Below are 129,722 nucleotides of genomic sequence, written 5' to 3' on the forward strand. Positions count from 1 at the left end.
GCTCCTGCCTCCTGGCTTTGGCCTTGCCCATCTCTGGCAATTGTAGCCAGTTTTGGAGTCAACCACTGGATGGACTGTCTCTCTGTAGAGCTGCCATTCAAATTAATGCATTTTGCTTATTTATTATTATTATTACTATTTTTAAAAAGATTTATTTTATTTTTATTAGAAAGTCAGATGTACAGAGAGGAGGAGAGACAGAGAGGAAGATCTTCCATCCATTGATTCATTCCCCAAGTGGCCCTAATGGCTGGAGCTGTGCAAATCTGAAGCTAAGAGCCAGGAGCCTCTTCCGAGTCTCCCATGTGGGTGCAAGGTCTCAAGGCCTTGAGCTGTCCTTGACTGCTTTTCCCAGCCATAAACAGGGAGCTGGATGGGAAGCAGGGCCGCCCGGATTAGAACCAGCGTCCATATGGAATCCTGATGTGTGCAAGGTGAGGACTTTAGTTGTTAGGCCCTTATTTGTTATTTTTTTTAAAGAAAGAAGGAGCCTCATTTTTATTTTAAAATTTTCATTTACTTTATTTGAAAGAGAGAGCCCTGCCATCTCTGGTTTACTCCTCAAATATCAATGTCAGCAAGGATTAGCCCAGAATGAATCTAGGAGTTCAGAATTCAGCTCTAATCTCCTTTGTGTGGGGCAGGGACCCAACTACATGAGGCCTTGTTCACTGTCTTCTGGGATATACATTAGCAGGAAGCTGGGATGAGGAGTTGAACTAACACTCACAACCAGATACTCAAGGGAGATGTGGGCATCCAAAGCAGCACCTTAACTACTGTACCAAATGTCTATTCCTGTCTTGGGGGTCTACTGTCTAGTAGCCCCCAAGACCACTGAAGGGTGAGGTGACAGTACTCGTTTCAGCAGAAACACTGGAGACAAACTGATGGTGAGGAATGTCTGCTTATTTGAGAGAGTCACAAACTTACATAGGAGAAGGGGGCAGGCAGAAAGGCAGTCGTGACAGTACAACAACATTGTGACTGGCTAACAAATAAATCTTAAACACGGGAAATTGTATCTCAGGGAAGGCTGTTAAACCAGGATGAATGTAACATTTGGCTTCCTAGAGTTGTTTACAAAGAAAGTCCTGGCAGAGTAGGGAAGAGAGAATGGGGTGCAGCCCATTGCTCCTGTTGCATGCCCAGTGAACAGGCCATGTCAGGGTCTGTTAGCCAAGGGCACAGTGTGCCATGTGCCTATGGCCTTCAATATGGGATAGGCAGGTGGAAATCCAGGGGAGGGGAGATCTCTCATACTCCTGGTTATTTTTTTGTTGTTGTTAATTATTCTCTTTTCAAGATTGCCTACACAGTTGAGAGGGATACATACCAATGTAGGCCCTAACTAGGGTAGGGAGGATCAGGCACCAGGAGGCATCAGGAGGTTAAGTTGGTCAAATGTTTCACTTTTTTTTTTTTTTTTTTTTTGGAAAGAGTGGCTGCAATGGCTGGAACTGAGCCAATCCGAAGCTAGGGGCCAGGAGCTTTTTCCCAGTCTCCCACACTACTTCAGGGTCCCAAGGCCTTGGGCTGTCCACCACTGCTTCCCAGGCCACAAGCAGGGAGCTGGATGGAAAGGGAAGTGGAGCAACCGGGACACGAACTACTGCCCACGAGGGATCCTGGTGAATGCAAGGTGAACACTTTAGCCACTAGGTTGCTGTGTTGTGCCTTCACCTTTTTTCCCCTCCTCTGTCTGCATGGGAGAAGGGGAGAGGGCTTCTTGCTGTCAAAATGCATCAGTACCTGGTGATGAGAGACAGTCATTTGATGACAGCATAGAGACCCTCATGTGGAGAAGAGTGTTCCGAGGGTGTTACTTGAGTGGTTTTGGAAGTTCCTAGACTGTAGGCTTCTTTGCACTTGGGTTGAGAAAATCTTTGCAAGTTGACAAAGTCTACTTTAGTACATCCTCATACCCAGCAACATACTGCAAGGTTTGGCCAGAAGAGTGGTCCAACCTGCTCTGCTTTGCATCCTCTGACAAGTCAATTGAGGTCCCCTGCTGACCTATATGAGCTTTCTGTCATGTACCCCATGTGCATCTTTCTAGTTTACTTTTTAAAAACAGCATCTTTTCAGTATGCATGAGAGGAATTTTCATGTTATCTGTTACTAAATTATCATCACAGTTCTTAACTTCCTTTGTAATTAATTCACACATTCTCAGTGAATAACACTGGGAAAGTTTCACATTTTATTTGACTTGTAAGGTTGTTATTTTTCTTTTCTCAGTAAATTACAATGTTTAATTCCAGAGTCTTGTTTTGTTTTTAAATTAGAGAAGCATATCCAGATTTTACCTTTTTTTTTTTTTCGTGGGATTTACTAATTTTTCCCTCCCAACTTTGAGGATCCTTTAAGCATCAAAATGGATACCTGATTTTGAGGGTGAAAGAGGGTGCAGTGTTGTAGAAATTTTTGTGTTTTTTTTTCTGATGCTTAATTTTTGGGGGAATAATTGGCTTCAATGACATACCTTGAAGCATTTCTAGACATTCACAGCTTTGTATTGTTGGTTTACATTGGATGTGTTGAAGCTTACTTGTTTTTAGTTCTTTTTGTTTTAAGGTTTATTTATGCATTTATTTGAAATGTAGACTGATAGAAAGGGATAAACAGGAGAGGAGAGGAAGAGAGAAAAAAGGAGAATCTCCCATTAACTGGTTTACTCCCTAAATGGCCATAACAGTCAGGTCTATTTGAAGTTAATGCCAAGAGCCAGAAACTGTCCTATTCTGCCAGCATTGGTAGCAGAGGCCCATGTACTTACACCAGTATCTGCTATCTTTCCAGATATAATATTAGGAAATTGGACTGGAACTCAGCATACTGACATAAAATGCCAGCACAGCAAAGTGTAACTTAACCCCTCCTGTGCTATATAGCACTGTACCCCTACCTTTTTGTTCTTTTTCACTGAGGAAATTTTTTTTTGTGGGTAAGACCATTGTTTCCACACTAATATTATCTTTCCCCCCTGTATCTGGGGTAAGGGGAGAAACAAAAGGAAAAGCCTCACCCAGCCTCGCTCCCATCCCAGGTCCGCAATGTGGGGCATGCTCCAAGGGTCCTGCTCAAGCAGTTTTGATAGTTCAACAGTTCTGAATTGCTGCCAATCTCATCATTCCATGCACAGTAAAATCTCTTCAGAATCCACTGGCTGACATAGTCTCATCATGGTTGGGGTTCTGAGATCAGCAGTTCAGTTGGAGGGATCCCCAGAGAAACTTTGTCTGAGGTGATCCAAGACCTGATTCTTGAGTGTGCTTGCCAGTACAGGGTCCGTCACAGTCCATTGCCCCAATCAGCTTATGCACATGCTGGTTGTTTCAATTGCTGGGTCAGTTCTGTTTCCAGCCCTATCTCCCACTGGAGCCAGTGTGTGTTGCAGTCCAGCCTGATCCTACCCACTTCATACTGGGAGCTACAGCCTAGTCAGGGCGACTCCCCAAAACCGCCACCAGGCCTACCCCCTGCCCTGGTTCCTGTGCTTGCCAGTATGCACTGCAGACTAGTCCAGTCTGTCCCACATCCCATTTAGCTCTCATACATGTCAATGGGTACTGAATCCTAGTTCAACTTAACCAACCTACTATTCAGACCACACACATACTGGTGGATGCTTTTCTGTCTAGCCACCCCTGCCCCTGTCCTGGTTTTCGTGCTCTCCAATGGGAGTGGCAACCCAAGAGGGAGGTGCCCACTATATCCCTCCTAGGCCACTCCCACTCCCGGATTATGCACTCTCCAGGTGGTTCTGTAGTTTAACTTGACAGATTTAGCCCCCAGTGCCAGCCTCTGCCAGCTGATGCTGTGGCAAAGCCCAGCCAACCCTCACCCACTCTAATTTTTGCTTGCACCAGTCAGAACAGTCTGCCGAGCCTGGCTTTTCTCTGTGGCCACATCTAGTACTACTCACCCCAGCTTGGCTTTCCGTAATGTGCACTGGTTTGTGTCGTGACCAAACCCGGCTGGCCTGACCCACACTCTATTCTGGTGCTCAGATTTGCCAGTGGGTGATGTGAACTGGTTCAGCCTGCTCTGCCCTCCACTTATACCAAATGTATGCCAGTGGGTCTTTTTCTCTTGTCTGGTTTGGGATGCTCCCTACTGTGGTTCTTGTGCTCACCCGACAGAGGAGTTTCCCAAGCTCCTGCATCAGAACCTCTATGCCAGATCTTGCACGTACTCCCTACCTTTTCTTTCTTTTAAAAAAAATTTTTTTATAAATTACATTGCATTATGTGACACAGTTTCATAGGCTCTGGGATTCCCCCCACTCATCCCTAAACCCTCCCTCCATGGTGGATTCCTCCACCTTGTTGCAGTATTACAGATTAAATGAAGTTCTTTCATTGCAAGCATATACCAAGCAAAGAGTCCAGCATCTAATTGCCCAGATACATTCAATGGTTTCTTAGGGAGATCATCTCTGGTCTGAAGGTAGAACTGGCAGAATATCATCCTCATCAGTTAAAAGCCCCAAAATAGCATCAACAACAATTTACGACATTATGGAATTAATTGTCAAGGAGTTGAGTAACCAATATGTTACAAGATGCAAGTTCTTAACCAGATCCTGTGACTACTTCATTGACATTTCGATTTTAGTTTATATACAACCAGCTTCTATACACCTTAAAATGGCTGTAGGGCACTATTCAGCTGTCTCGTGTCTATTTTCATTTTAGTATTTAGCAGTCTATAGCGTTGAAGCATAATTCTACTGAACTTGGCAGATTTTAGGATAGTCTAAACTGGCTTGTAACTCTAGCAAGGCATATGTCAGCAGTTGAGGTGTGAACTGTTTTAGGAGGGGTGTGCAGAGAAATCTTTCATTCCCCAGTGAGGAGTATCTAATCTCTGTGTCCTACCTAGTAAGGTACATGTGAACCCACGCTGACTGTTTCCTGTCTGGTTCTAAGCTTTCCTTGTTCTCGATCTATTTTGATTTTGTTTGTTTGTTAGTTTTGGGGCGAAGGCCTCCGGAGCAACCCTGATGGTCATTGCAAGAAAGGATGGGGATCCAAAGTTGGAACTAAGTAAGGACCAGCGAAAGCTCCTCTCCCTAGTCCTGAAGGAAGTTTACTGTTCTTCTGTGTCTATGGACCACTCAGGGTTCCTTGCTGTTCCGATGACCTTGGATCCTGCGAGAAAGGATTTGGGCTTCTTCTATCCCATGAGAATGCTTATGACCTACATGAAAGAATTATAAAACATATTATAATTTTAAGGCCCTATGCTACTTGGAAATGGGGCGGGAGGGCAGAGAAGTCTTCCATCTTAGAATATGCGAGGATGACGTGAAGTATAACCTACCTTTTCTTTAAAAACAACAACAAGAACAACAGCTTGGAGTAGAAAGTGTTTGACCTAGCGATTAAGATCCCAGTTAGGACACACACAGTGTAGCCCAACTCTGGCTCTCAATTCCACCTCCTGCTGCCACAGATGAAGAAGCAGCACTAGGACTCAGGGAATTTAGTCCTTGATGCCTGTTTGGGAGGTTTGAATTGCATTCCTGGCTCCTGGCTTTGACTCAGCCCAGTCCTCTCCATTTGAGGCCTTCAGGGAATGGAAATTTCAGCAGATGGGTGGTGTCTTTGTGTGTATGTGTGTGTGTTGTATCTGTCTCACATACATATTGCTTGAAAGCTTTGAATTCTGATTGGGAAAAATTTGTGATAATCCATCTGTGTTGTTACGGAATTTATGACTATTACAAGTGTACGTTTCCAGTGCCCAGGAGTATGCTACTTGTCTTGTTAATATTTAAAGATTTTCAATAATTATCCTATTCAAGGATAATACTTTTGTGGCTGTCACAGCCCCAAAAGTGGCTCTACCTGCATGTGCTGGCATACCATATGGACACTGGTTTGTGTCCTAGCTGCTCCACTTTCAATCTAGCTCTATGCTTGTGGCTTGTGCAAGATATTCTGCTGAGTTATCTTACCAGCTATAAACATTCAATTTACCTGAAATATTCTTCTGCATAATGTTATATGATCATTTAAATACATTTCAGGATAGATTTTATTCTTAATCATTTAAACCTGCTATATAGACTTTGAACAGATAGATAGACTCGTAAAAAATGTTTGAAAATAATGGTAATGTTTTGTGAATGGGATGGAGTATAGGTCACAGTGTGTAGACTTGGTTATTGACTTACATAAGACTCAAGGGAGTTTGTGATAGAAGCTTGAGAAAAGAGTGAGGTGTCTTTTTCCTAACCTGCTCTTCTAGACATTTCTCTATTGTGCTACATCATATCCAGAGCTTAAAACCAAAGGGTCCAACCCAATTCAATTTATTGAATCATCCATGTAACATTCTCTGGTAGGATTTTTTTAAGGCAGATCTGAAATTGGAAGCAGAGCTGTTAGGAAATACACGTGTATGCGTGTGTTCCAAGAAGTGACACTCCAGTAGCCATTTTAAAATGTTTAGTTCAGGGCCCGGCGTGATGATGCAGTGGTTAAGGTCCTCGCCTTGCACGCCCGGGATCCCATATGGGCGCCGGTTCTATCCTGGCAGCCCCACTTCCCTTCCAGCTCCCTGCTTGTGGCCCGGGAAAGCAGTCGAGGATGGCCCAAAGCTTTGGGACCCTACACCCGCGTGGGAGACCCGGAAGAGGCTCCTGGCTTCGGACCGGCATAGCATTGGTCGTTGCGCTCACTTGGGGAGTGAATCATTGGATGGAGGATCTTCCTCTCTGTCTCTCCTCTCTGTATATCTGCCTTTCCAATAAAAATAAAAATAAATCTTTAAAAAAAATGAAAAATGTTTAGTTCAATGGTGTTATTTACATTCATAATGTTGCACAACCACTACCATCTATCTCCGAAATTTCTCCCTTTTTTAAAAAAATGCATTTATGGGCCCGGCGCGGTGGCGCAAGTGGTTAAAGGTCCTCGCCTTGCACGCCCGGGATCCCATATGGGCGCCGGTTCTAATCCCGGCAGCCCCGCTTCCCTTCCAGCTCCCTGCCTGTGGCCTGGGAAAGCAGACGAGGACAGCCCAAGGCTTTGGGAACCTGCACCCGCGTGGGAGACCCGGAAGAGGCTCCTGGCTTCGGATCGGCATGGTATCGGCCCGTTGCGCTCACTTGGGGAGTGAATCATCGGATGGAAGATCTTCCTCTCTGTCTCTCCTCTCTGTATATCCGCCTTTCCAATGAAAAAATAATAAAAATAAATCTTTAAAAAAAAAAAATGCATTTATTTATTTAAAAGAATTACAGAGAAACAGATATCAGTCGATCTTCCAGCTTCTGATTTGCTCCCCGGATAACATAGTTAGGACTGGGCCAAGCTGAAGCCAGGAGCTTCATCTAGGCCTCATGGGTGCAAGGCCAGGGCTTAGGCCATCTTTCATTGCTCTTTCAAGGTCATTAGCAGGAAACTGTATTGGAAGTGGAGCAATGGGGATGCAAACCGGGGCCTATAAGAGATGCCAATGTTGCGGGCAGCAGCTTTTACCTACTATGCCACAATGCCAACATTGTTCACTTTTAAAATTAAAATCTCTGGGCCCAGCTCAGTAGCCTAGTGGCTAATGTCTTCACCTTGCATCTGCCAGGATCCCATATGGCCACCGGTTCATGTCCCGGCTGCCCAACTTCCATCTAGTTCCCTGCTTGTGGCCTGGGAAAGCAGTGGAGAATGCAGTTTTCTGGCTACTTCTGCTGGACAGGGTCATAGTCCCTAATTGTCATCCGGAGAGAGCTCGGTGGAATGTAGGAGTGGAGTAACAGTTGGTTGAGAGTGACCCGTGAGGCTTCGTGGAATTTTTCTTTGGCAAACCTTAGAAAACAAGGGGTGATTGTTAATAAAAGGCCTATAACTATTCATGGGGTTAGTATAGGCAAGCGCCAGGTTACTAGGGGGGGATTCCCAGATGTTAAAACCTGAGTCCTTGCCCACATGTTAATACCTGAGTTCTTGCCAATTATTGAGTCGATCCCTTATTGACTGGAGATTTTTTATCCCGGTTTCTACTATGCCAGATTCGTTAATATAATAGGAACACCGTTGCTGTAGGAAGACACAGGTTGCCCTTTTGCTTACAGTCAGGAGATCCAGGGCTCATCGATTCTGGAGTGCCACTTCAGCAGCAAGGTGATTTGTCGCTGTAAAGATGCCAGGGACTGGGCTGAGTCTTCTGTTGCCTGATTGAGGTCCACTTGGAGCTTGTTGTCCTCAATGATGGTGTGACCCAGAGCTCCTGCACTGAGGCCTACCACCAGCAGGGAGGTTGGAATGAAGACTGCATGTTTGGTTCTCTCAGGGTCCTGGGAGTTTGAAATTTCCTGTTTAGTTTCTGACCAAGAAAACAGTGTTAGTTGGGGCACCTGCTAGAAAATTCATAACAGTTGGCTGAAATTGAATAAAATGACATGAAAGAAGAGTTGGTGCTGCAGGCAAGAAAATTACATTGAGCCATGTTAGGAGATGGGGCAGGGGCTGGCCAACACAATTGGAGATCCTAGACACCTTGTAACATATCTCTGCATAGGACTGTGATATAATACAGTGCCACACAGCTGTTTGGAATAATAACATTTGTCAAGAGGTGGGTTAGACACATGCCCTTGATGTTGGCATGGGTTCCAATACCCTAATAGGGCAAATCCAGCTGAAATGAAGAGGAGAGGGTTACCTGTTTTCCAGAAGAGGAGTAAGAGAGGAATGAGGTAGTCGGGAGAGTTGATGAATCAAGGAAGTGGCAGACAATTCATCCTTGGTACAAGGACTAAAATGTTTGAGGTGAGAAATATGATACAAGGAAGTGTGACCAAGGAGTTTGGCAGCCACAGGCATGGTCAGGGTCACCAAGTAAGGTCTGGTCCACTGAGATCGGAGCGAGCGTGGGTGGAGGGTCTTGAGGAGGACCAAGTCACCAGGCTAAAGAGGAGAGGCATTGGGGTCTGACGGTGTGGTAGCAGCTGGGTCTGGAAGATAGCAGTTCATGTGTTCTCAGAGAAGCTTTCGTGGGTGAGCACATGGGTGAAATTGATCTGCCAGTTCTCTTCTGGTTGATGTCCTTGCAGCTGGTGAGTAGGCAACCTAAGCTTAAGGGCTCCTTGAGGAGAAACAGTGGAAAATGTTGGGCAGGAGTTGTTAGTAAATGAGGCATTGATGATGGGCATTCCTTTGGTGATAAGGAATTCCCTCTTCTACCAGAAGGCAGAATGGGGAGGCAATTGGCCTCCAGGACAGACTCAGGAATGATTATCACAAAGGCTGTATGGTGCAACCATGCAGGTCAGACACCTAGCTACCATCCACGAAAAAGAGTGAGGTCAGGGAGACTGTAGAGGCTGGTGCAGCGAGCCTTCCCTAGGTAGGAGATGAGAATCAAGGACTGCTGGCAAGAGCGAGAGATCAGAAGTTGAGGAAAGTGTTAAGGGGAAAGGAACTGGGAGAGGACGGTGGGTGAAGTTCTCAGGTAAGACATGAAGTTACATCTCATTGGTGCATAACCAGAACAGTGCAAATTTTGCAAGCTGTGGGAAAGGGAAAGCAGGAAGTGGTGCAGGGTCCAGGAGGATGTTGGAAGCATTCTCACATTCCTCCTTTTTGCTGTATATTGGGGAGGAATGGCAAGCTCCTATCCCTGCAAAAGAAACTGGTTAATGGTTTGGTTAGAAAAAATTTGTACATTTGAGTGGATGACACAGGAATGGAGGGAGGGGTTACTTATCAAAAATGATGACTTGAGTTCCTCCTGAAGCTCATTGGAATATGTAGGTTGGTCTTGAGGAGCTTCTTTGGGGTGCCTCTGTGGTGACAAATGGATCATCATGGCAGGTGTTGACCTTCTGGGCAGACTCCGCATTCTGGCCATTTTTGGATGGAGTGTCCATTTGACTTTGGCAGAGAACTGGGGACACTTCTACTCAGCCCCAATATCCCGGCCTTTTGTTGTATGGAATTAATGGGGAGGCTTAGGCAGGAACATGCATGAAAACTGGTTAAGATTATCTAGTGAGGTCTTGAGAAACAAACAGGATATATAATCTGACCTGCTTCTAATCCTGTATTCTTTCTCTCTCTCTGCTCATGGGGACTGTGGCTGCTAGCAGGAGCTAAGTAAGGGCCTATGGAAAGGCCAGGGCTCCAGTAGACAGTGCCAGATGGTGAAAACTGTTTCTAAGGTCTTACACACATGGACACTGGAGTTTCAAGTCTAGATGCACCCAAGAAAGTTCTGCTGTTACCCAAATCCAAAAGTTGGCCAGGTGCATGTAAGGTCCAGGACCATCTATCTGTTCACGTGACGTACTGAAAGAGACATCATAAAGTGTGAAACTAGGGAGACATCTTGTTGACTCCCATTACCTGGCTGGACGGAGAGGAAAGCTGGCCTGAAAAGGAGGCTGGTACAGAACAGATGATGTCTCTGGATGAAATATACAGTTTTACCTGTGATGTTGCTGACCCCAAGCCATCCCTCCATAGTGATGGATGCTTTGGGAGCTGGGCAGAGTAAAAGGCTTTCTATAGCTTGTGATCCACCATGGTTCTGACCCAGAAATATTTTGACCCCCAGGGCAGTTCCATTTCTAGTGGCCTGGCTCTTGGCAGAGCTAACAAGATTCTTTGAAAGCCATTTCTGTCACTGGCAGCTGGTTGCCCAATATTCTGGCTTCCCATATTGCATGCAGGTGATACTTGAGGGTAGACTAGCCTTACTGGGTCTCCTAGAGAACAGGTTACTATATAAAGCCGCATTAATGAGCCTCCTGATGCCTAGCTCACTACTCTTCCTCTGGGCCCTGTTTAAGTGGGCCACAGAGGCAGCCTTGGGATGTCAGCCAAAGGGATACTCAATTCTATCCCTGAATTCCTTATCTAGGAATTTGTAGTTATAGGCATAGTCCTGATAGTTTTAAGGTAATGCCTATGAGAAGATAATTAGGCTCCTTGGTCTGACAAGTTAGCCATCCCTTTAAGGTTGGAGATCAAACTGTGTAGCCTGAGTCCCTCAGTGTCAGAGATAGAGAAAGAGAGGAGTGAAGAAAGGAGTTGGAAACACCAGATTAATTACATAACATTGTCAAGTAAAAACTCTCAAATAGAAGTTCAAGAAAACATTTGCCAAAGGTCTGATGTCTGCTACAAATTTGAAACAAGCACAGGTTTACAATTAGCCTAACTTGTACACTAAAAAAGCAATAATATCAGTGACAAATATTTAGAAAAATGCTATAGGCAATTTTAAGGACAATGACAAATTACATTGCACATAAACCATATAAGATGTATTCCTCTCAAAACTTTCATGACTTCCCATTCCTTCTACAATATGCTTTAACCTGGAAATATTCTGTAAAACGATTGGTAAGAACATATGGGTTTACCTCGTGGCTTGGAATAATTAAGCAGCAGTGGATTAGAGCAACTCTATACTGGATTATTTTGATATACAGATGTTAAGTTACAGAACAGACTTAGCAAGTTACAGGTTCTTTTTTCTTCTTTCTTTCTTCCTTCCTTCCTTCCTTCCTTCCTTCCTTCCTTCCTTCCTTCCTTCCTTCCTCTTTTTTGATAGCTGTTAATTCGCTTATCTTTTACCCCACTCCTCCTCTCTCTTAGCAAGGGGTGGGGATGATGAAAGGAAAAAACGAGTTAAAACCAGTCGCTGCAGTTGCACAGCAGCAGGGAAACAGGCTTTATTGGGGTTAAGTCAGAAGAACCCAAGAGGGAGAGCAGGTTGGGCTGAGGGTGAGAATGGATAAAGGCAAGATGGCAGACAGGGTCCATGAAGAAAGGCAAGATGTTGGGCAGGGTCCCGTCAGGTGGAGGAGAAAAGCAAGGTGGTGGGTGGGATTCTACCACATGGAGGAGGGGAGGGGAGCTGGAAAGATGGCATCACAGCAGGAAGTGGAGAGAAGGGGCTTAGGAACATGGTATCCGTGCAGGAAGTAAAGGATATGGAGGAGAAAGGTTCTGAGCGGGGGAGGGCGAACCAGGGAAAATGGGAGATAGAGAGGTCCTTGGGCAAGGACAGGAACCCTCTGTGCAGCAAGGATCCTCCACACAATGGGAAAAAGGAGGAACAAAGAGAAGCCGGGATTAGGTGGAATAAGGTGGGGCAAGGGATGGGAGTAGATAGAATAAGGGAGGGGTGCGAACATATCAGAGAAACAGAAGATGAAGCAAAAGTGACATTGGAATCCAGCTATGAAGAAGAGGCACTCTGGAAACCTGACAGAAGGACCAGGAGCAGAGAAGAGCTGACCAAAGAGGAGGTGACCTCGGAACATGGCACAGGGACTGGAGGGGTAATGTACAGAGGCAGATGGGCCAGAGGCTCAGAGAAAGAAGAGCAGGTAGTGAGGCTGGCAGAGAAGAAGGTGGGGAAGGAGAAGAGGGAGCTGGGTTGAGTCCTAAAAGTTCTGATGGCTCACAAAAGGTATGGTTAGGTGAAAAATCTAAGAGATCCTTGGGAGATGGGGAGGGCTTGACCTTGGCCAGGAGAACCTGAGTTGTGAAACAGGAGGAGCATAGGGAAGGGCAGGAACGGAGATTACAAAAGGCTTCCACATATGGAACTTAAGACCATTTACACTTGAGATGACATAAAGTACCCAATTCCGTGAGGATCTGAAAGTCAAATATGCCGCCTTCTGGCCATTTGGAGCCGTTGTCCAACAGATACTGTGGCCAGGCCACGGTTGAAAAATGGACAAGGTGTTTTCAGTATAAGTCCTGGCCCAGACCCAGAGTTTTAAAATTGGCCAATAAATACCCTAAAGGGGCTTGGGAGCCATGGGATCAGGATATTTTGTTACCCATCCTGTCCTGATAAATTATCTCGCTGCTAATTAAACGCAAAGAAGGTGTCCCCGCTTTGGAATTCAGACTAGTGGGAAACCTAGTTCCCCGTTAAGGAGGGCCAGTTCCCCATTGAGGGCCCTGGATGGGTGGGAGCCGGTCAATGACCAGGGTTCCCCCCCGCCCCCCACTGAGGGCTCAAGACACGCAGATCCTGTGTACACGGCTTGGGAGGTCTGTAGGAGGTTGGGGAGTACTTTTCGGGCCTGGAGGAGCAAGGCGGAGGGGTTTACCTCACATCTGTCATTTCGCAGCCGACAAAGGCCTTGGGGCTGGTGGCTTGGCTGTGGGAAGAGGTGGAGGTAGTGGGGCGGGGGGAGGGCTCAATCAGTTCATGAAACCCCTGAAACCCTTCCCGAGATTCAGCACCAAATGTTAGGTGATGACCACCAACCGCCTGCCTGCTGGTAGAATAATATCAGCAAGTAGTTCAAAGTTGTAATGGAAGCTTTATTGGAAAATCCACTCCTGGGCCCCCTTCGCACAGAGGGGAAGGAAGATGGAGGTGAAAAGGGCAGCTGAGAAATGTGTTGAGGAGTTTTACACTCCTAAACACACATGGGCTGGCAAAGAGGCTGTCTATGCCCCCAATTATGTAAGGAATGTCTGTTCAGGTGTGCCATTGGTCAGCTGGAATCCCGCCAGGCAGTGACATAACTGGCTCCTGTGGCCCCTCCTGTTCCAGGCTGAAGCCTGGGAGACATGCCAGGTCTGGAGCAGACAGCCCCTCGTCTCCAGTGCCCTGGGCAGCCATCACCATCCCAAGTGGCACTTAAGAAACATTGTACCAAGCATGCTGAAGAATTTTTAAAAATTTATTTATTTTTATTGGAAAGGCAGATACACAGAGAGGAGGAGAGACAGAGAGGAAGATGTTTCGTCTGATGGTTCACTCCCCAAGTGGCCCCAACAGCTGGAGCTGAGCCAATCTGAAGCCAGGAGCCTCTTCTGGGTCTCCCATGTGGGTTCATGGTCCCAAAGCTTTGGGCCATCCTCGACTGCTCCCAGGCTGCAAGGAGGCCACAAGCAGCGGAGCTGCCGGGATTAGAACCGGCGCCCATGTGGGATCCTGGCACATTCAAGGCAAGGACTTTAACCACTATGCTATCACACTGGGCCCCTTAAGGATGTTTTAACTTGCTAATTTTATAGCTCACCAAAGTGAGCAAGAAAGAAATTTTTTTTCTTTCTTTCTTTCTTTCCTTCTTTTTTTTTTTTAACTAATTCCAAGTCACAAAACTTATATATGGCTGGGCCAAGCAGTAATAATTCTAATCATTTAAGGTCTAGGGAAAGTGTGTGAGTGGAAACCCATATTTCATGTTTGGATTTTAATAGTTATAAATGAAGATTTTTTTAAAAAAGATTTATTTTTATTAGAAAGGCAGATATACAGAGAGGAGATACAAATTGATCTGAAGTCAGAAGCCTCTTTGGGTCTCCCACATAGGTTCAGGGTCCTAAGGCTTTGGGCCATCCTCCACTGCTTTTCCCAGGCCACAAGCAGGGAGCTGGAGGGAAGTGAGCAGCCTGAATTAGCACCAGCACTGATATGGGGTCCTGGCATGTGCATTTTGCCACTAGGCTATTGTGTCAAACCCTATAATTAATTTTTTTAAAATATTCAAAATGTTTTCTCCATCTCCCTTTATTTTATTTATTTGAATGAGTTATGGAGAGGCCTGCTATCTACTAGTTCATCCCTTGAATGGCCACAATGACTAGGGCTAAGTCAGGCCAAAGCCTGGAAACATGAGCTTCTTCTAGGGCTCCCATGTGGGTGTAGTACTCAAGTACTTGAGCCATCCTTTACTGCTTTCCCAGACACATTAGCAGGGAGCTAGATTGGAGGTAGAGCAGCCAGGATTTGATCTAGCACCTATTTAGGGTGTCAACACTGCAGGCGGTGGCTTAATTTGCGTTATGCCATAATGCTGCTCCCAGCAAATATATTTTCACGTATGTTATTATAGGCCAGGCTGGAATTTGGCACCCTTTACTCTTCAAAGTTTTCAAACAGAATGAGAGAGTACAAGCGTACCTCACAACTCTAATTTCAACTTTTACCCCTCCCAATCATTTTTTCCTTATTCCTTAGATGGTTTCTGACAGTACATATTGTCCATGAGAGGATAGCATTTGAAAGGAGATTTGCAGAATGCCCTGAAAGTAAACTTGGGCCTACTTGGCCAGGAAATTCTGACACTTGGAGCAGAGTGGGAAGCAGTGGATTTTGGGTTTCAGGAGGTATGTCCCATTGGTCCTATGGTCATCCTGCCCTCTTGGAGGTCTTCTGTCCAGTAGCCCCCGAGACCACTGAGAGGTGAGGTGACAGTGCTCTTCTGCAGTAGAAACACTGGAGACAAAGTGGTGGTGAAGGATGGATGTCTGAGAGAAATCACAAGCTTATGTAGAAGGGGACAGGCAAAAGGGCAGTCCTGACAGTGCTTTCAACCAACAACAGAAATGTCTATCTCTGGACCCTCCAGTGAAGTCAAAGGTCAGGGAGCATAGGAAATTGTATCTCAGGGCAGACTTGTTACCTGCTGAAAACCAAGATGAAAATAACATTTGACTTCCTTGAGTTATTTACAAAGGAAGTCCTAGCAGAGTAGGGAAGAGAGAATGGGGTGCAGCCCATCACTCTTGTCGCAGGCCATGTCAGGGTCTGTTAGCCAAAGACACAGTGTGCCATGTGCCTCTGGCCTCCAATATGGGCTAGATAGGTAGAGATTAGGTGTGATCTCCCACATTGCCCTGAGGGGATGGGCAGGTCTTGAGGTCTGTCTGTTGTGCAGAGCTCAGAATAGCATACCCATTACCAGCACCCAGGGTGTACTAGTGCCAGGGAAATTCAGCTTAGTTTGACTGTACTGTATTGTCAGCAGTGTGAGGGCCTGAGCTTACAGTGAGGAAGCAATGGCTTCCTCTGTGTAGTTAGTGGAGCAGGGATGCAAAACAGCTGGCTTGACTATGTTGTTATATCTGAAAAAGTGTATTTATTATTATTTTTTAAATTTTACTTCTTTTTATTATTATCTATTTTATGATACAGTTCCATAGGCCCTGGGATTTCCCTTATCCCCTCTCCAATTCCCTTCCCTCTCACTGAGTTCCCCTATATCATTACTATAGTATAGTTCTTCAAATGGTCATATGTCCATCCTTGCGGGCATGGACAATGGTAGAGAGTCCAGCATCCTATTGTCAAGATATAGTGGATAGCTTTATTGGGAGTTCATCTTTGGAAGTAGAAATGCATACTGCGTTGTATCCTTGCATCTGGATATGATAGTCTTCCATTACACAGTTTCTCTACATCCCCTTAAAAGCCACAAAACAAAATCAACAACAGAAAGAGAAAATAAAAAGAAATTAACACCTTGAAGTTAAATAACAAGTTATTGAATACTAATGTGTCACTGAAGAAGTCAAAAGAAAAATCAAGAACCTTCTTGAGATGCTACTGTATGATCTATGAGTCATTGAAGACTTTAATCAGGAGAAAGTGTTTTGAAGAGATGAAACTAACAAAAAAATAATCAAATACATGGGTTTTGTTTAATCCATTTACATTCAGGGTTCATATGAATGGATGGTAATTTGGTCCTGTCATTTTAGTAATGGGTTGTTCATTGTTTGATTTAATCTTCTGTTGTAATTTTACTGAGATGGTCTTTGCATTTGTCTTTGGTTTTGGTGGGCACTATTCCTTTTCTCTATCAAGAAAACATCTTGAAGTATCAGTTGTAGGGCAGGTTTGGAATAGGCGTATTCTTTTAACTTTTCTTTACTGTGGAAGAATTTTATTTCATTTTCAAAGGCAAAGGAAAGTACTACTGGGCACATTATCCTGGGCTGACAATTGTTTGCTTTTAGGATCTGGAATATGTAGCTCCATTCTCTTCTTGCCTGTAGAGTTTCCTGTGAGAGGTCTCCTGTGAGTTTAATTGGCATTCCTTTATATGTCAATTGATTTTTTTCACGTGCACATTTAAGGATCATTTCCTTTCCTTATGTTCAATTGAAGAAAGCTTGATTATCATGTGTCGTGGAGAAGACTGCTTTTGTTTGACCCTGTTGGGAGTTCTGTGCCCCTCCTGGATGTTGTTTCCCAGTGCTTTCTCTAGATTAGGGAAATTTTCCCTTATTATTTCATTGAATATACCTTTTTAAAATTTCCTTTATTTTATTAATTACATTGCCTTATGTGACACAGTTATAGGCACTGAGATTCCCCCCACCCCTCCCCAAACCCTCCATCCCCCTCCCCCGGTGGATTCCTCCACCTTGTTGCATTACCACAGTTCAAATTCAGTTGAGATTCTTTCATTGCACACATCTACCAAGCATAAAGTCCAGCATCTTATTGTCCTGGTAAGTTCAGTGGTTTCTTGGAGAGACCATCTCTGGTCTGAAGGTAGAGCTGGCAGAGTATCATCCTGATCAATTACAAACCCCAACATAACATCAGTAACAATTTACAATGTTATGAAATTAATTGACATGGTATTGATTAACCAGTATGTTAAAAGGAAAATACAGGTTCTTAACCACATCCTGTGACTTCTTAAAAATATGGAACGCTTCACAAATTTGTGTGTCATCCTTGCGCAGGGGCCATGCTAATCTTCTGTGTGTTGTTCCAATTTTAGTATATGTGCTGCCAAAGCAAGCACTGAATACATCTTTATCCTAGTTTATTTTTCTTTACCTTCTGGGACTCTCATAACTTTTATATTTGGCCTTTTAATACTGTTTTTCAATTCTTGAATACTTGTTTTTAGTTTGACCCAGCTCTGCTTCCAGCTTTTTGTTTGTTTCCCCTTGGTGACAGCGAATGTTGTCCATTTTTGAGATTCTTTCTTCTGCCTCCTTCATTCTATTTTGGAGACTCTCCAGTGTACTTTTAATTTGCTCTGATGTATTCTTCATTTCTGATATATCAGCTTTCATTTGATTCATAACAAGTGTGACATATTCCTTGAATTCCTTGAATACCTACTTTACATGCTTCTCATTGTTGATGGTTTTATAACAAGTGTTTTGAATTCTGTATCTCCCATTTTCTTGATGTCTTCCTCAGTGAACTCTGACTGCCCATTGCAGGGTAGTCTTCAATAGTATTCATTATGCCTGTGTCTCTTCTTTTGCTGTTGGTCATTGTACTTCTGGTTATCAGATTCTTCTCCTTGGGTCAGGTTCCTAAGTTCTGTCACCCACAGGTCTACAGTTTGATTTTACTTATTGCAGTTGGCACGTGGTTGTTTGCTTGCAGTCAGTTGTGCCACTCCCTCCAGTGAGTTCCAGGTTTGGGTTCTTATGTTAGATTTCCAACATGGTCTCCATAGCCCCAGCTTCTAGCTCACCAGTTTCCACCTCTGGTGATACTGTGCTGAGGCTGCACTATTGTCTGTACAACCTTTCTCCCACTCCAATTGGAACAGGTCCCAGGATTAGGGAGACACCAGGTACCCTATTTAGCTAGGTTGCTGTTGGTATTACTCTTGCCAGAACCTGTTGATCATCAGGTCTGAGGGCCACACGGACCTATTTTTACCTGTGTGATGCCATAGTCGATATTATTTTCCTGTGTGGGACCAGTGCAATGCATTGAGCTCAGTGAATTATCACTGAGCTCAGCACAAGTGCAGCTCACTGTTGTCCCCTGCAGTCTTAAAATCTTTGCCCACACTGTAAGAAATAGTGCCTGATGTGCCACTACTAGAGTTCTTGATCTGCTGGCTGTCAGGTCTTAGGGCTACCCGGTCCTATCTTATAAGATGCCACGTTGTTGCAGTTCACTGAGCCAGAAATTAGTTCACTCGCAGCTCAGTGCATGCACAGTACTGTCCATAGCCCTACCTCCTTAAACAAAATGATGCCTGATATGGCTCTAGGGGGCAGACTGGGTTGTGAAATCCACCCTGTTCCTGCACTGCCCCTCTGGGATCTGCCGCTCTATCTCTGCTCCTGGTCAAATCAAACAGACCAGCAGGATGGACAATTCTTTGTCTGGGTTCACTGCTGAGCCCCTTCTCACCTGCGTCCCTTCTCACCTGGTTGCTGGTGTAGTTCTGGCTGCTGGTGTGATTCAGAACACCACTCGCCGAATGCTACTAGGGTATCAGTCACTGCAACACCACGCCGTTGTGTACGCTGCTTTCCTGTGTCTGTCAGTCTCCAGGTACCCCTCTGCTGTTGTTCTGTCCTCTCCAGTTTCTTGGAATGTGACCTCTCTGGGTCACACTGGCTGATATTTCTGTTTAAACATGTCCTTACCCTATTTCGCTGTCTTGATTCTCTGGAAAAGTGTTTTTAAAAGACCTTGTTTTAAAACTGGTACTTGGAAATTACTGCTTCTCTCCTTTGATTGTAATGTTTAGTATTCACTCCTTGAATTGAGAGAATTAGAAAAAAAATCTTCATCCTAGTCCATGTATCTCTGGTCTTTGTATAGTTGATTAGCACAGTTTTTTAAAAAGAATTATTTATTTTTATTGGAAAGGCAGATATACAGAGAGGAGGAGAGACAGAGAGGAAGATCTTCTGTCCGATGGTTCACTCAGCAAGTGAGCGCAACTGACAGTGCTGAGCTGATCCAAAGCCAGGAACCAGAAACAACTTCTAGGTCTCCCATGTGGGTGCAGGGTCCCAAAGCTGTGGGTCATCCTCAGCTCTTTCCCAGGCCACAAGCAGGGAGCTAGATGGGAAGTTGAAGCCACTAGGCCATCGCACCAGGTCCCAATTAGCACAGTTTTGAGGAGACCCAGCTTTTAATTTTTTTTCTAAAAATATTTGAAATAGGAGCATTGGTCTGTTTCTATTTTTACCTGTAGTGTATTTATTATTATTATTATTATTATTTTAAAAATTTATTTAGGGTGTGTTGTGATGTAGTGGTTAAAGCTGCTGCCTGTGCTGCTGGTTTGAGGCTCACCTGCTCTACTTCTGATTCAGTTCCCTGTTAATATTCCTGGGAAAGCAGCAGAAGATGGCCTGGTTTTCTGGGCTGCTTGTCACTGGGTTTCTGGGCTGCCCCTGGCTTCAGATCAGCTAACTCTGACCATTGAGACCATTTTGGGGAGCAAACCAGCAGATGGAAAACCTATTTCCCCTGCCCTCAACCCCCACGCCCTTTCAAACAAATAAGCAAACAAACAAATCAACAAATAAAATATATTTTTTTAAAAGGTGGGCTGTGGGCTGGCATCATGGTGTAGTAGGCTAACCTTCCACCTCTGGCACCAGCATCCCCTATGGGCAGCTCAACCTGTCCCCAGCCCCAACTCACATGTTCTCTGATGGGTGCTGAAGTCTAGAGGAGTGTTCCCAAGATATTCTACCAAGCCTGTTACCCAGTCTTAGTTCTCATGTGTGTGGACAGTAGGTGCCGTGACCTAGTCAGGGCAATCTTAACCCCTAGCAGAACTGCCCTCAGACATGGCTCTCCCTAACACCAGCAGATGCTGCAACCTAGCTTGACCCATGCATATGTGGCAGACAGGCAACCCAGTTGGTGTGTACCTGCAGAGGTACAATTAGCTCTCCACTCACTACTCCTGCCACCTCATCTCCCCCCAGATCTTTAGGGGAAAAAAAAGACTAGAATAGGCAACTATACTGTCACACTGGTGTAATTAAAGAGTTGGCACTTGGGCCCAGCATGGTAGCCTAGTGGCTTAAATTCTCACCTTGCCTGTGCTGGGATCCCATATGGGTGCCAGTTCTGATCTCAGCTGCTCCACTTTCCATCCAGCTCCCTGCTTGTAACCTGGGAAAGCAGTAGAGGATGGCCAAAAGTCTTGGGATCCTGTACCCATATGGGAGACCCAGAAGAGGCTCCTTGTTTTGGATCATCTCAGCTCTGGCGATTTGAGCTATTTGGGAGTAAACCAGTGGACAGAAAATCTTTTGCTCTCTCTCCGTAAATCTGAGTTTTTAATAAATAAATAAATCTAAAAAAAAGAGTTTGCATTAATTAGAACCAGAGAGCCAGCCAGCCCTTGGCTGTTTTATCTCAACATTTTAACATTTATTTGTCTAGGTACCAGGCCACCTAGACAGTTGCCTACAGCTGAGGCTTTTATTTCTTTTTAAAAACTGTCTTCTAGGTAGGCATTGTGGTGTAGTGGTTAAAACACTGTTCTTGATGCCCACATCCTGTATCCATGTGTTGAGGTATGTTCTCACTCTGCTTCTGAATCAGCTACTTGCTAATGTGCAGCAAGTGATGGCTCATGTTCTTGCATTGCTGCGAACCATGTAGAGGACATGGGTTGAGCTTCAGACTTTTGGCTGTTGTGTGCATTTAGGGGTGTGCACCTCAGAGAGACTCTGTCACTGTGCTTTTCAAAAAAAATTTTTTTTTAAAAACCGCTAAAATCACAACCACCACCACCACCACCACCCAGTGTTTCCTACATTTGAATTTTCTTTTATGTAATAACTGCTATTGGCAAAAGTACTATTGTTAGTTCTGCTATTATCAGATTTTCTAAATTCCTGACAGATACCTATGTTTTGAAAAAAATATGTTAGAATTTTGGTGTCTGTGACAATTTCAGTAGCCGCTTTTATTGCAAAGGGGTTGGGAATTTGTTGACATAAATCTGCTTTCTCTGTGTCTCCTGTTTCTCCCACCTAGATTCTCTAGCGTGTGGTCTATTTTTAAATCCTGCTGCTGAGCTCTGTGTTGCAGCAGTTCTTTCCTGAATTATTTATCATTGTTTGGAGGAGCTGAATGGAGCAATATGTTTTTCACGACTGCTCATTAGTGCCCACGTGTCTGTCTTCAGCTTGGTTGACAGATTGGGTTCATGTTAAATCCCACCGGCCCATTCTGGGGAGGTTGTGAGGCAGAGTGGAACATGCCATAATCTGCAATGCATACATTTTTTATTTATTTTATTTTTTGTTTTGTTTCTGTTTCATGTACAGTGAAACAAGCACTACCCCAACCATGTTCTTCCCGTAGACTTTGCTCAAAGATAGGGATTGTATTTTGTTTGCTTTTCTTATGATATTATTATTTTTTGTTTTTATGGAAGTTGCATTGATGTTGTTTATTCACAAGAGGTATAGTAGATATCTCTTTGAGAAAAATAGTGTTAAATACATTAAATTAGGATTCTTTTTAATTACAAATATGATCCCAGTAAGACATTTTGAAATTCTCTGGTATGGGGATGTAAGTTGTGGGTTTTTTTTCTTTTAAATTACATTGCATTATGTGACAATGTTTCATAGGCTCTGGGATTCCCCCAACCCCTCCCCATGATTGGTTAGTTTTATTGGGGGCTATTTCTTTCTTTCTTTTTTTTTATTGATTACATTGCATTATGTGACACAGTTTTATAGGCACTGGGATCCCCCCCCCAGCCCACCCCCCGTGGTGGATTCCTCCACCTTGTTGCATTACCACAGTTCAAATTCAGTTGAGATTATTTCATTGCAAGCATCTACTAAGCATAAAGTCCAGCATCTTATTGTCCTGGTAAGTTCAGTGGTTTCTTGGAGAGACCATCTCTGGTCTGAAGGTAGAGCTGGCAGAGTATCATCCTGATCAATTAAAAGCCCTGACATTACATCAGTAACAATTTATAACGTTATGGAATTAATTGACATGGTATTGAGTAACTAATATGTTGAAAGAGAAAAAAAAAAGAATGCAAGTTCTGAACCACATCCTGTGACTTCTACCTTGACATTTCCATTTCGATTATTAGTTTATATACAAACGGGTTCTGTACACCTTAAAATAGCTATAGATTACTATTCAGCTGTCTCATGTCTATTTTCATTTTAGTATTTAGCAGTTTATAGCGTTGAAGCATGATTTTGCTGAACCTGGCTGTTTTTCAGGTAGTCTAACTCTAACAAGACATATGTCAACAGTTTAGGTGAACAGTTTTAGGAGGGGTGTGCAGAGAAATCTTCAATACCCCAGTGAGGAGTAACTAATCTTTGTGTCCCACCCAGTGAGTTTAAGTACAACCTTGGGGGCTATTTCTTATTGCTTTTTTTGTCATCTTACAAACTGTTGATGTTATTACCAATGGCAGTAATAAACAGCAAGGCAATTATATTAAATGATATTTCTTTCCATTTCTGCATCTGACTAATATTTCTGTCTTCGTTCTGTACGTTTTTCCGTCATCCTATCAATGTGAAAGTGTTTTTCTTTCCCTTTGTAACACAATTTTTTTTCTCTCTCTGGAATATGAAAATACTAACACATGTGCATTTGTTACTTTAAATACTTAACCCTTCATTATCACTGTAAACAGACAAGGAAAAGCTGTCACTTGGGCATTGAAAAGGATTAAATATTGTTTGCCTGCCCTTCTCTCTTGGCCATCTGTGAATTCAGGTGTATCTTTTTGTGGAGGAAAAAGTATGTTTATAGATTTGACTCCTGTTCTTAAAATAATGATGCAGTATTTTTCTATTTTGAAGTATACCAAGCCTTTCTGCTGGCCCATAAACTGGTTTCTTACTGTTCATTGATTTTGTTTACTATGGACTTTTTTTTAAAGAAACTTTTATTTTTGGGCCCGGCAACGTGGCCTAGCAGCTAAAGTCCTCACCTTGAAACCGCTGGGATCCCATATGGGCGCCGGTTCTAATCCCAGCAGCTCTGCTTCCCATCCAACTACCTGCTTGTAGCCTGGGAAAGCAGTCAAGCATGGCCCAATGCTTTGGGAGCCTGCACCCATGTGGGAGACTTGGAAGAAGCTCCTGGATCCTGGCTCCAGGTCGGCACAGCACCAGCCCTTGTAGTCACTTGGGGAGAGAATCATTGGACTGAAGATCTTTCTCTCTGTCTCTCCTCCTCTCTGTATATCTGACTTTGCAATAAAAATAAATAAATCTTTAAAAAAAAGAATATGTGCAACTCATCTGTTAGGATAATCTGCATTGCTGGGCAAGCTGCAACATAGGTCTTCAGTTTAATGGATGTATGTCACAGTAATGACTGTTTATTCCTCTCAAGTTTTCGATTCAGACTGGATTGCCACAGATTCTTCATTTTCTAATTTCTACTGGGCATTGCCATTACAAAGCTTGCTTAGTAAAGACTTTAATACATCCAAATAAATAAAGGAATATATGCAAAAATGGTTCCAACAGTAGACCATTATACTCAGTAAAATAAGCCAATACCAAAAGGATAAATGTTATATGTTCTGGGCCCGGCGCGGTGGCACAAGTGGTTAAGTCCTCGCCTTGCACGCCCGGGATCCCATATGGGCGCCGGTTCTAATCCCGGCAGCCCCGCTTCCCTTCCAGCTCCCTGCCTGTGGCCTGGGAAAGCAGTTGAGGACGGCCCAAAGCTTTGGGACCCTGCACCCGCGTGGGAGACCCGGAAGAGGCTCCTGGCTTCGGATCGGCATAGTATCGGCCCGTTGCGGCTCACTTGGGGAGTGAATCATCGGATGGAAGATCTTCCTCTCTGTCTCTCCTCTCTGTATATCCGCCTTTCCAATAAAAAATAATAAAAATAAATCTTTAAAAAAAAAAATGTTATATGTTCTGTTTGATAGAAGACAACTTTCATCTAAAATAAAAGATGAAAGTATATAGAGGTAAACAAATATACACTTGTAATCTCATAAACAAACTATGTAATGGAGACCAGGGTACCAGAAATAAAAAAACTGCATCTCCCAAATAAAAGTAGGTACCAAGTAAAACTGGTAACTACGCTTTGACAATAGAATACTAGCCTCTCTACCATTGCTTATACAGTGTGAAGACACATGTAAAGAGTAGAACACTAGAACTGAGACTACAGCTGCAGGATTATATTATTGTAAAATGCAGGCGAGAAGTGGGAGGGAGGAAAGGGGGGAACCCTATACCTACAAAACTGTAACATGGGAAATAAAAATTTAGGAAAAAAAAAAAAAGAGTTTGTCCCTGGAAGCTTATGGTTATTGTTTAGGGGATGAAATTTAAAATAATAATGGCTAATTTTTTCTAAGTTTAAAGAAAATTATAGATCCATATATCCAATAGCTTATTTTAAAATTCTTCTTCATTACTTGTGCAATCTGACAATGATATTCCTTGTTAGCTCTCTTTGTGATTTTTGTATTTTGGGGTTTTTTGAACTATTTATATCTGTGGAAGCCAAAATAGAAAAATCATGAATAGAAGGAAAGCCTTAAAAGGAGATGGGGCAGAGGAGTAATCCCATAATAAACAGAAGAATCAAGATTTAGTCTAAATTATGTCTCACCAAATTTGTATGTTGACATCCTATCTCCCCAGACCTCAGAAGGTAACTGATTTTGAACCTAATGATTTTTTTAAAAGATTTGTTTATTTTTATTACAAACTCAGATATATGGAGAGGAGGAGAGACAGAGAGGAAGAGCTTCCATCTGATGGGTCTCCCACGCGGGTGCAGGATCCCAACGCTTTGGGCCGTCCTCGACTGCTTTCCTAGGCCACAGGCAGGGAGCTGGATGGGAAGCAGAGCCGCTGGGATTAGAACCGGCACCCATATGGGATCCCAGCGGTTTCAAGGTGAGGACTTTAGCTGCTAGGCCACACCGCCAGGCCTGGCTGATCCACTTCTAATCCAGCACCCTGCTGATGCACCTAGAAAAGCAGCAGAAGACAATCCTGCCATCACATGGATAGGCTTTCAGGCTCTTGGCTGTTGTGGCCATTTGGGGAGTAATGATCCAGTGAATGTAAGATCTCTCTAGCTTCTACCTCTTTTTCTATAACCCTACCCTACCAAATAAATAAAATGTGTAACAGAGTGAGTTTCAATAAGTTGGGCCTTAATACAGAATTACTAATGTACTTATACAGAGAGGAAAGTTACACAGTCAGACACCGGGACACAGTATGGATGCCCTGAAAGGTGAACACGTGGAAACACAGCCAGAAGGTAGCCATTTGGAAGCCAATAGAGAACAGCCTCAGGACAAATTACATGTGCTGCCATTTTGATCCTCCAGAACTGTGAGAAAATAAATATCATGTAACCAGTCCAGTGTGTACTATATTTTTGGAGGGGAGTACTAGCAAACTAGAACATGGCAGGAATTACAGCAGACTTCTCATCAGAATCATTGAAAGCCAGAAGATACTAAAGTGATAAGGCTAAAAGTGCTAAATGAGAGGTTTGCATTGAGGCGTATCAGGTATAGCTGGCACCTATGCCAGCATTCCATTAGGGTCCTATTTCAAGTTCCAGCTGCTCCACTTTTAGATTCCAGATACCTGTTCTTGTGTTTGGAAAAGTAGTTAAATATAGCCCATTGCTTGGGCCTCTATACCCATGTGGGAGACACGTATGAAATTCCAGGCTCCTGGCTATTGCAGCCATATAGGGAGTGAAACAATAGATGGAAGAGCCCTTTCTCTTTCTGTCTCCCCTTCTCTCTCTCTTAGTTTCTAACTACCTTCCAAACAAATACAATCTTTAAAAGTGCTAAATGACAAATCTGTCAGACTAAATTTTTTTTTTTACAAATAACTTATTTTAAAAAGATTTATTTATTTTTATTGGAAAGGCAGATATACAGAGAGGAGGAGAGACAGAGAGGAAGAGCTTCTGTCTGGTGGTTCACTCCCCAAGTGGCCGCAACAGCTGGAGCTGAGCCAGTCCGAAGCCAGGAGCCAAGAGCTTCCTTCAGGTCTCCCACACGGGTGCAGGGTCCCAAGTCTTTAGGCCATCCTCGACTGCTTTCCCGGGCCACAAGCAGTGAGCTGGATGGGAAGCGAGGCCGCTGGGATTAGAACCGGCACCCTTATAGGATCCAGGCATGTTAAAGGCGAGGGTTTTAACTGTTATGCTATTGCGCCAGGCCCACAAATAACTTTTTTTTTTTTAATTTTTTATTTTATTAGAAAGGCAGATTTACAGAAAGATTTTCCATTTGTTGGTTCACTCCCCACATGGCCACAATGGCTGAAGCTGAGGTGATCCAAAACCAGGAGCCTTTTCTGGGTCTCCCACTCTGGTGCAAGGTTCCAAGGCTTTGGGCCACCCTCGACTGCTTTCCTAGGCCACAAACAGGAAGCTGGATGAGAAATGGAGCAACGGAGACACAAACCAGTGCCAATATTGGATCCCAGCGCATGTAAGGCAAGGATTTAGCCACTAGGCAATGGTCTAGGCCCCAGCCCAAATTTCTCTGATCAACGATTTGTTAGACAAAGGAGTTAGTGCTTGTAAGAAAAATTTCATTTTGGGGGGTGATGGAAACCTCTAAAATTAATATTGATGATAGGAGCATAATGCTGGCTGTTCTGAAAGCCATTGAGTGAAACACTTGAAGTGGGTGAGTTGTACATGAAATATATTTTCACAAAAAGCAACGTAGATAAATGAACTTTTAAATAAATATGAGAACCGATTAAATTAATCAAAATCAGACCATTGTAAGAAATGTTAAAGAGCAGAGAAAACTGCTGGTTTACTCCCCAAATGACAACAGCTAGAACTGGGCCAAGAGCTTCCTTGTGGTCTCTCACATGGGTGCAGGGACCCAAGCACTCGAGCCATCCGCCACTGCTGTTCCAGGACATTAACAGGGAGCTAGATCAGAAGTGGAGCAGCTGGGTAATGGGCCAATGCCCATGTGCAATGGTAGCACTATAGGCAGATGATTAGCTTGTTATACTACCCTATATATTATTTTTAACATCCATGTTAGAAGGTATTTGGCTGGGCCCAGCACAGTAGCGTAGCAGCTAAAGTCCTTGCTTTGCACACACCGGAATTCCACATGGGCACTGGTTCTAATCCCTGCAGCCCTGCTTCCCATCCAGCTCCCTGCTTGTGGCCTGGAAGGGCAGTTGAGGATGGCCCATGGCCTTGGGACCCTGCACCCATGTGGGAGACAGAGGAGGCTCCTGGCTTCTGACTTTGGATTGGCTCAGCTCCGGCTCTTGCGGCAACTTGAGGAGTGAATCAGCGAATGGAGGATCTTCCTCTTTGTCTCTTCTTCTCTCTATATATATATTTTTTAAAAGATTTATTTTTATTATTTTCTTATTGGAAAGGCAGATATACAGAGAGGAGAGACAGAGAGGAAGATCCTCCATCCGATGATTCACTCCCCAAGTGAGCGCAATGGCCGATGCTATGCCGATCCGAAGCCAGGAGCCTCTTCCGGGTCTCCCACGCGGGTGCAGGGTCCCAAAGCACAGTTAGAGCTGAGCCAGTCTGGAGCCAGGAGCCAAGAACTTCCTCCAGGTCTCCAACACGGGTCCAGGGTCCCAAGGCTTTTGGCCGTCCTCGACTGCTTTCCCAGGCCACAAACAGGGAGCTGGATGGGAAGTGGAGCTGCCGGGATTAGAACCGGCTCCCGTATGGGATCCCAGCACGTTCAAGGCGAGGACTTTAGCCACTAGGCCCCACCGCTGGGCCCTGTTTTGTATTTGGAGAGCAAATTATCAGATAGACGATTTATCTCTTCTGTGTTTCTTTCTGTCTCTCTCACTCTGTTTCTGCCTTAGAAGGAAACATAAATAATTATTGTAAAAAATAGTTGAGAGAAGTTACATAGAAATATTTTCTCCTGAAATTATTATAGTTTATTGCTTTAAGGTAGATTGTGGTAAATCTAAAGCAGGAGTTTTTCCTGCCAAGGACCATTCTGGATATTTATAACACCATTTGTGAATCATGCAAAATTACAGTTTAAAAATCATCCTATTGGGCCCAGCTCATTGACCTACTAGCTAAATCCTTGCCTTGCACGTGTGTGGGGATCCTTATGTGGGTGCCAGTTTGTGTCCTGGCTGCTCCACTTCCCATCCAGCTCTGGGCTTGTGCTTGGGAAAACAGAGGAGGATAGCCCAGAGCCTTGACACATTGCACGCACTTGGGAGACCCGGAAGAAGCTCCTGGCTCCTGGTTTAGGAATGGCTCAGTTTTGGCCATTGCAGACACTTGGGGAATGAACCAGCAGAGGGAAGATCTTTCTTTCGATATCTCCTCTCTGTAAATCTGCTTTTCCGATAAAAATAAATAAGTCTTTTTTTAAGAAGATTTATTTTTTTTTTTTATTACAAAGTCAGATATACAGAGAGGAAGAGAGACAGGAAGATCTTCCATCCAATGATTCACTCTCCAAGTGACCGCAACGGCCGATGCTGTGCCGATCCAAAGCTAGGATCCAGGAACTTCTTCCAGGTCTCCCACACAGGTGCAGGGTCCCAAGACTCTGGAAAGTGGGGCTGCCAAGATAGAACCAGCGCCCAAATGGGATCCTAGCGCGTTCAAGGTGAGGATTTTAGCCACTAGGCCATGCCGCCGGGCCCAATAAATCTTTTTTAAAATGTAAAAATTAGCCTGTTACACATTCCATTTCGAATCATGTTTACATTTGCCTTGCAAAGCCAGGCCAAGTAATTTTGCAGGCTTTATAGGGCCAGACATTACCCACCCCACTCTAAAAGAACCTGCATTAAAGATAAAAAGCGGGGTGGAGAGGTGCATGGTAGTGCAATGTCTTTTAGTTGCTGCTTGGGATGCCTGTATTTCATGTCATAATGACTAGGTTTTTGTTCTACACCTACTTCTCACCCAGCTTCTTGCTAGTATGTATCCTGAAAGGTACCAGGTAATGATTTGAGTACTTGGGTTCCTGCAACCTGCACTGGAGACATTGATGGTTTTCCTGGCTCCTGGCTTTGGCCTGCCTTAGCTCTGTCTGCTGTGAGCATTTGAGGAATGAACCAGCAGATGAAGCAGGTCTCTCTCTTTGTTTCTGTCTGTCTCTCCCTCCATTGTTTCTGTATCTTTCAAATAGAAATAAAAAGTTTAGGTTTAGATAATAACTCAATTGCTTAATTAGTCTAAAAGATATCAAAAAGTGGAAAGTGAACATTTTGGAAAGAAAACAAATAGCAAGATGGTCAACTTAAATCCTACCATATTGTCTTAAATACAAGTTACCTTAAATACCAAAATTAGTAAAAATTACTGGAATGATTTGAGAGCAGAATTCAATTAAGTACTATATGAAAGGCCATTACTTTAAATGTATTTAAAGGCAGACCAGAATTAGAGGGATGAAAGAACATATACTATGCAAACACTAATTAGAAGAAGTGGGAATTGTTGTATTAATATCAGACAGTAGCTTTTAGAGTAAGGAATATTACCTGGGTATATGAGCAGATTAATTATGTAAAAAAGGTGTCTGTAAGAAGACCTAATTAGCAAAGAGGCATTTAATAAAAGCTTCAAAATTCATAAAGCCAAATTAGTGGAATAGAACCTACCAGTATAAGGAACACTCTCAATAATTGATAAATCAAATTTTAAAAATTAGTAGTTGACCTAGTCAGCATTTGTAAACCATGCTAATAATAACATTAATCATGCTCTTTTTTAGTGTTTATAATTTGGGTATTTTCATTATTTCATAATATCTTTATGGTATGATAGACTTTATTCTAAGCCATGAAAGAAGTTTTAATAGATTTAGAATCTGAATTATATAAAATATATTGTGTTATCATAAAGGGATTAAGTTCGGGTGAGTAAATGATACAGCACTTTAGATGAGCTTGGCATTCCTGCATCTCATAAGGGATTGCCTTGGTTTGAGTTCCACCTCCATTTGAAATTTCAGCTTCTGGTAATGTATACTCTGCGAAGAAGCGGGTGGTGGTTGCTACCTAGGGGATCTGGATGCTTGGCCTGTCCTACCTCTGCATGTCTTAGGCATTTGGAGAGTGGTCCAGTGGATCAAAGATTCTCCATCTCTGCCTCCATGCCTTTCAAATAAATACAAATAGATACATTTTCTAAAATAAAGTGATTAGGAGCCAGTTTTGTGGCACAACCAGTATAGCAGTACCATATGGGCACTGGTTTGTGTGCTGGCTGCTCCACTTCAAATCTAACTCCTGGCTTACGGTCTGGGAAAGGCAGTTAAACATGCCCCAAGCGTCTGGACACTAGCACTGACGTGGGAGGCCTGGATGAAGCTGCTTGCTCCTGACTTTGGCCTGGCCTGGGCCAACCCTTCCTGCTGAGGTCATCTGAGGTTTGAACCAGCAAATGAAATGGAAGATTCTTTTTCTCCCTCCCTCCTTTTGTCTTTGTAATTGTTGACTTTCAAATAAATTGTTTTTTGAAAGAGGAAATTAAATTAAAAATTAGTAACAAAATCATCTTGAAAAATATTTAAAAGTTTTAAGCACACTCTAAGATATTGGTCAAGAAAAAGTAACAAAAATTAGAAAATGTTTTATTTTTTTTAAAGATTTATTTTTTATTATTATTTTTTTTTATTGGAAAGGCGAATATACAGAGAGGAGAGACAGAGAGGAAGATCCTCCATCCGATGATTCACTCCCCAAGTGAGCACAACGACCGATGCTATGCCGGTCCGAAGCCAGGAGCCTCTTCCGGGTCTCCCACGCGGGTGCAGGGTCCCAAAGCTTTGGGAAAAGATATGCATCAGCATTAGAGTTGATTCACTGATGATACTGTAGGGATTAAAAAAATAATGGAGTATCCTGAACCATTCTAAGCCAGTAAGTCTGACAGTTTATGTTACCTGGATAGATTCCTTGAAAGATGCAAACTGATACAGCCCAAAATGAAATATAACCCGAATAGACTTCTCTCCAATTTAGAAGTTGTAGTTGAATTCTTCCCTGCAGTTTCAGGTGACTTTACTGCTGTAGCTTACCAACAGTTTAGGGAAGACACACCAGTTCTATACAAACTTTTGAAGAACATGGAAGAGGATTCTAACCTAGATTGCCCTGGATGTCAAAACCGTATGAAGGGGAAAAGTGTTTAGTGTAGCAGTTAAGATGCCTATGTCCCACATCAAACTACTTAGCTTAGAGTTTTGACTCCAGCTCCTGACTCCAGCTTCCTGCGAACCCTGGGAAGCAGTGCAGACAGCTCAAAGTAATTGCGTTCCTGCCATCCGTGGGGGACACCTGGTTTGGGTTTCTGCTTTCCAACTTTAGTCTCAGCCATGGCTACTGCAAAGGAGTGAATTAGCATATGGGAGCCAGCACGATTTAAAAAATAATAGTAATTAGCATACCAGATGAAGTAAAACAAATCCACAAACCAAGGTTCTTTATGAGGTGCAAAAATCCTTAACAAAGTGTTAATAAATTGAATACAGTGAAATATAGTAAAAACAAAATGCATCATGTTGGGTTTATCCCAAGAACTCAAGGTTTAAAATTCAGTATTCGGGGGGCGTGGCACAAAAGCATAGTGGTTAAAGTCCTCACCTTGCACGGGCCCGGGATCCCATATGGGCTCTGGTTCTAATCCCAGCAGTCCCGCTTCCTATCTAGCTCCCTGCTTGTGGCCTGGGAAAGAAGTCAAGAATGGTCCAAAGCCTTAGGACCCTGCACCTGCATGGGAGACCCGGAAGAGCTCCTGGGTTTGAATTGGCTCAGCTTCAGCCGTAGTGGCCGCTTAGGGAGTGAACCATCAGACAGAAGATCTTCCTCTCTGTTTCTCCTCCTCTCTGTATATCTGCCTTTCCAATAAAAATAAATAAATAAATAAATTCGGAATTCATCCAAGCTAAGTGACTATTAATAAATTAAGAAAATGACATGTGATCTGTCTCAGTAGAGATAGAGAAAGAATTGGACAAAATGAAGCTTAAATTTATGCTCAGAACTCTGAACAAATTAGGAAAGGAAATTTCCTTAATCTGATAGAGTGCATTTAAGAAAAACTTGCAGCCAGTATCACATTTGATAGAGAAATAGTGAATTTTTCCCTGCATGTTTACTGGCATCAATTCTTCTCACCACAGTACTGATGATTCTGATCAATGTACTAGGCAAGAGAAAGGATAAAGCAATAAAAAGAGCAAAATAGTTTTTCTAACTATTAAGAACAGTATTATGTATGTAGAAAATCACAAGGAATCTATAAAGCTAGAAAAACTAAATTTAGGAAGGCTACAGCATGAAAATCAGTACATAAAAATGAATGGTACATTTATATATTAGTAAAAGCAATTCTGATATTGAAGTTAATAAAATAACACAAATAACATAAATATGAAATGCTTTTGGCCGGTTTAAAGAGACATGTGTTATGTATCAGAAGATCAAATGTGAAGATTTTTGCTCTTCCTAGAGTGATTTATTGGTTCAACATAATCCCAGTTAATTGGTATATTGGTTCTAAGATCTTTCAGGAAGGATAAAAAATCTAGAATAGGCAAAACAAATTTGTAAACAGAGCTTAAAATTGGAGAACTTGTATTTTGCAAGGTAAGTAATTGTCCCCATTTTGTGATTTAGGATCTTAAAGGTAGAGAAACTTGCCAGTTCCATTATTAGTGACCAAAGGATTGGAAATCCACCACTGTTAGCCCTTGTGGTTTTGTTCGATGAAGATTCTCTCAGAAGAGGGAAGTAAAAAGACATGTTGAAATGAACTGCTGACATTTTTCTATTATTTCGTCCTCTATGCTATAGAAAGAGCAGATGCTCTTGTTAGAATTTATCAGTCACAGATGCTACTTGTTGGTTGGAGTTCTGAGTCCAGTGATTCAGTTGTGGGGGAATCCCTAAAAGAGGCCTTGTCTGAAGTGATCCCAGATCTGACTTGTTTGTGCTTGTCAGTATGGGGATTGGCTCAATCCATCACTCACATCAGCCTGTGCACACACTGGTAGTTGCAATTGCTGAGTCAATTCTGTCTCCAGCCCCATGTCTTACACAAACCACTGGATGCTGCGGTCCAGGCCAACCCTGCCCACAAAACACTTGGCCCTCATATACACCTGTGGAAATTATGGCCTCGTCCAAGAGACCTCCAGTAACCCCACTAGGTCCAGCCCCAGCCCTGACTCCTGTGCTTGCCAATATGTACAGCAGATGGGTCAATCTATCTCATATTCTGTTCAGCTCTCGTCAGCATCAATGGACTTAATGCATTCTGGCTTAATCCAGCCGACCCCACTATCTAGCCCACATTCATGAAGGCAGGTTCTACTACCTGTCTAACCAGGCCCCCCACAAGCCCTGGTTTTTGTGCTTACCAGTGGAAGTGGCAGCCTATCTTTTCTCTACTGAACCCATTCCCATTCCCAGATCTTGCACTGTCCAGTTGGTTCTGCAGTCTAGTTCGATAGGATTTGTCCCCAGTCCCAGCACTTCCCTGCTGATGCTGCAGCAAAGCCCAACTAGCCTGCACTTACTCTGACTCATGCATGCACTAGTAGATACAGTCAGGAAGCCCTGCTTGGCTTTACCCCTAACCCAATTCACATGCAGGCCAACAGGTGTAGTAGCCCTGCCCAGCCTGGTCTGCCCTCAGTCCTAGTTTTCACACTCGCCAGTAGGAGAACCTGTGCTGTTCCTCTACCATGCTTGCACCACCTCCCCCAAGGTCTCACGTGTACCACTGGGTAAATTGGCCCAGTCTGGCATGGCACACCTCACATTGGTATTTGCCAGCAGGTGCTGTGGCCTGGCCTGACCTTGTCTGCGCCCAATTCCAGCTCATGTTGATGAGTGCTGTGGCATAGCCTAGCTCAGTCAGCTCCCAGTTCCAGCCCTAATGTGAACTGGCTACTGCTGTGGTTTGACCTGGCCTGTCTTGCACTCTGTCCTGATTCTCAGATTTGCCAGTGGGTATTATGAACTGGCCCAGCCTGACCTACCCGCAGACCTGAGCCACACACATGCTGGTGGGTACTCTAACCTGACCTGTTACTGCTCCTGGCCTTGATTCTTGCACTCACCTGCAGGAACTGTTTGTGACAGAGGGATTCTCCAAGCTTCTTAATCAGGTCTTCTCCCAGTGGCAGATCTCATGTACACCACTAGGTCCTTGCCCAGGCTGACTTAGATTACCTATCCTGGCAGGTATTTCTTTGATAGAATATGCTCATGTCATTTGTGTATGTACCCAGTAGCAGGATTTTTGGATCATATGGAAGGTCTATATCTGGTTTCTGAAGGAAGTCTGTGCTGTGTTCTAACAGTGACTACACTAATCTTTGTTCCTACCAATAATGTAGGATTTCCCTTTCTCCTTATCTTCATCAATAATTTTTGCTCAAATCTTGTATGATAGCCATTTTCCACAAATATGTATTATTTGCTATTTTCATTTCATAACATCAAATGCACAGCTCAACACACTGAAATGTTGATTTCTATAGGAAACAATGGAAAGGGACCTGCGCAATAGCATAGTCCTCTCCTTGAACGTGCTGGGATCCCATATGGATGCTGATTATAATCCCTGCGGCCCCGCTTCCTATCCAGTTCCCTGCTTGTGGCGTGGGAAAGTAGTCAAGTATGGCCCAAGGCTTTGGGATTCTGCACCCGCATGGGAGACCCAGAAGAGGCTCCTGACTTCGGATTGGCTCAGCTCCAGCCGTAGTGGCCGCTTGAGGAATGAACCATCAGACAGAACATCTTCCTCTCCGTTTCTCCTCCTTTATGTATATCTGACTTTGTAATAAAAATAAATAAATCTTTAAAAAAAAGAAAACAATAGAAAACGAGGAAATAAAAAATATTTAGCTATTCTTTTTTTTTTTGGTTGTCAAGTGCCCAAGCACTTTAATTTTAATTTTTATTTATTGTTAACATTGTATTATGTGATACAGTTTTATAGGCACTGGGATTCCCCCACCCCTCCTATAACCCTCCTCCCATGGTGGATTCCTCCACCTTGTTGCATAACCACAGTTCAAGTTCAGTTGAGATTCCTTCATTGCAAGCATATACCCAGCATAGAGTCCAGCATCTTATTGTCCAGATAAGTTCAACGGCTTCTTGGGGAGATCTTCTCTGGTCTGAAGGTAGAGCTAACAGAGTAAAATCCCGGTCAGTTAAAAGCCCCAACAAAACATCAGCAACAATATACAATGTTATGGAATTAATTGACATAGTATTGAGTAAACAATATGTTAAAAATAATGCAAGTTCAATTTTTCAAAACACATGGGTTGAGACAGTATCAGTGACAGGTTAAAAAAAATTATAAATAAAATTAAGGCAAACATGTGGTATCTAACCTTTTGGGATTTACTCATTTCCCTTAGCATTATAGTTTCCAGTTGGGCCCATTTAGCCACAAAGAACTGCATTTTTGTTTCTAATAACTGAGTAATATTTCATGGGTAGATGAACCAAAGCTTTCTTATCCATTTTAGCTATTGTTACAGGGAGGAAATGACATCATTATGACTTTGATTTTTATTTCCCTTATATCTAAATATATTGAACAGTTTTTCATACACTTAACAACTCTTTGTATTTCTTCCTTTTTTTTTTCTTTTTGCTTTAAGATTTATTTATTTTTTACAAAGTCAGATATACATAGAGGAGGAGAGACAGAGAGGAAGATCTTCTGTCTGATGGTTCACTCCCCAAGTGACCACAATGGCTGGTGCTATGCCGATCTGAAGCCAAGAACCAGGAACTTCCTCCAGGTCTCCCACGTGGGTGCAGTGTCCCAAGGCCTTGGTCCATCCTCAGCTGTCCTCCCAGGCCATAACCAGGGAGCTGGATGGGAAGCGGAGCTGCCAGAACATGAACTGGCGCCCATATGGGATTCCGGTGCATTCAAGACGAGGACTTTAGCTGCTAGGCCACCACACCAGGCCCTTTGTATTTCTTCTTTTGAGAACTGTTCATTAAGGTCCTTTGCCCATTTCTTAATAGGTTGTTTTTTGTTGTTGAAGATTTCGGGTTGCTGATATAGTCTGTATATCAATCCCTTGTTGGATCACTGCTTGCACATCCTTTGTCCCATTCTGTCTGATATCTCTTCGTACTGCTGATTATGTTCTTTACTGTGGAAAAGCTTCTGAGTTTGGTATAAACCCAGTTTGTAGTCTGGCTTTTTGTTGCCTGCAATTTGGGGGGACAGGTCTTATCCAAGATAGTCATCACCTACACCAGTGTCTTAAATGTTTCTGCTACATTTTCTTCCAGCAGTTTCATGGCTTAAGGTCTTCAGTTTTGATCTTGGGTCCTTTTTCAGTTGATTTTCGTATGTGGTAAGAGTTATGGAACTAGGGCCTGACGCAGTGGCATAATGGTTGAAGTCCTTGCCTTGCATGCACCGGGATCCCATATGGATGCTGGTTCTGTTCCTGGCAGCTCGATTTCCAATCCAGCTCATTGCTTGTTGCCTGGGAAAGCAGTCGAGGGTGGCCCAAAGCCTTGGGACCCTGCACCGTGTGGGAGACTGGGAAAGAAGTTCCTGGCTCCTGGCTTTAGATCGACATAGCACAGGCCATTGTGACCACTTGGAGGGTGAGTCATCGGATGAAAGATCCTCCTCTCTGTACATCTGCCTCTCCTATAAAATAAATTTTTCAAAAAAAGAGTTATGGAACTAATTTTATTCTTTGACATGCATATGTCCAATCTTGCCAGCACCATTTGTTGAAAGGACTATTCTTTATCCCATGTGTGTTCTGGGCATTTTTGTCAATAATCAGCTGACTATATATCTTTTCTGGTTCTGGAGCCCTTCCAGTGAGTATTTAGATTTTAGTTGTTAAATTTTTCTGTTCTAAAATTTCTACTTGGTTTTTCTTTACCATCTCTGTCTATTTGTTGATATATTTTGTATTTCTGCTCATTTAAAGACAATTTGCCCTAACTTGTTGGAGCATTTTTTATGGTTCCTCGCTTAAGTTTGTTAGGCAGTTAATTGCAGTGTCTGTAGTGTCCTCATGTTTTGACCATTCCTTTCTTTTCCTATACAAATTCAATTTATCTTAATTCTTCATTAAATTTAGGCTGGTCAGACACTACAAATTTTTGACATTATGAATGCCTTGGATTTTCTTTAAATTCTATAGTGAATGTTGAGTTTTTGTATAGTACCCATTTAACCTGGTTAGGTTCAACTTGCAAGTTCTGACTTGCTCTGATAGAAAGTGTATAGGAAATGGTGTGTTTGAATGAATGAGTGCCTGTGTCTATGACAGGTGTTATTATTTTCACTAGGAAGCCTGGACCCTAGCCATGTTATTTTGTGCAGTTTCAGACCTTACCTCACCTGTACAGGGATTATTACCATTTTTCCTTGGAGTCTTAGAGATTGGAATCTGAATGTCGTGCCCTAGTTTGGTATCCCAGAGCCTGGCATACTTTATAGAATTACTACTCCTTTGTCCTGTTCTCTCTCTCTCGGTTCCCCCACCCTCTTTTTTTTTTTTTTTTTTTTTTTTTTTTTTTTTACCAATTCCTCTGTCTGTCTGTCTATATATCTATCTGTCCTGTATATCTATTCTAATAAGGTGACTTCATGGCTTTCTTATTCCCTTATTATATAGCCAGAGTCTTCTCTGCATTCTTTGGTGGCAAATACGGGGAAGGAATATACTGCCTGCCTTCTGCCCCAAAATGAAAAATGGTTTTACTAAATATAGCTCACTGGAAAGACATTCTCTGTAACTAGATTTGGTCTTTTTCACCTTTCCAGCATCCGAGCCAATAGCTTTTAGGCAGACTCTTTCCAGCTTTAATGATTCTGCAGGTGAGAAAAAGACAAGGTAAATTGGAAGGTGAACTTTGAATTCAGTGTGTGTCCTCATTTCATTTTTCTTCACTAAAAGATTATTTTGGTGTCTCAACATATGCAGCAAAAGGAGCTGCTGCTGTGTCTTTAAAAGCTGTCCTCAGTGCTGTGTGGAGGCAGGCATGCCACTGAAGTACTTGAATGAGAAGAGAGTTGGGGTGGAGGTTGCATTTGCAGCCTTTATATGAGTGTGTCAGCGAGTATATGTTCTAGGGTGGCTGTTGGTAGAGCTCTGAATAACATCTCTCTGAACAGCTGGGCCATGGTTGGCTTCAGAGCTGCTTCTCAGAGCAATTAGCTTGCTGGAGATGCAGCAGCAAGGATCAGTAGCATTTCATTCAAGGGTGAAGGGAGTGGGAGGGGATTGTGGGTGGGGGTGGGGAGAAGAGGCCCAGGTTTCCGAGAAGGAATTTCTTCCAGCAAAATTCTGGCAGAACAGATTCTTACAATGAGATCTCCATTAATAATGTGAGCTTGCTGTTGGTGTAAGTGCAGATCCATCTGGGGTGAGTTTTGGATAATTTTCTTCCTTTTATAAAAGTCCTTGAACTCCACAGATTAGCTAGGAACAAAGCTACAAAGATAAGTGTCTTTTCTGTCTCAGTTGATTTAACTGGATAATTCACACAAGGAAAATTAGAGAATTTTCACGTGTTAAATTGTGTTAGGATTTTATTAGCATTTTTGTTATTTTTTTAAGCATTTTTAACCTTTAAAACGTTTTAAGGAGTAGGTTTGCCAGAACTTTTACTCTGTTCAGATTTCTTTTCATGGCTATTTCAAGCAATGCTTCATTCAAATTTAGTTGATGAGAACCGTGGTGATTTCTGTTCTCTTGGGTGATGCTGTTGACGCACATTGCAGGAAGCAGGGAATCCCCTATAAATATCCTTCACTGTGTCGTTACCCAGCAGTCCACACCCGGCTGGTGAATATGTCTTTCTGTCCTATGTCTTTATGTAACTGTCCCCTAGTCTGTAAATGTGATAAGAAAAAATATGCGCCGTTGCTGTGTCTAGGGAGCTTTATTGATTAAAAACATCCTAAGAATTTGTTATACCTTTTTTTGCTAAAACATGCCTTTTGATGTGTTTAAATTGTTACATGAATTCCCTCTGGTTTAACTGATTCTTATTTTGGATTATTTGTTTCTTGTAATTGACTTGTTTTTGTTTGCTGGCTTTGGTTTCTAAAGAGTGCGGAGATGGGATTCCCTCTACCTCCAGTGACGTAGTGATTTTGTTTGCAGTCTTTTTCTTCTGAAAGGGAGGGGATGGAGAAAAGGAAGAAGAAAAATCCATCTGAAGCTGTGCGGTGCGTTTTCCCATCTATGACTTGTTAATGATAACTGGGTATCATTGAATAGAACTGAAGCCAAGGTGGGATGTTTTAATGATAGGGGTGCTATTTTGTTTATTTGCTTTTAAAATAGACTCAAACCAAAGTCAGGATTGCTGAAACAGGATGCCTGTGTTAACCCTATGTGTCCTGCTATTCGTGGATTTTACCTGTTTCTAAAAAGGGAAGGAAAAAGAGTTGATAAGTAGCTTCTGGAACCTAAGATTCCTTAATAATTATAGGTTGAGTTTTAGAATTTCTTTGTTTTGTTTGCTCTGCTCCTAATTAAGTTGTTTGTATGCTTTTTCTCAGACTTCAAACATAACTAGCCATATTAAATTCTGTGTTTAAAATAGAATTCTAATTTTGAATATATATAGCTAAAGGAAAGTTTTAGGAAGAAATTGTTAGATATCACCTTCTGTGTTAGCATAACAGCTCCACCCTAATTTTTTCTGGATTGAGTGCTTGGACTTCCAGTTCCATTCCAAAGCAACTCCATTTTAATACTGCTCATCTCTGGAGCAGTACCTGCAGAGGTCAGTTTGAAAAATCAGTAGACTAGAGAGCCTGGGGAAATTGAAGGGTTGCCCCTGTGGTTGTGTGGTTGGATAGTATGTGTTAAGAAGTGCCTGTGTAATTTGCTTGTTTATTTTCTATCTTGATTTTCTTTTCTCTGCTCTCATCTATCCTAAATTCTTATGTGAAATAAAGAGAGTAATAATGTTGCTTTCCAGCTTATGTTTTATAGTGTTTTTTCCTATGGTAGCTCAATTTTACTAATATTTATTTCAATTACAAGTATTTCAAATTAACAGAATTAACTTTATTTGGAAAGAAGTGGAGGAGAGGAACAAGAAAAAGGAGCATAATTCTAGGATGAATGGATAACATTCACAAAGAATAGCCTATTTAGATGGTTGTCAGAGATTGGATCTATAAGGGTTAAAAGAAGTTCCACCACATCTTTACATCTTGATATTACAGCAAATATGTGGATAATTTCTTGCTAGCTTTTCAGGAAACCCCTGTGGTGGACAACCCTCATTAATCGTTGCTGGGAGACTGCTCTGACGTCACTAGGAGCAGTTCCCTATCTGCAACTAGGCCAGGAATAGCCTTTGAGGGGGAAGAAAGCTGCTATGGTATTAAAAGATGATGACTTTGTTAACTTGCTTTTCCTTCCATTTGTTGGTAGGTGGGACAAACCTGAAGTCTTTCTTAAATGCCTTAGTGATTACTAAGGGAAAATTTGCCAGAAGGTTGTTTTATTTCAGCTGAAAATACCTCCTTTTTTAAATCTTTGTTTTCTAACCCAGCAAGGTTTTGGAAAAGGTCAGAGAAAAACAAAGCTGGAAAATTTTAGAAAAGGAATATTCCAGTTTCTTTTCTTCCCTACACCCCTTTTATTTATTTATTTGTTGGAGGAAGGAAGCATAACTTATTGCAAAACATATTTTAGCATCATTCTATTAAGGGTCATTAAAAGTTGATACAAGAACATTTGTACAAGAACATTCTGGCAAAATTGATAGAAACCATTTCTTTGCCTAGGATTTACTATATATCCCTAATTCTCTGTGATGTCCTCGTTCCCGCACCACACCCCTTTTATTTTATGACCTGTCAATAGCTTCTGGATTGTGCAATTAAATTCTAGCTTTGATATGACTTTGGGCAAATTATTTAACCTCTCCATTTCTTCATGTGTACAGGAGGATAACAGTGCCCATCTCCTAGGGATGTCATGAGTATTGAAACAATTAATACATGTAAAACCTTTAAGACAATTCCTGATCATTCTAAGACTATTGTTACTAACCATTATTATTGGAATTGAGAAATTAAATAAGGATATATGTTGTGTTGTGTTTTCAGTTCACATGCAATTTCTGAGGAAACCAGAAGAGATTTTCAACCCACGTAGTTACTTAGTTTTAAAAATGACTCTAAGCATAATATTAATATTTAAATTAAATATCATTTTTGGAAGTATTTTTTTGTAATTTAATACTCATAGACCAAATTATGAGCATGTTTCCTACGAAGATAACAGCTTTCTTTTTCTTTCTTGGCTATCATTGACCTTTTGACTTTTACTAATGATGAATGGTTTGTTTGGGAAATTTGTTTATTTGTTTAACTTTCTGCAATTGATTCTGGTCTGCTTTCAAATTCTATGATGTTTGCCTTTGAAGGCTAACTCAATTTCTTCTGCTTTTCCATGTGTGATTTGATATCTTCATATATTTGTTGAAGTGTAAATTTTATATAAAGTAGTGTGTGTGAAGATGGCTCAAAATTACTATAGTATAATGAAAGGATACTAGGATTTTAAGTGGACCAAAGGTTGTAGAACATACTCAAATTTCCAGTGTCCCCATCCCCTTCTTTTAATTCCATATTAAAGACTTGGAATGATGTTTTTTTTTTTTTTGAGGATTTGCATTTTTAATTTCTTACTAAACTACCAAAGTACTTTCACAAGAGCCAAGTGGTGTGTGAAACATTAATAGCAAAGGGAGTGTCTCATGTGTAACTTTTCATTATTTCCTCACTATTACTTTACTTTGGTTCAGGAAACTAAATGAATTTTTTATGAATTTTTAAGCTCCAAAATTCTTTTCTTTTTAAAAAATATTTATTTATTTATTTATTTTAAATTGTAAAGGCAAAGTTACAGAAAGGAGGAGAGACAGAGAGAGAGATCTTCTATCTGCTGATTCACTCCCCAAGTGGCCACGATGGCCGGACCTGAGCTAATCCGAAGCCAGGAACGTGGAGCTTCTTCACAGATCCCATGTGGGTGCAGGGTCCCAAAGCTTTGGGCTATCTTCTGCTGCTTTCCCAGGCTGCAAAAGGAGAGCTGGATGGGAAGTAGAACAGACAGGATACAAACTGGCACCCATATGGGATCCCACTGGATGCAATCTTAGAATTTATCCACTAGGCTACCGTGCCAGGCTCTAACTCCAAAACTCTTGAATGTATTTATACTAAAGAATTTATGAATATATAAATTGTAGAATATTCATTACAACATTGTTATAAAAATTAATGGATTCCTGAATTGCTACCTAGTAATAGGGAAATGATTAAATAAATTACAATACTTATATGCAGTAGAACATTAGTTAGTTACTAAAATATCTTTATGTTAAGTTATTAAATGAAAGAATGATTTACAGAGAGGAAAGAAAGATTTGCCATCCTCTGGCTCACTGTAACAACCAGTGTAGTCAATCCAAAGCCAGGAACCAGAAACCAGGAGCCAGGAACCAAAAGCAGGAGACAGAAGCTGGGAACTTTTACGTATCTGCCATATTGGTGTGGGATGGGAAATGGAGCAGCCAAGACAGAAACTAGCCCCTGTATGGGAAACCTAGTACTTAAACAGTGAAGATTTGGCCATTGAGCTACTGTGCTGTGCCTGATTATGGTTTTAGTAGTTGAAAAAAGATTGATAGAAATACACCATCATCAAAATTATTGGAGAGACAGACATTGTGATGCGGTGGTTAAGCACTGCTTGGGATGATTCTATGTCAGGGTGCTTTCTCAAGTCACATCTACTCCGCTGCTTTTTTTTTTAATATAATTTTTAAAATTTTTATAATCTTACATAGTTGATTAGGGTTACAGGAAAGTGGGTAAGACCATTGTTTCCATACTAATATCATTTTCTTTTTTTCTATATCTAGAGTAAGGGGAGAAACAAAGGGAGAAGTCCCACCCAGCCTCACTCCCATCCCAGATCCCCGATGTGGGATATGCTACGAGGGTCCTGCTCAAGCAGTTTTGATAGTTCAACAGTTCTGAATTGCTGCTAATCTCGTCATACCATGCACAGTAAAATCTCTTCAGAATCCACTGGCTGACATAGTCTCATCATGGTTGGGGTTCTGAGATCAGCAGTTCAGTTGGAGGGATCCCCAGAGAAACTTTGAGGTGATCCAAGACCTGATTCTTGAGTGTGCTTGCCAGTACAGGGTCCGGCACAGTCCATTGCCCCAATCAGCTTATGCACATGCTGGTTGTTTCAATTGCTGGGTCAGTTCTGTTTCCAGCCCTGTATTCTATGTTGCAGTCCAGCCTGATCCTACCCACTTCATACTGGGCCCTCCCGTAAACCAGTGGTTGCTGCAGACTAGTAAGGGCCACTCCCTCAGAACTCATACGAGGTCTACCCCCTACCCTGGTTCCCATGCTTGCCAGTATGCACTGCAGACTAGTCCAGTCTGTCCCACATCCCATTTAGCTCTCACACATGTCAATGGGCATTGAAGCCTAGTTCAGTCCAACCAATCTACTATTCAGACCACACACATACTGGTGGATGCTTTTCTGTCTAGCCACCCCTGCCCCTGTCCTGGTTTTCGTGCTCTCCAATGGGAGTGGCAACCCAAGAGGGAGCCCACTATATCCCTCCTAGGCCACTCCCACTCCCGGATTATGCACTCTCCAGGTGGTTCTGTAGTTTAACTTGACAGATTTAGCCCCCAGTGCCAGCCTCTGCCAGCTGATGCTGTGGCAAAGCCCAGCCAACCCTCACCCACTCTAATTTTTGCTTGCACCAGTCAGAACAGTCTGCCGAGCCTGGCTTTTCTCTGATGTAGCTCACATGAGACCCACAGGTGTTATAGCCTTGCCTGGTCTGGTTTGCCCCCACCCCAACTCATGCTCTCCAGAGGGAGTGGCTGTCCAGCAGGGGAGCCCATATTCCCCCTGCCGGTTTTGCCCTTTCCCTCCCTGGCTCTCATATGTGTTGGTTGGGCGCTGCGGCCACGTCTAGTACTACTCACCCCAGCTTGGCTTTCCGTAATGTGCACTGGTTTGTGTTGTGACCAAACCCGGCTGGCCTGACCCACACTCTATTCTGGTGCTCAGATTTGCCAGTGGGTGATTTGGACTGGTTCAGCCTGCTCTGCCCTCCACTTATACCAAATGTATGCCAGTGGGTCTTTTTCTCTTGTCTGGTTTGGGATGCTCCCTATTGTGGTTCTTGTGCTCACCTGTAGGGACTGTGTCCCGACAGAGGAGTTTCCCAAGCTCCTGCATCAGAACCTCTCTCTATGCCAGATCTTGTGCCCATTGGTGGGTCCATGGGCCATCCCTACTTATTCCACCTCCTGTCCTGGCAGGAACAGTGGCCTTTCCTTGCTGGCCTTCAACCCATTCCAGTTATTACTATTGGATATTCCAGCCCAGCCAAGGCTTTTCCATACCTAGACTCTGCTCACACATGGCTAGTATGGGCAGAGACCTAGCCTAGTCTGTCCTATATCTACCCAGGTTCTCAGAGCCCCAGTTGGCGCTGGAGTCTAACCCAGTTAGTTGCGCCTAGCCTCAGTTTACATTTGTGCCAAGGGAGATTGCAGCTCTATCCAGACCAGAATGCAGCCTTCACTATGGCCCCCGCACTCACCAGTGGGAACCCCAACCCAGTAAGGGTGTACTTTCACAGCTCCCCAACTGGTTCTATTCTCAGCCCTAGATTATGTGCTTGCCAGTGTTTGCTCTGACCCAGTTTGCTTAGCCCCTCACCTGTCTCAGCCTTTGCCTTCAATGCTGTGGCCTAGTATTCCTGGCTCATGCAGACCAGTCGGTGTAAGAGTTTAGCTCGGCATGACCTGTGCTCCATCCTGATTTCTGTTCTTCCTTGTGAGTTAAGGTTTGCAGCTTGGCCCACTCCACATCCTGTTCCAGGATGCACATTCAGGTGCTGCTGCCTTGACCTGCCCAGACTGTTGTCAGTTCCTTTACTCGTAAATGATGGCAGATTCCATGGTCACACCTAGCTCAGCCCATCAGCACCCGAACTCGTGAGCTAACCAGCGAGACATGTATTTCCACAGGGTAGGGCCCACACTTCCCATACAGAACCTACCCCCAGAAATGGTTCTCTTGCATGCTGGTTAGTGCCTTGGCCCTGCCAAATATGACCCATCCCCTGTTCCACCAATCAGTCAGGTACTGGTACTTAGCCGTGCCAGACAGGCCCCTAGCCATAGCTTTCATGTGGGCTGGTATGTGGCAGTCAGTGATGCTCTATGCTAACAGCCCATCTCAGGATTCCCATGCCGGCTGGTGAATCAGTGTGGCCCAAATAGATCTTATGGACTCTCTTCCCTCCAAACCACCAGGTCTCAGTCCCCACTCTTGCCAGAAAGTTCCATGACCCCGTTGCTAGGAATCGCCCAGGATTCATCCCTCACCTTTACTCACATTGGCCTTATCCATGGCTCTCCCTAGGCAACAATTACATACCCTCAAGACCCCAGAGCTCACCACTGGGTGGCCAGCAGGCCGAGCCTGGAGCCAAATAGAAGCACTGGCCACCTGAAGTTTAGGACTTGGTCACCACTTGGCAGCAGTGACCATGGCCTGAGTCCCCAGCATTAGGAACAGTCTAGCTGGGGCACCCCCCACAACAGCCGTGTTGCAGGAGGCTTCTTTTGCCCCAGCCCACAGCTGAACCGCTACTCCACTTCTGATCCAGCTCCTTTTTAATGCACTTGGGAAACAGGAAATGATGGTCCAAGTGTTTGAATTCCTGCTACCTGTATGGAACTTGAGAAGTTCCTGGCTTCTGGCCTTGGGCGGGCCTGGACAGTTGTGGATGGAAGCTTCCATGGATGGAAGATTCTCTCTCTCTTTTTCTCCCTCTCTCCTACTGTCATTCTGTCTTTCAAATAAATAAATACCTTTTAAAAAGGAATTTATACAAACTTTTCCAATTAGAAATTCCATACAAATACAGAAACAAATTTTAGAAAGACATACCTCGAAACATTGTTATTAATGACAGTTATTACTGTGCTATAGATTATGAGCGGTATTGTATTTAGAAAATACTGTAGTAATTTTCTGAGCATATATATTTTTTAAAGATTTACTTATTTTTATTGCAAAGTCAGATATACAGAGAGGAAGATCTTCCGTCCAATGATTCACTTCCCAAGTGAGCGCAACAGCCGGTAGCCAGGAACTTTCCTCCAGGTCTCTCGCGCGGATGCAGGGTCCCAAGGCTATCCTCAACTGCTTTCCCAAGCCACAAGCAGGGAGCTGAATGGGAAGTGGAGCTGCTGGGATTAGAACCAGGGCCCATATAGGATCCCGGCACATTCAAGGCGAGGACTTTAGCCGCTAGGCCACCACACCGGGCCCTATATTTAAATTTTTTAATTTAAAGTTGTTTTCTCTCTCTTTTTTTTTAAGATGTATTTATTTTATTGGAAAGTCAGATATACAGAAAGGAGGAGAGACAGAGACGAAGATCTTCCATCTGATGACTCACCCCTCAAGTGAGCACAACAGTTAGAGCTGAGCCAATCTGGAGCCAGGAGCCAAGAACTTCCTCCAGGTCTCCAACACGGGTCCAGGGTCCCAAGGCTTTTGGCCATCCTCAACTGCTTTCCCAGGCCACAGGCAGGGAGCTGGATGAGAAGTGGAGCTGCCTGGATTAGAACCGGCGCCCATATAGAATCCCAGTGCGTTCAAGGCGAGGACTTTAACCGCTACACTATTGCGCTGGACCCTAATTTAAAGTTTCTGTTGTTGGTATCTGAAAGTAAAATTTTAGATTCTGTTGAATTCAGATAAACATGATGTCCTATATAAATTTGGAGCCTAGTGTTTGAAACACAATAAATGCTCAGTAAGTTAAACTGCTGTTGGTGTTATTTTAGAAAGATAGCCTCCTATGATAAGAACCTAGGACTTTCATATTGGTAGATAAGCAGCATTGAGAAAATATTTCTTCCAGTTTTTTTTCTTTGCTAAGATCCATAAATGGACTCTTGTATATATTAACTGATCCAGAAAAAATAAAGAAATATTTACAGGAATACAGCAAATGTTTTGTGATGTTATAGAGGAAATTTAATGTGTGAGAGGCCTAGTAAGGGCTTTCTCTGCAGTGACTTTTTTTGTTTGTTTTACTTATTTTCATATTAAAGGGAGATTTATAGCGAGAAGGAGAGAGACAGGGAGAGGAAGAGATGGAGGGAGGAAGAGAGAGAGAGACGGGGAGAGAATCTTCTATTTACTGGTTCACTCCCAAAATGGCTGTAGTAGCCAGAGCTGATCGGGAGCTTATTCTGGGTTTCACACGTGAATGCAGGGGCCCAAGAACTTGAGCCACCATTTTCTCAAATCATAAGCAGGGAGCTGGAACGGAAGTGAAAAAGTTGGTTCACAAACTGGTGCCCATATGTGATACTCGTGCTGTTGTAGGCAGAGGATTAGCTTGCTAAGCCACTGTGCTGGCCCGTGCAGTGACTTTTTGTTTTTTTCAATAGTTTTGTTTTTTCTGCTACCCCTTTTAAGAATTCTTGAGAAATTTAAAGCAGTCCAAAAAAGATTTTCTCAGTTCTCAGAATTTCTGGAATTCTGTTTATTTTGTTGTTAGTCTGCCCTTGTGGGTCCTTTGGAGATCAGCATTGACAAAAAGAGCTACATATCTGTGTACTTTGGAACTGGAAAGTGAGTCAGGCATATAAGAAATTGTATTTAGTATGTAAAAACATTTTGGAAATACTTGATTTGGTATTTTACTGGATAGTGAGATCAGATTCTTAATTTTATGCTACTTTATTCTTCATATTCTCAAGGTGGTTTGACTTAATTTTTTGTGTTTGTTTTTTTTTTTTTAACTCATGTTTTAAAAGCAACACAGATTCAGAAGAAACTGTTCTTTCTATGTTCTTTCTTTGTTGAACTAGCACATGCAGTCCTGTCCTCTTTGGTGATGTTGGGCAGCAGCAGTCAACCACCTGACTGGGAGGGGAAACAACCATTGCTCTGCATGCAATGTGCCATGTTACTCAGAAGTGATGTTCAGCATATTAGGTGTATTTTTTTTTAAGATTTATTTGTTTTTATTGCAAAGGCAGATATACAGAGAGGAGAGACAGAGAGGAAGAGCTTCCGTCCAATGATTCACTCCCCAAGTGACCACAATGGCCGGTGCTGTGCGGATCCAAAGCCAGGTAGGCAGGAACTTCCTCCAGGTCTCCCTTGTGGGTCCAGGGTCTCAAGGCTTTTGGCCGTCCTCAGCTGCTTTCCCAGGCCACAAGCAGGGAGCTGAATGGGAAGTGGAGCTGCTGGGATTAGAACCGGCTCCCATATGGGATCCTGGGCATTCAAGGCAAGGACTTTAGCCGCTAGGCCACACTGCCGGGCCCTATATTAGGTGTCTTAAACAGATTTTCAATTTACTCTACTTTAAATTAATGATGGGTTTATTCAGACCAAACCCCTTTGTAAGTCAGAAAGCATCCTTGTAAATGATTTGTACAATAAATGCATGTTCAATAACTAGACACTAAAAATGGCTATAGTTTCTTCATGCCATGACCTTGTGCCTGAAATAAATTTTTCTTCTCTAATACAAATTATAATTATACACAATGTCACTGAGCTGTGCACTTAAGGATGATCGATACATATGTTTTATGGTTACAGACTTCATGTGTTTATTGCAATTTTTACTAAGCTCACAGCAATGTGAGCCAGATGAAAATGCTGTTTCCAAGCTAGTTTTGACCCTAGCATCTCAAATTCTGCCTGTCTGGTTTCTACACCTGACTCTTCCCTGTGTGAAAGCAAGGCTGGGAGTGGTTGTGCAGATGGCCCCATCAGTTATTGGAGAAAGCCTAGCAGGAAGAGTAGGTAGCTTGTAATATGCCGGGAAGGTTTTTGGAGTTTTAATGAACATCACTGTAGAAAATGGTGACCTTTTGTTGTTATTTCTGTTGTTCTGGTGTTTATTTTTGTCTAGTTTCTTTGTCTAATTTGTAGCTATCTTGTTCCCCCTTTGTTTCAAGCAGATCTGTGGTAGAGGGAGAGGGAATGGCAGCATTTGACACATGAAGAGCATGTGTCGGTATTGCTTCATTTGGACACAGCAACTTTTTCTTTAAAAATGTTGTCAGGGTGGGGGTGGAGTGCTATGCTTGAAGACAACAGGCAGAATAGAATTTTGAGGACTGTGTGAGCTGAGAACATGCAGTGTAAGAGCCCACAATTTTAGATTTGTTGCACATTTTAACATTAAAAGTTGCAAGAAAAAGGGTATCTATCAGTCATATGTTACAACCTTGGATTATGTCTGTATCTGGTGGCATGGGAAGCTTTAATCTTGTGATCTTCATAGGCATCTCTCCCTTTTGCTAATCCTTCTATCCTAGTGTTAGTTTCCTGTCATTTAGATTCCTAACTTCTCCAATAAAATGGAATGAAAACAGGGAAAAATCTCCAAAACTTTTGGGGTCTCATATTATTTACTTAGGCTCATCACCATTGCTTTTCATCCCTCAATCCCCCACACACACAGAGTCCATTTTTTGTATACCAGAATGGCAGCATTGCTTATTTGTCTACATATAGAGACGATTCACTGACAGTATTTGCAGCAGTTTCTGTGGAAAATGCTTTACTTAAAAAAAAAAGGCAGGAGAAATCTCATCTTGTAGCTCTTAGTGATAGCGCCTGTTGCCATGGAGTCTGGGATCAGATTGGCTGACCTAGGGGCCAATCAGCAGATAGAACATAGAACACATTATCATTTAACCTTGCAGAATTCACTTACTCAATGACACATGATATTAATATCCTGACTGCATACAGAGCTATGAAATAAAATGTTTCAGGATTGATACTTTTTCTGTTCTGTCAAAATATGTTGTTGAATATAAACAATGGAATTCTAACTCAGTATGATTTGCCTGGGAGTGGATGAGACAGGAAACACCTACTACCTGTCTGTGGATTGAGCTGCTGCTGCAGTCAGCTGGACTAGGGCCAGACATGGTCTGACCATGGCCTTTCAGGCCAAAAGAGATTTGCCTTTGCATATGGAGTGGTCTTGTTTCTTTGGGTAGTTCTAAAGCAAAGTTAGAAATGAGGAACTTTTTTTTGTACTTATTTCTGCTTCTTTCTCTTTGACTCCTGTACGTTCGTTTTCCATCGTTATTATAGTTGCCATATTAATTGGTTTGAAAAATAGAGGATGAGCCAGGGGTAGCTTCCAGGCTTTCTGTCTGCACTTCACTGGCTTGTTCACTGAGCTCAAGGTTGTTTACCGTCTCCCCAACTCCTTTTTTTAAAAAAATAATTATAAATCATTGATTTATTATTTGGACGAGAAAGCACTGTCATCTGCTCTCTCACCCCGCAAATGTCTGTGACAACAAGCCTGGGATCCAGTTCCCTGAACTAGTGCCAGCTGCCTCCCAGGTGCAAGTTATCAGGAAGCTGGTAAAGTGGGACTGGTGCTGGGACCCAAAGCCTGCCACTGCAGTGTAGGACACAGGCAGGCGACCTGAATATCATGTTGACTACTACACTGGTCGACTGCCCAGTGATGGGATTTCACAGCAATTCACGGGTGTGTGCTTTCTCCCTCTGTGTTACTCTAGAACCTAAGAGTGCCTCATTCTCACCAAGACAATTCCAGCTTGAGATCTTGTAAATGTAAGAAAGATTGTGTCATGTATTCTTTTTATGTCACAGATTTGGAAAAAATATGATAGGTATTCTATGCTCTCCCAGCATTCTTGTATTTATACAGCTGAGGGGATTGAAAGGGGTACCCTTAAGAGGGCCAGTTTATCCTCTTTTGAGTCATTGAGTCTCCATAAGTAACATGTAAAATTTTCATTATACCATCGTTTCTGACTTAAGAAAAAAATAAGCATACTTTAGATTCATCTCTTATATAAATTGATTAACTTTTGTGGAGGAAGCCTAATGGTAAGAAAAAGGGATAAGGGACTATGGGGATCAGTGTTATGGTGTGTTTAAGCCACCACTTGCAATGTCAGCAACCTATATGGAAGTAAAGGTTGGCTTCTCTGCTTCCCGTCCAGCTGCCTGCTAGTATGTTTGAGGAAGAAGCAACAAAAGGTAGAACATGTACTTAGGCCCCCACATGGGAGACCGGGATGGGCTTCTGGCTCTTGACTTTGGTCTGCCTGGGTGAGCCTCAGCTGTCACAGTCATTTCATGAGTGAACCAGAAAAATGATGATCCTTCTGTATCTCCCTCTCTGCCATTCAAAAAAAAAGAAAGAAACAGCAAAATCTCTTAAAAGAAGAAAGGAGCTGGCATTGTAGCACAGCAAATTGGGGTTCTGACTGTGATGCCCATTTCTCAGATGATTGTCAGTTTTAATCCCAGTTGCTCCATTCCAATACAGCTCCTGCCAGCCCATGTGGGGATCCAAATGGAGTTCCAGACTCCTGGCTTTTTCCTGGTTCAGCCCAAGCCGTTGAGGCTATTTGAAGTTAGCTAGCAGGTAGCTAACTCTTTGAAGTTGTGTAAAATCTTTTTTGAAAAATCAAAGAAGAAATGGGAAAGAGTTGCGATTTGATTAATTATATAAACATGAATTAGATGGAAAAAGTAGGCAGGTTATGCTGGCAGGTGATGATCTTGAAGTTCACTTACCTCACACATTCTCTTAGAAACACATCTTCTCTATGAGGCTTCATTTTGAATGGGAATAAATGTTCTCCCAAGAATGATGGAAAGCATCCCGATCTTAATTTGGGAAAACAATGGGTGATTTTGAGAAAAGAGTATAATATCAGAGAAAGTTTGGAGCCAATCTTGAGTTGAAGTCTAGCTTTACTACTTAAATTTTATGAATACTTAAGAACATTACTTTCATTCATTTATTCATTCATTTAAAAATACTTCTAGGGGTAAGCATTTGACATAGTGGTTAAGATACCACTTATGTCACCAGCATCCCCTGTCAGAGTGCCTGGGTTTGATTCCCACCCCTTCTTCCAGTTTGAGTTTTCTACTTAATATACCCCCTGAGAGGCATCAGATGATGTGTCAAGCATATGGGTCCCTGGGGAGACCTGCCTCAGCCACGGTTGTTATGGGCATTTAAAAGGTGACCCAGAAAATGTCTGTATGAGTCTCTCACTCTACTTTTCAAATAAATAAATAAAAGCTTAAAAATATATGCATATTTATTATGTGCTGAGCCCTGTTCTAGACCTGATTGTAAGCCAGTAAAGTAAAATAAAAATTTCTGACCTCCTTGAAGCTGTACTGTGGGAGAGGGGGAGAGAATAAAAAATAATAAAGCATATGGAGTATTAGGGAAAAAGATGAAGATAGGAAAGTAGAATAGGATGTATTTCGGGTTTTTGTAATTTCATTGTGATTTTATTCATTAGTTTATTATAATATATGTAATTTTATTGCTTATTATTATTATTTTATTTATTGTTGTTGAATGACAGTTATGTAAAGACTTGCAGGAACAGGGTAAACAGGCAGTTATGTAGGGAGAGAGCATTGAAGGCAAGGCAAAGGAACAATTAGTTGTGTCAGTCACCGCAGTTGGCTCTAGCACTCAGGGAAGATGCAGTGTTGATGGAACTGTATAAATGAGAAGAGTGGTCAGAGATGGAATCAGAGAGCAAACCAGCGATCAAATCACTTGAGGTCTTCAGGACCATTTAAAAACTTGGGCTTTTCTCTGAGTGAGATGGATAGCATTGGAGGATTTTGAGCAAAGAATTAAATGAAGTAATAGTGTTATTATGCAATCAACTCTGGTAGCTATTTAGAAAATACTGTGGTGGGGAGGAGAGGGCATTATTGGAGGGTCTGGCTTCAGGTTGCAGCTCTGGCTTCTGATTGTAGCTTCCAGCTAATGTGAGCCCTGGGAAGCAGCTGTGATGACTCAAGTGTCTGAGTTTCTGCTACTTACCTGAATCCCTGGCTTGAGCTCTCATCTCCAAACTTTAGGCCCCTGGACATTACAAGCATTTGAAGTATAATAAGCCAACATATGGAAATCTTGCGCTCTGATGTTTTCTTTGTCTTTCTCTTTCTCTCTATGCCTCTCAAAGTTATATATAATACACACACAAACAAATATTTGTATATTTGTAAGAAAGAAGTGAAGAGAGAAGTCAGAAGCTATTTAGAAGGCCGTTGTAATCATTCAGCCAAGAGAAAATGGAGGAAGAATTAGGCAGGGAAAGCGTTGTACTTGGAGATACCCACATCCCATATCAGAGTGTCTGGGTTAAATTCTAGAGGCTGGCTTGCAGCACAGTGAGTTAAGCTATTGCCTGCAACACCAACATCCCATATCAGAGCACTGGTTCAAGTCCTGACTGTTCCACTTCTAGTCCAGCTGCCTGCTAATGCACCTGGGAAAGCAGCAAAAGGTATTCCAATTACTTGGGCTCCTGCCACCTACATGGAAGACACAAATGGACTTATAGGCTCAGGCTTTAACTTTGCGTAGGGTGCAGCCATTGGGAAAGTGAACCAGCAAATTGAAGATTTATAATCTTTCTTTCTCTGCACCCTCTCTCTATCCCCCATCCTCTCTCCATTTTCTTTTAGAAGTTTGCTTTTTCAAATAAATAAATAAAAATTCTTGACTGTGCTTTGGATTCCAAGCTCCTAACACTGGAAAGTGGCAGGTGATGGCTGAAACAGGTGAGCGCCTGCTACGCATGTGAGGGTCCGTATTAAGTTCCAGCCACCACCCCTCACACCCAAGCTTTGGCCCAGCCCAGCCATACTGTTTTGTGCTCTGGACATGAGATGTCTTTCTTCCTCTTTCTCTCACTCTTGTTCTCTCTCACTCTGCCTTTCAAACAAATAACTAAAAGATATACAAATTGGAAAGAAGTAAAATGATTTCTGTTATCAGATGTGTGATCTAACATGTACAATATATATGTAACTTTCAAAAAAATACTGTTAGAGCTAATAAATGAATGCAATAAAGTAGCAGAATACAATGTCATTACATGGAAGTAAATTAATAGCAAAGGAATTACAAACACAATTCCATTTACCATAGCACCTAAAAGAATATAATACTTAGGATTTAACCAAGGAGGTGAGAGACATGTACAAGGAGAAAATAAAACATTGCTAAAAGAAATTGAAGAATATAAATGAGGCTGATGCTGTGGCATAGTGTACCGCTTATAACCCCAGCATCCCATGTGGGCACTGGTTTGAGTCCTGGCTGCTCCACTTCTATTCAAGCTCCTTGCTGATGTGCCTGGGAAAACAGCAAAGAATGGTTCAAGTGCTTGGGCTCCGCACCCGTGTGGGGGAACCAGAGAAGCTCCTTATTCCTAGCTTCTAACCAACCCAGCTACAGCCATTGTGGTCATTTTGGGACCATAACCAGCAGATGAAAGATCTCCCTCTCTAACTTTCAAATAAATAAATCTTGAAAAAGAATGCAAGTGGAAATACACCTCAGCTTCATAAATTAGAAGATTTATTTTTTTTCTAAAGACAGATTTGTTTATGCCTTTAGAAATACAGGGAGAGATAATGCCTGCAACAGTTAGGGCGAGGCAGGCTAAGCCAGAAGTAAGGAGTTCCTATCTGGATCTTCTGTGTAGAAGGCAGAGAACCAAGTATTTGAGCCATCATCTGTAGCTTCCCATGTCCATTAACATGAGGAGTGAAGTAGCCAAGACCTGAAGGCACTCCAATAAGGGTTGCAGGCATCTCAGATGGTGGCTTATCTCTGTACCATAACACCTATCCTGAGACTTAATATTACTACCCAGGGGCCCGGCGCAGTGGCGCAAGTGGTTAAGGTCCTCACCTAGCACGCCCGGGATCCCATATGGGCGCCGGTTCTAATCCCGGCAGCCCCGCTTCCCTTCCAGCTCCCTGCCTGTGGCCTGGGAAAGCAGTCAAGCATGGCCCAAGGCTTTGGGAACCTGCACCCGCATGGGAGACCCGGAAGAGGCTCCTGGCTTCGGACCGGCATAGTATCGGCCCGTTGCGCTCACTTGGGGAGTGAATCATCGGATGGAAGATCTTCCTCTCTGTATATCCGCCTTTCCAAATGAAAAAATAATAAAAATAAATCTAAAAAAAAATATTACTACCCAGAATGATCTACAAATTCAATGCAATGCCTATCAAAATCCCAATGTCCTTTATTGCAGTAATAGGAAAACCCACCTAAAACTTATATGTGACCATAAGCATTCCCAGATATCCAAAGCAATCTTGAGAAAGAACAAAGTTAAAAGACTCATAATTCCTGATTTTTGAAACCTATTGCAGAGATATAATAATCAAAACAAAATAGTGGCGTAAAGCTAAACATAAAGACCAAGGGAAAAGAATAGAGAAATAAACTTTTGCAAATATAATCAGATGATTTTTTTACACAAATGTTAATATCATTTAATGGACAAGGGATGGACTTCCCAAGTGCATTTGCAGGGAGCTGGACTAGAAGTAAAATAACCAGGACTCAAACTGGCACCCATATTGGGGATGGCAGTTTTGCAAGCAGTAGCTTAGCCCACTAAGCTGCTATGTCTGCTCGTAAAGCATTTTTTTTAAGTTTTTTTCTTTCTTTCTTTTTTTATTTTTTTGGAAAGGCAGATATACAGAGAGGAGGAGAGACAGAGAGGAAGGTCATCTGTCCAATGATTCAGTCCCCAAGTGGCCACAATGGCTGGAGCTGAGTTCTGAAGCCAGGAGCCAGGATTTTCTTCCGGGTCTCCCCCATGGGTGCAGGGTCCCAAAGCTTTTGTGCTGACCTCGACTGCTTTCCTGGGCCACAAGCAGGGATCTAGATGGGCAGCAAGGCTGCTGGGATTAGACCCGGCGCCCATATGGGATCCCAGCACGTTCAAGGCAAGGACTTTAACCACTATACTATCGCGCCATGCCCCCTAAAACAATTCTTGAAATAACATACCAAGAAAAATAAGAAGGCAGGTAAAGGAAGAAGTTAAGGGAATTTTTAATGTTTTCTGTTTCACCTATTATTTTACTACCCAACTCTCATTAAAATAGGCAAGAGTCTCACCTATGAAGTGCAATGTAAACCTATTACTGACTGAAAAAAGACTGCATGTGAGATGCCAGTTTTAAGTAGAAGTTTGTTAGCTCATCAAATAGTAGTAAACAGCAAGAAAAGGAAATTTCTCAGTTCACTTTCTGTCTCTTCCTACTGTAGTATGTGATTGCAAGGAATATCTCTTAAAGCTTATACATGATGTCCTGTATTATTTTCTTGAGGCCCTGTGAAGTATATATCTTGTCTGTGTAGGAGACTAAACCTTAGTTAAAATACTATGGAAACAGTCACATAAGTCAAATCTGTATGAAACCATGAAAAACATAATTTTATTCACAGATTTCTGTCTTCACATTGGAGATAGAATGTTCCTTATTTTGGTGGTTAGACACCCCTGACTCATCCACCAAAAAGTAATGTTAGCCACAGAGGTTATGCTCGTTATTGAAATTGTTTATTCACTCATTTATTTATTCATGACAGAGGTGGGGTAACAGGAGGAGGAAAGAGAGAAATATCCCATTTACTTTTTTTTTTTTAGATTTATTTTTATTATTTTGTTTTATTGGAAAGGCAGATATACAGAGAGGAGAGACAGGGAGGAAGATCTTCCATCCGATGATTCACTCCCCAAGTGAGCGCAATGGCCGATACTATGCCGATCCGAAGCCAGGAGCCTCTTCCGGGTCTCCCACGTGGGTGCAGGGTCCCAAAGCCTTGGGCCATGCTTGACTGCTTTCCCGGGCCACAAGCAGGGAGCTAGGGGCCACAAGCAGGGAGCTAGATGGGAAGCGGGGCTGCCGGGATAGAACCGGCACCCATATCGGATCCCGGGTGTTCAAGGCGAGGACCTTAACCACTGCGCCACCGCACCGGGCCCCCATTTACTTTTTAAATGCCTACGAGAGCCAGGGCTGTGCCAGGCAGAAAGCAAGGAACCAGGAATGCCATCTAGGTTCCCTAAAGCGCTGGCAGGAACTCAGATACTTGAGACATCATTTGCTGCCTCCCAGACACAGTAGAAGAGAAGCTGGATCAAAAGGTGGCAGCTGACCTTGATCCCAGTCACTCTGATATGGGTTGTAGGCGTCCTAAGCAGTAACTTGACCTACCCTTACCACCAGTGTTCGTCTCCATGACATATGCTTATATGCTTCATAAAAATGGAAGCTCTCATTTTACATCTTGGATTTTAAGCATATATTAGCTCCAGTGTGAGGGGTTTTGTTTTGTTTTGTGCTTTTTATTTTTTGAAATAACAGAGTAACAAAGAAAAAGAAATCTTTCATCCACTAGTTTACTCCTCCAAATATTTGTCCTGTGTAGGTCTGAACCAGGCTGAAGCCAAAAGCCTAGAACTCCATTTTGGCCTCCTCCATTGGTAGCAGATACTTGAGCCTTCTCATTGTGTTTGTAGGCGCATTAGTAGAGAGTACAATCATAAGCAGAGTGTTTAGAACTTGAGCTAATGCTCCCAAGATGGGATGCCAGTGTCACAGGCAGTGATTCAAACGACTGTGCTACTATGCCAGCACCAGCTCCAGGTTTTGCTGTAGTATTTATTGCTTATAAGAATTTCTTGTTACTGTTTTTGTCATTATTATTTATAGTATGTATATGTTTTATGCACATATGAGAAATATCATGTAGAGAGCATGTTAGGATTAGATTCTGCTGACATTTTGCAACAAAACCCAAACAGAATTTTTTTTTTTTAGGATTTATTAATTAGGGAGTAGGAGTTACAAAGAGAAGAGAAACCTTCCATCTAGTAGTTCACTCCATAGATAGGCACAACTGACTGCACTGGTCTAGGTCAATCTCAGGAACCAGGAGCTGCTTCCAAATCTCTCACATAGGTAGAAGGAGCCCAGGATTTGGGCTGTCCTGCATTGCTTTTCCAAATCCATCGCCAGGGAGCTGGATCACAAGTAGAGCAGCTGACCACAAACTGGTGCTTACATGTGATGCTGGCCTCATAAGCAGTGCCTTATCTGCTGTGCCACAATGCCAGTTCCCCAAAAGAGAATCTTAAACCAGGAAAGTTTTTCTTCTCTCTTTTTTTTAAGATCTATTTTATTTTTATTGCAAAGTCATATATATAGAAAGAGAAGAGGATAGACAGAGAGGAAGATCTTCCATCCCATGATTCACTCCCCAAGTGACCGACCGCAACAGCCAGTGCTGCGCCAATCAGAAGCCAGGAGCCAAGAACCTCTTCCCAGTTTCCCATGTGGATGCAGGGTCCCAAGGCCTTGGGCCGTCCTTGAATGCCTTCCCAGGCCACAGGCAGGGAGCTGGATGGGAAGTGGGGCCGCCGGGATTAGAACCAGCGCCCATATGGTATCCCAGTGCGTTCAAGGCGAGGACTTTAGCCACTAGGCCATCACGCCTGACGCACTAGGCAAATTTTTCTTTGACATTCAAGAAATTCATATGTAAGTATTCCAGGATTGATCTAGTTAGGAATCTACATATCAGTGTTAATGGTTTTTATCCTAGTGCCATTTCTCACTGCAGGGGAGTTGCTAGAACACCAGCTTGCATTTCCACATATAAGCTAGCAGGAGTTAGGGATGAGTGAGTGAATGAGAGCCAGGTATTTCCGTGAAGGCTACTTCACGGAAGTGCATTTACTCCTTGTATTAATGTGCTAGAACTGCTGCAATGAAAGAGCACAGCTGAAACAATAGAAATCACTCACCTTGTGTATCTGGAAGCTAGGAGGCCAAGACGCTAATGCTGCCAGCTGTAGTTTCTCCCCGAGCCTCTCTGATCTCCAGGCGGCCACTTTGTCTTCAAGAGGACTTTCTACTGTGGGCGCCATACTCCTGCTATCCGGGTGCCCAAATTCCCTTTTTATATAGGACATCTGTCAGATTAGAATAAGGCTTCACACTAACAACTTCTTTATTTGGGCCAACATGTTTGATTTGTTCTGTAAATTTGAGGACATTAAAATGGGCTTTTTTGACCTAGAATTTAGAGAATCTTTTGGAAACTGTAATGAGATCCAAACATTTCATTCAGTTGAGCAAAGCAACTTCAATGCTTATTTTATCCAGTATACTAATATCATACCTAATAATGAAAGAGGGCTTTTATCCAGAATATTTTTTTATTATTTTTTTAAAGATTTATTTTTATTATTTTGTTTTATTGGAAAGGCGGATATACAGAGAGGAGAGACAGAGAGGAAGATCCTCTGTTCGATGATTCACTCCCCAAGTGAGCGCAATGGCTGATGCTATGCCGATCCGAAGCCAGGAGCCTCTTCCGGGTCTCCCATGCAGGTGCAGGGTCCCAAAGCTTTGGGCCGTCCTCGACTGCTCTCCCGGGCCACAGGCAGGGAGCTAGATGGGAAGCGGGGCTGCCGGGATTAGAACCGGCGCCCATATGGGATCCCGGGGCGTGCAAGGCGAGCACCTTAACCACTGCGCCACTGCGCCGGGCCCAAATATTTTATTTTTTTAAAGATTTATTTATTTTTACTGGAAAGGAAGATCTACAGAGAGAAGAAAAACAGAAAAATCTCCCATCTGCTGGTTCATTCCCCACATGGCCTCAATATCTAGAGCTGAGCCGAGCCAAAGCCAGAAGCTAAAAGCGTCAAGCCTCCTCCAGGTTTCCTACATAGGTGCAGGGTCCCAAGGACTTGAGCTATCCTTGGCTGCTTTCCCAGGCCATAAGCAGAGAGCTGGATGGGAAACGAGCAGCCAGGGCATGAACCGCACCAATATAGGATGGAGGTGGAAGTGGAGGATTAGCTTCTTGGGCCTTGTAACTGGCCCCCAGAATATTTTAATTTCATTTCTCTTTACTTTGCCTAAGGGATCAATCTAGACACCAGCGGTTTTTGTGGGTTTCCTTATACACCAGTGAGTCCTTTTGCATTAGCAGAATAATTGTTACACTTCTTTGATTCGTAAAATAGACACAATTATTGTTGCTGTTGTTCCTGTACTAGTTAATAGCCTGTGACAGTTGTCTGTAGTTCTTAAAGAGCTTGGTGACTGTCCCATAACTATAGTTTGAATATTTTATAAGCACTTTATACTCTAATATGTTGTCTTCTCTGTTTGTAGAAAAGTTGGATTCATACATCTCACATTTCATAACTCAGTGAGCCCTTTCTTTCCTTATATTTTCTCAGGGGCTGTTAGGCATTTACCTCTTCAGACAGCAATACTGCTTTTATTTTGTGTTCTTTGTTTATACAGTGTAGTGGAATGAACCTGAAATTTGGGAATCAAATAGACCTGGATTTGGATCCTGGCTCCTTATACACAGCACATGTTCCTGAACTTTTAACTTAGTATTTTTGACTTTTAGTATCTTTATTTATAAAACAGAGATAACACTTTGCATCTGGTGAAGATCAAATAAGATGCTTTCTGTAAACTGGTAAAAGCTTGGGGCCAGACACCATGACATAGCACGCTAATACTCAGCCCATGAGCTGGCATTCCATATGGGTGCCGATTTATGTTCTAGCTGCTCCGCTGGCAATACAGCTTCTTGCTTATGGCCTAGGAAAGCAGCGGAAGATAGCCCAAGTGATTGGGTCCCTGTACCAATATTGGGTGTTTGGAGGAAGCTACTGGTTCCAGATTAATCCAGCTCTGGCTATTGTGACCATTTGGGGAGTGAACCTAGTAAATGGAAAAGATTCTTTCTCTCTTTTTCTCTCTGACTTGGAAATAAAGATTTACTTGAAATAAGCAAATCTTTTTTAAAAATTATTGAAAGCTCAAATTCATGAGAAGTGGACCCAGGTTGAAAGGAAGAAGGGTAAGTTTACAAATCTGTATTATTTTTTAAAGATTTCATTTATTTGTTTATTTAATTAGTTTGAAAGGTAGAGTTACAGAGTGAGAGCAAGAGAGACTCCCCAAATGTCCACATTGGCCAGAGCTTCACCAGTCCAAAGCCAGGAACCAGGGTCTTCTTCCAGGTAAAGGGGCCCAAGCCTGGAAAGCTTTATAGGGACTTTTCCGTAAGCTAAGTCACAGTTTATGCACCTAGATATTGTTTTCCTGCTTGTGTTTTCTCCACTTGGCCATAGATTTAAAAGGAGATAATTAAACTTTCTTGACCCTGAGCACACCTGATACAATGTATTCTTGGCCCAAAGCCTAGAAAGTTGTTCATCGAGGTGATGGATGGATATATAATATCACTGTGTTCTGGAAAGTAATTACCTTGGCAGTCAAAAAAATTTATGCAGTGTTCTTCCTAAAAATGTGTGACTCTTGGTTCCTAACCATTCTCCTCTGTATCATCTTATTTTCTCCCTCCTGCTTCCCCTGCATCCCTCTCTCTACAGCTTTTGTGCCCCTGAGTATCCTCAGGAGATGATCTGCCTTAGCAGTTGCGCTATTTTCCTAGATGAAATGTACAGTGGACACAGATAGGTTGTAGAGAAGCACACATCCAGGCCCTCCTGGGAGCTTAATGTCTTCCCTTTGTTCTTGTCACAGTTATATATGGAGGTAGTGTTACTTTATGTTTCTCCTACCCTCCCCTGCAAAAAAAAAAAAAAAGCCTTCCAAGCCTTTGATTTTTCTTTCATATATCAACTAAGCCTCCAAGAGTGGAAATTATTTCTCTTTTACCCTATCCTCAAGGCTGTTTTAATTAACATTGTCTTGTCCATTAACAGCAAGTTTTACTTTTTGTTTTAGTCTTGGGAATTTTGTTTCCAGGAATCTTTTTTGTTTGTTTGTTTTAATGTTTATTTATTTGTTTTTATCTGCTTGAAAGACAGAAAGAAAAAGAGGGAGAGAGATATTTCTTCCATCTGAGTAGCTCAGGTCAAAGCCGGCAGCCTGGAACTTTATCAGGGTCTATTACATGGGTGGCAGGAACCTAACTACTGGGCCACCATCATCTGCCGCCTTCCAGGATTAATTAAGAGGAAGCTGGATGGGCAGCAAAGCAGTAGGATCTCAAACTACTGCTCCAACAAAAGGGGATGCTGGCATCCCAAGCAAGGACTTATTCTGTCACAATGCTCATTCCTATTTCCAGGAATTTTTTTTTAAAAGATTTATTTTTATTATTTTTTTTTTATTGGAAAGGCGGATATACAGAGAGGAGAAACAGAGAAGAAGATCTTCCACCCGATGATTCACTCCCTAAGTGAGCGCAACGGCCGATGCTTTGCCGATCCAAAGCCAGGAGACTCTTCCGGGTCTCCCATGCAGGTGCAGGGTCCCAAAGCTTTGGGCCGTCCTCGACTGCTTTCCCGGGCCACAGGCAGGGAGCTAGATGGGAAGCGGGGCTGCCGGGATTAGAACCGGTGCCCATATGGGATCCCGGGGTGTTCAAGGTGAGGACCTTAACCACTTGCGCCACCGCACCGGGCCCCCTTGGCTGCTCTTTGATGACAGATTGGTTACCAACTTTGTGGTAGCAGCGGAGCTGCTTCTTTGAGAAAGGAACATCCCTCTCTAGTGATGAACAGAGCTTTATAATATGTCTTACTTCTTTCTGGAGAGTTAAATTGTTTTAGTGATTGAGCCAGAAATGTGAGCAAATTTCTCTAGGGAGCAAAGAAAAGCAAATAAAGTGCTAAGAAGACGAATGCAAAATTTCATTAGAACTGAATGTTGATGAATCTGAAAATAGTAATGCTGAATAAGAGTCCAGCTAGTGTATGATTCCACTTATATAAAATTCTAGGAAATACAGACTAATATTAGAGACAGAAAGCAAATCTATGGAGGTATGGTTTGTGACAGAGATAAATTGGTTGCTGAGGCACACACATCCATACGGGCATGCTGATTCAAGGCCCAGACCCTCTACTTTTGATCCCACTTCTTGATGATGCACCTGGGAGTCACTGATGACTCAAGCACTGGATTCCCTGCCACTCCACTAGGGGATCTGGATGGAGTGCTTGGCTAGCCCAGCCTGGCTGTTGCAGGCATCTGGAGAATAAACCAGCAGATGGAAGATTTCTCTGTCTGTTTCTTCCTCTCTGTCTCTTTATGTCTCTCTGCCTTTCAAATAAGAAGCAGATCATTGGGGCAGTGCAGTAGCCTAATGGCTAAAGTCCTCGCCTTGCACATGCTGAGACCCCACGTGGGCTCCAGTTCCTGTCCCGGCAGCCCTGTTCCCCATCCAGCTCCCTGCCTGTGGCCTGGGAAAGCAGTTGAGGATGGCCCAAAGCCTTGAGACCCTGCACCCATGTGGGATACCTGGAAGAGGCTCCTGGCTTCAGATCAGCTCAGCTCTAGCCATTGTGGCCACTTGGGGAGTGAATTATTGGATGGAAGATCTTCCTCTTTGTTTCTCCTCTCTGTGGATCTGACTTTCAAATTTAAAATAAATAAATCTTTTTTTAAAGCAGATTCTTTTTTTAAAAGAATAATTAGAGTAGATCAGTATTTCTTGGCAGGTGGGAAACCACACAAAGCATGAAGCAGCTGGGGGCTGAGCACTGAGCTCACTATCTCATTTATGGGCATGATCTCACAGTTATGTATATACATCATAGATCACCAAATTGTACATTTTATATTATTCTGTTTACTTTAACTTAAATAAAATTTTTAAAAATTCCAGGGACACCATGTTTTAAAGGACTCTTTGCTCATTTTTACTGTGGCTGCTAAAACATGCGCATATGTAAAATGTAAGTCTTGTATGTATATTACATATGCCTACAACTTCTTATCTAATATATATTTCTTCAGGTGTCCATAGAAGCTACTGTATTTTATTGAAAAACATGTCTAACAGTAACACTACTCAAGAGACCCTGGAAATAATGAAAGAATCAGAAAAAAAACTGGTGGAAGAATCTGTAAACAAAAGCAAGTTTATATCCAAGACTCCAAGTAAGGAAGAACTTGAAAAAGAAGGTGAAGATACCAGTTTGCGTCAAGAAACCCAGGTAAGGATTACAGTATTTTGCATACACACTTTGTTATTGTCTGAGTAGAAGTGAGAATCAGTAAGAAAACTTGATTCACTTAGAAGAAAACCTGATTTTCCTGAAAAACCCCATCTTGACCTCTCAAGAAACTTCTGCTTGCTCTGTTACAGAGTAATAGTTTGAACCTGAGTTGACTGGTTCTTAACTATATCTAATGTATTTTGATAATTTTGTTATGACCAAAAATAAACTGTTTACAGACATGCATTTATTTAGCAAATCATAAAATGGCTTCTACAATAAACTATTAAAGCAGAGGCTTCCTGGCTTTACACAGTGTTAAATTCGTGTACTGGCTGTGTTAAAGCAGTCAGCTCTTCCTGGGTCAGAAATATTCTCTGAACTTTGGTTGCCATGTTGTTTTTATTACATTTATGCTGCAATACAGAAATGATGTCATTGGGTTGTCAGCAAGGCTCCTTTGCTGCCCATCAACTGCGACTCTGAACGGCATGTAGCCACCCTATTCTAGCCCTTCTATTCCTTGATACTGGTGGTTTCTTTGGTTATTTAAACCCCATTTGTTTTATTAAGTGCCTCTTTTTTTAATTTTATTTTTTACTTTATGATACAATTCCACAGGCTCTGGAATTTTCCTTACCCCATTCGCAAATTTCCTCTACCTTACTAATTTCTCCTATATTATTACAATAGTATAGTCCTTAATAAGCAGTCATAAGCCCATCATTCTGCTGTTTAAGTGTATCCTGAAATTGCAGGTATGGAGTTTAGCATTGTTTTGTCAAGATATATTTAACAGTTTCATTGGGAATCCATCTTTGATTTGGAAGTAGAGATGCATACTATATTGTATCTTCTCATCTGCATATGATCGTCTCTATTACACAGTTACTAGACATTCCCTTAAAAGAAAAGCTATAAAACAATAAGAAGAAAGCTAAAAAATGTGCAATACCATGAAGTTAAATAACATGCTACTGAATGACCAGTATGTCACTGAAGAAATGAAAAAATTAAAAACCTTCTTGGAGAAAATTATGCTACTGTATGACCTATGAGTCAGTCAAGAATTTAATAAGAGAAAAAATTATTTTGAAAAAAATGAAAATAAAGACAAAAATATCAAAACCCATGAAATGCACCAGAAACAGTATTGAAAGGGTTATTGATCTTATATTTTGCATGAAGGTTGCCTTATATCAGAGAGAACATATGATATTTGCTTTTGTGTGTGTGTGTGTGTGTGTGTGTTGTAACATATATTTGTCCTTTGGGATTGACTTATCTCACTGAGCATAATGGTTTCCAGTTGGAACCATTTGGTTGCAAATGGTATAATTTCATTATTTTAATGCCAGGCTCCACTAATATACTTCTTAGCCTTCATAGACAGGGGTAAAGCTCTGTTTTTATTATAAATTCTTACAAGTGGTAGATTTAAACAGCATGAGAACAACATTTTGGAGGGTCTAGAAACTTGAAGCATAATTTTTCTAGACAACTTAATTCACCTAATCCTTGTTTTCTTTAAAAAAAAAACCCTCCAGCAACATAAAGGGGCAAGTTAAAATGAGACAGCCTTCAAAAATTACCAAATTACCATCTATTTGTATTAACCCTGAATGTAAATGGCTTAAACTCATCAATCAAACATCATGGATTAGTAGACTGGATTAAAAAACAAAACCCATTTATTTGTTTCCTTAGGAGACATATCCTCACCAACAAAGATCAGTGAAAACTATATCTCATGGATTTAGATTTTTTTTGGTTAGTTTCATCTCTTCAAAACAGTTTCTCATTAAATTCTTCAGTGACTCATAGATCATACAGTAGCATCACTTTCTTCAAGAAAGTTCTTGATTTTCTTTTTCATTTCTTCAGCGACACATTAGTCATTCAGTAGCATGTTATTTAACTTCATGATGTTGTTAATTTCTTCTTTTTTCCTCCTGTTGTTGATTTTGTTTTGTGGCTTTTCATTTAAGGGGATGTGGAGTAACTGTGTAGTGGAGACTATAATATCCAGATGTGAGGATACAATGTAGTATGCATCTCTACTTCCAGAGATGTACTCCCAATGAAACTGTTTGCTGTATCTGGACAATAGGATGCTAGACTCTGTCATTGTCCATGCCCAAATGATGGACATTTAATTGTTTGAAGAACTATACTGTAGTAATGATGTAGTGGAACTCAGTGAGGGGGGAGGGAATTGGGGAAGGGATAAGTGAAATCCTGTGATCTATGGAATTGTATCATAAAATGATAATAATAAAAATAAGTAATTTTTTTTAAAAGTTCTGTCCTGTGGCTGCCTGCTCTTTTCTGCTCTTCTCATGTCTCTTTTTTGTTAACAGTTTGCCAGATCCCTGTCCTGGGTGCTTTTCTTTCCATTGTCTCTTACACATGTATTGTCACTTCCCATCCATCCTTTCAGAATTTGTGGAGACAGTCTGCCACTGTTCCAATCATGCTTCCAGCCTCCACTGATACCAATAAAGAATTTTAAAACCTTAGGACAGAAAATGGGTGAATGTTTTCTTATATACTGTCATTTTATATGTAAGATAGTAATTAAATGAACTTTTGGGTCCAAGTTACTCTGTTCTCAAACTGATAGATGATGTTCTGAACTCATTGTATGTGTACTTCTTGAAAAAGCACAGTAAGAAAAGAATGCTTACTGGTTTTACACTTCTTGTGGATACTCACTTGGTTTAAAAATGTCTTCACCTGACTTTATCAATAGATTATGAGGGGACTATAGAGAATCTGTCTCCTTTCTGGCTTGCTGACTCCACTTGATGCTGCTAGAACCTGTAGTGCTCCCACTACTGCTGCTGCCATCTACTGGAGTTTCTGCTGCTTTTGCAAAGTCTTCAGTCCCATCAGCCACCTAGAGTCCCTTAGCAAGTCCTCTCCCTCCCCGCTACCATTCACACAAAACACAACAGTGAAATTGCTTCTGTCTTTCTCCACTCATTTTCCAAGAATCTAAATGATGTTGTAAGGGAATCCTAGGCATGAATTGGATCAAAAATTTCTGAGGAAAAGGGAACAACTTTATTACTTGTACTGTCCTTGGGACCAACAGTTAAAGCTCAGGTCGTCTTTTCCTTAGAAACAGTGCTAGACAATGCAGCTTCCAAGATTCTGCTTAGAATTGACAAAAGCCTAGAACAGGCATATGTTACAGGATTCATACACCACCTAGGACAGCCACATTAAATAGCAAAGTACTTGGTTTGAGTCCTGGCTCTGCTTCTGATTCCTGTTTTCTGCTAATGCATACTCTAGGAGGCAGCAGTGATAACCCAAGTGACTGTGTCACTGCCATGCATGTAGGAGATGTGGATTGAACCCTAGGTGCCCATCTTCAGTTTAGCACAGCCCATGCTGCTGCATATATTTGGAAGTGAACCAGTAGATGGGAAATCTCTCTGTGTCTGTCTGCTTTTCAAATAAAAATATTTTTTTTACACAGAAGAATGGGCAAAGCATTACTTCGCATATATTGAACTTTTTAGATAACCAGCTGGCTATGGCCTCTACTTGGGCTTTTTTTTTTTTAAAGATTTATTTTTATTATTTTTTCATTGGAAAGGCAGATATACAGAGAGAGGAGAGAGAGAGAGAGGAAGATCTTCCGTCCGATGATTCACTCCCCAAGTGAGCGCAACGGGCCGATACTATGCCGATCCGAAGCCAGGAGCCTCTTCCGGGTCTCCCGCACGGGTGCAGGTTCCCAAAGCCTTGGGTAGTCCTCCACTGCTTTCCCAGGCCACAAGCAGGGAGCTGGAAGGGAAGCAGGGCTGCCGGGATTAGAACCGGCGCCCATATGGGATCCCGGGGTTGCAAGGCGAGGACTTAACCACTTGCGCCACCGCGCCGGGCCCTCTACTTGGGCTTTTTGTCTTCATAATTCCTTCTTCCTCATCTGCCAAACTGCATTAGAAAGTCGGTTATGAAATAAAGAAGTACATTAATGTGTTAATTCGAACTTTCTGTGTTTATTGCTTAGGCAAAGTCCCAGATTTCCTAGCTTGATATATATTATGACCAAGTCCTTGGCCTGTTACCTGTCATCTCTGGGATTCAATGCTTATTTTATTCCACAGTCCCTGTTATAAATTGGAGCAAAAACTTTTGGGGTTTAAACAACATTTAAGGAAAGCAAACATTTGTACATGCCTGCTCTGTCTAGAATTTCTTTATTAGTGTTCTTTTGCTGGCCTTTCTCAACTTCCAAGCCCCTCTCTACATCAGTCTAAGACCTTTGTATCTTTCAAACTTAATCCAGCTATATCTGTCCAGGAATCTTCCTTTGCCCTGCTTATCCTTATGATCTATATATACCCTGTAATCCTATTAGTGTGTGCTTTCCTCACAGAAGTGTAAACTCAATGAAGCCCAGGAGTAGGACAGGATAGCTTACCATTGTATTCCCAAAGTCTCTTAATGGTACCTTGCATGTATCTTGCCTATATAGGAAAGATAATAATTAAATGAGTTTTTGGGTTTTGAGTATCTGTGAGTTCTGAGATTCTATGACAGTGTGAACATGTATATTTCTAGGCCTGAGTAAGACTTTCTTTTTTTTTTTTTTTAACTATGTGTTCCTGCAACACTTACTGCTGAGTGCCTCTCTGGTGCACCAAGCATGCTGCATTGTAATTGTCCTCTCCAACAGGATTGTGATAAGTTGTATTTCTTTCATCTCTGTATCTTCCAATAGTTATTATAATACCTGGTACATAGTAGGTTTTCCGTTTGTATTTGACTGTTACATGAACAATCCATACTAGGAAGTAAGCAGATTCATATATTGTTAGTAGAAGTGCAGATTAGTATTGGTACCATTTTAAGGGAGATTTAGCAATATTTTATTTTAAGAAAAGTTTTTCAATGAACTATGTTACTTTATTTGTAAATATACTCAATGCAGTGGTCATTTATTGTGGCAGAGTATATCCCATGGAGAGGTACTCATGAAAAAAGCATAAAAGCAAGGGTCAGGATAGTGTATACAATATACTTAACTTTTAAAAATCAACTGAGTGTATATGTATATTAATCTTATGCATGTATAAAAGATTGCTGGATGTAGCTGAAATTCGGTGCTTGCCATTCATTTAAGAGAGATATGAAAAGAAGCATACTACTTAACATCCATCCACATTTTACTTTCTGAATTTCATATAATGTGTCCATATTGCTGATATGAAAAAAGAGTTGATAGACACTACTTCACATCTCTGGATGTGGTGTTTTGCTTGCTCCAGCATCCTTGCCCCTGACTAGATCCTCCATACCATAATCTTCCCAGCTTCCTAGATCTGCCTGTTCTGTTTGCTAACTAGCAAAGAGGACTGAGGAGAGACTTCCATCTGCCCAGCACAATGCTGGTTGTCTGCCTTGGACTCATCTCCCCTCCCTTACCTTCCAGCCTTAGTTCTTTGTACACTCCCATTACAGTGAGTTGCATCCTAAACATCTAGGAACCTTGAATTGCCTTGAATTACCATTTGTAACCACATGTACAACAAAGCCCCTATTCTGACTTCTCGGTTGTTTGGAAATCTTGTCACCTATTTAGCTTTTCCTTCCTTCATCACACCTCATTCAAACTCTTCGTCAGCTTCTGCCTTGTCCTTGCCCATTATTTCTTCCATTTCCTGTGGAAAAGTTGTCCCCATCTTCTATGCATTTTATGTCCTGTCCCATGTTACTTCTCTGACCAAGACTATAAAAGTCACCAACATAAACTTAAAACTATGAGAATTCCAAGATTCAAGGAGGGAGACACTTGGAAAGAATACTTTTTCCGTTTCCACAGCTTCCAGGACAGGTTATTTGGGTATCTTATATTGGTACTCTGTGTTGTCCTATGAACATATTATTGAGTGATAGGAACCATACCTCAAAGCTGTGATGCATTAAATAGGCTCCTGAGAGCAAGCTTGGAAAAAATACTCCTTTTTGCTATGATGGTGACATTACCAGAAGAAGAATTGCACTGCGAGAGGATTCCATGAGTTGGTCAAATGGCATTCTTATAATCTCTAAAATAAACCAGTATATCAGTCTTTCTACTCTTTATTTTCATGTTAAGTGATGTGACTATAGGTGACCAATGGGCCCTTCCACATCACAGTTGCTAAAGTCTCAGTAGGGAGAAGCCATATCAGATGATTTTCATCATAGTTCAGCTATTGGTGTAATAGTTTTACCATTAATGCTTTTTCTTTGTAAATATATATTGCTTCTTAACTTAGGAGTTGATTTTCCCCACCTTTATATTTTCTAATTCCCTCTCACAGAGGCGGACATCCAACCATGGTCATGCAAGGAAAAGAACAAAGGTAAGAGATCTTCCTCTGTAGCTTCTTTTCTGACAGTAACATATTCAGTAAATGGGATTATCACCAGTATTTAGTTTACCAAAGTGATATACAGGCAGAGTTTTCTTATCTGTACTCTGTACCCAGATTAAGAAACATACACACACTAGTATGTACACATATACACACATTTCCTAATGAAAGTCTGGCTTCCCTTCTCTTCATCATCTGTAGTTCAGTCACAGTCTGGTTTTGATGCCTGAAAGGATACCCAGCTGGAGCCTTTCACAGAGCATGAAAGAATTTTGTACTGGTTGTGCTGAAATGATGCTTTCTCTGCTCACACTGGCTTCCCTGGGAGAATGGCCATTTATTCCCATTCACTTTTCTTTTTTTATTACTTTTTAAATGTGAATTTTCCTTTAAAATGTATCTACTCTCTTAGTAGAAATGGCTCAGTATTTTTGAATATCTTAAAAATACAAGCTTTAAAACATTTATAAGACTTTTGTTGGTCATGGAGGTTGGGACAAGAAAGAGGATATTGTTTTTAATCATTGGATATTAAAATTAACACATCACAGATTATTTTAAGCAAACTACTCAGGGGAAATTGTGTATGTTAGTATGTGACATCTTTTTAATTCACCTAAGAACAATAAAACATTAATTTTTGCCTGCGATAGAAAGACTTGTCACCAGAAGTAATAATTAAGGTTGTCTACTACCTTCCCCTCAAAAAATAATGATAGAATTTAGAAGTTGCTCAACTAGGAAGTGGATTATTTTTCAAAAAGTCCAAAAAGTATAAAAAATTGTCTCAGGGTCTTTCCTTACATGACTTAATCTATAGTGATAAGCTTAGCATTAATATTTAAAACAAAATATGCTCACTGCTGCTTGAGTGCCTCTCAGAATCTCTAAGGTAAGTAAGATAGTTACTATTTCCGTTTTGTAGATGGGGAAACTTGAGCAACTGTGATTAAATAGATGTCACAAAAGACATTAAGTAGCAAGTAACAGAACTAAGCATCAAGTCATTCTTCAGACTTACAAGTTCTTTGTACTGCACTACCTGGGGCATACAAACTACATTTGTGCTTCTGTATTCAATGTAAGCTTTGAGTTTGTAAGAAGATCTCTCACTAGAGATTTATAGGTATATTTATAATGAGTCAGCATAGTTTTTGCACTGGAGATCTGTAGGAAAATAGCAATTAGCATAATGGAATTCAGATTGGGGGCTTACCACCCAGTAAGTAAAGCAAGGTGGATTTGCTTTTTTAATGCGTTAGTCAGAAGTGTTGAGGAACAACCTAGTGACTAAGACACCTGCCTCCTGCATCAGACTACCTGAGTGGATTCTTGGTCCTTACTCCTGGTTGCAGCTTCCTGTTCATACATACCCTGTGGGGTAGCAGATGATGGTGCAGGTAGCTGGATTCTGGCCATCCACATGGGAGACCTGGAATGTAATCCCAGCTCTTTGGCACAGGCCAGCCCTGTTGTTTGCATTGGAGAATGAGCCAGGCACATGTGAGCTCTCTCTCTATTGATCTCTCCTCAAATTAATAGATCCCAAATGTTATATAGTTTTCTTTGTCTTCATCTTTTGTTTTTCCTTAGAAATTTCATTTCATACGCTTCCCACCTTAGGTTTATACTGATTTTGCATGTATTGTTTAATGAATGATAAGTATTGTTTAATGATATTGTATATATTTATATGCTTACACCATCTACTTCTCACAACAACTTCTTAGATATTTTTATTTCAATTTCATTGAGGGAAGACAGAGACTCAGAGATGCAAATAATTTGCCTATAGTCTTCTCGCTTCTAAAGGCAAAATCAAGAGTTCTGGCAAGGACCCTGGTTCTCAAATATGGCATCCTTCTAGAATGCTATGCTGGTGTATGTAACATCAGTTACAGTAAACATGTGAGAACAAAATTGGAACCCTAGGATAGAGAAGGTGGGTAGGTGAAGTGGATTTTCTAATACCTGGCTTTTTGTTTTTATATGTCTACTGTTTAAGTAGAGTATCTTCCAAATGAATCAGAAATGGGTGAGTAGAATTTGTTTAGGGGAACAAAAACATATTTAATGAAGCAGCAATTAGCAATGCCAGTGAGTGTCCCTTGGGTTCAGCCAATGTTTTTGAATGTTCAAGAAAGGAATATGTTTGTGTAATTTTTTTCAGTCTAATTCCAAGCTAAAGTTGGTACGAAGCCTGGCAGTGTGTGAGGAGTCTTCTACCCCATTTGCTGATGGGCCACTTGAAACCCAGGTAGGTGATTTATATGTAGCTTTTAAGCTGGCAGTTGTTTGGTCAAGTGTAGTGTAGCAATCACAGCATCAGCATCCATCTTGTAAATTGGAAAGCATTTCAAAACAAAAGCTGTTGCAATAAATAGTGGCCTGGCGAGAGCATGAAATCTAAGTCAACTTGACCACCTGAGATACTGAAGACAGGAAATCTTAGGGCTAGGTCTTATTTTCCTACTCATACTCTTCTGTTGCCATCTACTTCCTACTCTAAGATCACCTAGTAAAATTTAAACTCCATATGTAGGCTGTGACTGCTGGCGGCCACATCTTAGCCTTTACCCTCCCCATGGATCAGAAATGAAAACAATTTAATGAATGAAAAACAGCCTTCTGTAAGAGAAAGGTACCACCACAAGAATCCAGGGGATCTGAAAGACAGTTTTAAAATCCTTTGTGTTTGATTTTATTCCTTTTTTCTGCTTTTTAAGGATATAATTCAGTTGCACATCAGTTGTCCCTCTGACAAGGAGGAAGAAAAGTCCACTAAGGATGTTTCTGAAAAAGAAGACAAGGACAAAAACAAAGAGAAGGTCCCAAGGAAGATGCTCTCCAGAGGTAAGGACCTTCTCTAACCTCTAGCCTATCCCAGCACCTGACTGCATAGTGCCTTTTCCTTACGTTCAGGACTCTGCTGCCTACTCATCTTCCTGGCCCACCAGGAGTTGCTATTGACTTGAGTGCCTAACTAGATTCCTTTCTCTGCTTCTTTAACCAGCCCTGCCACTGGGGCTCATACAGATAGAAAACTGCTCTTTCTGCATTGCCATTACCCATTACAAAACTGTATATAGTGAATTCTGATTTTATTTGTACTCAGGGAAAAACGATGACATGGAGAATAACTGATAGCAGTTTCTCCAGATACCATTTATGTTTGATTTGGGAATGGCTGGAGTGATTTTTTTACATGATAATGATAACGTATGTTTGCTTCTAATTATTAAACTTTCTTTTTAAACTCTCTTTGGCATTAAACTTGGACTGGGTACAAAAAAAACAAAGCCTATAAAAATGACAGTTGACAAAAAAGGTAGGGGTCACCGTGAGATTAAAACTAATTAGACATATTTACAGAGATTCTGAAAGTTCAGCCGTGACCGCCCTTACCTAGAATTTCTTTTCTTTTTTTTTTCTAAGATTTATTTTTTTTTTTATTGGAAAGTCAGATATAAGAAGAGGAGGAGAGGGGCCAGGTGGCGTGGCCTAGCGGCTAAAGTCCTCGCCTTGAATGTGCCAGGATCCCATATGGGCGCTGGTTCTAATCCTGGCAGTTCCACTTCCCATCCAGCTCCCTGCTTGTGGCCTGGGAAGGCAGTCGAGGATGGCCCAAGGCTTTGGGACCCTGCACCCGTGTGGGAGACCTGGAAGAAGTTCCTGGATCCTGGCTTCGGATCGGCATTGCATCGGCCGTTGCGCTCACTTGGGGAGTGAATCATCGGGTGGAAGATCTTCCTCTCTGTTTCTCCTCCTCTCTGTATATCTGACTTTCCAATAAATAAATAAATTTTAAAAAAAAAGAAGAGGAGGAGAGACAGAGAGAAAGATCTTCCATGTATTGATTCACTCCCCAAATAGCTGCAACAGCTGGAGCTGCACCAATCCGAAGCCAGGAGTCAGTAGCCTCTTCTCAGTCTCCCACGCAGGTGCAAGGTCCCAAGACTTGGGGCTATCCTCCACTGCTTTCCCAGGCCACAAGCAGGGAGCTAGAGGGGAAATGGGACTGCTGGATTTAGAACCAGTGCCTGTATGGGATTCCAGCTTATGCAAGGCGAGGACTTTAGCTACTAGGCTACTGAGCTGGACCCTACTTTCTTTTCTTTTTTTTAAAGATATTTATTTGAGTCTGGCGTGGTGGCCTAGTGGCTAAAGTCCTCGCCTCGAATGCACCAGGATCCCATATGGGCACCGGTTGTAATCCTGGCAGCTCCACTTCCCATCCAGCTCCCTGCTTGTGGCCTGAGAAAGCAGTTGAGGACAGCCCGAAGCCTTGGGACCCTGCACCTGCATGGGAGACCTGGAAGAGGTTCCTGGCTCCTGACTTTGGGTTGGCGCAGTACTGGCCATTGCACTCACTTGGGGAGTGAATCATCGGACGGAAGATCTTCCTCTCTGTCTCTCCTTCTCTCTGTATTTCTGACTTTCCAATAAAACTAGATAAATCTTTAAATATATTTACTTATTTGTTTATCTATTTAGTTAGTTAGTTATTTATATTGAAAGACAGATATATATATATATGTAGAGAGAGAAGGAGATTCAGAGAGAAAGATCTTCCATCTGTTGGTTCACTCCCCAAGTAGCTGCAGTGGCCAGAGTTCAGCCAGTCCGAAGCCAGGAGCCAGGAGCTTCTTCTGCATCTTCCACATGGGTGCAGGGTCCCAAGGCCTTAGGCCATCCTTGATTACTTTCCCAGGCCATAAGCAGGGAGCTGGATGGGAAGTATAGCAGACCAGGACATGAACCAGTACCCCACATGGAGTCCTGATTGATGTAATGCAAAAACTTAGCCACTAGGCTATTGTACCAGGCCCCTAGAATTTATTTTGTTTTGCTAGAATAAAGCCTACTTCCTTTTGATTAGGGTGTTCAGTAGATCGTTGCTGATGATCAGATGCTTTTCATTGTAATGATGCGGCCTTTCTTCTGTGGGGAGCTGGCAGCTCATGATGGCCTTGAGATTCATGCTAGCCCCTGAAGACTGATTCCACTTTTCTGCTCTCTCCTGATTAGGTTGTGAGCTTTTGCTTGGCATTAGATACTACACAAGTCAGTTACATTTTTTTAAATTTCTTTTTTGCTTTGGTTCTAGACTCCAGCCAAGAATATACAGACTCCACTGGAATAGACCTGCATGAATTTATTGTAAATACACTGAAAAAGAACCCAAGGTAATAATATGATAAGTACATAAGGAAAAGGGGATGGAACCAACAGGAGGCCAAGCAACTTGCCAGAATTTTTCCATAAGAATCTTGGGGCCCCCCACACACATACCTCTCACTGATCTTTTGCAAATACTTATATGTTCTATGAGGATTACAAAATACCTCTACAGAGGTTTCAGCTTTGAAAAGAATTTAAGAGAAATTCTGTGGAAGAAGAATGCTGAGACAATATGCGGACCTTGGGAATACAGTGATGAAAAAGCACATAAGGAAATAATTGATTTATGCATAAGCTAAATCATGATTGCTTTAAAAGTCTACTGATAACCAAATGGAATGTAAAATTATAATTGGATTTAGAAGTATGTTTATATGACTATGTCCTAACAAAATTAGATTTCTGATATAGATGATAAACTTCATTATTGGGAGGGCTCTGTAAAACTTAGGTTGTTTCTCTCTTTCAAAATATGTGCAGACAGCCCAGGGAGGCTGTGCATCACAGTCCATGTTAAAATTTGGCTCTGTCCCTCCCACTAGCTTCTGTGGTCAACAAGTTGTATTTTAAATCTCTGCTTTCAGTGACTGTGGGAGGGCTGTGTTTTGTTTTCTTTTGTTTTAATCTTTTTTTTAAACAGGGACAGAATGATGCTGCTAAAATTAGAACAGGAGATTCTGGAATTTATTAATGACAACAAGTAAGTTACTTGTATGAAATACACATTTAGAGGTGGGAGGGGGCACTGAAAGGAAATTTAGGTATGATTTTAGGACATCCCTTTTTCATCCTTCCCTTAAAATGTGAATCTTGAACTAATTACTCATTCGGGAACAAAATGAGTTAGGGAACTAATCAGAAGTAGATTTAAAAGTGTATGTGTGACAAAAAAAGTGTATGTGTGTAAAAAATGTATGTGTGTATATGTTTAAAGTTACTAAAACTTATAGACATGAGTTGAAAAATAATTTACGTATTTTCAACAGTTAATTCTTACCTCAGATTTTACTGCTTTTAAACTTTTGTTTTGTTTTATTGTTGAGCATCTTGGGGGAGGGGAAGCAGGGCTTACAATGTGGCCTTAACGATAGTAGATTAAATAGACTGCCAAATGCTGTAGATAAATAAGCTGAGAGAAACCTCTTTTGTTCCCATTGAGTAAATATCTTTCTTACAATGTCTGTTTCTCCTAAGAAAATCTACTTTAAACACCTCTAAGAAACATTATAGTTGACTGTTGTAGCTGTTCTTTGTCTCATTTCACATTTCCCACTGGGTTTCCCTTCAGTAACCAGTTCAAGAAGTTCCCTCAGATGACCTCATATCACCGGATGCTATTACACCGGGTTGCTGCCTACTTTGGGATGGACCACAATGTTGATCAAACTGGGAAAGCTGTCATCATCAACAAAACGAGTAACACAAGAATGTAAGGGAGGGAATTACAGATTTGGGAAACTTCCCTGGGATAATTTACAAGAGTAGAAACGGAATCTGTAAAATCGGATTATCTCTCCTGGGGCAGGGGGAGTTGTGGAGTGGAGACTGATTGTATTATCAGTTCCTAATATTCATTGAAGTATTGAAGACACATGCTAGAGGCACCATCATTTTTTTTTAAGACAGGCTCTAGCTTCTCTCACCTTCACTGATAGGATGGGTATACTTTTAGAAGAAGAGACATTACAGAAATGTATTTAAAAAGATGTATAATAAGTGCAGAGTATGTCATTAAAACTCTCTGGTGACTTTTTGGATATACAATTCCAGATTTTCCCTAAATGGAAATTGTGGAATTCGGGGAAAATGCATGTAGAAAATGTGCTTCCTAACAAAGAGATCTTTTTCCTCCCTTCCTTCCGCATTCCTTTCCAAATCCTAGTCCTGAGCAGAGGTTCTCAGAACATATAAAGGATGAGAAGAATGCAGAATTTCAACAGAGGTTCATTCTGAAAAGAGACGATGCCAGTATGGACCGAGATGATAACCAGGTGAAGAATGGAAAGGGGTGGGCCTGTACAGAGAGCAGTAAGAGAAACTGGGAAGGAAGCAGAATTTTTATGGGATGGAAAAATCTCAAAATGCACTAGTATAGAACAATGTTATTGAGCTGTACTGAGTTGGCATTGACTTAAGTTGAGAACTGACTTCATTTACTGAGCTGGATGCCACCTTCTTAGCCCCAGAGACATGGTGCTGAGGTTTGCTGGGTGATCTCCTTTGACCTGGAACTCCTTGGGTCTGCCACTGACTTATCACTCCACATCTTTTGGACAAAGCAAGACTCCTCTGTGCCTCAGCATTGACCCAGCTGATGATTTCATTCTTTTATTCTCTGATAGCTTGGAATTTATTTGGGAACCACCAGGAGCTACTTTATTCCACTTCATCCTTATCCTAGCTCAGGGCTAATCTTGAACTGGCAAAGTTGTGATCTAATTTAACCAGTTATAAAGGTGTGTGTGATCCCTTTCTGCAAACTCTTTAGTCTTTCCCAATTCAAAGGTGAGTGGGTTAATTTGACTTTTACTGCTGGGAACTTCAGGCAACATCCCCTCTGTGATCCACTCCTGTGGGAATGAGATGTGAACAAGCTGTCCTATTCCTTCATGTATGGGCATGGCTATTGCTCTGATTTCTGGCTTACTCTTTAGGTAGTAAGTGATTGTTGTCTAGTTTTCCTAATTGGATAGAGTTTAGATTTAGCCTACTTCTAATTGGCCTCCAAGAAGGATTAGTTGAAAGAGTGTGATTGGTAGAGCCAATATGAATCTTGTTGATTAATGATAACTGTAATAATATTTTACCTCTAAAGTAAGAATTGGTTTCTCAGACCAGGATCTTTTTTGCTTGCTACTTAAGTATTTGAGAGAGTCCTTTTAAGAAAAGTGCCATTATCTCCTGTGACAAACATCCTGGGTCTGATTGAAATAGAGGAAACATATAAAAAGACATAAAAATTTTAAAAACAAGAAAGAGCCTTTCCATCCTGATGCCCTTCTCTCCATTTTCCCAAAAGCATTTTTCTTGGATCAGGCCTAGAGATATATTGTGGCAGAGTGGGGTCCCAATTGTGAAAGTCTTATTTCCCCAGCTTCAGGCCTGGTTCATAATAGGGTAGGCTCTGTGTACTTTCTGTTTGTGATACCATTAATGAGCATAGTGAATTGCTGTATTTTTTTTTTTAGGGTTTCTCCTGAACTAGGTTGTTATGAACACTTCATGTATGTTATCTCTCCGCAGCCCAATATAGGTGCGGGTTGTTGGTCCCACATTACATACAAGAAAATTGAGGCTAATAGACCTTAATTCATACATAACTGAAGTCAGCATTACTGAAAGGTAGCAGAGCTGAGATTCTGCTTGACCTTAAAACCTATTATGTTCTTTCCCCTCCACCATTAGTTTTCCAGTGCTGGAGGCTAAGGACATTGGATAGTGTTTAGGTACTTAAGGCAAGTGGGAATGAAATCTAATGAAAATTGATACCCCTGAAGTTATGCTCCCCAGGGCATGGGTTACAGTAAAGAAGGTCAGCCAGGAGCAGCAGTCTCTAGTTGCTTCCTCTGAAGTTTTAAAATCTGAGGATTAAAGGTCAAAATCATTTCTAACCTGATGGCATTCATTTTCTAAGTGTTCTGCTAGAGCTGTATGGAAAGGATACTATGGTATAGCCCATTCCTGAAAATGTTCATGAAACACAGGCCAGAGGAGGGAAAGACTGATGGGGAGTTAAGTAGTAGACTAGCCAGAGGTAGCCGTCTGCCCAGCCATCCCATCTCATCACTGCATACTGTTTTTCAGAAAATGTCAAATTCACTCTCTTCCACTCCTTCTTTTCTCTGTATCTGTTTCTCCCCACCCTTCCTGTGCTCAGCTGTCTCTCTATTCTGTCTTCTTTTTTCTCTTCTTTATGTTGCTATGTTTTCTTCCTTCTCTATTTCTGTAATTTCTTTCTCTTATTCTCTCCTTCCAGTTGCTATGGTTAAGATTAAAAAAAAAAAAATTAACTGCTTAGACTTTGAGTTTAGCTTCGTCCTTGGGATTTTGTTCCCAGAGCCCTCTTTGCTGTATGTAACTTGGGTCTTCAGCCATGGCATTAGTGATTAAAGAAGGGATAATGTCAGGTGCTAGTTCTCTAAACTTCCTTCTCCATGTTCAGCTCTGCTTAACACCTTTCCCCTCTCTAGACTCCTTGTCTCCTTTGCTTTCCCTCTACAGCAATGTTTATTTTCCCAGGGCTGTTTTCTTGCTCCTTATTGACTGGAGAGTACCTGATTACTACAGGGAAACAACCCAATCCTTATAAATAGTTGTTGTTTGTGATACTCTGGGGTGGGTGGGAAGTTGAATAGTCCCCAGCCATTCAGAAAACCTGATCTCCCAAACTGCATGGTCAGATGTACCCAGTGAAACCTGTCCAGGACTGGAAAATTTATTTCTTTTTTTTTTTTCCATTTTTTGATGGCAACTGTAAACTTTCCCGGTTTCTCTTCCTTGCTGGTGTGCAGTGAGCTTGCAGTACGAGGAGAACTTAACTAGCTTAATTCTGCTCATCGATCTAGATCAGAGTTCCATTACAGGATGGAAGGAGGAGCAAGTCAATAGAAGAGAGAGAGGAGGAATATCAAAGGGCCCGAGAGAGAATATTTGCCCGAGAGGTAAGTGTAGCTTCTGAGAGTTGTCAGCCCATAGCTTTTAGCTCTTAATCTTTGGAACTGTGAATGGAATGAACCCTCCATAAATGTTTTTGGGGTTGGTTTGTTGTTGTTGTTGCTGTTGCTGTTGCTGTTGTTGTTGTTGTTGTTGTTGTTTTAGCCAACATCAGCCAGTCCCAGATTTGTCCTCCAAAGTTAAATGTGTGTTATTGGGAAGCTGCAGGCTTTTAATTATATGACTTTTAATACATTTCTGTATGATACTCAAAGAGAACTAAAACTTGGAGTGGCTGAATTTGGTAAATATGACTAGATTGAACATAGAAATGGTTTTGACAGGGCTAATGGAAAGGCCCTGAATCTTACCTTTCAAACCCTCCCCCTACTTACCTAACTCTTTCACTCCCACTGTCCATGTAGGCATCTTTGTTTGCTTCTAAGCAGGAGACCTATTGTTCACACAGGCTTTATACTCATCTTGTTTTGCCAGCTTTGTTTTTAGACTGTGTTGGTTCTTGTTAAGACACAGATGTAGCATCTGTCCTGTAGGAGCTCTCCATTCTACCTGCACAGAGAGTACTGCTGTTCCATCCTGTCTCTACCTAAACAGGAAGTCTCTTTCTATATCTCTTATCTTTGTTTCTGACAACAAGAGTGGCTCCATGGGCCAAGAAGCAATTCGAGTCAGTTTAGGCAACTTTATTCTTTAAAGAATGATGAACCATGTCAGTTCTACTTGATGCCGTTGTGTCTGGTTGCTTTTGCCTACAGAGTTGAAGATAGTTAGCAGAAATTCAGAAAATGGATGAGTAGCTGAGAGAGGAACAAATCTCAGAAGATGCTAGATCCAGATAGCAGCACCATCTCATTGATTAGTAAGGAAAGGAATGCCACTCTCCTTTCAAATGTCAGTAAATGATTAATTTATGTCAATGTGTTTAGATAGACACTGCTCTCCTCCCATTTCTCCACTCTGCCCTTTCTCAGCAAGGCATTCTATTTATTTATTTACACATACACACACACACTACATATATATGTGTGTGTGTATATATATCTTTCCATCGTTACCTCACTCAGAAAAATGCTGTCTTCACCTAAAAACCAAACTCCACTGTACTTGCTCCATTGTCTCAGGAGAGTCACATGCTGCCAAGGATCCTCACTAGCAGCTGATACATGACAAGCCTTCTGTCCCAAAGTCTCAGGAGAGCAAATTTCTTGTCTCCTGGCATATATACTTCCATTCAGAAAATTGTGTCCTCCCAGTCATTCAACCATAGTCTAAAGAGGGTTCTCTATCTTTACCTGCAAACTAGTTGGGTGGAATGAGAGGAGAGATGTCATCACTGTGACCAGTGATGACTCTTAACTTGTGGTCAGAGCAACTTGGTGGACAATAACAGCAAGCATTTAAATAATGAGCATTGTTCTTAGCAGTTTGTAGATTAACTCACAATCTTCACACTAGGTCTGTGAAATAAGTTCCATTATTTTCCCTATTTTATAAATGAAGACCGGAAGCAGAGAGATTAGGTAACCATCTAAGATCACACTGCTAGTTAGTCAGAAGTGCTGGTGATATGAACTCAGGCAGTCTGGCTCCAAAGTGTGCTGTTCTCCCCTCAGCTAAAGCACCTCGGGACAGCTTGTTCTGCTCTGAGCCTTTTAGGTTAAGAAGTACCAATGGCAGCATGGTCTGCTCACTGACTGTCATTGATATTTCTTCTGTTTCAGTGACACATGAAAAGTGACTGTTGTACCATAGCAGCCATTAACAAAGTAATAGATGGTCCAAAAGCAAGGCAGCTTGTAATAGGTTATTGGGACTTGTGAGCAACACTAAAATGTATCTACCTGTACCAAAACAAAGGCTAAGTTATCTTTTCTGTCCTTTTTCTTCCTGATTTCTAGTCTCAAGCATTTATGAAATCCTGTGGATTTATCTCTTTCATTTCTGCACTTCCTAACTCTTAATATAGAGACATCAGAAGTTTAAGAAAGTATAGACAGGGAAAATGGCCAAAGCCAACCCACCATATTCTACATTTCACATGGAGAGGAGTATGACCAGTCAAAGGGTGGGGTTGCGGGTTTGTGAGTGGAGTAGGGGCAAGAGGCAGGCCAAAAAGAAAGGGAAGTGGCAAGAAGGGTGTTTGGATGGAAATGCTGCTGCAGCCTTCTGGAGGCAGAGCTATGCATTGGGAAACCTTACAACACAGGCTCTGCTCTGTGCAGAGCCCGCTCTGCTGGATACTCTTGGTTTTTTTCTAAGGCTTCAAAGTCCACCATAGTGCTCACTTCACTCAGCTCAGTGACTGTCAGAAGATGACTCCAGAGGAAATGTGTCAGACATTCAATTTTTTTTTTCATTTTTTCTAGGTTCTGAAAAGTACCTGCTTTCCCAATATCCCACCCTTTTTGGGTTTCAGGTAGAATGTCTTTTATTTTTGGTCAGTGTAGACAACAGAAATGAAGTAGCCACCGAGGATGATTTCCTCCCAAAAAAACAAAGAGTCTTTTTCTTGTCTCCCTGTTTTCTTCCTTTGAACACATTCTCTAGGACCAAGCACACCAATCATTAATGCTCAGCTTACTAAAGCAATCAATTTAGAGATACAAAGGAAATAATAATTAGATTAATACTTTCCTCTTTCTCCCTTCTATACTCCTACCTTGATCAACCTCTTTTTATAAACTGTGGGAAGGCTAAAAATTCCGAATGTTCTTTCAAATTAAGGTGAGAAGTCAGGCTGGGTATGTGGGTGTGGGTTGTCCTGTTCCCGCTTTCCCTCTTCCTGTTGGTGGGATGAGCTTTGGTTTAAGGTCCTTGGGTATTCATAGCATCATGGACATCCTTTTTGGTTATGCCATGCTGTTTTCTTATAAGTTATTTTCCGTTTTCTCCCCTCACCTAGACTGGCCAGAACGGATATCTAAATGACATCAGGTTAGTACCACTTAGCATGTTCCCTGCTTCTCATTGAGCTTTGTCAGTGAGGTTACTATACTCCTGTAATTATGCCTTTTGTTTTGTTTTTGTTTTTGTTTTTGTTTATGTTAACCAACAGACTCTCCAAAGACGCCTTTTCTTCTAGCTCTCACAAGAGAAGGCAGATTTTTAGGTACTTCTGTGTAATCTATATCTCTCCTTTTTATTTTTTTATTTTGTTTTGTTTTGCTGTAATCACTTTAGCAGAGTGGGTTTGCTCCATGCATGGCTGCTTGTGGAATAATTAAATTTGTGGTTTTTGCAACATTAGATATTTTTCCCTGTTTAAAAAGAAAATAGCTCCTGCTTAGACTTTATTTTTATCATGGCTGGTTTCATTTTGAGTCCTGAATAGATGGTGGTGAAGGGGACCTAATAGATATGTGGGGATAGGTGCTTCTTCCCAGAGATTTACTGAAATTAAAATTTTTAAAAAAGGATTCAAACATGTATTTATAGTAAGGTATACGAATGAATGTCTCTGGCTGCCTTTTCAGAATCTGGGAAGAAGTGAAAGCTTATCCCTGACCCAGCATAGGGAATGCTTTCTATCTTTAAGAAGAAATATATAAACATACACGAACACTTCTGCCTTTGTAATTTTCTCTTGGAGACAATGTCATCTCCAAGATTACCACAGAAAGTAACTAAGGGATCTGTGCTTAAAACAGACTTAGAGTTTACTCTTCATATGATTGGCACTTCCTCTGCATGTGGTAAGGGCTGTGTTATCTTCCCCAGTGCTTAATAGTCTCTATTTTCCCACAAAACAGTTTTCAGAAACTCCTTTCCATTCCTGTCTCTCCATCCCATCTGAGAGGATAATCTGAGAGAAGTACAACTCTCAGCCCCATCTCAGTACCAACTCCTTCAAGTCTGTTCTTCCCATTCTGCTGGTGGAATACAGAGAACTTGAGTAGTAAACACTATTAGCACTCATAATTCAGATTTTCAAAGGGTTTTTGTTTTTTGAATCCTAAGCTCAATAGAGGCTGAGTAACCCAGATTGGGTTTCTCATTTCCAGTATTCCAGCTGCCCATCCTACAGACCTTTCTAAAGTTAGTAAACCCATGTAAATATTGGTGTAGTGAGATTTCATATTCTTGGGTAGAGGATTTCCCATCTCTCTGAGCTCTTTTTCCTCTAAACTATCCCACATGAAGTTCACTGGAAAAGCCCAGGCAGAGGGGGTTTTATGTTTGTGGTAGCAGAAATGGGATTCTCCACATTAGAAGGAAAGTGGAAGAAGACAAAAAAAAAAAAAAAAAGCCCATCCACATGTGTACTTCAAACTCATACAATAAATAAGAGTTTCAGGTCAATTTCTCTGTGTGAATTAATGCACAGAGCTTGATAGTTGCCAGGGTATATACTTCGTCTGATTCAGTTCTCTTTCCATTCTGATTTGATCAGCTAGTTTACATCTAAGAAAATAAATTCAGACAGACTAAATGGTTAACCTAATTTCATATGGTTATTAGTGGCAAACAGGAACTGATTCTTTGTCCAGTGTTCTTGTCACTACACCATCCCAGCTCTGTACAAACATCATAATTTCCTGTCTAAATAGTGCATTTGAATCCTTACTTGAGAATCTATATCAAACTTCAGGCAAGAGCTTGAAGGATCTGGTAAGCCAGGCAGTCCTCCCTCCACACCTCCTTTTTAGCCACTGCTTTTCAAACTGAGTTGTTTTTTTTTTTTTTTAAGATTTATTTATTTATTTATTGGAAAGGCAGATATACAAAGAGGAGGAGAGACAGAGAAAAAGATCTTCTGTCCGATGGTTCACTCCCCAAGTGGCCACAATGACTGGAGCTGAGCCAATCCAAAGCCAGGAGCCTCCTCCGGGTCTTCCACATGGGTGCAGGGTCCCAAGGCTTTGGACCATCCTCAGTTGCATTCCCAGGCCACAGGCAGGGAGCTGGATAGGAAGCAGGGCCACTAGGATTAGAACCAGCACCCATATAAGATCCTGGCGTGTTCAAGGTGAGGACTTTAACTGCTACACTATCGCGCCAGGCCCCAAACTGAGTTTTGGTTAAAGACCTGAGTCATTTGAAATGAAGCATCATGCATTCTTGAAAGGGTAACTTCTCCTGTTTGGATACTAGTCCAGAACTCTAATGAGGAGGTGCTGATATTCTGTAACTGTCTGCTTCTAGTAGCAAGTAATGGCAAGATTATTCTAATACACTGTGAAGTATTTAATTTAGGTGGAAACAACTATTAGACTTGTCTTGTAAAATTAAGCTCTAATATCTAATGCTCAACCTTATCCATTGCCATAATTGTACTTTTTTATCCCCAAAACAGTTTCTCAAGATACTGGTCTTTGTTCATTGCCACAGAGCATTTGGCTGTCCCTTCAGGTCTGGTTGTATTATTAGAGAATCCTTGATGTACACTTCTTTCTTGTTTCCTATTATACTTTTAACATTGCAACAGAAAGAAGTAAAATTTGGGGGAAACATTGTTTCCCAACTTTTTAACTGTACAAAGAAGCATTGAGGTTATAGATACATACATCTTGGGGTGGCAAAAAAGAGCTAGTGTGTTCCTCACGGCTGTTCTAGTGTGTTCCTTGTCCACCATGATTGGCTTGGCTAAAAGCTAAAAAATTAACCCTTGCACGTGTTTGTCCATTTCCCCTTTACACCTTTGAAGTAATTTTCTAATAAAACACTTCTTCAGTATTAACCCTTTTTAGAAAAATAACTTCCTTTTTTATTAGAATCACTGAACATAGCGCCTTTGGTGCCAAGTGCAGGGTTTTTGCTTGGTTTTGGTGAGATAGTGGTTAAAAGGAGGGAACCTAAGCATTCATGATTTTTGCTTACTTAATCCCCAGTGTACATGCCAAAGTCTTTGTAACTTGTCACCATTTGGCTTCTTTGGATCATATTAGCTTTTGAGGGGAGCAAATAAGTGATAAGTATAAAGGAAACTTTTCCAGTCTTTGATTGCTTGTTAGTTAAGCAGTAAGAACTCAGCAAGAGTTTTCAGGGAAACTGGGTATCCTAAGGAATTTAGCTGTTTATAATCATAGTCATCTTAGCATCCAAATAGTCCCCATGAATCACAGAAGAATAAAAGAGGAGGAACCCCTTCTTTAGTAGTGCTGTATCCTGACTAGGACAACAGTCAATACGGAGGCAACTAGACACAGACCTTGCCATGCCAAATCCCAGGGAGATATTTGCTTGATCTTGCTGAGGACTTTTAACACTTAGAAACCCTGAAATCAAATGTTCCCTGACACCAAGCTGGAACTTCCACAAAACAACTTGGGTCAATTGCAGACTGTCGACAGACTGAGTTTTCTAGAGCACCCTTTAGTCTAATGTACTCTTCCAACCCCTGGAAAGGTAGACATAAATAGCACCCCTCCCTGCTGGCTTTAACAGGTATTATGTGGAAGACCTATTGTGGGATTTATTCTTGTCATCGACTACTCCTGCCTTCTAGCAATAACTTCTAGGAGTCCTTTTAAGAACTCCAAGAAGGCATTAGCTATCCTCTGCTCCTCACTATGTCCTGCATGTATGGGATCCCCACAGAGGGTGGGGAAGAGACCACAGCCAATCTCAGCATCATGTATGTGATTTCCCATCCAATTCTGGTCTGATGTTATGAATTAGTTGCCAGTGCACTGTCTTTTAGATTTGCCTCTGTGCTCTTTGTTACTGTACTGGATCTTGTTCTGTCTGCTTCCATTGAGTCTTAGTTGACCAGCCAACTAACTAGAAGTCAGTGTCCATGTACCCCCTAACTGTCACCTTTCTTTGTCATTTATAGAATAGAAATGAACTCTCTCCTAGCCCTTTGACTGAAGTGGTGGGTGGGGGGTGCTCTGACCACTGTGGTCTCTGCAGGGGGAACCGTGAGGGGTTGAGCCGCACCTCAAGCAGCCGCCAGAGCAGCACAGACAGCGAACTCAAATCCCTGGAGCCACGGCCTTGGAGCAGCACAGATTCAGATGGGTCTGTCCGGAGCATGCGACCCCCAGTCACCAAAGCCAGCAGCTTCAGTGGAATCTCTATCCTGACCCGAGGTGACAGCATTGGCAGCAGCAAAGGTGGCAGTGCGGGAAGGATCTCCAGGCCAGGTACCACAGCTTCTTTCTCTTCAATGTCACGTGCATCCCTTCTTACTTGTCCCTTGCAAAATATCACTGATATTTGTGTTCAGCAAAAACCTTGCCCTGGCCTAGTTCCCTGGAAATCTTAGCACAGCTCAGACAAGGGGAAGTATGATATCTTGGATCCATTGTCTTCTCTGATTTAGCCCCTCTGTGATTTGCTTTCATACTTTTAACCCTTATTGAGAGACAACTAGTTGAAATTGTATTGTTTTGTCTGATTGTTGAATAAAGTTGTACCTCCCTGTCCAATTTCAGGTTATGCACTAAAATGAAAATGATAGCTACTTTCATTCTGTGGCCCTTAAGATGGCAAAGAGAATTTGCAGAGCGGAGGGAGTGCATTAAAGTGTGGGTGGTTGTAATTAATTGGAATGGCCACTAGATGAGAATGTGGAAGCTGCTGCAGTGGCTGTGGCTCAGAAGCTTAATGCAGTGAGGACTAGATGTTTCTTGGGAAAGCCCAGACATCAGCCTTCTGCTGTCCTCCTCGGCTGCACAACCTTCTTTGGCTGTTCCCACTGGACACTCAGTAGATGTTTAGCTCTCTGTGTCCAGTGGGCCTCTCCTTCACCGCACTTCTCCCCAGTCTCATTGTACAAGTTCTATAGCTCTATCCCCTAAGACAGAGGGAGGAAGAGATATTGTGTCTTACTGTTGGATCTCTGCGGCCCCTTTCAGTTACTTCTACTGCTTCAACTTTTATCCAAGCCTTTGTTCCAGCTGATCTCCCTGCCAGGGTACAGATTTAATCACATGAGTTCCTTCTTGAAAAGGTTTACATTTCTGTATCAGCTGCCTGGTAAAGTCCATACCACTTCATGAAATCTTAACTTCTTGGCTGTAGTCCATCATTACCCTCTCATTTCTAGATACTCATTGTCCTGCAGCCTTCCAATCATTTCTTGAATACCACATTGTTTTTTCCCCTCTAGGTCTGACATTTTTCCATTTATCCTTAAAATCCATCTCTCCAGTCCCCACTTCTGTAGATCTTATTTTGAAACCACTGATGAATCCCTTCTAATCAGCTTGTACCAGTTGAGTGGGTATCTATCTCCTTTCACAAGATCCTGTATTTCCTAAGGGGCAAGACTGTGCTGCCTCTCCCTTTGTGTCCTAGTTCTTTCCACTGTGCCTGCCACAGACATTAATTAAAGCACATGATGTGAATATGTGTATATACTCAGAGTCTGAAAATGTGGGAAGAAATTTGGGTTAAAGTTAGGAATATGTGATGAAGGGGCAAGGTTGCCTTCTTAGCAACTTTTATAAGAGATGCTGCAAGTTGAGAATAGCAAAGAAAAAACAGATCCCTTAGGGGCCAGGAATGTATACCCTCCTAGGAAGGAAAGATGCATCTTTACAGTCATTATGGAAAGATTCTAGATACTTCAGATTCAACAGTCTCACATTTTGTTCAATTCTAAAATCAAACTTTGATGGCTAAGGTGACTCCTGTCCCTGGTGAACAGAATGTACAAAGACAAGGATTCCCATCAGCAAGGAAACTGGAAGTGAATCTTCAAATGACAGCGTAGGAGTGGACAGAAGAGAAGGAAGGAGAAGGGCAAAGGAATGTGGAGCCCTGCAACTGGGCCCTTCAGGGGCGTGTTCCTGGCTTATGTGTGCAGCTCTCAGTGGGCCTCCTCTTTGCCTTAGGTATGGCACTAGGTGCCCCAGAAGTGTGCAACCAGGTCACCTCATCCCAGGCTGTCCGGGGCCTTCTGCCTTGTACTGTCCAGCAACAGCAGCAACAACAGCAACAACAGCAACTTCCTGCTCTCCCACCCACGCCTCAGCATCAGCCACCCTTGAATAATCACATGATCTCACAGGTGAGTCACCACTTGGTGTCAGAATCCCTGCTCTGGAAGTACAGACATGTCTCTGATACTGTGGGTGGCAAGAAGAAGCCATTTTTGGAGCCATGACACTCCCTACCCCATTTGTTAGCTGCGGGGAGAGATACAGTAGGGCAGTGGTTTGGCTATAGTACTCTCAGTACAGTCATTCCAGGAGTTTTTGGCTTTATAATCCTCCCTGTTTCTTTTGAGATTGTTGACAGGATTTTTGACCTTGCATCACATTGCTATCTATTGTACCCTGACTTCCTTTACATCCTATATAATTATCAAGGTGATTTTGCTTACTAATTCCATATATGGAACTTGGGGAAAAAATCACAACTTCCACCATAGTCTGATGGAATATATTGAAATGTTTGTAAATATATATTTATGTATTGGGGTGGGGTGTGGTAATAATACTCAAGACTCCTGCAATAGATATTCCTTGAGATATAGAAACCCTATGTTAGCTTTACTTCCTACACCACAAGGGGACTGTGTCTCCTGTTGTTGCTAGAGTAGTAGTTATTGGGACAGCTAGCATCTAAGAGAAGCTTTGCTACAGAGGGGAGACCATGTAAATGACTAACCTAAAAAGTAATTCCAGTTTTAAACTGGAACCTCAGTTTTCTGGCTTAAAAGCCACCTTCCTGCTCTGAGCAGCACATGTTGAGATCTTTACTTTCTCTTGTGTAAATAGAGCTGTGCATGAAGAGGACCCTGTTATTCTAAAACATGTTCTGGGCATCAGAAAGCTCTTTTCTACTGAAATTTAAGTTCTTATTTCACCTTCCAGGTGCCTTCATCTGCTGATCATTTAGTTCAGATTGGGCTTGGGTATTTGTCTTCCTCAGGTACAAGAAGCAAGTTCCATGCAGCAATATAGCCAAGAAACTAGAAATTATATTGGAAGGGTCCCAGAATGGTCCAGGGATTCCCCTCTCAAATACTGTGAAATGAAGCTAAAATAGAGAACGGTGAAGATCTAGGGATCTGCTTTGTGTCTAAATGTAACTCACAAGTAACTCATGTCAGTCCTTCACCTTAATCCTTAAGCCAGCCTATACATAGTCCTTTCTTGTTCTGTTGCCATCCACCACATCACGTCTGCTTCTGTTAGCAGCAGTTGGTCATTGCTGCAGCATGGCATATGTCGGTTCTTTTATGTGCTGGGTAGTTCAGACCTACAAATGGCAGACTTTGTGCTTCTCTTTGGGCTCTCTCCTCCTGTGTTTGTGCATCTTGCTTTTCCAAGGTCCCAATAATTCTTGTTTCCCTGCCCCTTGAATGTTTGATTTTAGTTCAGTCCTGCTCTCTTTTCTCCTCTGTAGTCAGTTTTCCATCTGCCTCCACTTTCCACCTGCCAATCATACAGAGAAATAAACTATAAGAGTGGAGAAGAAATAAAAAGAGAATAATCACATGAGACTAAAATTTTAGAGTGTCTAAGCTCAGCTTCTGTCCAGTCTCAGTTTCTGTCCTTGCTCTGGATGTCAGGAAGGTCAGTAGGTGAGTGATAAGTGACTTCTCTCCTACAGAGAATGGAGCACTAGGTCAGACACAATACGTTAGGGACAGGGGATCATTTTTTTGGTGCAGATACTTCTGTTTCGTTAGAAATCCATTCTTGAGATTAATTGTAATTACAGACTCTAAACTACATAAAGACTCTTGTATTTCTCCTTTCTGTTTTTTAAAAGGTTTATTAATTTTTCTCTGTAAAGCAGATTTTACAGAGAGAGAATGAGAAACCAAGAAAGAAGTGTTCTATCCAACAAAATCTTCCACTTTGGTTTAACTGAGCTTAGCTGAGCTAAACCAAACAAAGGAGCCAGAAGCTTCTTCTAAGTCTCCCTCATGGGTGCAGGGACCCAAGGACTTGAGCCATCCTCTACTGCCTTTCTAGGCCATAAGCAGGGAGCTGAATCAAAAAATGGAGCAGCCAGGATATGAATTGGCACCCATATGGGATGCCAGTCCATGGTGTGCTAGCTACACCACCAGGTTGGCCACTCCTCTCCTTTCCTTTTATTTTTTTCTTCCTCTTTCCTTGTCCCTTTCTTTACTCTTCCTGTTACCGTTTTCTTTTCCTTCCTTTTCTTTCCCTTCCCTTCCCTTTCCTATCTTTTCCATCCACTTTTCATCCCTTTCTTTCCCCTCCTTTTTCTTCCTTCTACCTGATGGATTATTAATACTGGTTGGCTCTCCAAACTAAAGTTGCTGAGCCTAGGGCTTTGCACAATGGCTCAATAGACTAATCTTCCCCTTAAAGCACCAGCATCCCATATGGGAGCCAGTTCTTGTCCCAGCTGCTCCATTCCCATCCAGCTTCCTGTTTGTGGCCTGGGAATGCAGCAGAGGATGGCCCAAAGCCTTTAGACCCTGCACCCTTGTGGAAGACCTGGAGGAGACTCCTGGCTCTTGGTTTTAGATCAACTCAACTCCAGTTGTCATGGCCATTTAGTGAGTGAACCAACAAATGGAAGATCTTTTTGCCTCTTTTTTTTTCTGTGAATCTGCCTTTTCAATAAAAATGAATAGATCTTTAGAAAAAAGTAAAAGTTGCTGAGCCCAAGAATAATTAATGCCAGTTTCTTCAGTGATACAGAATAGGAAGGAGTGTGACCACATGTGCCCCACTGTGGTTTATCTCCTTCTAAAGAAAAACTAAGAAGAATAGACATGTTTAGCTCTGTTGCAAAAGACCTTTACCCCAAACCCAAAGGCAGTGCTGGCAGAACCATCTTTTCCTTCTGGGCAAGCCACCTGTGTCCAGCCATGCACGCCTCCATATCATGTGTCAGTGAAGCATGTGGACTGGGGTGAAGACCAGAAGGTCATTGGTTACCTTTTGCCCAATCCACTGAAAATGCAATAAGCCCTTAAAAAATAAGTTGCATTTCTTTATTTGAAAGAGTTACAGATAGAGATCTTCCATCCACCAGGTCACTCCCCAGATGGCCACAGCAGTGACAGAAGCCCAAACACACAGCTGTAAGGATAGCAGCATTACAGTGTCTTCGCCCACTATCCTGCAATCCTGGCTCCTGAAGTATGTTCTTTAAGAGGAGCTCTCTCAGCCCCTCTGCTGATGTCAGGCATCTAGGTGCCTGAATTCTGCGTTCCAGAATTTAGTAGGGGTAGCCGCCATATCCATCAGGCTGGCCTTGCCTCCTGGCTTCTCAGAGGTCTCCTGGCTCTAGAATTTGAGCTTTGAAAGAAGAGACTATAGCTAATAGCAAAGCGTAGCAGCAAAAGAACTGAAGAAAAAAAAAAGCACTGAGACCCCTACCTTTACCACTGCCTTTTCCTAATTGGGAGTGGAGGAACTAAAAAAGGAGCATAATATCTTCTCTACTCTATTTGAAACTCACAGTGTGAGGAACATGGCAGAGTTGTTTCTTGGATTTGAGTTTCGTTTTTTCTCCTCTTTGTCTTTCTCTGAGAGGCAGACAGCTTGTATTCACTAGGTTACTCCCCAGATGTCCAGAGTGGCTAAAAGTAAGCCTGACCAAAGCTGGGAACCAGGAACACAATCCTGGGTGGCAAGAACCCAGAAAGTTGAGCCATAGCCACTGTCACCCAGGATCTACATGGATGGGAATCTGGAGCCAGGGCCTGGAACCGAGCCCAGGCTTTTCAGTGGAAGATATGGGCTTCTGAACCACTAAGCCAAACATCTACCATGGTGGAACTGTTGTACATTTCATTGTTCTCTCTGCCCTCCAGGCTCTTTCACAAGAGAACAAAAAGAAAAATGTGTACTTAAGTTAGCAGTATAAGTAGCTGATGCTGACCCAGCTAGGTCAGAGACATTGGCAGTGACATTGGGAACATCATTGGCTTATAAGCAGATGAGTAGAGCTGAGAGTTTATTCTTCAGGCCACTACAGCATATCTTCCATGTCTCACCAGTGATTCTTAATAACCTGGTCCTAGCCAGATGACTTCTGGTTTGTTCTGTTTTATATAAATTTTATTTTTGATAGTTTTTACATATTTGATTAGAGTAAAAAGGGTCAAGGGCTAAGGGAAAGTGGATGTGACCACTGGTTTGATATTCTCTTTTTTCCTTCCTGTATCTGGGGGGAGGGGAGAGATTAGGGGAGAAGCCACACCCAGCCTCCCAACCATCCCAAGATCCCTGATGTGGGGCATGCTCCGAGGGTCCCACTCAAGTAGTTTTGATAGTTCAACAGTTCTGTATTGATGCCAGTCTTGCCACTCCAATCACGATGAAATCTCTCCAGAATCCACCTCCTGACATAGTCCACATTAGAGTCTCCATTTGCCCAGGTATTCATTGCTAACACATGGCTGGGGTAGTAGATCAGTCAATCAATTTGTTTTGTCCTTCATCCTCTGTTATGGTGCCAGGTGTCCTCTGTAGGCTCCAGTGTACTACAAATCCTCCATTTGCATCTGGATATGCTGTCCACTACTCTGTCTAAGTCACCGAGGAAGCCCAGCTCTAACACATGCATTCCACGGTCAGACCATGGGACCTGCAATTTCCTCCATGGTTGGAGTTTTGAATCCAGTGGTTCAGTAGAGGGGGTTCCCAAAGAAACTTCATCTGAAGTGATCCCAGACTTGATTCTTGTGTGTGCATGCCAATACAGGGTCCAGCACAGTCCTTCGCCCAAATCAGCTTATGCACACACTGTTAGTTGCAATTGCTGGGTAAGTTGTCTCCAGCCCTGTCTTCTATGCAAACTAATGGGTGTTGCAGTCCAGCCCATTCCTGCCCACTGCATGCTCAGCCCCCACACAAACCAGTCGGTGTTGTAGCCTAGTCAGAGCAACCCTTAACAATAACTCCCACCAGGTCTGCCTCCTGCCCTGGTTCCCATGTTTGCCAGTATGTACTGCAGACTGGTCCTGTCCCACATCCCTTTCAGTTCTCATACGTATCAATGGACTTTGAAGCCTAGTTCAACCCAACCAGCCCCACTGTCCAGCCCACACATGTGTTGGTGGCTACTGCTCTCTGGCTAGCCATGCCTGTCCCAGTTCTGGTTCTCATTCTCACCAGTCAGAATGGCTATCCAAAAGAGAGGTGTCCGTTGTTTCCCTACTGGGCCCATTCCCACTCTTGGATCTTGCACTGTCTAGGTGGTGCTGCAGTTTAGCTTGACAAGAGTTTTTCCCCCATGCCAGCATCTGCTAGCTGTTGCTGCAACAAAGCCCAACCAACCTTCACACCCTCTGTCTGGCCTGTGCATGTACAAGTAGGTACAGTATGCCCAGCCTTGCTTGTCCCTGATCCAGCTTACATGTAGGCCAACATGTAGGCCAGCGGGCAGAACCCAGAGCCAGTTGGTGTACTGGCTGCCCACAAGCTCAGGACCCTCCCCTCGCCTAGCAGCACTGCATGGGGAGCTAGGGTCCCCACCAGGAACTCTGGGCCAGCATGGTTATCCCCAGCCACCCCTGCTGTGCGGCTCCTCACTTACCTGAACTCCGCCCATCAACATGGCAGCAGTGGGCGGAGCCATGGTCCTGGGCATGCCCAGAGCTGTCCAAGATCTCTCCCTAGTGTGGTTGCTGTGGACAGGAAATTTTCGGACCTCTGGCCTAGACAAGCCCAGGCCCCTTCCCCTGCTTAGCAGCACTACATGGGAACTAGGATCCCCACCAGGAACTCTGGACCAGCACAAGTACCCCCAGCCACAGCCACATAACTGGGGGAACCCAGACACCCATTCCATGCCACTGCTCAGACTTACCTGGACCCCGACTTCTGTTTTGTAGAATCAGGATACCAAGTTCTCTGCAGAGTCTTCAGGCTCCTGGATTCCCAGATTCCTGACTCATTCGGTCCCCACTGAGAGTCTCCTCAGGAGTGTGTGGCAGGACAGGCTATTGCTGCCCTGGCACCCATGCTCCTGATCTCTGATCATGGAGTAGAATGCTGGGAATGGAGTTTGGGCTGTCTCACTGGTGCCTTCCTGCCCCAGTGCTAGAGCGCAGTGGGAAGAACCTGCATCAGGCAGATCCACGCTCTAGTTCCAACCTTGTCACTTCAGGTGTGCAAGTCTAGTTGAGTGATGGAATTTTAAAAATTTTGTTTGTGGTTTTTGGAAAGACAGATTTACAGAGAGAAGGATAAACAAAGATTTTCTGTTTGTTGGTTCACTCTTCCAAATGGTTACAACTGCCAGAGCTGAGCTGATCTAAAGCCAGAAGCATCCTCCAGGTCTCCCACATGGGTGCAGGGTCCCAAGGCTTTGGGCCATCCTGTGCTGCTTTCCCAGGGCACAGGCAGGGAGCTAGATGGGAAGTGGAGCAGCCAGGACATGAGCTGGCACCCATTTGGGATGCTGGCTCTTGAACGGTAAGAATTAGTCAGTTGAGCTATTACAAAGCCCCCTGCCTTACTTTCTTAATTGCAGTTGCAAGCTATCATGTCTCTCTGTAGGATTTTCTGGGGCTGCAATGAGACAGTGTATATTTTGAGGGTGTTATTAGTGCACCTCCATCCCACTTATTCCCTCCCTTCCCTTATATTACTGGGGCTATAACTGGAGAACTGATGTGGTGGGGTGTTCAAAAGGGCTAGAAGGGAAGAAGGGAAATAAAAAGTGTATCCATTAGTTGGTTTGGAACACTCTGCGCTCCTCATAAATCCTCCCTCCTGAGGCTAGTGAGGACAGACTAAAGGGACACAAATGAAAGCAAGGCTATTTCTATTTTATTTCTAAATTCTTTCTGTTTGCTTGTGGGGAGACTTATACTGCTCTTCCAGCCTGGAGGAGCACTGAGCAATCAGGGAGCTGGAAGAAGTAGCCTGCAGCGGCCAGCATGAACCGGGTGTTTTTTCCTTCTCTGCCCTCGGGAGGGAGACAATTGAATGAATACTTGCTTCAGGAGAGCCATGGTGTGAAATCAAGAGCACAGCTGAGCCCGACCTGGGGTGACCCTCCCTGCCACAGCAGGGAGGCAGTGCAGCCACACAGACAGTAATCCATTCCCAAGTGGGCATTCAGGGAGGGTTATGACCTGGCTCCCCAGGCATCATGTGTTCACAGGAAATGCTTTGGGAAAGAGCAGACAGCAGGCCCTAGCCCTAAGAGTCCTCAGATTGCTCACAGCAGCTGCAGAGTTCTGAATGGGTAATGGGGCGGCCAGTGTAGCCAGCCTCTCCTGATGGGAGAGGATGCCTGTTTGTCAAAGAGATGGGGAAACCACAGCTATCCCGGGCTTGCTTGCCAGCCCATTCAGCAGCCCTGCTCTTTGTGTGAAATTCCTTTTATGATTAACCTTGTTGTCCCTTCCCTTTCCCTCCCCATCTCTTCTCCCTGCCTCTCCATGTACTTTCTTTTTCTCTTCCCTTTCTGCATGACTCTCTGCTGGTCTACAGCCAGTCCCAGCTCTGCAGCCCTCTCCGCAGCCTGTTCCGTTCTCTCCAAGCTCCTGTCCCCAAGTCCTTCTGCCAGTCTCTCCGCCCCAGCAGTACAACATGGTATAAACTCCATTCCCTCTTTTTGTCTTTGTCCATGTGTGACCTGTATCTGTGGGTATGTCTGGGTCAGGCTGTGATGGCCTTGCACACCTGTGGTGTTTTCAGAGGGCATTATTGAAAGTACAGGCTGAACTCTGCCCCATTCCAATGGCCTTGTGTCTGTGTAAGAGAGAGGACTATCGAGCTCCCCTGAATTTCAGGAGGGGGAATGGAATCAGCTGTTAGTCTAACTTAATCTTTTATCTCTCCATCACGAACATTCTGCCTCTGATTTGCTCCCTGGCCATATCCAAGGAAACCAGTTTTTTTGTCTTGTCTGTAATTTCCTTTGAAATAAAAACACAATAGACTCCTGCAGTACCACTGGTAAACACTTAAAATCTTACCTGTGTCATTTGTATTTTTAAAAATCCTCTTCCCCTGTATTATACATTTTAAATTGTAGCAAAAGTATATAACCTTTGAAAATACGATTTGCCATATGACTGGTAACCACCATCATGGTTGTTGAACCCCAGTTACTTTACTTTCTATGAATCTCCTCCTCCGGCCTCTTGTCTACATTCTGAAAAGTCCTAGAATAGGAACTTCAAAATAGCCTCCAGTCTAGGCCTGGACCAAAAGGTAGCAAAGCACCAAACTTGAAGATCAGATGCCTGAAAATCTGTGAGACTACTCCTGGTTTCTACGAGTTTCTTTTGTAAAAGAATTTGCACATGCATGTGCGTGTGTGTGTCCTTGAGGAGGGAGAAAGAAAGAAGAAGCAAATAAACTCTAAGTTATCACCATGCAAGTGACAGATGAAACACTACTGCTCTTGCTGCTTAGGGAAAAGGCTGAAAGAAAAGATAATTACAGTCTGGCCAGTCATTCTCATCCCTCCCACTCAGCTACTCACTCTGGCCTCCTTTCGGAGGTGAGAATTGGAAGTGGCTTCTAAAAAGCAGGAGAACTCTAGGCTAGTGGCAAAAAAACAAAGGTGAAAATGACCTTGAAAGGAAGTGATAAAGGAAGCAGTGGGAGAGGTGCCCTTCAGTCCTTCCCCTATATGGGCAGAGCTGTGGAAGAACCCAAATCCTGCCTTCTAGGGGTTCTAGTCCAGGTGTCATCCAGATCCCCTATCAGAGAACAGGATTTATAGCCCTTTTTATGGTTGGGGGTATCAGGGAGACAGGAAATGGAAAGACCCACTAATTTGTCCTAAAGTTTTTCTATACACAGAAGTTGGGTCATAATAGCTGCCATCTCCCTGGGCCTAACCCAGATAATGATTATAATCAGAGAGATCATTGTTAACTCATCTGACTGACCCTAGATTTAGGCTCCAAACAGCTGTTCAATTCATAGAAGTGTAAAATACCACGTGACAGAGACTTTGGGCTAAAAGGCCCCTTGGCACAGAAGCAGGACTGTCCCCAAATTGATGTAAGGAGCTGTAGAGTGTGTTGCTATTTCTGTCCGTCTTTCTGTGTTGATACCAAAGATGTGAGGCTTGATACAGCTTTAATCCTTGAGCCTTCCCCTCTATCAACAGGCAGATGACCTCAGCAACCCCTTTGGACAAATGAGCCTCAGTCGTCAAAGTTCTACTGAAGCAGCTGACCCTTCCTCAGCTCTATTCCAGCCCCCACTTCTCTCCCAGCACCCTCAGCAGACTAGCTTCATCATGGCTTCCACAGCACAGCCCCTCCCCACTTCCAATTATTCCACCTCTAGCCATGTACCACCTACTCAGCAAGTCCTGCCACCCCAGGGCTACATGCAGCCCGCTCAACAGGTGAGTAGATTTATGATCAGCCTTCCATCTGCCTTCCTCTAGTTGAAGTAGCTCAAAGGACGCAACCTTCCCTGCCTTGTGCTGGGGATCTGTATTCCAGACAATAGATCTTCTGTCTGTATAGCAGCACAAGGCTGCCTATTTTATTTCATTTATTTTATCTATAGTAGTCCTATAATAAAATCTCCATTTACAGATTTTTAGCCATCAATTCACTCATTTAGTAATTTTCAGATGTTCAACTGAAGTGGGGGAGCCTCTCACATACGTGTTTTCTTCTGCCATAGATCCAGGTTTCTTACTACCCTCCTGGACAGTATCCCAACTCCAACCAGCAATACCGATCTGTCTCTCACCCGGTGGCCTACAGCCCCCAGCGTGGTCAGCAGCTGCCTCAGCCATCCCAGCAGCCTGGTAAGGAGAACCTGTGGTATAAAAAGGCAGTCACTAGAAGAGGGCAGAGACTGGGGAAAAGGCAAGAATGACCTTCTCCATTAAAGAAAAAAAAAAAAGGCAAGAATGATTGAGGTCCTAAAGAGTTGAGGTCCTAAAGAGAGGACATAGGCATTCCAGAAAAGGGAATAGGAAAGTAAAATGGAGATGGGCAGTTACTAAGACAGATGCAACTCCTCCACTATCATACTGATGTCTTCTTTACTTTTCCCATCCCTAGGTTTACAGCCCATGATGCCTAACCAGCAGCAGGCGGCTTACCAAGGCATGATTGGGGTCCAGCAACCCCAGAACCAGGCGCTACTCAACAACCAGAGGAGCAGCATTGGGGGCCAGATGCAAGGCCTGGTGGTTCAGTACACTCCACTGCCTTCTTACCAAGTGGGTGCCTTCTGCTTGGGGAACCTTCACCAGTTCATGGGATGAGGGGACAGCCAGCCTCCTAGGATCATCCAAACTCACTACTCCAACACTAAAATTTTGTCCACTTTTCCCCCTGCAACTGTTGGGGTTAATTCCCTCTGAGAGGAAGCCTAAAAAGCCTGAGAAGAGTTTGCACATGGCTTGATCTTTCTCTATGTCAGATGTCCAGGGAGAGGAAAGTAGAGACAGCTGTGCAAGCATTTCCTCGAGGCAGATGGGGAGACCAGAGTGAATCTCCGAGCAGGGGTGGAAGTTGTAATGCCCTGATCTGGTGATGCTAGACTGTGTGCCACAAGAGTTATATGGGGATGTGAGTAGTCACTATCTTCTCCACCCAGGTTCCAGTGGGTAATGACTCACAAAATGTGGTTCAGCCGCCTTTCCAGCAACCCATGCTGGTCCCTGCGAGCCAGTCTGTGCAAGGAGGTCTCCCAGCCGGGGGTGTACCTGTGTACTACAGCATGATGCCACCTGCTCAACAGAATGGTACAAGGTGAGGACTGTAGAGCCCGGTCACCGCCTGCAGACCATCAGCAACTGTGCACCTAAGAAAATTCAGGGGTAGAGATCCTCGTGGTACTCACAGCAGACAGACTATGAGGGTATTCATTCTCCTTCGTGTTAATTTCATATTTGTATAAAAGCCAAAAAAATCCTTTTTGATGATTTTTATAATAGTCTCCATTTTTTTTATAATGGTCCCCATTTTTCCTATCAGTGGGACTGACAACTATGGGATACAGACTGATGGTCATTAAGAGAAGTAGTTTGGAGTATGTGCGTGTATGTATACATACATATGCACATATATGTGTATATATATATATATATATACGTATATATACATTTCCCTGTGAACAACTGTTTGTTGGTAAAACTTGGATGGTGTGTCTATTTCTGTATATCTGTTTATATATAGCTGGATATAGATTACAGCTAATAGAATTTTAGCAAAAGACACCTTAAAGAGAGAATCCAGTTGACTGCCTTTGTTTCATTTTTCTCTCAGGTTTTTTTCTTAAAATGTATTTATTTAAAAAAAAATATTTATTAGTTTTTTTGAAGAGCAGAGCAGAATAACTAACAGCAAATGAGAGATATTCCACCTGCTAGCTTATTCCCCAAATGGCCACAACAGCAGGAGATGGCCCAGGCCAATGCCAGGAGACAGGACCTCCATGCAGGTCTTCCATATGATGGCAGGGGCCCAAATACTTGGGCCATCTTCCACCCTCAGGCACATTATTAGCAGGAAGCTAGATCAGAAGCAGAGTGGCCAGGGCTCATATCTGCACTGTTATATGGAAATGCCAGTGTTACAGATGGCTAACTTGGTACTCCAAAACACCAGCCTCCCTCTTTGTTGTTTTTTTTTTTAAGATGTATTTATTTTTATTGGAAAGTCAGATATACAGAGAAGAGGAGAGACAGAGACGAAGTTCTTCCGTCCGATGATTCACTCCCCAAATGGCTGCAATGGTTGGAGCTGAGCTGGTCTGAATCTAGAAGCCCGGCACGTCTTCCAGGTTTCTCATGTGGATGCAGGGTCCCAAGCTTTGGCCTGTCCTCAGCTGCTTTCCTTGGCCACAAGCAGGGAGCTGGATGAGGAATGGGGCTGCCAGAACAGGAACTGGTGCCCACATGGGGTCTCAGCATGTGCAAGGCGAGGACTTTAGCCACTAGACTACTGTGCCAGGCCCCCTCTTTGTTTTTTGTTTTGTTTTTTTTTTAAGATTTATTTATTTATTACAAAGTCAGATATACAGAGAGGAGGAGAAAGAGAGGAAGATCTTCCGTCCAATGATTCACTCCCCAAGTGAGCACAATGGCCGGTGCTATGCCGCTCCGAAGTCAGGATCCAGGAACTTCTTCTGGGTATCCCACATGGGTGCAGGGTCCCAAAGCTTTGGGCCGTCCTCGACTGCTTTCCCAGGCTACAAGCAGTGAGCTGGATGGGAAGTGGAGCTGCCAGGATTAGAACCGGCGCCCATATAGGATCCCGGCGTGTTCAAGGCGAGGACTTTAGCCACTAGGCCACACCGCCGGGCCCCCCTTTTTGTTTTTTAAATGAAGAAATTTCAGCTAGGCATTTTAAGAAACTTAGCCAGGGGTGGACATTGTGAGACCACAGGCTAGGACTCCTATGTCTAGTTTTGCAGTGTCTAGGATCAAGTTCTGTCTCTGCTTCTAATGCATTAGCTAATGCACCTGGGGACCAGAGGAAGCTGGCCTAAGTGCTTGGGTTCCTGCTGCACATGTGGGACACCCAGATGGAGCTCCCGCTCCTGGCTTCAGCCTGGGGTGGACCAGCTGTTGCGCGAATTTGAGGAGTGAACTAGTTGAATGGAAGATGGTCCTACTCTGTGCCTTCTCACTCACTTGCTTATTCTCTCTCATGTCATTCTGTTTCAAGTAACTAAATCTTTACAAAAATTGAAAAGAAAGTCTCTTAAAGTCACAGAGCTAGTTAGAAGTAGAGCTGGAACTAGACCCCAAATCCAGGACTAACTGTATATGTTTCTGTATATCTATTTCCCTGTGTGTATATTTCTCTTTTATGAGTATATCTACATGATGTTTTGAGTCTTGAGGGATTTTTTTTTCCTGTTTTGTGTGACTCTTTGTTTGCCTTCATGTGTCTGTCCTAAATCACACATCTGTTGTACCCATCTCTCTGTGGCACCATGTGTCTATTTCTAGCACTCTGTAGTCTGTATGTGTGTGCATGTGCACATGTGTATGTGTTGGGTATTTACACACTGTAGGGAAGAGCATGTGTCACTAACATTTCATTTGTAGCACTGATGAGCAGCCTTCTAATTGAAAGATGATCAAGTACAAATATATATAATTAACTTTGAACTGATGAGTGATTTTAGAAATTGCATGGCAAATTGGTCTGGGAATGGCTTGGAGCTACTTCTGCTTCCCATGGGGGAGGCCCAGGAAGCAGCAGCTGTTTGCCGGGAGCTGTGTTGCTCCCTCTACCGTCTCACCACTGCTTTCTCCTGCATCTCCCAGCCCTCCTGTGGGGTTCCTACACCCGCCAGGCTCTGAGCAGTACCAGATGTCTCCGTCTGCCTCTCCATGCAGTCCACCGCAGATGGCACAGCAGTACTCAGGTAAGACGCAGGAGGATCAGACCCTGGAACACTGGCAAAAACAGGCACTGCCACTGGACTGTGGTCAAGCACTGGAAAGGACAGGAAATGCTCGAAAACTCCTGATCTCAGGGTGACCCCATGTGTCACAAAGTCTGGAGTACTGGGGTTGGCGCCTCCAGAAGTGAGATGGTTGGGATTTCCCTGGCTGAGGCTCCGGTTGACTAGCTGTTCTTTTCTTTTTCTAAAGCTGACATTGTGCTCACGATCCTTTGGGTTATGGAATCATTGCATTTGACTCCTGTGTCTTCCTGTAGACAGTTTTGCTTTCTTTTGATTGTCAGAAAAGTGGACACAATATTTTTTTTTTCATTTTTAAGATTTTAAAGATTTATTTTTGTTGGAAGGGCAGATATACAGAGAGAATGAGATTCAGAGAGAAAGATCTTCCGTCAGCTGGTTCACTCCCCAAGTGGCTGCAACAGCCGGAGCTGAGCTGACCCAGAGACAAAAGCTTCTTCTGGGTCTCCTGTGTGAGTGCAGGGCCCCAAGACTTTGGACCATTCTCGATTGCTTTCTCAGGCCACAAGCAGGGAGCTGGATGGGAAAGAGGGCAGCCAGGATACAAATCAGTGCCCATATGGGATCCTGGTGTGTGCAAGACGAGGACTTTAGCTACTAGGCTACCTTTTCTTTTTTTTTCTTTAGCACAATGCTTTTTAGAGCATAGGTGTGTTCAACGAGTTTTAGTGTGTGCCTATATACATACTGACATTTTAATTATCATCACAACTTTGTGAGGAGAAAATTTAAGACTTTATGAGATTAATTAACTTGCAAAAGGTCATAAACTATCCTAAAACTTAAACTTGGGTCTTTTGATGTTTTGTATCCTCAGTAACACATTTTCAACAGGCTTTTGTAGTCCCTTCCTTTCTCTCCATTGAGAAATAAATGATATGTTAACAGTTGAGAACCGCCTTCAGAAAGGCCTGTTATGCTAGCAGCCTCTCAGTGTGTGCCTTTTGCCAGGTAGTCCCCCAGCACACCCAGCCCAGCTGCCCTTGCTCACTGCCCTCTTGCCCACCCCTGACACTAAAGCACTGCACTTAGCAAAACCTCAAGGTCTGCAGGCGGGGAAGCATTTACCTAGTCTCCAGCCAGCCCCTTTCCACTTTGTTGTGGGGATGTCAGAGTGCCCTCTTCTGGTGAGAGGAAGGCACTTTGCCAGTTTCTCCATTTAGAAGTGGAAGATTTTTCACTCTAGATTTTGGCACCCTCACTGTGTTAGATGCTATGGAGGGGATTCCAAAATTAATCTTGCCCATAAGACATGATCAGTTCCTACCTTTTAATAAGGAGAAATAACTTCTGCCTTTATCCAGGCTAACCATGGATCTTTCATAGGTTGAGATTTCAAATTCATCAGCCCTGTCCTTTTATTGCATCAGTGGTGTCTAGCTGTTTCTGCTTGTGTCCGCCAGGGGCACTTGTCCCTGAAATTCTCAGTGGGATATGGAAATAATAGAAATCAGCTCCAAGAACCAATGTAGCCTGTGGTGGTGCTTGGCACCGCAGGGCATTTTCTCTCCTGTTCATTAAATACGTATGTGCATGTGCATGTGACATGCTTGTATAGACATTTTTGTGTGTATCCTTTGTGATACGTCAGTATATCTATTGGGTTTCTGCTTATATCTATTAATCTTTCCATATAGCATCTCTTAATCAAAATCAAACCAAGTAAAAAAATGTTTTTCATTTTCTGCTCGTCCTGGTACTGGATTAACTAAACTGAAATAACTGTTGTTCTGGAAGTTGATAGCACTGGAGGGGTTGGAAGAAAGAGAAAACCTGGGTTTTTCCACATCAAAAGAAATAAGGAACTGCAAGGGCCACACTGTCACTTTCAGAGACCAGTCACCCGCCCTCCTCTCATGTAGCAACATGGTCACTTTTCCAAAAATAAAGGCAGGGATTAGGATTGGCTGTTCCTGGAACAACTGTTCTGGTATATTAATACATTTTTGTAGTTGGCCAGTTTACCCCCAGGCCTGGAATCTTAATTCCTCCACTATAATATTAGATATAACTCTAACCTCAGGAAACACTTCCTCCCAGTAAAATGATGGCTTGCAGTTCCCCTGAGGTTTTTGCAGGGGTGCTTGTCTGGGGAAGATGCACACAGATGAAATGGCAGTGACACCTATACGCAGACTCCCAGCTCACGGTGACACAGCAGCAGAGCCGGAGGGAGAGCCAACAGAAATAGCCTCTCCCATTCTTACCGGTTCATTGTTAAGCTGAGGGGACATTTCCAAAGCTTACACTGCTGCTTTCTCTCCCACTTCCTGAAGATATTCCTCTCCCCCATCAGGAGAAAAAGGAAAAGGACCAATGTATGATTGGTTTGTGTTCTGTAATTTGAGAAAGATGGCTGTGGATTTTATTTCTCTGGACATTCCTTTCCATAGATTAGATTCTTTGTGATAAAGAAGAAGAAAAAAAAAAAAGAAAAGCCTAAACAAAAAACAGTTCTGCCAGACATAAATGTCATCTGTTTGTATTTATGCGATTTGCTCTGCCCAAACGACCTTTCTGCCAAGGTTTAATGATGCCACTTAAAAAACCATTCACACGTTCCCTCTCCTTTTGGAGCTCTCAAGCTGAAATTGATTTCCTTCTTCAACCCTTTGCTTCCCCATGCCAACCAAACTCCTTTCCCCAACCTGATTGTACGGGAGCACTGTCAGTGGGCAGTTGGATTTTTGTCTTGTTTTTTACTGCCTTGTCCATTAAGAAGTAGTGACAGTTCTGCTGCCAACAGATGCCACCTGCTTTTGGCTTGAGGAGAGAAGCATAAAAATCACCTCATTAGCCAAGGAGCAAGTAGCTTCTGTCCTAGGCTGGGTGAAAGAACAATGCTGCAGGCCAGGAGGGAGGACCCATTGTGGGGAGGAGCTCAGAACAGGCTGCCACTAAGAGCCCTGGCTTTGTTTTTGTTGAAATCAGAGAAAGTAATAGGAAGATCCTTTCTTCATCTTCTCTCAGCCCCATAATTGCTCCTTATGACTACAGGGCCCAGCACTGTAGCCTAGTGGCTAAAGTCCTCGCCTTACACACACTGGGATCCCATATGGGCACCGGTTCTAATTCTGGTGGCCCCGCTTCCCATCCAGCTCTCTCTGCTTGTGGCCTGAGAAAGCAGTGGAGGACGGCAGAAAGCCTTGGGATTCTGCACCCATGTGGGAGACCTGGAGAAGGTCTCGGGCTCCTGACTTCGGATCAGCTCAACTCTGACTGTTGCAGCCATTTTGGAAATGAATTAGCAGACTGAAGATCTTTCTGAATATCTGACTTTCCTATAAAAATAAGTGAATCTTTAAAAAGAAAAAAAAAGTGTCTACCACCTTGCTTATTTATGCTCACCCTCACACACTCCCACATCCCCCACCTTTCCTGGCCCAGGGCATTAGTCTCAGATTATGAGCTGCCTTTTAGAAAAGCGATAGACTTGATTTTTTTTTTTTTTTTGCATCAGCCTCTATGGTAGCACTGGAGTGTTTTAGTAAAGCCAACTGTAGTTTTGTGGCTACAGGATGTTGGAGCAGGTGGAGCTGTTAGGTCAGGGAATTCAAATACCCAGAGCAGCTCTAGTCAGTGCATGACACCCACAGCTGTGTGGTGTTTCTGTGGTTCTTCTGCAAGCCATACTGATGAGTCCCTGTCCCCTTGGCAGAGGATGTGGCAGTGCAGACCTGTTGCTCTGAGTGTGTATGTGCTGGGACTGAATGAAGCCTGCAGAGTGGGGGCCCTTAGGATAGGATGGGACAGATGCTGTGCCTCCCCAGCTATACCTCCTGCCATGTCTTTTCCTTCCCTTTAATGGGTACCACCTGAGGAAAGTAGTCACCCTCGCTTCTAGTATGCCTGGTGCTCAAGGCTGAGGCTGCAGACTGGCTGTCCTGGGAAGCAGTAGCAGCAGCCAGCACTGTAGCAGGCAGTCCAGCTTCTACTTCCCCACTGTTGTAAACTTGAACTTGACCTCAGCAAGAAGAGAGCAAACCCCCTTGCTAGACAGGGCTCTGTGGAGAAATAGAGCTGCCACTCTCCCTCCTCCCATCAGGCACTGTCCATCAAACCAATTCCCCAATTCCAGACTCACTTTTTACCCTGACATATGGAACTTTCGTCTTTAGGTTATACCTGAACCTGGTAGTGTAACCTTCCCAAGGAGGGCTGTCCGTTCACTCTGTACTCCCCAACAGTGGGCAGTGCCCTCACTCAGCCACTCAGAACTTCCTCATTGTGTCTGCACTGCTTCCTAAACACTGCTGCAACCTCCCTTCAACCACCCAACACAGGAGCTGCTCTCTAAAGCACAGGTCCACTCCCTATACCTGCAGGATTACATCCCAACATCTCCCCAGACTGGGTTTCAGACTAGGGCACCAGCCACTTATTTGATGGCTAGCTCCCAAGTAGTGCCATCTGTGGGGGCAAGGGCCATGCTTGTTTGTTGTGCATAGTAAATGTTTGCTAGTTGTTGAATAAACCTGTCTCATCTCCTGCTGTCTCCTATACATAGCACTTTAGGTCATCTGTCCTTAAGGTGACATAAATGTCCATGCCATTCCCTCTACTTGAAATGTTTTCTACCTCCTTGGCACAGAAGCATTTCCCTGGTCTTGCTTTGGGAAGATGTGTGCATTCCTCCTCCCCACGACAAGCAGAGATAACAGCACTTACCAGAAAAGTCGCACATGTCTAGTGCTCTGGCCCATACCCTGCCTGGGATCTGCAGCCTGCCCAGGCATTTGAGCAACCTGACCTGGTTATTTCATAATACCTAACTTTGACCCAGTGAAGTTGTTCTCTTCCAGACATACCAGACTGCCCCTCGCCAGATGAAGGCCAAGAGAGCACTGGCATTGAGGGCTCGTTTCCCTTCCACTCCGACTTCCACAGGTTTGAGGAGACAGAGTCAGATGCCAGATCAGCAGCCATCTCAGATTCCTGGCAGGGCACAGTTTGAGTGACCCTGAAGCTAGAGGGTGGATTAGCTTACTGGCTTTTCCACCCAAAGCTAACTGGAAGGTCCTAGAACAGTTTGAGTTCACAACCAACCACTTTCTTCCTGCCACTCAGGAGTGTCGCCTTCTGGACCTGGTGTGGTGGTCATGCAGCTGAATGTCCCAAATGGACCCCAGGCGCCCCAGAATCCATCCATGGTCCAGTGGAATCACTGTAAATATTACGGCATGGAGCAGCGCAGCCAGAAGCCTGGAGACCTGTACACTCCTGACAGTAGTCCCCAGGTGAGTCTCACCACGCAGCCTGGCCTGGACAATAGGGGACTAGATTATCTCCAGGAAACAGTGGTCATCATTGCATGGGCAGCCTCTTTTATGTGGGTATTTTGGGGGGAGAAACAAAAGCAGAAGAGTGTGTCCTGCTTTTTAAAAAAGATTTATTTTTTTTTTTCTATTGGAAAGTCAGATATACAGAGAGGAGGAGAGACAGAGAGGAAGATCTTCCGTCCAATGATTCACTCCCCAAGTGGCCTCAACAGCTCGAGCTGAGCCAATCCAAAGCCAGGAGCCTCCTCTGGGTCTCCCACGCAGATGCAGGGTCCCAAGACTTTGGGCCGTCCTTCACTGCTTTCTCAGGCCACAAGTGGGAAGCTGGATGGGTAGTGGGACGACCAGGATTAGAACCAGCAATTATATGGGATCGCAGTGCATGCAAGACAAGGACTTTAACCACTGCATTATCGCACTGGGCCTGAGTGTGTCCTTCTTTAAGGAACCCAGCATCTAAAGTGGCAGATGAATACAATCTTGAAAATACTTGGAGGAAATTTAATTGTGGATCAATGTAGACATTAAGGGACTGGTGTGTGGTGCTGCCAATTATGGTGACAGCATCCTGTGTGAGCACTGATCAATTCCTGGCTGCTCCACTTCCAATCCAGCTCCCTGCTGTTAAGGAACTGGGAAAGCAATGAAAGATGTCCCACGTACTTGGGGACTTGCCACTCACATGAAACCCAAGTGAAATTACAGGCTCCTGGCTTCAGCCTGGCCAAGGCTTGGTCACAGTAGCTATTTGGGGAGAACAAGCAAATGGAAGACCTTTGTCTCTCTGCCTTTCAAATTAATAAGTCTTTAAAAATAATGATATGGGCCTAGTGTGGTAGCCTAGCAGTTAAAGTCTTTGCCTCTCAAATGTTGGAATTCCATATGGGTACCAATTCATGTCCCAACTGCTAAACTTCCCATCCACCTCCCTACCTGTGCCTAGGAAAGCAGTAGAAGTTGGCCCAAATTCTTGGGACCCTGAATGCACATGCGAATCCTGGAAGAAGTTCCTGGCTCCTGGTTTCAGATTGGATCAGCTCAGCTCCAGCTATTGCGGCCGCTTGGGGAATGAACCAGCAAATGAAAGACTGTTCTGTCTCTCCTTCTCTGTAAATCTGCCTTTCCAATAAAAATAGATAAATATTTTAAAAATAATAAAGAATGCTTGACATGGTAGTACTGATGGTGCCAGCATTCCATATGAAAGCTAGTTTGAGTCCCTGCTGCTCCACTTCAGATCCAGCTCCCTGCTAATGTGCTTGGGAAACCAGAGAGGATGGTCCGAATGTTTGGGCCCCTGCATCCACGTGGGAGATCTGAAAGAAGTTCCTGGCTCCTGACTTCAGACTATCCCAACTGTGGCCATCAGGGCCATTTTGATAGTGAACCAGCAGATGGAAGATATCTCTGTCTGTCTGTCTCTCCTCTCTCTATAAACCTGGTTTCAAATAAATAAATAGTACTAACCAGCTAGCAATTATTTGGGCAGGTTGAAGAAACAGTCTAACTTTTGCAGAGTTCAGTAAGAGAAGCTTATTTCCTGAGAGAAATGAATTTTAGGGCCCAGCAGCGTGGCCTAGTAGCTAAAGTCCTTACCTTGAATGCACCAGGATCCCAGATGGGCACCGGTTTTAATCCCGGCAGCTCCACTTCCCATCCAGCTTCCTGCTTGTGGCCTGGGAAAGCAGTCGAGGATGGCCCCAATGCCTTGGGATCCTGCACCCATGTGGGAGACCTGGAGGAAGTTTCTGGCTCCTGACTTCGGATTGGTGCAGTACCGGCTGTTGCCCTCTCTTGGGGAGTGAATCATCAAATGGAAGTTCTTCCTCTCTGTTTCTCCTGCTCTCTGTATATCTGTCTGTAATAAAATAAGTAAATAGATCTTTTTAAAAAATGAATTTTAAAGCAAGGCAGAGAAACTTGCCCAGGGCAGTACTGACCTCTGTGTGCTGTGTGCTGTTTTCTCACACAGGCCAGCACCCAGCTGAGCAGCAGCCCCGGCACCTCTCCTACCCAGTCGCCAGCACCCTCTCCTGTTACCAGCCTCAGCAGCGTCTGCACAGGCCTCAGTCCTCTGCCTGTCCTCACACAGTTCCCCCGGCCTGGAGGGCCCGCACAGGGTAGGTTTCATTTGGGGCTGGCCACTGTGGAGTTGATTCTGCACAGCCTGCTCCCACATGAAGAAATTGAGAGGGCAGTAGTTGCCTGCCTAGGGAACCGGTGTAACTGATCCAGAACCAAAAGCTGACTCTTCTTCAGCATCCTCAAGTACACCAAGGGCTCCTGCCCCTTGAGTCTGCCCGTAGTTAGCTTATTCTAGCCCTGTTCCTTTGTATATTTAGCGTAAAAGAACAGGGGCCCAAGGAGTTCACCCTAACATCAGTACTGAATGAGGACTGGACATGCCTAGCTTTGGAAAGAGCACAGTTTCACAAGAAGGAATGCTAGATTTGGGTTAAAAAATACCCCAGATCCATTGTTCTAGTTCCTCTACTGGAACTAGAGTTCTGATGGTGAGTAGATCATTTATTGTTATCTGCTTTCTCTTCTAGATGTCATTAATAGTATAAATGTAAGATGAGGATATGGTTTAAGGACTTCAGAGCGCTCTGAAGTATAAAGTTTTTCAGTATAGTGTAACACAGTGTGTCATTGTTGTTGGCACTTTACATGTCTTAGATTTCTTTAACCTTCCCCATGACATTAATGAAGGAAAAATGTACCCAGCATCACATGTCCAGTGAACAGAATGGTAACCAAGGCAGTATGTGTCCTTGTCACTGCACTCCATTGCCTTTCAGTTGGATGAGAGGTGGAAGCCTTGGTGTGGGGATGGAAAGAATCTTTGGAACAGGTAATAGGCCACCCAGGGTATGTGGATTTCTCCCAGAGTCTTTTCCATAGTGTCTTTTGTCTGTAACAGACAGAGCCCTTCTTCAAGGGGGAGGGGGCCACATAGCCCCATTTGCCTGTGAGGCATTTATTCAGGCAGGCAGCTCTGCAGTCAGTCACCTGGTGTTCCCATCATAGAAAGGATAAATGTATTATTGCTACCCATCTCCACAGCTCCCTAAAGTCTCATAATGGGCATACCATCAAGCTCCTAGAAAACCACATCCTCTTTCTCCCTAGGTGACGGGCGTTACTCCCTCTTGGGCCAGCCATTACAGTACAATCTGTCCATCTGCCCTCCCTTGCTCCATAGCCAGTCAACTTACACGGTGCACCAGGTAAGGACGTTCACCATAAGCCTTGGAGCCACCAGACCCCACTTTCTCATTTAGATCCCTATCACTGAGCCACTGCTTCAGCCAGCTGATGGACAGGGGAATCACCCAGAATGAACAGGCAGCAGGAGGCCTGCCCTACTCCTGCACTTCCTCCACAGGGGCTCTTTGTTTCTCAGCAGCCAACCTGAATGCTGGGGTGGGGTTCTCCAGGTGGGATCTTCGGTCTCTAGGCAGACACTGGGATGGAAGCAGCTAATATTGCTTCCTTGGAATGAGAGTCAAATTTTGAATGTTGAAGGGACAAAGTGGATTGAAGCATGGAAACCGGGGCAAGAGACAAGCACTCAAATCTGCCTCCACTGACCTGGGGACCACAGATGTTGGTGAGTAGCAGGATGCTGAGCCCCAAAAGAAGGTACCCATCCCCTAAAGCAGCCCAGAAAGATAGGGAAAGCCAGCTTTGTTTGGGTGGGGAGTGACAGAGAGCCCCTTTGTGCTCAAGGGCAAACAGAAGTTGGAGAAGTGAAGTATCAGTTCTCTCAGCAAGGCATTGCCCAGCACTGAAGAAGATGCTGTCAAGATGCCAGAATGACATGGTGCTGGAGCTGCTACACCTCTTATTACCAACAGTGTCATCTGGGAGGGCCTGATCCTCACCAGGACACAGGCTGTTGGTGGTCCTGTCCCCGCTTTGGGAGGATGTGGTTGGGGGGTGGGGCAGATACAGAGAAGTAGCTCTCCTGCACACAGGACTCTTAGGAGTTCCCCCCCTGAGGTTGTTGAGCAAGGAAAGGAAAGCAGACTGTCTTCTCTGGAGGGTAAGAAGGAAGCTGCAGGGACCTGGCCTGGGTGTGGCAGGGCATGGTGGGAAACCTGTCACACTGTCCCATTGACCTGACTGAAAAACCTCAGCAAAGCCATGTTCCCTTCCCAGCAGCAATGCCCTGAGACAAAGCTGCCTCGAGTTCCCCAGTTTATGAGCTGCGATTCTGATTTCCAGGTCCTCTTTCCAGCCTGGAAAACGGAGGCTCCTTTGTCTCCCTCCTCACTGCCCTGATAAGAGTCTGGGTGCTGGGGAGCTGGCCTGCTGGGGGATGGGGGTGGAGGCTTAAGCCAGAATGGCCAGGATCTTAAAGGTGCTTTATACAGACATGATCAGCTGGATGCCTCTCCACCTCATCACTACTTGGTCCTGCTTACCTAAGCTCACTGCGTGGCCTCTCTCCTTCCCTTCCAGTCCTGGGCCGGGTCCTGGAGGTGACAGATCTCCCTGAGGGCATCACTCGTACCGAAGCAGACAAACTATTCACTCAGCTTGCAATGTCTGGCGCCAAGATACAGTGGCTCAAGGACACTCAGGGGCTGCCTGGCAGTGGGGATAGTGGTGGGACTGCCGAGAATGGCCGCCACTCGGACCTTGCCGCCTTGTACACCATCGTGGCTGTGTTCCCCAGCCCCCTGGCTGCCCAGAATGCCTCTCTTCGCCTGAACAACTCCGTCAGTCGCTTCAAACTTCGAGTGGCCAAAAAGAATTATGACCTGAGGATCCTGGAACGTGCCAGCTCCCAATAAATGAACACAGGGTTGGGAGGGGGGTTGTGGGCGCAACAGGGGTGGGGGAGGATCCTGACAGATGCTCATACAGGCTGGAGCCTAAGACACTGGGGACTGGGGACAGTGCTAGGAACAGAGTCAGATCCACCAACCTGGACTCCTTCCACTCTGCCAGGGCTGCTCTCTTGTCCCCTGGCTGGCCCCTGTGTTGCCCCCCCCACCCTGTCTCCCCTTTCCTTCCCATACTCTTCTATCATTTTTATTTCTGTCCCACCATGGAATTAATTTCTCTCATATTTTTGGTCAAGTAGAATTGGGAGTGTCTGTCCCACACTCCCCTGTTCCCCTATTTCCTTACCATCACAAATTCCCTTTCATTTTTGGATCTCTGAATATATTTATATGGAAAGAATTAAGACAAGCAAAATTGATTTCCCTATCCTCTCACTTCTCCCATCTCATATCCCTAAGCCCCACAGAGTTAAAACTTGGAACTCTCCCACCCCCTAGAACACTTGTATCTTGTTTGTTTGAGGTTCGTGCCACAGTGACAGACACAGTATTTAATTGCACATACAGATGTTTGCTGAGTATATTCACTGTAAATTTTATTTAATCTGTTTCCTGTTTGGGGGGTATTCAAACAGAGATTGTTTTTGTTTTTAAATATTAAAAAAAAAAATCTGTCACTGGATATCAATTCCTATTCTCCTGTTGCTTCCCTGGGGTGGGTGGGATTGGAGGCCCTGGGCATGGTGCACCCAATAGCTGCTAGAGGAGTTGGCTGGGGGCGCCTTTCTCCAGTGTGCACTCTGCTTCCTAACATTCCTCCCACTGAGACATTGTTCTCCCTGCTCAAGCTCTCCATGGGGACTGGGCCACTTGGAACCTTGGTATGGGACTCTCCCAGCTCACCCATGGTCTTGGGTTCCTTGAGCAACACCCTCACCTAAGAACCTCTGTGTCCATATCAGTAAAAGAACATTTGGATGAGGAGGTGGCCACTGAGGTGCCCAGCACTCATGTAGGGCCCCACTGGCTGAACTGGTGAAGGTAAGTGAAGTCTACAGCTGAGTTGAGATACTTGTCCCTTGAAGCTTCTGGAAGCCCTTCAGAGGTTTCAGACTTGGGCATTTTCTGAATCTTGAAGTCAGAGGATTTGTTTCTACATGGCAGCAAAAGGAGGGGCTGTTTTTAACCATAAAAGCTGCCCCAGCTGACCATGAAGTATAGTTTTATGTTTGTATTCCCTGCTAACCCAAGTACTTAGGACTCCTCCCGACTGGCCAATAGACAGGGTGGTCCAGCACCCCATTTCAATCTCGCCAACCCCTTCAAGAAAGAAAAAGCAGTGGGTAGGTGTCACATAGTGCACCGGCTGAACACCACTGGAGTCTGGGTGGCTGTAGCTATAGCCACATACATTCCCCCTCCAAGAACTTGTCTGACCCAACTTGCAGCACAGCCTGTATTTCTTACAGATGAAATAATCAATAAAGCAGCTTTACATAAGCACCTCAACATCGCTCCCCTTTGAGTTAAGAGCTGCTGCTGTCACAGCCTTGCCCTTGCCCAAAGAGGAGGCAAGAGCTGCATCCCTGTAAGATGGAATGTCAGCCAAGTCTTTGCCCCTCTTAGTTCATATACTGGGGCATTGGGGGCCAGAGATGGAATCAGTAAGCAAGGGCCATGTAAAAGGCTGACCCAGGCATGTGCGCTCGCTTGCTTGCTCACTCGTTCTCTCCCCTCTTTCCTCCCCCACCTCAAGATTTATTTATTTTTATTGGAAAGGCAGATTTACAGAGAGGAGAAACAGAAAAATCTTCCATCTACTGTTTTACTCCCCAAGTGGCCACAATGGCCAAAGCTGAGCCAATCCAAAGCCAGGAACTTTTTTTCGGGTCTCCCACTTAGGTGCAGGGTCCCAAAGTCTTGGGCCACCCTCCCACTGCTTTCCTAGGCCACAAACAGGGAGCTGGATGGGAAGTGGAGCAGCTGGGACATGAACCAGTGGGATCCTAGTGGTTGCAAACCAAGGATTTAGGCATTGAGTCATTGTGCCAAGCCCAAAGTTCTCTCTTGATAAAACTGCTACTCACAAATGATTAAAAAAAAAAAAAAAAAACTCCCTGTAGGCAGCTACCGCCTCAGAGTGCCTTGGTATCGGCACCCTCTCCCTAGAATCCCTCTAACACAAGCCCCAGCCTGCTTTTTTGATAGCCCTTGCAGGTCCCTTTATTCTGAAGCTGAGAGTTTAGAGGAGTAGTGGGCAGGTTGTGCTGGAGGCCCCTGGCAGTTATAGAGCAGTACTGCAGCTCCCTCCTCCTTTCCAGGATATCAGGGTGACCATGGAGCTGCCCAGGTATAAGAAGGTCACCTCACGTAACCCACAGGAGGGCAGTCATATGCAGCCCTTTCCTTCACCAGCTCCTAAACTATGCTAGCCTAAAGGTTTGAGGCTCAGTGACTATCTGAGGGCACAGGGACTTGTAGCAGTCCCTGTGGAAGACAACTGCAGAGAACAAAAGCCTTGTTCCTTAAGTTCTGAGAGGGTTGAGGTTGGGGGATGTTTGAGCCTTGGGGACTCAGTGGGGAGGGTCTATTCATCTTACTTTACTTACAGTCATCCAAACCCCTGAAATGGGTACACAGCCTAAACAGATACATGTGTCATTGAGCCTGTCCTGCTCACTCCAGAAGAAGAATCAGAAAAGCAGCTAGGGGGATGGGTGGAGTTAGGGTTCAGCCCTGCCCAGACTTCTAGTGTCCAATTTCTCTGTGTCAGCTGTGTGGCTCAGCTGTCCATTTCCCTCCAGCCCTGTCACTTCAGCTCTGACACCAAGGCAAGAGGCTGGGAGGTCTACAAATAACCATCTGAGTGGTTGGTGTGAGTACAAAGGGTACTGGGGGGGGCTCAGCCCCCAAGGAAGAGGCCCAGTCCTCCCTCGACACCACCATCAAGGGCCCAGGGGCACTCTTGTCCCTGCACGGACTGACTTAGGGAATCCCAAACGTAAGTTGCCTCTGGATCCCCTTTCCCTTTCCAGGGTTGTCCTCCCAGCCTCCCCAACCCCAGTCTAGTCAGCTTCTGCATTTCTCTCTTTGTCTGTAAGTAGCTGGGTTTTTAGGAGTGGAATTAACCCTATTCCAGGATGAGGTTTAGAATTAGAGGTGGGGGTGGGGTCCAGAGAATGGAATAGTAAGGGAAGCAAAGGCTCATATTACTCTGAAAATAGCTGAGGACTGAAGCAGGCTGGGACAGAACTAAGCACCAGGTCCCCAGGACTCAGAAAAGAAGGGAGAAGTGTCCATAGCTCAAGCTTGTGTGCACATGGGGACAGACAGTAAACCTTAAGGGAGGGCATGAGTGGGAGGCATAATAATGGGTGGGCCAAGCAGCCAGGTCGGGCTGTACACTACAGATGTCCCTCCAGTGGGAGGATAAATGGGAACATGGTACTGGTTGGGAAGTTTACTAACTTCCTTCTGAACTTCGTGAAATCTTGCTGCTCAAAGCCTTCCCAACAGAACCCCACCAGATTCTCCCCAAGCCTCCCCTTCAAGGACCACCCTACCTCAGTGAGAAGGAGGGAGGGAGCAATGGCCATCCCCTGATGTTTCCTAGTGGATTTCCTAGTGGAGTCCAACCTCTTGCAGGATGACAGAAAAGGAGGTGCTGGAGCCCCCCAAGCCCTCCCCAGCCGAGGCTGGGCAAAGTGGGGTGAGTGGGTCTCTGATCACTGGGTGTGGGGAAGCCATCGCAACCCTGAAGAAAAGTGCTTGGGTTGACTTGTGTGTGAATCATCTGTGACTAATACGTGTTGTTAGAGGGCTAGCCAGCACCTGCTGCTCCCCTGATCCCCACCCCAGCTGCATTCCTTGCCCCAACCCAAGAATGTGGTTAGCTAGAACAGCACCTACACTAGGTGGCCAGGACCAGTCTTTTAACATTGGGTTTTCTTCACCTCCTCCCTCAGCTGCAGCGGCTGAAGCAGTTATTCAGGAAGGGGTCTGCAGAAACAAAGGAGATGGAGCTGCCCCCAGAACCTCAGGCAAATGGGGAGGCAGTGGGAGCTGGGGGTGGGCCCATCTACTACATCTATGAAGAAGAGGAGGAAGAAGAGGAGGAGGAGGAGGAGCCACCCCCAGAGCCTCCTAAGCTTGTCAACGACAAGCCCCACAAATTCAAAGATCATTTCTTCAAGAAACCCAAGTTCTGTGATGTCTGTGCCCGGATGATTGTGCGTGAGTCACAAAGGGAAGTGGAGAGTGTGATGTCAGAGGCAAGGGAGCATGCAGGAGGGGGCTTAGGACAGTCCTATGGGTAGCAGGTGGTCTAGGGCAAGACTGGACATTAGGAAATGGCTGTTAGAGATTCAGAGCACATAGTCCTGGCCTAGAAGCTAGTGAAGTAGGTGCCAAGGGAAAGAGTAACCTGGAACCTTACACAGATGTTCTCCCCTCCCCAAGTCAACAACAAATTTGGACTTCGCTGTAAGAACTGCAAGACCAACATCCATGAACATTGTCAGCCCTATGTGGAGATGCAGAGATGCTTCGGCAAGATCGTGAGTAGGCCAGGGGACAGGGGAAGAGCGAGAAAGTGGTAGTGGGGGACTGGCTAGCCACACCCTGCTGCTCTCGCTTCATGCCATCCCTCTGTTTCCTCTGCTTTACTTGCTAGACCCTTCTCTTATTCTGCAAAGGGATGAGCTTTTATGGGAGACGTGGGGTCTGGACCCTGCCCTATCACCTCTAATGCTTCCTCCCATCCCATCCTTACAGCCCCCTGGTTTCCACCGGGCCTATAGCTCCCCACTCTACAGCAACCAGCAGTACGCTTGTGTCAAAGATTCCTGTAAGTGCCCCATATTGGACCTGAGGGAATGGGCAAACCTCAGAGATGTTTTCACACCACCCCTAACTTTGAAAGTCATGTTTTGAAGCAGAAACATTCTACTTCCTAGGACTCATCCTCATCTTAATATGAGGAGTCTTCAAAAAGACAAGTAGACAGTGCATATCATGAATTTGACACCAAAATAATTCTTTCTGGGGGACAGAGCACTCTCCTCTGTTGTTTCACTTCCCTATGTGCCCACAATGCCTAGGGTGGACCAAGGCTAGTGTTAGAAACTCAATTTAGGTGTCTCCCACGTGGATGACAGGGCCCCAATTGCTTGGAGTAGCACTGCTCCCTCCCAGGGACCACACTAAGCAGGAAGCTGGAGAGGGCACTCAAAGCCAGGCACTCAGAGGCAAGAGACAGGCATGTTAGCCTGTGTGGGAGCATAGGCCAACTGCCTACTTCCTAAACCTTTCTTTTTATTCTATCTGTTCATGAACTTTCTAAGTCTCCTCCAACGTTTATAGCTATCTTCATTGCCACACTGGTACTACCCTGTCCTGTAGCTAAGGGAGATAAGAAGGGGCTGGAGCTGTGTGCAGACAGTGAGAGTTAGAGCCAAGACTGGAACTTTGATTTGCAAGTCTGAGCCTGTGCTGTTCATATGGAAAACCATTTCTGAGCAAGAGAAAGGATTCTATACTGTCCTCATGCTCATTACAGAATCATCCCAGACTCAGCCACATCCAGATTCCGGGCAGGCACCCTGGACAGGTATATAATTTGGCTACCTTTGGAAGTATGTATTTCTTGACAATTCCCTCAACATTTATTTGGACAACAAACAACTTTGCAGGGCATGTGGGTAAAAATGAAAAATCCACTGGTCACAGCACTGCAGCTGGCACATGCCACTCAGCAGAGAAAAGCCAGTACTTAAGGGACCACTCTTCTTAGAAGAATAGAGGGTATGTGTAATACCCTCAACCCCAAGAAACTGGCCACTGTCGGTTTCCCAGCATCATACAATGCTCTGCCTGGAAAGAGGGCTGACACATCTTTTTCTCCATCTCATTCCATTTCTAGTGATATTTTTAGCATCCTCTGCAAATGGGTGACCTCATTATTGCCCAGATGACCATTCCCTAACCCACCCCTCAAACACACACTCTCTTCTTGGGCGTCTGTCTATCCACCCTTCTATAAGAGGTCTCTCTTCCTTCCAAGACTTTCCCTACCTTCCCAATAATGTCTTCCTCCTCCTCCGATTCCACCAGCTGCTAATCGCAATGACCCTGTGTTTGAAACCCTGCGCACGGGAGTGATCATGGCAAACAAGGAACGGAAGAAGGGACAGGCCGACAAGAAAAATGTGAGCACCCTCCCCACCACCAGGTCTCTCCAGAGGGACAGGTCACTGACCTCTTTGAGCTGCGCAAGCCTGTGAGTTGTCTTCCCCTACAAATGCACATAACCCAGCCATTCGTTCGCGTACACTGGACCTGCTATAGCTCAACATGGACCTCAGATTAGGAGCCTCTGCGAGAGAGTGTTGAGTCTGAAATTGTCAACTAACCACACAAAGACTGATCCCAGGCCCTCGGCCTTCCCCAGGTGACAGAGGCAAGCGCTATGCTTTTTGTATTGGAGGAAGAGAATGTGTCCTGCTACGAGAAATTAGAGAATTCCAGAGCCAGGCAAGGGTCCATAAGGATCATCTGGTATGACTCCTTCACCTCACCAATGACAAAATTGAGGCACAAGGCTACGGGCCTGGAGTGCCCTCAGTTCTGGTATAATAGGGATAATATGTTGGGAGACCATTGACTTGAGTCCTGTTCAGCAAGGAACACATTAGAGTGTCCTTACAGAAAGACACTTCACAAAGTTTGTGAAAATGCAGAGTATGAAAACATTGCGTAGTTTTTAAATGTTTACATATTCAGATACACTTGGAACTCCATTTTTCCAGGAACTTTTTGGAAGTACACCTGTAGACTTCTGGACTAATGTGCACAGTGGCTTCACTGAGATGGGTCTCCATGAAACACCCAAGGGACCCCGGTCCTCCAGGTGTTTCTATAGACAGAATCCCAGTGCCTTCTGGCAGTCCCATCCATGGTCCTCACCTGAAGACACTCTCCTCAGCAACACAAAGGAAAATAGCAGTGGTCTGTTCATCCAGTGTGTGGGACAGCGAGGAGGGAACCCTGTATGCTGGATGATGCATTTCTACATATAGACAAAAAGGAGGGACTAGAACTAATCATTGGAAATTTCTTGAGGAAAAGTGTAATTATCAGTCCTTGGATCAAAACAAAGTACCACTTTCACAATACTAGAACTTCTCCTAAGGCTCTGCTCCTGAGTCCCTGCGATCCTTTGAGGCTGTCTGGCCTGGCTGGAGAACCAGGATGAGCTCTGGGTCCCCAGGACGCTCTCCCCCTAACTCTGGTACCCACTTTAGCCCCTAGCAGCCATGATGGAGGATGAGCCAGAGTCCACCAGACCAGAGGAAGGCAAACCCCAGGATGGTGAGTGCCTGCCCATTTCCCCACAGAGAGGGAGCTGAGAGAGGGGGGCAGGCCGAAGAAGATGAGGCCTGCCTTCTAGGAGCTAGACTAAGCTCATGGCTGTTTCTGGTCCTAGGAAACCCTGAAGGGGATAAGAAAGCTGAGAAGAAGACACAAGACGACAAAGTGAGAATGTCTTCTCTTGGCCAAGGTCCCAGGCCTCTCCCCTACCCAGGCCAGACACCACCCCCAGCCCAACCCAGTCTGGCCCAGCCAGCTGAGGCTCCTCTTCCCTTCTCCCTGCCCTCACTATCCCCACACACCCATGGCCAGACTATTAAAGGCCTCCTAGTTCAGGGAACCTGGATGCAGTTGAATTTGGAGAACATCCCTGTCTTGGGTTCCTTCTCCTGGGGTAGGGCAGTGAAGCACAGGAACCCTAAACTCACCACGTACTCTCCTCCCAGCACAAGCAGCCCGGCTTCCAGCAGTCTCATTACTTTGTGGCTCTCTATCGGTTCAAAGCCTTGGAGAAAGATGATCTGGATTTCCCGTGAGCAGCCTGGCTGGTGGGGGGAGGGGGCTTGAAAAGGTGGGGGGCACTCAAGGACTTGAAGAAAAGTGTAATTATCGGTCCTTGGATCCAAGGACCATTTCAGAGCCCCTCCTTCTCTGCCCAGGCCAGGAGAGAAAATCACTGTCATTGATGACTCCAATGAAGAGTGGTGGCGGGTAAGGGGACTGGTTAAGGGGGTGCTGTGTGTGCCCAGGAACTTGGGACGTGAGAGCAGACATTGATCCCGTCCCCACCTTCCCTAGGGGAAGATTGGGGAGAAAGTCGGATTTTTCCCTCCAAACTTCATCATTCGGGTCCGTGCTGGAGAGCGCGTGCACCGCGTCACAAGATCCTTCGTGGGGAACCGGGAAATAGGGCAGATCACGCTCAAGAAGGACCAGGTAGCTGCTCTGGAACCTCGAATGAGGGCAGACCCCCGTCCGCATCAAGGGCGCGGATGAGTGGGACGAGCCTCCGCTACCCCCACTTCCCCTGCTCTCACTTGATCCCACTCCCCTGATCCTTGAATCTCTCTCACAGATTGTGGTGCAGAAAGGAGATGAAGCCGGTGGCTACGTCAAGGTCTACACCGGCCGCAAGGTGGGGCTGTTCCCCACCGACTTCCTGGAGGAGATCTAGGCGTGCGGGCACCTGCTGGCAGGAGACACCCAGGCCCCAATCTGGGCTGGCCCAGGGGAGTCTGGGGCGGGGGGGGGGGGGGCAGAAAGAGGAAACAAATGGGGCACACAAAGAACTGGACTGAGGAGTGGGAACCGGGTAGGAAGGTCAGCCAAACCGGGGGTGGGGGTGGGGGCTTCTGCAAAGAGGGACTGGTTCCCGCTCCCTTCCCCTGCCCAGGGCCTCGCACACCCGGTACCCGGAGTAACCCGCACCTGTACCCGCAGCCTCTCGGGCCCAGCCCGTGAGAGCGGGACCAAGATCACATCACCACCTGGAGGAGCCCAGGGACCGTGGGGACGAACTGTCGACCGTTGCGAATTTATTAAAGTTTTGACAGAAGTTAGGAAACTGTGTTCTTTGCAGAAGGACAGAAGATCCTCACCCGGCGGTCCCTCTTGCCTGCAATCAGGGTAATCAGGGGTTGAGCTGTGAGAGGTGAGGGAGACGAGTGTTTGTGCCTGGAGAAGCCCCTGTGAACCGGGGAGCCGGGCTGGAGTCGCCGACCCTGAGTCCCTAAACTCCCGCGCCCGGAGCCGGACCGCTCTAGCACCGCAGCCCCTTCCATCTTTCCCCCCAGGCCCCAAATCTTGGCAACGATTTGGCCGCGGACAAGCACCTTGCATTTCGGAACCTGGCTCAGCGCCGAGCCAGGCCGCCAGGGGGCGATGCAAGATCTCGGTTGGAGAGCAAGAGATGGGGAGGGGGTAAGGGTGCGTAGGGGAGAACTGGAGATGCCGAGTCTGAGACCCTAGGCCTGGGAGGGGGTGGGGAGCGTGCCGTATCTATGGCAACATTTCCTCAAGTCCTCCGGGAACCGAGCTAGTGAGGCGGGGGGTGGGGGGCCTAACCCCTCCCGCGCGGCCCCTGCCCCAGCCCTTTCCGACAGGTAGCGAGCTAGAGGACGCCGGGCAGACAGCTAGCGGGCTCTCGCCGAGACCCCCCTGCGGCGCGCTCTATGCAAATATTGTCGTTTGCATATGCAAATATGTAAATTGCCGGCCCCGGTCAGGGCGGCAGGTGGCGAGGAACGGGAAGGTGTGGGGAAGGGAGCAGGAGACGTGGAGTTGGGAGACCTGAGAGCGGAGCCATGAGAGGCAGCCCGGGGTGGTGGCTGGAGTGGCGGCGGGCGGAGGGTCTTGAGCTGGATGATGGGTGGGGGAGGGTAGGCTTGGCCAAGGCAGGAGCTCCTTGCTCGTCTGCCCGTTGTCTGCCACGGCTGAGGCTGGCACCGCCTAGCAAGGTTGGCAGCGGGAGCCCGGGCACCATCTGCTGTGCCGGCGGGGAGGGCAGAGGCTCAGCTGGGCTTGGGGAAGAGGAGGGCCTGGGACAGGGGTACTCCCCGCCCCTTGATTCCAGAAGGCTGAGGTGTGATGGGGCTAAGGGACAAGCACAGAGCCTCATTCCGAAGCCGGGCCAGTTTCACGGGTCCTTTTGCCCTTGACTGTGTCCTGGATGCCTGGGATGGGGAAGGGAGGGAAGCGGGTGGGTCATAAAGGGAGACTCGGGCAGCCCCTCTCCTGCCGTTTCTGTGGAGCTGGAATAGGAACGCCCCAAGCGCCCACACACGCCTCCAACACACACAAACGAAGCCTTTTTCGCCCCATCCAGGGGACCCGCCCACCGCCTAGGTGCGCCGGCGAGGGTTAGGACCCTATTCATCAAGCAGCCTGAAAAAAACCTGAGCCCCCTCCTAACCACCCCCAGCACACACACACCCGGGATTTTGAGAAGGCCCCCCACAATGCTGAAGCAAAACCAATTTACTGGCTCATTGGGCGGAGATGCTGGGGTGGGGGTGCAGAGGAGCAGGGGAGAGCGGCTGTTCTCCCCCTGCACTCGGGGGGCGCCCCCCTCCCTCGCCTCACGGAGCCGGCAGCTGTCCCTAATTAGAGCGGCGGTTTAATTGGATTTATCAGCAGTTAATAGGAAATTAAGCAAAGGGCCCGAGAGAAGGGAGGGGCTGGAAGAGCGAGAGAGGCCAGCTGTGAGGAGCTAGAGGGAGGGACACTGGGGTCCCAGGGTCGAGATGGAGCGTGCGGTCCCGCGGAGCGGCAAACACATCCAGAACCCAGAGCAGGTCCTGAGAGAGGGTACCAAGGCAGCACAGAGGCCTATTGGAGCCCCCAGAGCCTCCACCCCACCCCTCCCCGCCAGCACCCGCCCAGGTGATGAATGCTGCTGCCTCCTGCGGCAAAGGTCGCGAGTCCACCGAGGAGAATTGAAAAGAGATCAGAGGTGGGGCCTGGGGCCGGGGGTTCAAGGCTCCAGGAGACAACTCCCATCTCACCCCTCGGTACTGCCCACCCCACTCTGTAAGAACCCATAAAAGATCATAAAAACAGGAAAAATATGAGGAGTATCCTATGAAGGCAACCAACCATTCAGGCAGCACTGAGGAGAGAGTGGGGTACAGAGTGTCCTCTCTTCACCCCTGCTCTGGAGCTGCAGGTTGGGGATCCCCTTGCACCCCTTCTCCACAAAAGTTCAGTTAAGGTCCACTGCACCTGCTCCACCAGCCCTGGCCTGGCTGACCAGGGGAGTGAGCTGGCAGCTAGGCCTGAGTGCACAGCCCCAGGCAGTTCTGTCACCAGGGCCTTGTTACACAGCTGGGTTGAGGCAGGCTAACAAGGCCTACACCAGGGACCTGACGGCCTCCCCTGCCACCGTGCACACCTCCAGCCAGGGCATGGCAGTGGCTCTGGCAAAAAGGGCCAGCTAGGAGGGGATGGAGTTCGGGTTGGGGATGGGGCAATCTCTACACCCCTGACAATGACAGGCTTCTATACCCCTGCTATGGCTGACAGGTGTGGGCGCTCCCCCTTTCCCCAGCATGTGTTGATGGGGTTCTGTGTGTGTGTGTCCCTGGCCTGTATCAGTGAGATTTGTCCGCTGCTGCTCCGTCCCCTCTGGATGGCTCCTGGTTCAGCCCCAGAGTGTCTGGGTGCCTGGGTGTTCCTGGAGTACCTGGGCATGTGAACGTGCCTGTGTGCCCTTTCACACCGGTGTGTGCCCCGCACGCACGTCCTGTATGAAAATCAGAAAAAGCCACCGATGAGAGAGCATGTGTGTGTGTGTGTGTGTGTGTGTGTGTGTATCTGGGTGGTTCTGCCTGCAGGTGTGTCTCGGTGACAGCGCGTGGGTGTGTGCCTGGGTGTGAGCCGCGCGGCGGCGAGTATCCAAATGACAGTGTGACGCACACTTGTGTGTGTGTGTGTGTGTGTGTGTGTGTGTGTGCGCGCGCACGCGTGCGCACACCAGGGCGAGTCTCCCGCCCCCATCCTTCCTCTCCCGATTTCTATTCCTCTCTCCTCTCCCCGGCCGGCTCGGCTCCGCCGTCCGCATCATCTCCATCCATTATTGAAGAAACAGCCGCGTCCGCTCCAATCACATCAACCCCCGCCCCCTCCTCGTTCCGCTCGCCCTGCGGCCCCTCTGGGTGCTGGGGAACGGGAGGCGGGGGGCAAGCCAAGGCGCGACTGGTACACCAGGCGGCAGTGGGCTCCTGACCCTGTGCCCCGAGCTGGGCCGGGCGCCGGGACGCTAGGGTCCCTGGCGGCGGAAAGCGCTTTGCATAAACAGATGGCGCGAGCGTCTTTGTCTCTGGCTGGCTCGCCGCGTGTGGCTCCCGGCCCCACTTCGGTCTGGCTGATGCAATCAGGATCATCTCTGCGAGCCTCGGGACCAGCGCCCTTAATAGTGGCAGAGGGGTCAGGGGCCCTGGGGCTCCCGAGCAGATGCTGAGCCCTTGCCGCCCTCTCCTCCCCACAGCTGCCACAGTAAACGGAGGCCGGGCGGAAGTGTTGGGTGTGTGAAATGACTCGGAGGGCATAATCCCAAGCCGTGCCCAGAGGTGTGCCTAGGCTGTCCCGTCGTCCTGCTTCAGTGCCCCTCCACCGTTCCCCACACACTCCCTCCACCAGGGTCCGCCAGTTCGGGGAGCTGTAGGAGAAAGAAGAGACAGGTGCTGAAGGACAAGTCAGGAAGGAGGGACAGACACAGGATGATAAAGAAACGGAAAGGAGATAGAGCTAAACCAACATGGACACACGGCCTGAAATGAGACACGAAGAGAAGTCCGGGTCTAGAAGACACCGTTGGGAGCTGCAGGCCCCAGCCCCAGGACGGGACTAGCCTGATCCTAGGTTCCGTGTCTCTCCTCCGCCCTCTAAGCGCACTTCACGCCAGAAGAGGGGAGCCTGCGGCGCCCGCTGCCTCGGCAGCGGGAATATACCCGAGTGCACGGCTGTGCGCAGGGACCCTCGCCCTCCAAGCGCGGATTCACCTGCTCCAACGCTGGGCTGCAGGGCCGAGGCCTCCCGACAGGGGGAGCCCGAGGCCTCAGCCCCCTTCGCCCCAAGTTTGGGAGCCCGAGGCCTGCAGGGGGCGCCCGCGCCCAGGTTCCCCCCACAAACGCCCTAGTGTCCCGGTGCGGGTTAGCGTTCACGGCCGGTCCCTCAGTCTGGGGCTGATTCCCGCCTTGCCGCAGCCCGCGGGGCCAGCGTGGCATTCAGTCCCTGTCGGGAATGTGAGGGGATAGGGGAGAAAAAACATAAATCTCAGCTCGGTCCCCAGAATTCATGACCCCCGGGAGGGAAGCAAAGGCGAGAGGGGACAGGAATCAGCTCGCTGACCCGCGGACCAGAAAGAAGCAGGCGCAGGGGTCAGGGCAGCCTGTTCATAGCGGGGAGTGCGGGGAACGGACTGGCCAGGCCCAGGTCAGCAGACCTTAGAAGCCCGGGCACCCGAGTTGGGGAGGGGGCGAGGAGAGCCAAGGGGGTGCGGCGCAGGGCCAGGCGTCGCTCGCGGCGCCGGGCTGCCCAGCTGTAGCACGGCTGCCAGATGCGCAGCCCAGATGTGCGGCCTCTCGGGCGAAGCCCCTCAGACGCCAGGGCCGGCGGGAGGGGGTTGAGGGGTGCGGGCGCGCGCGGGGAGGGGCTCGGCGCAGCTCCCGCGCTGACATCCCGTCAGCCCCCTTCCCCCGCCCGGCGCACGCATCGCAGCGAGTCTCTTGTCTCTTTGTTCTCGCCGTGTCTCTGACACTTTATCTCATTATCCGCCGGAGGGAGGCGGAGAGCCCGGGACCCCGCAGCCTAATTACAGCCGCTCTTGTCAGCGCGGGGGGGCGGGGGAGGGATCAGCGCGTGAGCCAGGGAGGGAGGGGGGCGCGAGCCTGAGGAAGGGTGCTTCCCAACCCAAACCCCCTCCCCCAGGAGGCCGGACGGCGGCGGGGCGCGAGAGAGGGGGACCCAGCACAGCCCCTTCCTGGGCTTCTGGAGGAGGAGATGTGGGGGGCTTAGTGTGGGAGCGCAGAGAGGTGGTTAGGGCTTAGGTTAGGGCTTAGCTCCTGCGGACCCAACACCCTTTTACCCCAAAGATGGGGTGGGGCTGAAAGGGGAGAACGGTGGGTCCCTCATCCCCCACACCCGCAGCAGAGCACCCACCTGGTCTGGCTGCGCAGAGGGAGGCAATGCTGTGTCTTCCATCCCTCAGCATCTTCCCTGTCTTCCCCTCCATTCCCCTCTTCTGCACCTTACAGCCCTAGACTCTCGTTGCCTTGGGGGTTGGGGGAAGTTGAGGGTAGGGGACTGGAAGGAGTACCACCTGCAGCCTTACCCCAGGTCAGCAGGGCCAGCAGGTGCATCCCATAAGCCTCCACTGAGCCACACACGGAGCTGCTCCCTCCTGGGCTGGAATGAAAGCATACCTCATTCAGCAGGGTTACAGGCCATTCACCACTGGGAGACAGCGCTGGGACAAGAGGGGCTGGCACCCCATTATCTAGTTGGGAAGGACATAACCAACTTTGGGAGACCTGATAACTTCAAGGTACTGTTGGGAAATGCTGGAAACCTCACTGGTTCTGCACATCCCCACACACAAATGTATACCCTCACCACAGTTGTATTCTGCTGCAGGATTGTCTGCATGCCTGACCCACCATGGGCAATCTCCTCCCACATCTTCTGGTCCCAGGCCTCTCCTCTCTCAAATGTCTACGTTCCCATCTGAGGAAGAGAGTCAGTCAGCTACGCATCTGTTTCCACAAAGATTGCTTCTGCCTGGGGCCTGGAACAGCAGGCAGGAGTGAGCAAGATGGGGGTGGGGCCCCAGCATAGGCAGCTGGCTGCACTGAACCCTCCCCATGGGAGGCGGGACCCCAGGAGGAGACAGACTTCCAGGCCACTGGTGAGGCCACACTGGGAGAAGAGATGGCAGGAACCCGACCAGGGACAGGACCAGCAGCCCGCCTGTACCGGCAGATCAAACGGCATCCAGCGGTGAGTGGTGCTGTCCCCCCCACATCTTCTCACCGCTGCAGCCCTGGGTTCTGGCAGGGCCCTGCCCTCTGACCCGTTCCTCCTCCACTGGTGCCCTACACCGCACCCCAGAGCCCTGGTCCGTCAGTCCAGGCTGTCTGGAACAGGAGAGCCCAAGGGTGTGCAAGAGACAAACCCCCCTGCCAGAAGCATGGCTTCAGGGAGTCTCCAGATGCCCCATCTTGTCCCAGGAGGAAGGAGGAATCCAGAGCAGGGGTGGAGAAGCAGCAGGGAGGGGAGGGCAGGGTAGCGGTTGCAGGGGATCACCCTGAAAGCACCCTCTGTCTGCCCTGCAGCTCATCCCCATGATCGGTTTTATTGGCTTGGGCCTCGGCAGCGCCGCTCTCTACCTGCTACGACTCGCTTTGCGCAGCCCGGACGTCTGGTAAAGGCCTGGCTTCCTGGGCCATCAGGGAATGGGTGCAGGAAGTGGAGTCCCAGCCAGGCACCTAGGGCTGCACCAGTGTCTCAGGACTGAAGCCTGCCCTAACCTGGGAGGCCACTCCCCTCCCCCCTACACACACATACACACACCATCTCCACTCTGGCCTACCTGGGCAGTCAGTCCTTGGTGGAGCTCCCAGCCTGTTGCCATGGCGACACCACTTGGCCAAGGGCCTCTGGCTTTTGGACACCTCTGAGCCCACCCACTGGAGCACTGGGGAGGGGATCGTATGGCCATGGCAGCAGCTGCTGGCACTGCCAGGACTGGGGGTATCATACGGCCTCCACACCTGTGGGGCTGCAGCTTCTCCAGGGGGCAAAAGGCACACCCAGCGAGGCGCTGCTGCAACTCCAGCCGGAATCTCTGTTTCATTCCCAGGACTGTCTGCAGCGTTCATCTAGAGTGGCAGCAAGCAGGCAGGACTACCTGCCCATCCCCATCAGTGACAAGTTTCTTATCTCCTTGTCGGCACCAAATAACATGCCCCTCTGTCCACCTCCGGGTTGGAGATGATGTTAGGGGTGGGGGTGCAGAGACTCTATAGTCAGAGCCTGGAGCCAGGCAGCTTCCAGAGTCCCTAACCCTTCCCTGTGGTGCTTTGCAGCTGGGATCGAAAGAACAATCCAGAACCCTGGAACCGCCTGAGTCCCAATGACCAATATAAGGTACCTGGGGATTCCAGGGTCGTTACCCCACCTGGTGTACAACCCTGGGGTCCCAGAACCCACCTCTCCTCTCTCAGTTCCTCGCAGTATCCACTGACTACAAGAAGCTCAAGAAGGACCGGCCTGACTTCTAAAACTGCCCTGGGTGCTAGTTTGCTGTACAAGTCCACTTGGGTCTTCTGCTGCCTGCCTGCAGACCATGGGGAAGGAGGCATGGGTCTGCACCCTGCCTCAACCCTGCTTCCACAGGCCCCGTTCCCACGCAGTGGGAGGCTGTTCCACCCCCTCCCTGGTCCCTTGCTCCCAGTGGCGGAAACGCCTCTGACCCCAGGCTTGCAGTCCCACGTGGGGGAGGGAGAGCTTGCAGCAGCAGTAGGGATCCAAATGGCCCCAACCAGCTCCCTGGCTCTGCAAGGGTGTGGTGCCTGCTACGTGTGGAGCGTGGCGGACATGCTCCAGCAGCAGGAAGCAGGGCTTTCTGGTGCCAAAATGACGTGGCGGGGCCCCACGTTCTGGCCCAGGCTCTTAGTGCCAGCCCAGGGGCGGGCTCAGCTCAGGCCCAGCATGAGCTTGCCCAGCCCGCCCAGGGTGGGTTGGTCCCCTGCCCAAGCCCGAGGCTGTCTGCCCGTCTGCCCGTCTGCCCACCTGCCACCATGCACCTGGGCCT

The 129,722-nt window shown here is 44.7% G+C and overlaps 3 protein-coding genes and 1 non-coding gene across 4 annotated transcripts; 3 read left to right on the top strand and 1 right to left on the bottom strand.

Moving 5' to 3' along the window:
• Positions 1–17,426: 17,426 nt before the first annotated feature.
• Positions 17,427–17,533, bottom strand: LOC121164216. Its single transcript, XR_005885050.1, has one exon. It is a non-coding gene; the product is annotated as a U6 spliceosomal RNA (small nuclear RNA).
• A 36,384-nt stretch (positions 17,534–53,917) lies between these two features.
• R3HDM2 (R3H domain containing 2) lies at positions 53,918–113,723 on the top strand. The gene is made up of 25 exons (XM_040983201.1): positions 53,918–54,207; positions 64,267–64,466; positions 70,793–70,834; positions 73,017–73,103; positions 73,573–73,699; positions 75,954–76,032; positions 76,668–76,727; positions 77,316–77,456; positions 77,910–78,018; positions 80,593–80,688; positions 83,604–83,635; positions 83,757–83,810; positions 87,554–87,786; positions 89,482–89,657; positions 97,033–97,134; positions 98,669–98,911; positions 99,199–99,325; positions 99,585–99,745; positions 100,126–100,280; positions 102,809–102,909; positions 108,037–108,206; positions 110,221–110,368; positions 111,381–111,478; positions 111,777–111,861; positions 112,716–113,723. Exons 1-25 carry the CDS (start codon positions 54,195–54,197, stop codon positions 113,048–113,050), a joined length of 3,174 nt encoding a protein of 1,057 aa, XP_040839135.1. The 5' UTR covers positions 53,918–54,194; the 3' UTR covers positions 113,051–113,723.
• Positions 113,724–115,854: 2,131 nt separating this feature from the next.
• STAC3 (SH3 and cysteine rich domain 3) lies at positions 115,855–121,662 on the top strand. The gene is made up of 12 exons (XM_040990283.1): positions 115,855–116,045; positions 116,690–116,753; positions 117,010–117,277; positions 117,503–117,600; positions 117,818–117,890; positions 119,156–119,250; positions 120,346–120,412; positions 120,528–120,577; positions 120,859–120,944; positions 121,072–121,123; positions 121,211–121,348; positions 121,488–121,662. The coding sequence occupies exons 2-12, from the start codon at positions 116,691–116,693 to the stop codon at positions 121,584–121,586; spliced, it is 1,089 nt and encodes a 362-aa protein (XP_040846217.1). The 5' UTR covers positions 115,855–116,045; position 116,690; the 3' UTR covers positions 121,587–121,662.
• A 6,175-nt stretch (positions 121,663–127,837) lies between these two features.
• NDUFA4L2 (NDUFA4 mitochondrial complex associated like 2) lies at positions 127,838–129,189 on the top strand. The gene is made up of 4 exons (XM_040990295.1): positions 127,838–127,906; positions 128,242–128,330; positions 128,995–129,055; positions 129,133–129,189. The coding sequence occupies exons 1-4, from the start codon at positions 127,838–127,840 to the stop codon at positions 129,187–129,189; spliced, it is 276 nt and encodes a 91-aa protein (XP_040846229.1).
• The last annotated feature ends 533 nt before the right edge of the window (positions 129,190–129,722 follow it).

Source organism: Ochotona curzoniae, unplaced genomic scaffold (assembly GCF_017591425.1).
Source record: "Ochotona curzoniae isolate NIBS_2020 unplaced genomic scaffold, NIBS_Ocur_1.0 contig_1014, whole genome shotgun sequence".
NCBI classification, from domain to species: Eukaryota; Metazoa; Chordata; class Mammalia; order Lagomorpha; family Ochotonidae; genus Ochotona; species Ochotona curzoniae.

What these genes read in the sequence shown, in the direction of transcription:
- STAC3 (XM_040990283.1), top strand. Translation starts at nt 116,691, where the DNA reads ATGACAGAAAAGGAGGTGCTGGAGCCCCCCAAGCCCTCCCCAGCCGAG. An exon ending in AGAAGACACAAGACGACAAA is followed by an intron (nt 120,578 to 120,858) that starts GTGAGAATGTCT and finishes CTCTCCTCCCAG; the next exon opens with CACAAGCAGCCCGGCTTCCA. An exon ending in AAAGATGATCTGGATTTCCC is followed by an intron (nt 120,945 to 121,071) that starts GTGAGCAGCCTG and finishes TTCTCTGCCCAG; the next exon opens with GCCAGGAGAGAAAATCACTG.
- R3HDM2 (XM_040983201.1), top strand. An exon ending in AAGGAAGATGCTCTCCAGAG is followed by an intron (nt 73,700 to 75,953) that starts GTAAGGACCTTC and finishes CTTTGGTTCTAG; the next exon opens with ACTCCAGCCAAGAATATACA. An exon ending in AAGAGAAGGCAGATTTTTAG is followed by an intron (nt 83,811 to 87,553) that starts GTACTTCTGTGT and finishes TGGTCTCTGCAG; the next exon opens with GGGGAACCGTGAGGGGTTGA.
- NDUFA4L2 (XM_040990295.1), top strand. Translation starts at nt 127,838, where the DNA reads ATGGCAGGAACCCGACCAGGGACAGGACCAGCAGCCCGCCTGTACCGG. An exon ending in AGATCAAACGGCATCCAGCG is followed by an intron (nt 127,907 to 128,241) that starts GTGAGTGGTGCT and finishes TCTGCCCTGCAG; the next exon opens with CTCATCCCCATGATCGGTTT. An exon ending in TTGCGCAGCCCGGACGTCTG is followed by an intron (nt 128,331 to 128,994) that starts GTAAAGGCCTGG and finishes GGTGCTTTGCAG; the next exon opens with CTGGGATCGAAAGAACAATC.